Genomic DNA, 144179 nt, shown 5'->3' on the forward strand with positions numbered 1-144179 from the left:
AGTAGCATGCTATACATCAGGAGTATCAGTGGTGGTCAACTTACATGATGCAGGGAGGCCTCAAGTGCTACCCTGATATTACTATTCAACAAACTTAATGAAACAGAAAGCTACCAGAGACTGCAGACATGAGACAGGAGATGGTCAGAGACTTAGGACATGAGACAGAAGATGGTCAGAGACTTCAGACATGAGACAGAAGATGGTCAGAGACTGCAGACATGAGACAGAAGATGGTCAGAGACTTCAGACATGAGACAGAAGATGGTCAGAGACTGCAGACATGAGACAGAAGATGGTCAGAGACTGCAGACATGAGACAGGAGATGGTCAGAGACTGCAGACATGAGACAGGAGATGGTCAGAGACTTCAGACATGAGACAGAAGATGGTCAGAGACTTCAGACATGAGACAGGAGATGGTCAGAGACTTCAGACATGAGACAGGAGATGGTCAGAGACTGCAGACATGAGACAGGAGATGGTCAGAGACTTCAGACATGATACAGGTGATGGCCAGAGACTGCAGACTTGAGACAGGAGAAGGTCAGAGACTGCAAACATGAGACAGGAGATGGTCAGAGACTGCAGATTTGAGACAGGAGATGGTCAGAGACTGCAGGCATGAAATCGTAGATGGTCAGAGACTGAAAACATGAGACAAGAGATGGTCAGAGACTGCAGACATGAGACAGGAGATGGTCTGAGACTGCAAGAATGAAACAGGAGATGGTCAGAGACTGCAGATATGAGACAGGAGATAGAGGCTGCAGACATGAGACAGAAGACAGTCATAGACTGAAGACATACTATATGAGACTTCTATATATCACTGTTATTATAATCAAATCAGTTTTTCCACATCTGTGCTCACTTCTGCCCCCTATATTTCCTATTATCAATTATAAAAGACCATAGTGAAAAAAACATACAAAAAGAAAAAGGATGGACAGCACAGAATAAAATAGGTGTGAAGGAAATAAACAAAACCATTTAACTATCAAAAGCCAGAATGCTATTAATACTATCAAAACCATTTAACTATCAAAACCATTTAACTATCAAAAGTCCTTCACTATGTAGGCACCAAAACCCCCCAAGGGCATTACAATAAGTGCCAAAGTGCCAGATGAGGCCCCTGGGCCCTAAATTGGGCACCAGGGATATATATGAATGCCCTTCACTACAGCTCAGAGTCATGGTCCCAGGACATTGTTACACTAGGCGGAGGATAGTATCACTCATGATCTTTCGAGTTCCTCCACAGTACACAAAGTCAAATAGCGAAGCTTCTCATTTTAATATTTCTTCACACTACATGTCAGGCAGACACGTTCTGTCCCTATTTAATCAATTACACATCACAGGGTGAAACATTACAAATGAACTGTGCCACTTTCTATAGAGAGGTATCTAAACATGTGTACATACATGTGAGATGGAATAAATCCCTATTTTATCTATTCCTTCCTTTTCTAATACTGAAGTCAACTTGCGCCATCTAGCGGCTGATATGGAAATGCAGGAACATTTGCTCCATTGATGGCAGCCCTAATGTATCACTGGGCACTGTTGTCTAGGTATAAAGATTGACAATAAAATATAAACTCGGGTGTTCCCAATGTCATTTATCCTTATTATTCTGCTCTAAAATCAGCTCTCCAAGAGACACTACCTAACTTTGTATATTTGTCTCTGGAAAAGTTTTTCCTGTTCTAGAATAGCAGAAAAGTTCTCTAGAATATGGTGGTGCTATAAAAATGTACAAAACAAAAAAAAAAAAGGAAACCCCCCAAAAAGAACATATTAGCATGCTTCACAGCTGCTGATTTTATGCTCCAGAGAGCAGAATTTGCTGGACACCATATAGGAACTTATACAAAAACACCGGCGTTCATGCAGGTAATTGGGGCTTTACAGCTCTGCAGACATGAAATGTTTCCTGATTTAGATGACATTTTATAAATCTGTTGAGCTTTCGATGCTGTGTCCCCCTTTCCTTGTGTATTGGATTAGGTGCAGAAGTAGGTCTCACTGTGACCTAGATGAGGGCCAAGAGGGAGGACCGCCATTCCTACTGACAGATGTAGGAAATGTCAGATCGTGCAGGGCTGCATACTGAAAAGTGGAAGGACGCCAGGGGCCCCGATTCATTGAAACTAAAAACTACACTTTGCAAGGTTACCACAATGTATGGCCAATCAAAGTATGCTCTTTAGAATTCTACTTCTGTGATCCCACTAAAGTACCTGGTGACTAATAAGGAGTTAAAGTTTATGTGACCCCTCACCTTGTAAAACCTCCCATTTATTGTCTTTATTACAGGTACTTATATATAACGCCGTCAATTTACGCAGTGCTTTACATACCGTATTTGCCGGCGTATAAGGCGACTGGGTGTATAAGACGATCCCCTAATTTTCCAGTTAACCCCCCTGGCGGTATTCCCGAGTGTAGCTCGGGATAAAGTTTCCGCACCACAAGCGGTAACCCCGAGCTACACTCGGGAATATCCTGCAGCGTTGCTCCGGGATCCCTTCTTCACTTACCTTGTCCTTCGCTCCCGCGATGTCCCTCCTGCAGTGTCCCCGGCAATGTCCTCCGGCAGAAGCTGGCATCCGTCTTCCGGGTTCCGCTTCCTGCGACGTCGGGACGTACGGTGGACGGAACTGGCGGGAAATTTAAAATGTCAAAAACTGACATTCACTAAAATCACTAAAATCACATAGTATAACATTCCTGTATCAAACCATTTCACATACATTTTGTCTGGAGTGCTTTGTCCTGTGCCCTGCCTACATTTTTACTGCTCTTTCTGCCTGGAAACTGAAAAACGTCCATGGCGTCCAAAAAGCGTCCCTTTAGGTCAAAAGCGGTTTTAGACCAGCTAGAGAACAGCGATAGTAAATTAGAATCACTTGCAGAATTGAGTGATAATGATTCGTGGAGAAATTCGTCATCAGACACTGAAAACGATTTTGCGACTTTGCTCAGTGATGTGCGAACTTGGCGCTATAGTTCAAATTTCAGCATTTTTGGTTTGCTTATATTATTGAATTATATCAATAAAAATGTGTTTTTATATAATTAATCCAAAAATTAATAAATTTAATAAATAAAATATAACACGTGAGTGCAATACCTAAATATATCACCCAATATTCAACTTAATAGTCCACTACTTAAATATAAAGTCCAAAAATATATATAATCAATAAAAATCCACAAAAAATCCACAGAGATCAATCAAAAAAAGAGGAAAAATTCAAAAAAATCAATCAAGCCAATTCTTCCACCGAATCCACCTCAAAAAAAAGAAAAATTCACATAGTGCATTATATTTTTAAATAAATTTATCAACTTCATATATAGTGAATCCGTGAAAAAAAACAGTGAGAAAATGTGAAAAAACGTGATCACACAGTGAAAATAAAGTGTGTATACCACTCTTTAGTGCCACACCAAAAAACAATTCCAACAGGTGTACACTTCTATTTTACTGTAAGGGTACCCTTACCAACTATCCATATAAAGTATGCCTATCACATTCCACGGGCTGCATAGACTAGACCTCATAAATATCCTGTTGCTGCGACACTCTCTGGGCTCCTCAGACCTCTGCTCTCAATATCTCCAAAAAAGGTATAGGAAAACATAGTATAATACCGCCAAACGGGTTTATAGTTTAAATATTTATTCCCAACTGCTCACATGATATAAAATTCAAAATCTCCAAGCATATTCAAAGATCCCTTAGGGGATCCACCCAGCAGACGCCACTAACCACCAGGGAACCACTGACCACCAGGGATCTTTGAATATGCTTGGAGATTACCTGAAACTCTAATGTGAGTTGTATACTAATTTTATTTGATATATCAGAATAAAGACGTGCTTCACCATTAGTACCTTTTGCCTTTTGGCTCGTCATTTGCGAGCCGTGTAAGGTGGACCATCTCAGGAGAAGTACCACCAGGAGGCTGGACGTCGTTGGACCCACCGGTGAACCAGATGTGACCCCTGAGTGTTTGATGAGGCCCTCGAGAGTCTAACGTGGATGACCGGTTACTGTTCTCATTGCTGTCCAGGCCTTTTCCAGCTGCTGATGGTATACCTGATGACATGCATACAACGCTCAGTTTGTATGTTCCTGTGGTAAGCGCATTATTGTACTAGATTCTTCAGGATTTTAGATCAAGTGAACATCTGAAGTTCCTGCTATTTGTGTACATCTCACATATGTTCAAATCCACAGGAACTTTTTTTACTGGGTTTATTCATGTCATACCAGACTTTTTTTTACTCAAGGTGTTGATATTATGTTCCAGCGATTATGCTGAGATTTTGTGTTTAACATTTCATCATTTGTTTTATGGCGCTGCATATTCCAATTATTTGTATTGTCCAGATATGACCATGTGGCCATATTAAAGTGGATGTAAAGCTTCAGGGTTTTTTTCAGATAAAATAAAAACATGTTATACTTACCTGCTCTGTGCAATGATTTTGCATCCTCCTCTTCTTGGGTCCCTCGCCAGCACTCCTGGCTACTCCTCTTCATCCAGTGCTCCCATATTAAGCCACTTCCTATGGAGACACTCATGTGGGTTCACTCCCAAGCCCTGCTGCCTGTGTCCATAGCCCCGCCCCCCACTCCCTCATCACAGAGTTTGATTGACAGCAGGCTCCCGCTGCTATCAATCTACCCAGTGAGGAGGGGCAGAGCCGGGAGAGCACTGGATTATGATGGGGGTCAGGTAAAGGGCAGCTAGGGGGGTCGTAGCAGACTGTTGGCCCAAATAGCTGCAGCTGTGGACTTAATAAGACCACATGGCCATATTTCATCAATGACATGATCCAGCACTGGATCATGAAGGGGGTCAGGTAAATAGAGGGGGAAGCTAGGGGGATCATAGCAGAGTGCTGGCCCAAAGAGCTGCAGCTGTGGACTTAATAGGACCACATGACCATATTTGATCAATGACATTGTTCCCTCCAACCCCCCATCCTAAATCCTCTCATTGCTCATATGCCCCAGCACAAATTCATTCCCTGAAAAAAAATCCCCCCACCTAGTACAAGTCCTCTGCCCCTCAAATTTCCCCTCTGAGCACAAATCCTCTCATCCCACTCCAAATACCCCCTCTCAGCGCAGATTCTCCCCAAGCCCCCATCCTAGCACAAATCCCCCCCAAATTTTCCCTCCTATCACAAATAACCCCAATCATCCCTACTAACACAAATCAACCCCTCCCCCAAAAAAATGTCCTCCTAGCACAAACCCCCTCCACCTACCATATTACCTTTTATAGCACAAACCCCCCAAAATTCCCCTCCTAGCACAACCACACACCCCCCCAAAATCCCCCCTCCTAGCACAAATCTTCTTCCCCTATCCCCCCTCCCAATACAAATCCCCTCAAAGCATCACTCCTATCACATATCCCCTAATTTCCCCTTCTATAACAATTCTTACCCCTTGCCCCCCCCCCCCCCAAATTCCCCCTTCCAACACAAATCCCCTCCCCTAACCTCCTTGTGGTCCCCCCCCCACCACCACCACCACAGTGCCCAGGGTAGCTGCCCCTCCTGATCACCCCTTGTCCTGGCCCTATATTGTATACTCCTGACCCCTGCTCTCTGTGTGATATGCACTCCTCACCTTTACACTCTTTGTGTTACTCCCCCCTGGCTCCTCCATGCCTCTTATCCGTTTGGTTGCCCTTCTCTGTACTTTTGCTATAAAGATCTTATATGAATGAATAAAAGCTAATAATTGTTACTACACTTACTATAGTGGTAAATAGTTTGTCCCAACACTCCATTTTGCTTGAGGTGATTGTAGCCGTATTAGTGCATTTGCGACAGAAACAATTCAGTACTGTCCGTGATACTTTTTTTATTTGCACTAATATACAATTTTGAGGACAAGCTTTTGGGGAGTGTCCCCTTCTTCAAGGTCCAAGTAGTACTGCTACAAAGATTTAGCAGAATGTTAGAAGATATGTGGGGATTGAGAAAAAAAAAAGGCAGAAAGAAACACAAGCCTAAGGTTAGCCTAGAGATAAGAACAGCAAAGCAAAAGCAAAGACTGGGGGGGGGGGATGACAGCACTCACAGAGGGAGTCATAAATATGTTGGATAATGATTGAGGAATCCCATGTCCAGTGGCCATTATCTCTTGTGTCACACACTCAAAAGGGATGTTCAATATCTCCAGATCATGCAGCTGCACCTCCAGTAATGTTGTGTACTTTATCCAGTGCAGAAAATGTAGCAAAGGATCTTATGTTGGCGAAACAGGACAGAAGTTGCAAACAAGGATGAATTTTCACAGACATACCATCAAGGAACATAAAGAAGATGACCTTCTGCACACCTGTGGGACACCATTTCGCACAACCGGACCACATTATGGAAGATCTCAATGTTTTAGTTCTTAAAGGAAATTTCAAATCCATTCAGGAAAGAAAAACTTTTGAACTAAGAATGATATTTATGACTCCCTCTGTGAGTGCTCCCCCCCCCCCCCCCCCCCCCCCCAGTCTTTGCTTTTGCTTTTCTGTTCTTATCTCTAGGCTAACCTTAGGCTTGTGCTTCTTTCTGCCTTTTTTTTTTTCTCAATCCCCACATATCTTCTAACATTCTGCTAAAACTTTGTACCAGTACTGCTTGGACCTTGAAGAAGGGGACACTCCCCGAAAGCTTGTCCTCAAAATTGTATATTAGTGTAAATAAAAAAAGTTTCACGGGCAGTACTGAATTGTTTCTGTCTCAACACTCCAAATTGATTAAATTGCAGGAGAGCTTGTTCTGTTAAAAAAACAAAGAATTACTGGCTGGATCACCACATGAAAGTAGAAGAAAGAAAACCTAAACAGAAAACAAATGCAGCCATCTCATCTAAGAATTGATAAGTTGCAATATAATACATTTTTGCTTTGTCCAAATACACTATATTACCAAACGTATTGGGCCAGCCCTCCAAATAATTGGATTCAGGCGTTCCAATCACCTCCATGGCCACAGGTGTATAAAATCATCACCTAGGCATGCAGACTGCTTCTACAAACATTTGTGAAAGAATGGGTCGCTCTCAGGAGCTCAGTGAATTTAAGTGTGGTACCGTGATAGGTTGTCACCTGTGCAATAAGTCCATCCGTGATATTTCCTGGCTTCTAAATATTCTACGGTCAGCTGTTAGTGGTATTATAACAAAGTGGAAGCAACTGGGAACAACAGCAGCTCAGCCACCAAGTGGTAGGTCACGTAAAATGACAGAGTGGGGTCAGCACATGCTGAAGCACACAAGGCGCAGAAGTCGCCAACTGTCTGCAGAGTCAATAGCTAAAGACCTCCAAACTTCATGTGGCCTTCAGATTAGTGCAACAACAGTGCGTAGAGAGCTTCATGGAATGGGTTTCCATGGCCGAGCAGCTGCATCCAAAGAAAAACTACGTCTGATTTTTAGTGCCTCGCGATGGATTGGCAGTCCATTCAAAAATAAATGTAACACACAGTAATGCAGGAACACTGCATTACTGCAAGTCAAAGTCTCTCTCTCTCAACAAGTCAAAGGTTTTTTCTCTCTCTCAACAAGTCAAATATTCTCTCTCTCTTTCTCTCCCCCCAAGTCAAAGATTCTCTCTCCCCCCTCCCCCAAGTCAAAGGTTCTCGCTCTCTGCCCCCATGTCAAAGGTTCTCTCTCTGTGTCTCTCTCTCTCTCAAATCAAAAGTTCTCTCTCTCTCTCAACAAGTCAAAGGTTATCTCTCTCTCTCAACAAGTCAAAGGTTATCTCTCTCAACAAGTCAAAAAAGGCTCTCTCTCAACAAGTCAAAGGTTCTCTCTCCCTCCCTCCCCCCCCCCCCTCTCTCTCTCTCTCTCTCTCTCTCTCTCTCTCTCGGCAACTCCAAGGTTTTCTCTGTCCAAGTCAAAGGTTCTCTCTCTCAACAAGTCAAAGGCTCTCTCTCTGAACAAGTCAACGTCTCCCCCCCCCCAAGTCAAAGGTTCTCTCTCTTTCTCCCAGCAAGTCCAAGGTTTTCTTTTCTTTCTCTCTCCAAGTCTAAGGTTCTCTCTCCCTCCCCCCTCTCTCTCAACAAGAAAACGCCTCTCTCTCTCCCCCCTCTCTCTCCCCAAGTCAAAGGTTCTCTCTCTTCTCTCTTTCTCTCAACATGTCCAATATTTTCTCTCTCTATCCAAGCCTAAGGTTCTCTCTCGACAAGTCAATGTCTCTCCCCCCCCCCCCCCCCCCAAGCCAAAGGTTCTCTCTCTTTCTCTCAACAAGTCCAAGGCTTTCTTTCTCTCTCCAAGTCTAAGGATCTCTCTCTCTCTCTCTCCAAGGCTTTCTCTCTGTCTCCAAGTCCAAGGTTCTCTCAACAAGTCGAAGGTTCTCTCTCTCAACAAGTCCAAGGTCCCCCCCCTCTCTCTCTCTCTCGGCAAGGCAAATGTTTTTTCTCTCTCAACAAGTCCAATGTTTCTCCCTCTCCAAGTCAAAGGTTCTCTCTCTCTTTCAACAAGTGAAAGGTTCTCTCTCTCTCAACAAGTCAAAGTCGCTCTCTCCCTCCCCTCTCTCTCTCTCAACAAGTCAAAGGTTTTCTTTCTCTCTCTCTCTCTCTCTCTCTCTCTCTCTCTCTCTCAACAAGTCTAATATTATCTCTCCCTCTGCCCCCCCCCCAAGTCAAAGATTCTCTCCCTCTCTCTCCCTCTCTCCCCAAGTCTAAGGTTCTCTCTCTCTCTCAAATCAAAAGGTTCTCCCTCTCTCAACAAGTCAAAGGTTCTCTCTCTCAATAAGTCAAATGTTCTCTCTCAACAAAGTTATCTCACTCTCAACAAGTCAAACGCGCTCTCTCTCTCTCTCTCTCTCTCTCTCTCTCTCTCTCTCTCTCTCTCTCTCTCTCTCTCTCTCTCTCTCTCTCTCTCTCTCTCTCTCTCTCTCTCTCTCTCTCTCGTCCAAGGTTTTCTCTCTCCAGGTCAAAGGTTCTCCCTCTCTCTCAACAAGTCAAAGGTTCTCTCTTTCTCTCTCTCAACAAGTCAAAGGCTCTCTCTCTCTTTCTCTCCCCAAGTGAAAGGTCCTCTCTCCTTTTCTCAACAAGTCCAAGGGTTTCTTTATCTCCCCAAGTCTAAGGTTCTCTCTCCCTCTCTCTCCAAGTCAAAAGCTCTCTCTCTCTCTCTCTCTCTCTCTCTCTCTCTCTCTGTCCAAGGCTTTCTCTCTGTCTCCAAGTCCAAGGTTCTCTATCTCTCAACAAGTTGAAGGTTCTCTCTCTCAACAAGTCGAAGGCTCTCTCTCTCTCTCTCTCTCTCTCTCTCTCAGCAAGTCAAAGCCCCCCTCTCTCTCTCTCTATCAACAAGGCAAAGGTTTTTTCTCTCTCTCAACAAGTCCAATGTTTTCTCTCTCAACAAGTCAAAGGTTATCTCTCTCTTTCAACAAGTGAAAGGTCTCTCTCTCTCAACAAGTCAAAGCCCCCCTCTCTCTCTCTCAACAAGGCAAATGTGCTTTCTCTCTCTCGACAAGTCCAAGGTTTTCTCTCTCAACAAGTCAAAGGTTCTATCTCTCTCTCAACAAGTCAAAGGTTTTCTCTCTCTCCCCAAATCTAAGGGTCAAAGGTTCTCTCTCTTTCTATCAACAAGTCCAAGGTTTTCTGTCTCTCTCCAAGTCTATGGTTCTCTTTCTTTCTCTTTCCCCTCTCTCTTTGTTAAAGGTCTCTCTCTCTCTCTCTCTCTCTCTCTCTCTCTCCCTGCCCAATGCTTTCTCTCTCTCCAAGTCCAAGGTTCTATCTCTCTCTTTCTCTCTCTCTCTCCAAGTCAAAGTCTCTCTCTCTCTCTCTCTCTCTCTCTCTCTCTCAGAACAAGTCAAAGGTACCCGCCACCATTTGTGATTAATGTAAAATTGCGCTATTGTGTCGTGAACCAAATACACAATAATCAGGTGATTGCAAATCAAAACACTGGAGACTAGGTACCCTTTGTAAAAGAAATGTCATTTTTATTGTGTATGTGTGCTTGGAATGCCTATATTTTCATATAGCAAAGCAAAGTGTAGGTAGCAAAGTATCGATTTTTTTTGCTGACATTATGTGATTTGTCGAAAAGCGGATCCCCCTTGTATACACACAGGCTCCTATTTCTGAAAGCTGATCACCTGCTGCAGAGATGTGATTGGGAATTGATGATTGTACTGAAGGCTTGTTTAATTCATTCTCTTATGAAAAGCAGTGAATGTAGGGAGGTTGCTAGTATTTCAAGAGAGCTGGGCACCATTGGGAACTCCATGGAGAATAATAATGAATAGGGATGAGCTCAAGCATGTTCAAATCCTAGTCTGAACACCCCTGAGCTTTCCCACCAGAAAAAAATAATAGTGTGTATAGTGTCTCCAAACTGCAGCCCTTTGCTTGCCTTTATCTAGCTCTTAGGGTACTATTCCATCCACTGACACCAACAATGGGACATAATTCCTGTCACTGACACCAACAATGGGGCACTATCCCTCCCATTGATACCAATCAAAGGGCATAATTCCTCCAACCGACACCAACGATAGGGCAGAATTCCTTCCACAGACACCAATGATGCAGCACTATTCCTCCCGCTGATACCAACCAAAGGGTATAATTCCTCCAACCGACACCAACGATAGGTCAGAATTCTTTCCACAGACACCAATGAAGCGGCACTATCCCTCCCACTGATACCAACCAAAGGGCATAATTCCTCCCACCGACACCAACAATAGGGCAGAATTCCTTCCACAGACACCAGCGACTTGTCAGAATTCCTTCCACAGACACCAATGATGCGGCACCAGAGCTTTTTTCTTAGATAATAGGTACAGGAAATCCCCCTTTTGAGTCACCCCTTGTCTAGGCCCCTACCCCCCGAGCACCGTTCCTTGGTTTCACCCCCTACACACCTCCCAGTACCGACCTTTTTAGAGAATACAGAACCAAGTATCATTTTGTGGTGCTAAGTAATATGGAATTGTTAATGAAAATAGATCCCCCCGCAGCAAGCAACAATACAGCCCCTTTCAACAATAGATCCCCCCCCAAAAAAAACCCAAATAGACCCTCTTTGCAACAAAATACCCCACCAGCTACATTAGATCTCCCAGCAGCTAGCATCAATAGACCCCTCCCTTGCTATTACATACATCCAGTGCTGCGTTCCCCCACGGTCCTGCAGAAAAAAGCCCTGTATGGCACTATTCCTTCCAATGACACCACAATGGAGTACTAGTCCTCTTACTGACACCAAAGATGGAGCATTGTTTGCTCCCACTGATGCAAGAACATTTTCTACTCCCACTGACCCTAGTCTGGCCCCCCTAAAGTCTGAAGGACAATGAAAGAAATGATCAGTCTAAAAATCGAATGGTAGGTGTATTGTAACACTGAGACAGAATAGCAACAAAAAATTCAAAAGAAATGCATGTCTAACAAATTATGCACTGATTTGATTGTTGGTGTCAGTGGATGGAATAGTGCCCAGTGGATGGAATAGTGCCCAGTGGATGGAATAGTGCCCCAAGAGCTAGATAAAGGCAAGCAAAGGGCTGCAGTTTGGAGACACTATACACACTATTATTTTTTCTGGTGGGAAAGCTCAGGGGTGTTCAGACTAGGATTTGAACATGCTTGAGCTCATCCCTATTCATTATTATTCTCCATGGAGTTTCCAATGGTGCCCAGCTCTCTTGAAATGCTAGCAACCTCCCTACATTCACTGCTTTTCATAAGAGAATGAATTAAACAAGCTTTCAATACAGTCATCAATTCTAATCTCTCTAATCAGTTCTAATCTCTAATCTCTCTAATTGTTACCTGTATGAAGGACACCTGGTAGCCAGAAATCCTGCTGAATGATATGGGATCAAATACTTATTTCCCTCACGAACATGTAAATCAGTGCATAATTTGTTAGACATGCATTTCTTTTGAATTTTTTGTTGCTATTCTGTCTCTCAGTGTTACAATACACCTACCATTCGATTTTTAGACCGATCATTTCTTTGTGAGTGGGCAAACATTCAAAATCAGCAGGGGATCAAGTACTTATTTCCTTCACTGTATGTGTATATACAGTGTTTGTGCACAAGTGATAATGTTGTGCTAGGCATAATGCGATGGGATAAAATTATGGTAAAAGAGAGGGTGCATTGGGTTGCACATCCACTTCAGCACCGGAAGATATTACTCCCTTCATGACAAGGGCATTTTTTGCTATACCACGCTGCCCTAGTTTAACTGGTAATTGTTCGGTCATGCAACACTGTACCCAAACAAAATTTAGATAATTTTTTTCACACAAATAGAGCTTTCTTTTGGTGGCATTTGATCACCACTGTTTTTTTTTTTTTTTGCGATTTAATTGAAAAATGTTCGAAAATTTTGAAGAAAAAAACAATATTTTTTTACTTTCTGCTTTTAAACATATCCAATAAAAATAAAAACAAAAATTCTTCATAAATTTTGGCCAGAATGTATTCTGCTACATGTCTTTGATAAAAACAAAAATCCTAATAAGTGTATATTGATTGGTTTGGGTGAAAGTTATAGTGCCTACAAATTATGGTATATATACTGGATTTTCTTTTTCTTATGCTACTAATGGCGCTGATCAGTGCCTTATAATGAAGCTGCGGGAGTGTGGCGGACAATCTGACACTAACTGATGCTGGGGGGAACTGATTAACTGCCACTGACAAGACCAGTGACACTAATACAATGATCAATGATAGTACTATGTACTATCACTGTACTAATGGCAATGGCTGGGAAGGGGTTAACATCTAGGGCGATCAGGGCTTAAATGTATGCCTAACATTGTGTAATTTGTGTAAAGTGTTTTGCTTTTGCTACGAGATATATCAGTTAAGAAACTAAGAAACTGCCAGATTGCTCCCCCCGTACAGAGCTCTGTGTTGAATGTCAACACAGAGCTCTGAGCTGTGATTGTACACAGCCAATCAGCAGGTCCTGGCCGTGATTCACTGACTGGGACTTGCTGACAGGCTCCTGATGTGTTCAATTGCAGCGGTTGCCAGAGGTGACGCATCCGAACCCCGGAAGTAGGCAGCGACATACCCATATGTAGCTTTAACTACAGTGGCCGCCCATCCGCAGTACAATGCGGACGGGTGTAAAGTGGATATACACCTAACACTGTGTGCACTACACACACCTGACCATTGCACTCTGTGCTTTACATACACCTGACGCATGTGCTCTGTACGTTATATTCCATACTCCTGACCCCTGCAGTGCGTACATTACATACACCGGACTCATGCACTCTATGCATTACTCACTCCTGCCAATTGAACTGTGTACATTACAGATACCTGACACATGCACATGCCCATGCCCATGCACAATATACATAGCAATACATACATAGAAAAACACTATAAATACCTTTTTTCTAAGGATACACTGATACCATTTTTTTATCAGCGAGTACGAGTACCTATACTTTGCGGTGCATTTTGTATTAATGGACGCAAATTGCACCAAAAAGAATAGCATGCAATTTGAACAGGAATGCGATTCCTGTCCAAATCGCATGCGGCTTCCCCATTGCTCTTGTGTGAGCCCAGGCTTGTCATAGCTCGAGTTCACACAGGAGTGGTGTGGGAAACCTCCCTGCGGGCATCCCATGCTGAGTGTCAGTGGTAGAAGAGAAGAGAAAGAGGCGGGGATTTGAAATCCCCACCGCTTTATTTCCTCTCTCCAAGGATCACTCTATGTGTTTCATCAATGCTGACATCATCGGGGGCTTGAGATGTGACTGACTCACATAAAAGTGTACTTCTAGAAAGGACTGTTAGGTCTACACTGTAAACAAACATTGGCAAATGGCTGCTGGGAACCTGGGGACCTGGTTTTATAGTGAGGGATCTGGCACATAAGGAAGCTCCTATTGTGCCAATTGACCTAAGTTAAAAGGCCAGGAAGTTCATTATTAGAAGTCGTTTACTGTAAGGACAAATGGCTTCATTAGTTTGCCATTTCTGTGACATACGTACAGGTTAGTTTAACCTCAAGCCCAACCCCAACCCGAACTTCATCTCTAAATGTTGATAATTTGTTTTCTTTATACTCATTTATGAACATACACCTCAACCTATTGCTGTATACCCTGGACCATGACTTATGCATGTTTTTTTAACAGGTTCTAAATGCCAGGAGGCAGCCATTATCATCATGTGACCACTGTGATTAGCGGTCACGTGATCAGAAAGCTCCGAAATCGCAAGTATGCATCGGTAGCTTTCCGGTACCCGATGATTACTGTGCTAGGAGCGTGCAGGGAGTGACCTCTCAGCACAGTAAAGGGTTTACATTGGGATGCATATATGCGGCCACTTGGTGTTAAGGCTCACTCTCCAAGTGACCAGATATACGAGTACGGCCAATGGTTAACAACTGCATTTTGTTTGCGGTGGAAGGGCTTAACGCAAACCTCAGTTTTTCGGTATTACCTGGATAATATTACAGAAAAATGAAAACAAGTAAATACAAAATTTCCCTACATTATCTTTTCGTTTCATGTTTCTTTTTTGATAAAGTGAATGTAAATCTGCCTTGGTAGGTAGCCAAGCAACATTGCTAAAGCCACAAGAGCAAGAGGTCATACAGCTAATCCCTGTATAGTGTGAAGGCATCCCCAGAATTTCCAAGGAATTTAAATGTGATGGTTTGCTGTCCACCACAGAGCTTATTACCTCCAACCTGTGAACGTTCGAGATTTCATGTATCTAATGATCCCTGGAAGGAACACTGGGTGTTTTCCAATGAGCTGGTCATAAGGTTGTGGCTGCAAATAATAAATCCCAATAAAGCCCAATGTTTAGTAGGTAAAACAAAATATTCAAATTTTAGGATTGAAGTGGATGTCTGTGTGGATATTCACTAATAAGGAGGTGTAGACTGTAAGTTTTTGCCATATCCTAAGCGCCCCCCCCACACACACCATCCATCTTTGTAACTCTAATACAAGCCATCTCTTAAAGCCCAACTCTAGGCTTGGATTCATTTGTGGATTTGTAGCCCCCTTAACCATAGGAAAAGTTCATTTTGTCAACGGGTTTCAGTTAGAAGACCATGCACCTCAGTCCTGCTGCAGATGACACTTCGGTCTTCTCCTCTCCTGGCAAGAATGTAGATGGAGCTTCAACAAAATCATTTTCAATGATGAACCATTGATCCTGCATTGTAAGTGATGACATTAGCAAAGAGACCGCCACATGACTAGCAAAGAGGAGCAGCTTTGGTGGACCAGTTGCCCATTGTGGAGGAAGCCCACTGGACTGTGGGGGCAGTGCCGAATTTATAAGGGGGCAAAAGAGGCAACTGCCCTGGGCCCCAAACAAAAGGGGCCCCCTCTATACAAAAATTATAATAAAAAATATAAAAAGTTATATACAGTAATTAAAAAATAATATAAAATGTATAATAAACAAAAATTACTTTATTTTTTAAATGCATCCTGGGAAGTAATATTTTGCCAGTCATCGTCTGTAAAAGTTTTTACTCTGGACTGGTATATTGTATTGTTTTTAAAAACAAGTGAACCACATACAGAGTGCAATAACTGCGTGTGTGTGCGTGATCTCAGAATGATTTTGTGCCATGCGTTTTAAAATTGTGTGACTGTCATGGAGAATGTAAACCAGTTATGTGTATAAGCGACCCCTCAAACCTGAAGTGCCCCGTGTCTCCCAAAGTCTAAATCTGGCCTTAGTGAGTGGGAGGGTAATAAAAACAGGTGGTTGAGCCTTGTTTGGTTTTACCACCCTTTGATCAGCCCCCTGATGCTTTGTGGCCACATCCAAAAGTTCCCTCCCTGTTGTGTTCAGTGGACAGTTCCACCAGCAAACATGCCCCATTTAAGTGAATGGAGCCACAACGCAAGTGTAGCGCACATGGTTGTGGTTCAGGGGTGCAAGTGTTTTAGAGTTAAAATAAGTGGTGAGGAACTTATGTATCGCTACTCAGCTGCTTGTCACGGAACGGTTTTGAGATGGGTGGCAAGGACTGCCACAAGTGTGAACAAACCCATGAAGTGGAATTCCAGCTTACACCTAAAACTGTCCCCTCCTCCCTCCTAACACCTATGCTAACTAACCTGTGTAAGAAAGATGAACTGTATATATTTACCTATTTTCAGGCCACTCCCATTTGGTCATGTAATCCAGCTCCCCTGTGTCAATCAACATGGCTGCAGGGGAGAGGAGGAAGCACCAACAATGGATGGGTCATTGAAGCCTATGGTTGAAGTCACCACTCCAGGGTTTACTAGCCATTGTCGGAGTGCTCTCTCCTCTCCCCTCCAGCCATTGCTGGCTAACACGGGGGATCATGTAACGGGATAGGTAAGTATATCCTTACACAGGTTAGTTAGCATAGGTGTTAGGAGGGTGGAGGGGACAGTTTGAAAGTCATAAATACCAAAAAGGAGCAAAAAGTCCAAGGACTCAGATGTATGGGGGCCACTTGCCCACAGCTGCTGTATCACACTGGAAGAAGTGATAAATAGTTGCAAATAACCAGCGCTGAGAAAGCTGTGGCTTGTAATCAATACTCGCCCCGTAAAGGGTATCATAAGGGGTATACTTTTATTCCATGAGTACTTCATAAAAAGCATTACATTAAAAAAGCAAAGCTCATCCAGAAGATGGGGTGACCCTCAGTGGTACCACATTATGGTTGTTCTCAAAGGGCCAGTTATATCTGTAAGATTAGATGTCTACAGCACCCCAACCCCCTTACATTAGATGCCACGAGTCCCTCACCCTACCTTACATCACAGTGCACCCCCCTTACCTTGTGTTGCTTCTGGTAAGAAGCTAGGGTTGAGCTGGGAATCAGAAAGTGCAGGGTCTGGAGGAGGACCATAGGAAGACTGGAGTCTGCTAAATGCTGAGAACAAGGGAGGAGTAGATGAGGGGGTGCTGCCTCTGAACAGAGAGTGTAATGATCCACCTGGCGGTACCTCTGGCAGTCCACCGGACAGGATTCCTCAGAGCGCGGAGTCTAAGTCATGGTCTACTTGTTCACCAGGGCCCCTGATGGTGGGGATGGACTTGGAGCAGACCAGGACCAGGTCACGACCTCTGAGTACTCCCACCCGTGGCAGAGGGGTCCACAGGGGATATCTACAAGAGGAGAGCCTGATGTGAAGAGGCCAAACGGGCCCGAGCAGGATGGATGGACGGATGGATGGATGAATGATAATTTCATGGTCAGACAGGCCGGGTCGTTACCTTGGGAGCAGCGAGGTTCAAGGCGGCAGGCAGAGGAGAGTCGGGTCACACGCAGGGTCAATACTAGAGTTTCAGATCCAATAGGGGCAATCCAAAGAGAGGTCAGGAAAGCCAGGGGTCAGGGCAGGAGAATACAGCAAGTCAGAGGCAATCCGGGTCAGCAACAGTCAATCTACACAGGAACAGAAGCAGGGGAACACAGGATAGACCTAACGGCAACCAGTGTCAGCGCAGGGCATCTTTAAATACCGTGCCCTGCGCTGTCATTGGTGCCCAGCGCGCACCCGTGGCACCCAGTGCACATGCGTGAGTTCCCCTCCATCGCAGCCGGCCAGGACCTAGCGCCCGTAGCCCGGCGCGAGCCGGCAAACCACGCATGCACCGGATCGGACGCCACGGCGGACCCTGACAGAGAGGCATGGGATCTATAGGAGGAGTTCTGTCCACACTTTTCTGTTGTGACTGCTGAAATGGGAGGAGGGGCAGAGATCAGCATCTTTGCAGCTGCAAGAACAAGGGCAGGATCTGGCGAAGGAGTTCTGTCCTCCTCTCTGCTGCCAGCTGCTGAGACAAGGTGGGGACAGAGACAAGGGGGTGCTACAGCTGCAGAAGAGGTGCAATGGCTACATGAAATGGCCTGGCGGGCCTGATTCGGCCCCCGGGCCTTGTGTTTGACACATGCGCTGTACTTATAATATGGTTACAGTATATGCCAGACTGAAAATGCATGGGACACGCCTTACTCCGGGTCCTTTCGCTGCTTCTACTAGTGTTGGATTAGTAAAAGTCAACCTGTGTTAGGATGAGCCAGATAAAAAGGAAAACTAAACTTGATTAAGGCACTTTAAACAACTCCTAAACTAGTGTATTGGACTGCAAACACTGAATTAGGTAAAAGTTTGCATTTGGCATGCTTTTTCACAATTAATGCGATTTGTGACAAGACGCGCTGTGTGCGAGGAAGAAAAATACTCAAGGATACCGCTGTGCCACTGGTGACACTGCTCTGCTGGCCCTGGAAGCCAGCTCTGTGTATAGAAGGATCCAGAAGAGAGGGCTGGAATGCTCATTGAATGTGGCGTCAGGAACAATGATGTCATTGGACAAACCATGACTCATTTCTGAGCATGCACATTGGCGATGTGCGCTCCTTTCTGAGGTTCGGCTGCCGGTGGGGTAGCAAATCAGTCCACTTAGCTTGTGTGCCCACATTGAGGTCTCTGGGTACCAGCTGTGGCACATGTGCCATAGGTTCGCCATCACTGCCCTAGACTGACAATGCTGCTGTCCAAAGGTGCCCCCTGTGCTCCTTCACCCAGAGTGGAGGCACTCTAAGGCCCCATTCATACCTGAGTGTTTTGTGGCGTGAAGCTTGAAGCTCCAAAATGCTCAGAGAGAAAAAAATCAATATTACTTTATGGAGATGGTTCACATGTCCACTCCAAGTCACCTGAAGCAGAACGCCTGAAGCTCAAAAAAGTTTTGGAGCTACTTTTGTAGCTCCATTCAGGCAGATTCATGCATTTTTGGTGCCTTTTTTATTCCCATAGAAATATATAGAAACGCGCAAATCAGGTATTTTCATGCCCTTCTGCGCATTTTGACGTGCAATCAAGAACGTTTTTCTGGCATGGGAAAACATGGCAACAATTGATGTCACAGATGACATTTTTCTCTATTGGCTGATACAAAAATGTCAGAACTCAAAAAGCATGACAAAATGCACAAAATCGCTATCCTCGGATGTGAATGATTAGGGGGGTCTGTGATGAGGGGGGGGGTCTGTGATGAGGGGGGTCTGTGATGAGAGGGGTCTGTGATGAGAGGGGTCTGTAATGAGAGGAGTCTGTGGTGGGGGGGTCTGTAATGAGAGGGGATCTGTGATGAGGGGGGTCTGTAATGAGAGGGGGTCTGTAATGAGAGGGGATCTGTGATGAGGGGGGTCTGTAATGAGAGGGGTCTATGATGAGAGGGATCTGTGATGGGGGGTCTTTGATTGGGGGGGTCTGTGATTGGGGAGTCCGTGACGGAGCAGTCAGTGATGGGGGTCTGTAATGAGAGGGGATCTGTGATGAGGGGGGTCTGTAATGAGGGGGTCTATGATGAGAGGGATCTGTGATGGGGGGTCTGTGATTGGGGGGTCTGTGATGGAGCAGTCGGTGATGGGGGGTTCTGTGACAGGGCGATCTGTGATGGGTCGGTGTGTGATGTAAAAGTGGGGGAATGGGGGTGGGGGGAGGAACTGTGATGTGCATGGGAAGCTGTGATACAGGAGGTGTGTTACTGGCCGGATCACCAAGTGAAAACAGAGGGGGAAAAAAAGCCTAAAAAAGCTGCAATATCTTACATTTTTGGTTTTGGGTTTAATACCAATTTAAGGCTAGTTAGGTGAAAACTGGAAATTCCACTTTAAAGTTTTGAAGAGAAGTAGCACGGTGGTAATATGCTGTGCGGCTCACTTCCATGTACGACTCTCGAGAACATTTTTCAGCTTTAGTTTGGCTCTCCTATAAACTGGCGCTGTTATAGGTTAAATAAGATATAAATTGAAATACTGAGTACTGCATCAAGTAAGACAAACATGTGTTTGGATGTACATCAGACAATTTACTGCTCCGCCATAGACGTACCTGACATTGACTTATTTATTACAATCTCTCTGAAACCGAAATTTATGTAGAAACGCATTCCGTCGCTAGGCCTCTGATTTTGATAAATACCTATAGACTTAATTCAGCGATCTATGAAATTGTGCTGGGCGCCAGATGTTCTGCATTAACATTAATGTGATTTTTCAGCTGAGGATTTTCAGCTTTGTAGACAGAAATGACTTGGTTGGGTGAATGATTTTTCTTTCTAACTGTACGTACCGGCTGGAAACACGAAAAGGATTACTTTGAACTATAAATAAATAAATGAGCTTTGTCTTGCAGCAGAAGGATCATGGCGGCGGAATGTTCCGAGTTTCCAGTGGCACCGTCGGCCTCAATTCATTGGCTGCGACCACAATGCAAACTGCAGATAAATGACGATAATTGCGCCAAACTCCCCTTCAGCTGCACCGCGCGCTCTGATTTCACTTCTACCACCTGCCACAAAATATTACATGAAAAGCAATAAAATTATTGATGATCGCAGGTTGTATTTAGCCCCTACCTCCGGGAAGTCAGAGAATGATATTACACTTCACACACAGTCTACAGATTTTACATTTTACTTTTTTTAAAGTTCAAATATGCTTAGCAATGTTCTTACAATGTAATTACCGTCATATTATTCAACATATATTAAAATATTTAACTTTGGCAGGGTTATTTTGCTGATTTGACTTTAGCTGATGAATGATTAATTGCTTCGGGTTAGTGTACATCAGCGTTGGTCTTTAGATTACTCATAAACCTGTTAAGTGAGAAAAATGGCCGCTGCCAATTATGATGTCGCCAAATGAAAATGGCAGTTGCCTAGCTATTAAAGTGACAGTTAAAGAAGAACTAAAGTCAAAACTTTTTGTTTTTCATTTCAGATAGAGTACTAGTTATATTATATACACTATGTGGCCAAAAGTATAAGCTCACAGAGTAATGTGGCATACAACAATTATGCACATTATAACTTCTAATAATTTAATTTTGTTAGCTGTATGTTTTTTTTTCACAGTACGTTTAACTAAGCTATGGCTTATTAATGAATTGCAAAAAAAATCCATCTTTTAGGGACCAGCTCCATCGAAAACCGGTCAGGCTCTATCCCCGAAAAAGAGCTTTAGCTGGAATTTGGGGTTTGGCCCTTTCGCTGCCAGAGGCATTTTTACATTTTTTTTTTGCGCATATTTATAAAATAATTTTAGGGTCTGAAGATTGCATAAACCCCCAAAACATTAGAATATATTGCCAAAAGTATTGGTCAGCCGGCCTTTACGCGTACATGAACTTTAATGGCATCCCAGTCTTGGTCCATAGGGTTCAATATTGAGTTGGCCCCGCCCTTTGCAGCTATAACAGTTTCAACTCTTCTGGGAAGGCCGTCCACAAGGTTTAGGAGGGTGTCTATGGGAATGTTTGACCATTCTTCCAGAAACACATTTGTGAGGTCAGGCACTGATGTCGGACGAGAAGGCCTGGCTCACAGTCTCCACTCTAATTCATCCCAAAGGTGTTCTATGGGGTTGAGGTCAGGACTCTGTGCAGGCCAGTCAAGTTCCTCCACCCCAAACTGTTGTCTTACATTAATGTGGGTGGATGACGAATGTATTTATAAATGTATTTTCCTGCAGCAACTAGTCCAACAGTTCTTTTCCAGAGAGATGCAGTTAATCAGCTCAGCGACAACCCATAAAACAGAGGTACAGACAAGGCAGATGACGGGGTACCCAGAATACTCATGCTATCATCAGAAACCCTCACAGGACTCACTTTCTCCTGTCACCACTTAACCAAAAGAACCTCCCCTAATATACTGTACACATTCGCCCAATTCAGTAAAATGACAAGCACTCTGATTGGCCATTTTTGTAGCCCCTTCGATCCTCCGGGTGACGGGTAATGGCTTTTGGGCTTGGACAGATGCAGTCATAAATTCTAATCAAAGTTGTCTAGATATTTCCTAAACTGCATTCTTTTACCATTAGATAAACAAGAATGCTATTTACCATACTTAATACCCCTTTTCATGTTATTAGGTAGTAGATACTGGCCAAGTCCTTTCAAGTCTCACTGAGCAATCTGCATTTTATCACCCTTGCAAGTTTGCAAATTACCTCCTTTGAATGTAACAAGTTTGTCCCCGAGTGCCAAGGTGATGTTGCAAAAATAACATAGCAAAGAGTCCTTGGCTATCCTTTTGTTGTGTAAAATACATCTAGCCCAGTCCTACTCTGGCCTGTTCAATAACACGAGAATACACTATATATATATATATATCAAATTACAATATCCTTCACAAACTCATTCATCCATGTCTTTATGGACCTTGCTTTGTTCACTGCTACGCAGTCATGTTGGAACAGGAAGGGGACATCCCCAAACTTTTCCCACAAAATTGGGAGCATGAAATTGCCCAAAATGTCTTATCCATCATGCCATACCATCAGGGAGGCATGTGATTGGCCCAAAATTTATTCTGCACCACAGCATCAAACCCAAACATACAGCCAATGTCATTAAAGTGGGAGGAGCCGCAGAGGGCTGAAAGCATAAAGGATCCCACAATGCTTTGCAGACCTAAGATGGATGCCAGCACATGGAGCAGCACAAGCCCTGAGGAAAGGTAGGACCTTGATAAACACGTGACGATCCCAGCAGAGCCGCATGGCGTTTTGGTGCAATTGCAAATGAATGGCACCAGAACAGGCGTGGTGCGATTTGTTTTTTGTGCAGAGCGTTTTGGGACTGTGGGCATAATCGCTTTGATTCTGCTCGCAATTGCAAATGCTCAAGTGTGAACAGGGTGTCAACGAATCCGAAATGCATTTTAACACAACAAATTGTCCGAATTCAAAAATGAATTCAGAGTCAAAAATGAATTCCGAGTCAAAAATGTATTTGAATTTGAAATGGAAACATATTTCAAAAAACACAGTAAGGTATAAAAGTGAAATAAAAAGATGATTCCTACTCAGGCTGATTTATAGAAAAAAATAAAACAGAACAGAATAGAAAAGAAAGGAATAGAATAGAAATAAATAATAGAATAGAATAAATCAGAATAGGATATAACAAAAAGAATAGAATAGAACAATAAAAATAGAATAGAATAAAAAAAATAGAATAAATTAGAATAAAATAAAATGAATATACGCATCTTCTGAAATTTGAATGTTGAAATTCTAATTCAAATGTGTATCGAATCAATTTGAAAATAACTACAAAATACGAAACAAATTCTGAAACCGAATATGAGGAAATGGATGTATAGAAATCAGCGAGCGCTTATGATGATAAAAAGCAGCTGTATACTTAAAGGAAAACACAAAACTTCAAATACGTATATCAAAATTGTGCAGCGCTGAGATACTAAGATTGGATACACGTAAAGCTCAATGTATCAAATAAATGGACTCAAAAATATAAAACACATATAGTCCCAAATAAAATAATATATATAAAATAGTGAAGACAGGGTATTATATGGTGTGACCAAGGGGACTTTTGCTAATCCAGATATGGTGTAATTCCACAGTCCATGTGAGGGGCAAGCATATAGTTAACCACTTGAGCTCCAGAGGATTTACCCCCCTTAATGACCAGGCCTTTTTTTGCTGTTTGGCGCTGCACTAATTCAAATGACAATTGCGCGGTCATGCAATGCTGTACCCAAACAAAATTTACGTCCTTTTTTTCACACAAATAGAGCTTTCTTTTGATGGTATTTTATCATCTGTGCGCTTTTTATTTTTTGCGCTATAAACAAAAAAAACACAAAAATTTTGAAAAAAAACAATATTTTCTACTTTCAGCTATAAAAAATATATCGTAAACTCAAAGTTAGTCATAAATTTAAGCCAAAATGTATTCTGCTACATGTTTTTGGTAAAAAAAATCCCAATAAGTGTATATTGATTGCTTTGTGTGAAAGTTATAGCGTCTACAAACTATGGTATAGATACTGTAATTTATGATCAGTGACACTGGTGACAGGGCAGTGAAGGGGTTAAATGGGGGGGGGGCGATCAGGGGGTTAAATGTGACCTAGAGTGTTCTAACTGTAAATGTGTAGTGTTTTACTCACTTTTACTGTTTCTTCTTCTCTATCTGGAACGGAATGTGTCCAGGCAGAGAAGAATGATATCATATCCTGTCCTGTGTAAACTTCAACACAGGACAGGATAGGACAGGGACCGATCATCTGATTTCAGCCAGACATCACTGGCTGAAATCTAATGATTGATCCCTCCGGGATGGAATGGTGTCACCCGCGGGTCGGCGGGAGCGCGCCCCCTGCCGGTGAAAACGTCGGGAGCGCGGAACCCGTTTTAAAACGTGGTTTTGCGCCTGAGTGCCTCCCTGCACACGTATATATACAGTGGCAGGGCAGCAAGTGGTTAAAGTGCACACTCACTGGATACGCATAGATATGCGCAGTATATAAATCAATGAAGATCCGCCCGGAGTCCCTCTTAAGGATGGTATTGGAGATGACAGCTCGGGGAGAATGGTAAGCACACAGCAGCACAACTGTGACAATGTCCAGCAGACACGTGAGCTACATCCGCGATTTGTTCGCATCTACGAATGTTCGTAATGCGAGGTCCGTTTGTATCTGTGAAAGTTCGCAACTCAAATGTCCGTAAGTCGGGGACTTACTGTATCCTCATTTGCAGCACACTGAGATCAAAGATGATAGGTAGCGATTAGTTAAATTTCTCAGCCGCAGAGTTTTAGATGCCTGTGTAGCATCAGCCTTACTAAGCAGAATTAGTAGTAAATTAACATTTGTTTTCCAAATACATTCCAGTCTGTGAACATTTTTAACAAATCCATTGCTGAGCAGAAGCAAAAAGTTTAGCTGTCACAATTCCAATTAGGTGCAATGCATTATTGATGCTTCTACCCCGCTGCTGCATTACACAACTTTGATTCTATTACTTTGTCAGAGAGAAGAAAAAGATGACAACTCGGCAGCTTAATAAGCTCACAGAGTAATGTGGCATACAACAATTATGCACATTATAACTTCTAATAATTTAATTTTGTTAGCTGTATGTTTTTTTTCACAGTACATTTAACTAAGCTCTGCCTTATTAATGAATTGCGAAAAAAAAAATCCATCTTTTAGGGACCAGCTCCAGCAAAAACCGGTCAGACTCTAGCTCCGAAAGAAGAGCTTTAGCTGGAATTCGGGGTTCGCTGCCAGAGCCGTTTATGCATTTTTTTTTACGCACATTTATAAAATAATTTAGGGTTTGAAGATTGCATAAACCCCCAAAACATTACACTATATTGCCAAAAGTATTGGTCGGCCTGCCTTTACATGCACATGAACTTTAATGGCATCCCAGTCTTAGTCCGTGGGGTTCAATATTGAGTTGGCCCACCCTTTGAAGCTATAACAGCTTCATCTCTTCTGGGAAGGCCGTCCACAAGGTTTAGGAGGGTGTCTATGGGAATGTTTGACCATTCTTTCAGAAGCACATTTGTGAGGTCAGGCACTGATGTAGGATGAGAAGGCCTGGCACGCAGTCTCCACTCTAATTCATCCCAAAGGTGTTCTATGGGGTTGAGGTCAGGACTCTGTGCAGGCCAGTCACGCTCCTCCACCCCAAACTGTTGTCTTATATTAATGTGGGTGGATGACGAATGTATTTATAAATGTATTTTCCTGCAGCAACTAGTCCAACAGTTCTTTTCCAGAGAGATGCAGTTAATCAGCTCAGCGACAACCCATAAAACAGAGGTACAGACAAGGCAGATGACAGGGTACCCAGAATACTCATACTATCATCAGAAACCCTCACAGGACTCACTTTCTCCTGTCACCACTTAACCAAAAGAACCTTCCCTAATATACTGTACACATTCTCCCAATTCAGGGTTGAGGTCAGGACTCTCTGCAGGCCAGTCAAGTTCCTTCACCCCAAACTCGCTCATCCATGTCTTTATGGACCTTGCTTTGTGCACTGGTGCGCAGTCATGATGGAACAGGAAGGGGCCATCCCCAAACTGTTCCCACAAAGTTGGGAGCATAAAATTGTCCAAAATGTCTTGATATGCTTACGCCTTAAGAGTTCCCTTCACTGGAACTAGGGGGCCAAACCCAACCCCTGAAAAACAACCCCACACCATAATCCCCCCTCTCCAAAACGTTGGCACAATGCAGTAAGGCAAGTATTGTTCTCCTGGCAACCACCAAACCCAGACATGTCCAACGGATTGCCAGATAGAGAAGCATGATTTGTCACTCCAGTGAACACGTCTCCACTGCTCTACAGTCCAGTGGCGGCATGATTACACCACTGCATCCGACGCTTTGCATTGCACTTGGTGATGTAAGGACCTAGGGAAATGGAACTTGTGCTATTTAGGAGATATTCCAGCGAGCAGCAGCCAGTGATGTCACCGGCACATTCACTCTGAAGGAACAGAATACCCATGCCGTTTCTTCAGAGCTCTATGCCGTGCCCGGAGCTCCCATGCGCATGTGTGGGAGTGACATCATTGTGGCTTGGCCAGTCAGACAACAAGAGCATGGAAACCTGGAAGACTAGGTGAAGATGGAAGCCCTGTCAGCAGTGACAGCGCAACCTTGTTTTAAGGTAAGTATGCCATAATATTCTAGTACGTAATGCACACTAGCACATTATATTACCTTGTAGGGGAAACCTTTATTTTTTTTTTTTTCAGAAATTATACTACCGCTAAAACACTCATTGATCCTCAAGGTCAAACCCCAAAAAGTGGGGTTTTTCTGTTTATCTAAGTAGTTTATAGTCTAAATCAGGCATCACTAAATGGCGGACCGCGGTCCGAATCTGGACTCAGAAACATTCTTTTCTGGACTGCTGCCTCTCCAAATAGTTGCCTGAATATCCTCCCGCCTGCCGCTGCCACTATTGTCCTTAAGGAAGGGCACATTATTTGAGGAGCAGGTCTATCCCTTCCATGACTTTGCAGCACTCCCCTCCCCCCCCCCCATCCTACCTTAACCACACAATACGATAAGCAAGGCAGGTCTGGACATAGGGCAGGACTTTTTATGTTAGGAAACAAGTGATTGGTTGCAGTTGATTGGTTACTAGGCAGCGGGGACAGCCCAAGCAATCATTTACCGCCTTTAGCATGAAAAGTCCCACCCTATGTCCAGACCTGCCGTGCTTGCCGTCTTGTGTGAATATGGTAGGACAGTGTAGGGGGAGGGGGGGTGCTGCAATGTTATGGAAGGAACAGGAATCTGTCAGATGCAGGGAGGACTGTTATGGGGCGATTTGTGATGGGGGGGTGTCTTTGATGGGGTGTCTGTGATTGGAGGGGATCTGTGATGACTCGGGTCTGTATTGAGGGGGAATCTGTGATGAGAGGGATCTGTAATGAGGGGGGTCTGTGATGAGATGGAATCTGTGATGAGGGGGGTCTGTAATGAGAGGGGTCTATAATGAGAGGGGATATGTAAGGAGGGGGGGTCTGTAATGAGGGGGTCTGTAATGAGAAGGGATCTGTGATGAGAGGGGATCTGTGATGAGAGGGTCTGTAAAGAGAGTGGTATGTTATAGGAAGGTCTGTAATGAGAGGGGTCTGTGCTTGGGGGGGGGGTCTGTAATAAGAGGGGTCTATGATGACAAGGGTCTGTAATGAGAGGGATCTGTAATGAGAGGGGTCTATGATAAGGGGGGTCTGTAATGAGGGGGGTCTGTAATGAGAGGGGTCTGTGATAAGGGGGAGCTGTAATGAGAGGGGTCTATGATGACAAGGGTCTGTAATGAGAGGGGGTCTGTGATGAGAGGGGTCTGTGATAAGGGGGTCTGTGATGAGAGGGGTCTGTAATGAGAGGGGGTCTGTGATGAGAGGGGTCTGTGATAAGGGGGGTCTGTGATGAGAGGGGTCTGTAATGAGAGGGGTCTGTAATGAGAGGGTTCTGTGATAAGGGGGGTCTGTAATGAGGGGGGTCTGTAATGAGAGGGGTCTGTAATGAGAGGGGTCTGTGATAAGGGGGGTCTGTAATGAGAGGGGTCTGTGATAAGGGGGGTCTGTAATGAGGGGGGTCTGTAATGAGAGGGGTCTGTAATGAGAGGGGTCTGTGATAAGGGGGGTCTGTAATGAGGGGGGTCTGTAATGAGAGGGGTCTGTAATGAGAGGGGTCTGTGATAAGGGGGGTCTGTGATGAGAGGGGTTTGTAATGAGAGGGGTTTGTGATAAAGGGGGTCTCTAATGAGGGGGTCTGTAATGAGGGGGTCTGTAATGACAGGGGTCCGTGATGAGGGGGGTCTGTAATGAGAGGGGTCTTTGATGAGAGGGGATCTGTGATGAGGGGGGTCTGTAATGAGAGGGGATCTGTGATGAGGGGGGTCTGTGATGAAGGGGGTCTGTAATGAGGGGGTCTGTAATGACAGGGGTCTGTGATGAGGGGGGTCTGTGATGAGGGGGGTCTGTAATGAGAGGGGATCTGTGATGAGGGGGGTCTGTAATGAGTGGGGGGTCTTTGATTGGGGGGGTCTGTGATGCAGCAGTCGGTGATGGGGGGGTCTGTGATGGGGCAGTCTGTGACAGGGCGATCTGTGATGGGTCGGTGTGTGAGAAAGTGGGGGAATGGGGGACCGGACCCCCATGAATTTTAATTCAGTACCCCTGGTCTAAACTCTCACCCTGGTTATAGGTCACCTGATAGTAATGTTTATTTAGCAGGAAATCAGCAATAGCAGCTCCTATATTTTTTATCCTTTGATGTTCCTATTAGAGTATATAGTAAACATACTAGTTGGACATAACGCACCCCTCCTTGGCACTTTTTAGGCTACATGCCCATGCAGTGCAGACACTACATATTTCTGGTGTTCAGGATGTCCTAGAGCTATAGCAGCCACCTGCACACATGAAGGTGACTTTTTGCAGCTATGCCCCACTAGCGAACTCTGCTAACCACTTTCCTACCACCCTATAGCAGATATTCTGCTACAGGGCGGCTGCTCTGCGGAAAATCATGTGTATATATACATGATTTTGCAGTTTCGGGTAGGGGGCACGCGCACCATCCTACCCGCGCTGCCATTGGTTGCAGTGGATGTCAGTCACCAGGTCCTGGCCGGCACTCGGTGATCGCCGCTAAAGCTGAGAGGGAAGAGATCTGCATGTAAACAACACAGATCTCTCTCCTGTCAGCATTGACATGCTACTTTGTATCTCTCTGCAGAGCAGATAGAGAGAAAGCAGCATGTCTCCCTAGTAAAACAGCACGCAGTGTAAGCACAACACAACACACAGGTAACCCTTTGATCTCCCCAGTTGTTAACCCCTTGCTGCCCCCAGTGTCATTAGTACTGATCACTGTATTAGTGTCACTGGAGATGTCCATGCCTGCCGCAGTCCCGCTAGAAGTCACTGATCATCGCTATTACTAGTACAGAAAATAAATAAATAAAAATTCCAGTATATATACCGCCCTTTGTAGATGCTATACCTTTCACGTAAACCAATTAATTTACACCTAGCAGAATACATTTTGGCCTACATTTATGAAGAAATTTTATTTTTTACATTATTTTTATTGGTTAGGTTGTCAAAAATATTGGGTTTTTTTTTTTCAAAATTGTTGGTCTTTTTTTGTTTATAGCGCAAAAAAATTAAAAACGCACAGGTGATCAAATACCACCTGAAGAAAGCTCTATTTGTGGGGCAAAAAAATGGCGAATTTAATTTATGTATAACGTTGTATGACTGCGCAATTGTCAAAGTCACATAGCGCTGTATCGCAAGAAATGGCCGTGTCAGGAAGTGGGGGGGCTGTAAATCCTCTGGAGGGCAAGTGGTTAATATAGCATAGATGTAATGCACTGAGTGCACATAGGTGCATTTGATGCAATACATCTGTGTGCATGTGCTACTTTATGTACAGGCACTGTGTATCAGGGGCAGACTGACCATTTGGAAACTCGGGCACTGCCCGAGGGCCCAGGGTCAGTAGGGGGCCCCATGAGATGCCCCTGGTACCTTTTTCATAGGCTTTTTTGAGTTTGGGCAAGGACACAGGGGCCCCATTATCCCCTATTTCCCGGGGGCCCCATAAGTTGTCAGTCCGCCCCTGCTGTGTACTGCTGGTGTCCAGGATGTCCTAGAGGTGTGTACAGCTGCCCAGAGACATTCATTGGTGAACGCAACCATGCGCAGCCCTAGCACTGCCCGGGCACCAGAAATACTGTACATATGTAGCCATACATAGATGACCATATCTGCAAAAAATGTAACAGACATTCCAAAGAAGGAACACAAGAAGTCACAGTTTACTGTACATTAGCAGAGTTGATATTTCTTGTCTACGAGCAAAAGTGCTGATTGCTTCCAGTAAGAGCTGCAGTAATATCTTGCAGAACCATCCTTCATTTTTTATTAATGGGCAATACTTCACTTGATGGATTATCCTATTATGTGCCATGGAAAGGTTACTTGATTATTACGAAAAATGCCCTCCTCAGTATTGCCAGGACACCGGCTTTCTGTAGAAGACAAACTCTGTCATTATGTGTATTACAATCAGCCTAGTACTTCATGCCTAGTTGTTATAAACAGCAGCAAATTAAAGTGGACTTATTAGAGCTCCTGACCTGTCCAAATGTCAAAGTGAACTCATTCATGCAAACTTGTAAAAGAACACACTCTAAAAACTGTTCTTTTTATCTGGAATAAGCAATATTTAAAATGGCATTACCCTACAAACAAAATTGTAATTTACTTTTACCAATTTACCAAAATGTATGACTACCAATTTCTAGAAGGTGGTTGCATTAGTTTTCTTTTTCATCTGGTGATCTGACCTGAAAAGTCGGTTGTTTTTCAGTTTCCTTTACCAGACCAAGTTATTCAGTAGAAGTGACAGTTAGAGGGTTGAGTTAAAGTGGTTATAAAGGCTGAAGGTTTTGTACTTTTATGCATTCTATGCATGAAGGTAAAAAGGCTTTAGTGTGCTTTTTCCTCCCACAGCTCCCTTTCAATCCAGCGATGTGCACAAGAGCCTTGACTGTCCCGGGATTTCCTCTCTTCATTACCGGATATCGTATGTACTCTCCAGCGCCTCAGGATATGCACAGCCAATAGGGAAGCCAAGGGTACCAGGACAGCGACAGCCAAAGGAAATGCTTCAGGGGTGCAGCCCTCCTCAGACGGCATCAACAGCATTCATCATACATCAGCATCAGAGGTTGGTCATCAGCTCTGAGGAAAGAAATTTGTCCCTGAAACGCGCCTGCCATTTGATCGCACTGACAGTGAGAACACCTTGCCTGCCGTTGTGGCCATTGTCATTTTTCTATGCTTTTTAGATACATGCTTCGTCTGTGAGTATGTTTTTATTATTCTTTCACTCCTACAATAAACCTTGGATAATGCACTAGGTGTGTGCGCCACCTGTTTTCTCTCTTTCCTCTCTTCATTAGCTGAGACAGCCAGTGAGCCAATGAGGATAGAGCTGGGGGCGGGGCCAAGCCGTGGCTCTGTGTCTTATGGATGCATAGAGTAGGGCTTGGGATTAAGCATGCACCAATGCCCCCATAGCAAATGGCTTGCTATTTGGGGGCACTGGTCAAGGAAGAGAGGCCAGGAGCGCTGGCAGGAGACCCAAGAAGAGAATCGGGGCTGCTTAGTGCAAAACTATTACACAGAACAGGTAAGACATGATTTTGTTTGGTGTTTTAAAGCCAAATTTTTTATATCATTATAACCATTAGGAACTAAACCTGTGACAGACCCAACTGGGACAGGGGCTTTTGGAGGGGACTGCAAGCTACCCTCTTGCCTACTGACCATGGCCTTGGAATCTAAGGGGGCTCTATTCTTTGGTGGGTGCCTGGGGGGACCTTTGGAGTAGTTTACGTTGGATTCAAGTCCACGTCTCCCCCAAAACACACTGAGCACTGGAAGGCCAGGATACAGATTTGTGTGCAAACAAGCATGACTGCTTCAAAAGATTATTCCTGGTTTGTTTTATTCGGAACAGCTCAGCTAACAGATCTGGGCTGGTCTCTGCCAGTATGATGGTCTCCTGCACATGTGCAGGAGTAACGTCATCCCCCACAGGCCAATGAAGAAGCCCGAAGACCAGCACTTGGAAAAAGATGCTGGCACTGACATAGGACCATTGGACAGGTAGGTTTTAAGCCTTTACTTACACTTTGTTTCCCAAAACAGTTATATACAAGGCATGGCGTAAATCAGGGGTACTGAATTAAAATTCACGGGGGTCCTGTCAGGAAGTTTCTTCCAGCGGAGGTTCGAGTGTCACGTTGGTGCTATGACTCAGATCCTCAGGGGGCTTACGTTTGTGAGTAGTTTTTAAACCTTTTGATGCCATTATTAACCTCCCTAGCGGTATGATTATTTCAGATTTTTGGTGTTGAAAGCGGTACCATTTTTTTGCATGGAAATATGTAGTTTTTTTATTGTAGGCCTGTAATTTAGGAATAACTCACTGAAATCTGTCCGAACAAGAGTCTAGTAAACATTCCGGATATGACAAAACTTGAAACACGAAATCATAAATTATAATTTAATAAATACTCATAAAAAATAATAATATAATAATAATAAATTTAATTCAATGATATAATCAAACCAAAAACACTGAAATTTGAAATATAGCGCCAAGTTCACATATCGCTGAGCTCAGTCGTAGAATAGTTTTCAGTGTCTGATGACGAATTTCCCCCACGAATCATTATCACTCAATTCTGCAAGTGGTTCTGATTTACTATCGCTGTTCTCTAGCCGGTCTAAAACCGCTTTTGACATAAGGGGACGCTTTTTGGACGCCATGGACTTTTCTAAGTTTCCAGGCAGAAAGAACAGACAAAATGTGAAATGCTTTGAAACAGCAATGTTTTGCTATGAAATAATCATTTTTAAAAAAATGACATTTTTTAAATTTTCAAATTTGCCGCCGGTTCTGGCGCCAGCACGTCCCGACGTCACAGGGACCGGAACACGGAAGCCGGATGCCGGCATCGGCCGAAGGAGATGGCCGGGGACGCTGCAGGGGACACATCGCGGGAGTGAAGGACAAGGTAAGCGCTGCAGGGAATCCCTGTACAAAGCTGCATGGTAAGCCCGAGTGTAGCTCGGGGTTACCGCTTTTGGTACTGAAACTTTACCCCGAGCTACACTCGGGAATACCGCCAGGGAGGTTAAATAGGGATGCACTGAAATGTTTCGACCGAAAACACCCCTTTCAGCAGTTGGCCAAAATGAAAAAAAAGCACCGATACAGGTGCCGAAAAAACCCATGGTGAGGTATCGCCACGAACGTCGGAACAAGAACAATAATTCTCACACTAGACCTCCTCTGTAACTTTACACTGCTTACCTGTAGACATTTACAAAGCATCACCCATGGAGATTTTTAACCGCTTCAATACCGGGCACTTTTACCCCCTTCCTGCCCAGGCCATTTTTCATGTTTCAGCGCTCTCACACTTTGAATGACAATTGCGCGGTCATACAACATTGTACCCATACTAAAATTTATCACGTTCTTCACACAACTAGAGCTTTCTCTTGGTGGTATTTAATCACTGCTGGGGTTTTATTTTTTTTGCTAAATTAACAAAAAAAAGACACGTTTTTCTTTGTTTCTGTTATAAAAGTTTGCAAATAAAGAATTGTTCTTCATCAATTTAGACCAAGATGTATTCTGCTACATGTCTTTGGTGAAAATAAGCCAAATTAGTATTTATTTAGTCTGTAGGAAAGTTATAGCGTTCACAAACTATGGGATATATCTAAATATTGATCAATCCTGAAGTACTGACAGCCAATCTAATTTCTTGAGGTCCAAGAATGTCAGAACAGTACAGATATCCCCCAAATGACCACTTTTTGCAAAGTAGACAGGCCGACGTACTTCATAAGAGGCATGGCGAATTTTTTGAAGTTGTATTTTTTTTGTCATAATTTTTCGGTAAATGAAAAAAATGAAAACAATTATTTTCACAATTTTTTTTACATACTGTCACCAGTGCAGTACAGCGTCATCATATAACTGGCATGGCGGTGATCAGGGACACTGACTGGTGACAGTATGAAAAAAAATATATAATTTTTTTATTTTTATTACATTTTTTTCAGATTTTTCACTTTTACCAAAGTAGTACAATGTTACCATAGTAACATTGTACTACTTTGGGGAAAATGATCAATTTTTTTTTTTTTTTTTTTTTTTACACAATTTGCTTATAGCAAAGAATTATTTTCCTATAAGCAAGCATTTACCTGAATGACATCGATTCATTCAGGGATTTTTTTTTTTTGCTTAGCTGTGATTTGGCCACGGCTAATCACATGACACAGCTGGGCTGTGATTGGCCCAGCTTGTGCATGTGATCGCTGTGACCATTCACAGCTAGACACACTAGCATACAATGGATGGCATGAATGAAGCCATCCATTGCATACAACTGTCATGTGACCTGCTCTGATTGGTCACAGCAGGTCACATGGTACCAGCGACAGGGCCGGTACTCAGATCTGTCATCGTCTGTGTCCGAGGTACACGGCCGGTGACAGATCGTGCCACTGCGCGGCTCTGCAGGCGAGCAAACTGCGCATGCCCGAAAGGAAGCCATATGGCGTCCACCAAGAAAGGTGAGTGTTTTTGCCGGCCGCCATTCGGCCATAGGCCGGGAACCGGTTAAGTTCCGCAGTTTCACGAGTGTGCAATTTTAAAGTGTGACATGTTGGGTATCTATTTACTCGCCGTAACATCCTCTTTCCTATTTTACAAAACAATTGGGGTATATATTGTTTTTTTTTTTTTTTTTAATCAAAGTGTATTTTTTTCTAAAAAAATATATATTAATTTTTAAAAGCTGCGCATTTCGGTTTTCGGCCAAGTGTATTTTGAACTTTCGGCACCCAAATTTTCATTTTGGTGCATCACGAATTATTAACTCTCTACACTCAGATTGGCACCTCCTTCTGTTCGATTTCATTTCCTGCAGAGTACTGCTTCGCTCTATACGGAGCTGCCTTCGCCTGTCATACCCTACCTAGGACCTTTGGACGTTATGCCTAATATGTCACCTTTTATCTATATTGTTTCTTATTTTACTTGCTGTATAAACTCATATTAGGATCTCCATATTTGAGGTTCCCTCCAAGTGCCAATTCCTTTTGCTCTTTTGTACCGCCATTTAGTGATGCCTGCCATAAATGATGACTGTCGCAGTTATTTGTGTTCGCAATTGAACTGTCAGGCCATCAAACGCACCACGGAAACAGAGGCTAAGATGGCAGCTTCCTTGGCAGTATAGGAGTTTCCGTTTAAAGCAGTAGCAAAGTCCGCTTTTTGATTTATACCTGTAGGTGTAGGTATAGTAAATAGCTCCTAAACGTGCCATGCACACACCCAGCACAGTTACTAGAGGGGACCAGAAAGCTTCCGATGCATAATTGCCGATATTCGATCCATCTATGGGCAAGGCTGGTCGTACTGAAGTTAATCCATCGATCAACTTTAGTACAAACAGCCTGCCAGATTTTATTGCATACGATCATTGCCAGAGGATATAGCAGCCGACAATGATCAATGTGTTCTGCTGGCAGGAAAGGCTCCTCACTGCAAGAACACATTAGCACTGAGGGAAACAGTCAGTGTTGATGGGGAATCAAGCAACTTTCTTTCCTTACATCCATGGTGGAAGGAAAGAAAATTGTATAATCTATTGCTTGCTTTAGATATTTACTGGACTTAAATAAGGTGAAGTGGAGTTCACTTTGAATAGCCCTTTATGTACAAGAAGGGGGGGGGGGGGGGGGGAACACACCACACAATTATTCTTGCAGCTTTACCTTATCCTCCAAGCCAGCATTTTTCCAAATGTTCTAAACCAAGGGCCAGTTTACTGCTTAAGACTTCTGGGGGCCGGAGTATGGCCAGTGAGAGTAGAAAATGTCCTGGTGTCAGTGGAAGCAAAAACAGTGTCCCATCATTGGTGTCAGTGGGAGGGAAGAGTGCCCAGTCATTGGTCTCAGTGGGATGGAAGAGTGCCCCGTCATTGGTGTCAGTGGGAGGAAGAGTGCCCCGTCATTGGTGTCAGTGGGAGGAAGAGTGCCCCGTCATTGGTCTCAGCGGGAGGAAGAGTGCCCCGTCATTGGTCTCAGCGGGAGGGAAGAGTGCCCCATCATTGGTGTCAGCGGGAGGGAAGAGTGCCCCATCATTGGTGTCAGCGGGAGGGAAGAGTGCCCCATCATTGATGTCAGCGGGAGGGAAGAGTGCCCCATCATTGGTGTCAGTGGAAGGAAGTGTGCCCCATCATTGGTATCAGTGGGAGGGAAGAGTGCCCCATCATTGGTGTCAGTGGGAGGGAAGAGTGCCCCATCATTGGTGTCAGTGGGAGGGAAGAGTGCCCCATCGCCAGTATCAATGGCAGGAACTATGCCCTACTGCTGCTGTCAGTGGGGGAATAATGCCTCAAGGGCCAAATAGAAGCATGCAAAGGGCAGAATCCAGCCCCCAGACCAGTTTGGAGACCCCTGCTCTAAGCAAACAGTTGCCACTCCTTTAGTAAATCAACCCCAATACCATGAAATCAGGTATGCGGTAGGCCTGCAACGTCAGAAGAATATTTTGTCTAGGTTTTTTTTTTTTAAATATGCATAATGTTCTGGAAGGATGTGTAACTGACGATTTCTGCATTCACTCTAATGTCGGGGATGCTACTTCATGTTCTCACCAAGTCAGAAGAAACCAGACAAGTAAAACATTACAAAAAAAAATCTCTTTATTGGGTTTAAATATGGGTTGACATTGATTAGATTTCTATGACAAACTGTTCCACTGCAGATAGATATGCTGGTTTTAAATAGTCTTTCAGTTCATCTTTGCTAACCCAGACATATTCCCCTTTTTGCTTTGAAGTCTGTAGTCCCTGGCTCTTTAGCATTGCTTTGAAGAAAAAGACTTTGGCTCCAAACGTGTCTTCTGTCCGCATTGTCTTGGGAAACTTGTACTTATAAAAGCCACAGGGAGCATTTCCTAAGAAATTCGCCTCAGCACCATCACCTGTGCAAAATACAGGATATTCTTGACTATGCAAAGCCCATTATCAGCCTCTGTAGCATTCCAATTGAAACAACTTACTTTAAAATATGAATAAAAGGTTGCAGCTAAAAGAAGACTAAGAACTGCCTATGAGCTGAGTTTCAAAACGAGCCCACACAGTTTAATACTGGAAGCACAAGTGGTGTTACAAATGACTGTCCACACCAATTGCTAACCAGCTTACAAAAGAATAAAAAAGTTAACCACCTCCAGTCTGGGCCAATCCTGACACTTCTCATACATTTATAAAAAAAAAAAAAAGTTCTAATCATTGCTGCATCTACAACCAAGATATTACTGTTCCCGTCTGAGGAGGTGTGTATGTGAAAAAAAGAAATCGAGAATTCATGAATATAAATTTATATATCAGGCACAATTTTAGATTTTTTTCAAGTATTTACCAAAACATTTTCAAGCTATAGTTATATAATGGATATGGGCTGAAAGTGCACATTCTCAGGTATGTACATCCAAATTGGAGGAAGGGTTTAGGAATTAAAGCTCTTAAGAGCAGCCATCCCTCTTTCAATGGATCAAAAGTAATTAGACAAATATAATCATAAATAAAATGTTCATTTTTAATATTTTGTTGAGAATCCTTTACTGGCAATGACTGCCTGAAGTCTGGAACCCATAGATATTACCAAAGACTGGGTTTCCTCCTTTCTGATGCTGTGCCAGGCTCTAACTGCAGCTGTCTTCAGTTGTTCTTTGTTTGTGGCTCTTTCTGCTTTTAGTTTTGCCTTCAGCAAGTGAAATGCGTGCTCATTTGGGTTGAGATCAGGTGATTCACTCGGTTATCACAGAATATTCCACTTCTTTTCCTTCAAAAGCTCCTGGGTTGCTTTTGCAGTGTGTTTTGGATCATTGTCCATCTGTACTGTGAAGCGCCATCCAATCAACTTTGGTGCATTTGGCTGAATCTGGGCTGACAGTATATCTGTAAACACTGCAGAATTAATCCGTCTGCTTCTGTCACATCAATAAACACCAATGACCCAGTGCCACTGGAAGCCATGCATGCCCATGCCATCACACTGCCTCCACCATGGTTTACAGATGACGTTGTGTGCTTTGATAATGAGCTGTTCCAAGCCTTCTCCACACTTTTTTCTTCCCATAATTCTGGTACAGATTAATTTCAGTTTCATCCTTCCAAAGAATGCTTTTCCAGAACTGGTCTGGCTTTTTTTTTTTTTTTAAGATATTTTTTTGGCAACGTCTAATCTGGCTTTTTTATTCTTCAGGCTTATGAATGGTTTGCACCTTGTGGTGAACCCTCTGTATTTGCTCTTGTAAAGTCTTCTCTTGATTGTAGACTTTGACAATGATACGCCCACCTCCTAGAGAGTATCCTTCACTTGTCTGGATGTTGTGAATGGGTTTTTCTTTACCATAGAGAGGATTCTGTGATCATCCTCCACTGTTGTTTTCCCATGGATGTCCATGCCTTTTTAGGTTGCTGAGCTCACCAGTGCATTCTTTTTTCCTCTGAATGTACCAACCTGTTCATTTAGCACTCCTAATGTTGCTGCTATCTCTGATAGATTTGATTAGTTTTTCAAGCCTTCCAAGGGCCTGTTTCACAGCAATAGATTACAAATATCACACTTAGAATCAACTCCAGACCTTTTATCTCCTTAATTAAAGAAATAATGAAGGAGTAGCCCACACCCAGCCATGAAACCACTTTTAAAATCAATTGTCCAATGACTTTTGGTCCCTTGAAAAAAGGGGGGATGGCTGCTCTTAAGAGTTATAATTCCTAACCCCTTCCTCCAATTTGGATGTACATACTCTCAAATTAAACCTTTGAGTGTGCACTTTCAGCCCATGTCCAAATATATATATGGAACTAACTGTACCCAGACAGGAAGCAATTAAAACCCCCAGGAGATACTGTGCATATAGCACTTGTGTCCATCTAAATCTGCGAAGGAGTTTCTGAGCTGTGTAGTCAGATAGCTAGCCCCACCCACCTCCCTAGCTATCCAACAACACTGATCAACGAAGACAGGTTTCTGAGTGACATTTCAAGACGGAGAGAGGGCATGAAAAGCAATGCATACAGAGGATGCACAGCCTCTGCACCCCTCCCAAACACATTGTGCAGTCTCTTCATCTGTCATCTTTAGTTTCCAAGGCTGCAGACTGCTATTCAGGACACAGAGTGTAAACTGTCAGCTTGTGTTGTGAATGATTGCAACTAGAAAAAAAAAGCTCTTTTACAAAAACACAAGCTTGTCCAAGCAGCCTCAGCTTGTGCTATGGTCAGCTTGTGTTTTGGTGAATGAAAGCCCTTTTCTTGAGCTGTACTCATTAAACACAAGCTGACTGGACCTGTAGCCTGCTATTCTGGGGGAACCGAAAAAATGGAAACAGACTGTTTCTTCTGGTGATCATTCTTATTTAACATCTTTTATATTACTCTTTGGGATGTCCATGTGCTTCAAGATAAAAAAAAAAATCTGTTTTTTATTGTGCGTTTTTTTTTTCCCCCCACTTGCATTATTACCACCCTTAAACCTAACAGATTGAACACAAGCTGACAGAAGTAACACAACAGCCTAATCATTGTGAGGTAAGGGGTTATACAACCCAAATAAAATTTTACAGCAGCATCTAGGAAAAATGTCAGTGTTTAACAGCGCCACTTTAAAAAGGCACCCATCTTATAACATATTAAGTGGAATGGACTAGTCTCACAGCTAGTCAAATTTTGTGTTTTGTGTGCTGCCATTGTGTATCTCTTTGGGAAATGTTAGTCTTCTGGCCTTCAAATTCTAAATGAGTAGTTTTTCTTAAATAACAAACATATCATGCTTACCTGTTCTGTGCAGTGGTTTTGCACAGAGCATCCCTGATCCTCCTCTTCTCAGATCTCCCAGCAGCACGCCTGGCTCCTCCCCTCTGTGAGCGCCCCCATAGCAAGCTGCTTGCTCTGGGGGCACTTGTGGGTGTTCACTTGTTCACAGACAGATCGTGGCTCGGTCCAACCCCCACTGGCTGTGATTGACAGCATCGGGAGCCAATGGATCAACCTGCTGCCTGTCCAGTGAGAGTGCTAAGAGAGAAGCTGCTTTTGTGAAGCTGCTTTTGTGTACATTGCTGGATCAAGATGTGGCTATCCAATGTGGATTGGATAGAGTGCAGGGATTAGAAAGCTTATCAGTTTGCTGTGGAGATCCCCCCTCTCTCTTTGTCCGGTTTATCATTATTGAAAATAAAAGAAAAACTCCCATTTTGGGTTATCCCCAGAAAAGTAATAGAGGGGAAATTTTCCAATGGGGACACTAGTTCTGGTGACCTAGGAGTCCCCAAAGCATTCTCTTAATTTGCAGGAATTTCCTCTCACTTCCTGTTTGGCTATAGGACAAGTGAAGGAAAATCTCCACCATGGGACACAGACGGTGGAGGAAGAAAAAAAAAAATCTAACAGGTGACAACCCTCCTTACTCTATCCAAAATGAAGAAAAAAAAAAAAAAAAAATACCCTTCATTTTCTGTTCAACATTGACTAAAAAGTGATGGGAAAATATCCTATATAAAAAGACAAAAGACAACAATAAAAAGGTGCCAGAGGATCCAACTAACCCCCCCTTTTTTTTCTTTAAATCTAAAGTCTTTCGCTGGTTTCTGAGCCAAATTTGTTTATATCACCATATAGTCTCATCAGTAATGAGACGAAATTGCACACATGGTCCACTTTAACTGCCTAAATATAATTACACAATAATTATAATCAACAGTTTTCTTTTTCTATAAAAGACTTAATCATGTATGAGATTGTTGGCTACTTCGTTTTTTTTTCTTTTTATCTCTCTCTCAAAAGAGTAGGAAAGATGTGGAGGAGAAACAGAGGGAGAGAATTATTCCAAAGTTCAGTTCAGGGATACAAGTTGGCTAACTACCTTGACCTCTTTAATATGTAAAAACTCAGGTTTTCAGCTCAGGAGCTTTATGCAATACTCAGGGAAAATTGATTTATTTACTTTCACAAATAAAAAGTTTCACTTTGCTGTAGTGGTAGAGAAAACACAGCCACATTTAGAACCACATTACCTGCCAATGTGGACAGAGCTCGCTCTGCCGTCTGTCTCATAGTCTCCCCAGCCTGCCAGGCCATCTGAGGGAACATCCAAATATCTTCATTTCCAAGTCTTTCCTTAACCAGCAGAACCAGCGTGTTTTCTAGCTTCCTGTTTAATGATGACCGGTCATTCTTCTTATCGGCTTCTGCAAAACATATAAGGCTTGGCAATTAGAGAGAAGTCTGATTGCAATCCCATTGTATTCAACCAATACTGAAGTACTAAATCTACTATGCTGGTAATGAAGCTGCTAGACCAGCCTCTCTCAACCACGTTCTGTGGAACTCTACGGCTCCTCCAGAGGTTCCCTAAACAATTTTTGCATCTCAGATAACCAAACTACTGAACTTTTTACTTATCTGTAAGGGGAGGATTCTAACCACAAATGTAAAAAAAAAAAGAAAAAGAAAAAGAAGAAAAAAAAAAAAAAAAAGAATTTTTCCTACAGACCATCCAACTAAATGTACTCTGTGCGAGTTATAGAACATGGGTGTTCGACCTGTGGCCCTCCAGGTGTCGCAGAACTACAAGTCTCATTAAGCATTGCAAGGCTGACAGTTACAAGCATAACTTCCAAAGGCATGATGGGACTTGTAGTTCCACAGTGCCTGGAGGGCCAGAGTGGGCACCCATGCTGATTAATATGGTCATTATCAGCAGGGTTCCCTGAGAACAGCAAGTTATTTCAAAGGCTTCTCTGATTAAACCTGTTGCCACCCACATAACACGTGTGACTGCAAAAGGGTGGGCTTTAACTTCTTGCCGACCAGCCACTGTAGAAATACGGTGGCAGGTTGGCAGGGCTGGACAAAACCATGTTTTAAACCGTGCGTTTGCAAAACAGGTAGGAGGCGCATGCCCGCCCTGCCGATTGCGGGTGTCAGTCGCCGGGTCACGGTCGGTCATTACCTACCGTGTCCCGGCGATTATCAGCACTCACTGACAGACTAAGGCTGCAGTGTTTACACTACACCTCTGCTATCTCTCCAGATCAGTGTGTTCCTGAGCAGTACACACCCCCACCCCCTAGTAAAACACTCCCCTCACACAGTTAACCCTTTCAGTAAATAAAAAAGTTAATCCCTTCCTCCCCAGTGCCATTAGTACAGTGTCAGTGTTTTTTTTTTTTTTTTGCATTGATCATTGTATTGGTGTCACTGGGGATGTCAGTGACCCCAAGTCAGTTCCCCCCTAGTGTCAGAATGTCTGCCGCAGTCCTGCCATAAGTCGCTGATCGCCGCCATTATTAGTATATAAAAGAAAAAATATATATATATATATATATATATATATATATATATATATATATATATAAATAAAAATTTAAAAATCCCAGCATCTTTCCCGCCATTTGTAAACGCTATAACTTTCATGTAAACCAATTAATTTACACATATTTGGGGGTTTTTTTGTAGCAAAGACATGTCTCAGAATACATTTTGGCAGAAATTTATGACTAAACTTGATTTTAACTTTTTTTTACTGGACAGGTTTTATAGCAAAAAGTCCAAAATATTGTTTTTCTTCATCAAAATTGTCAGCCTTTTTTTTTTTATAGCGCAAAAAAAAAAAAAAATGCACAGGCAATCAAATACCACCGAAAGAAAGCTCAATTTGTGGGGGAAAAAAAAAAAAAAAAAAAAAGGATGTAAATTTTATTTATGTACCGTATTGCATGACCGCGCAATTGTCCGTTAAACTAGCGCAGCGCTGTATAGCAAAAAAATGGCGTAAACTGCAGTATCTATACCATAGTTTGTAGACGCTATAACTTTCACACAAAGCAAGCAATATACACTTATTGGGATTTTTTTTTTACCAAAAACATGTAGCAGAATACATTTTGGCCGAAATTTATGACTAACTTTGAGTTTATTATATATTTTTTATAGCTGAAAATAAAATATTGTTTTTCTTCAAAATGTTTGATCTTTTTTTGTTTATAGCGTGAAAAATAAAAAGCGCATAGGTGATCAAATACCACCGAAAGAAAGCTCTATTTGTGTGAAAAAAAAAAAAAAAAAAAAAAAAAGGACGTAAATGTCATTTGGGTGCAGCATTGCATGACCGCGCAATTATCAGTTGAATTAGTGCAGCGCCGAGTAGCAAAAAGAGGCCTGGTCATTAAGGGGGGTAAATCCTCAGGAGGGCAAGTGGTTAACTTTGTCCTTGCCAGTGCCATTTTTTGCACATTAAAAAAAAAAAAATCTATTTAGGCCTGAAGACTGCATAAACCCCCAACACAGTATATATTTTCTGAAAGCAGACAACCTAGAAAATAAAAAACAGCAGCAGCTGCCATTTTTTATGTCACACAATATCACCACAAAAGCCAAGGAAACACAAAATTCTGTAAAAAATACACTGAAGTTCATTTTAGGACATACAAACACATTACACAATTTTTTGGTAAGATATAAAGATGATGTTGTATAAAGTAAATAGATACCGAACATGTCAAACCTTAAATTTGTGTGTGGCTGTGAAATATTTTATTATTAGTTGAGGTGATTTTAGCCGTATTAGTGCATTTGCGACAAACAATTGAGTACTGTCCGGATCATACAGCTGCACCTCCAGTAATGTTGTGTACCTTATCCAGTGCAGAAAATGCAGCAAAGGATCTTATGTTGGCGAAACAGGACAGAAGTTGCAAACAAGGATGAATTTGCACAGACATACCATCAAGGAACATAAAGAAGATGACTTCTGCACACCTGTGGGACACCATTTCGCACAACCGGACCACACAATGGGAGACCTCAATGTTTTAGTTCTGAAAGGAAAATTCAAATCCATCCAGAAAAGAAAAACATTTGAACTAAGAATGATAATTCTATTTGACACAAAAGATAAGGGCCTTAACTTGGACATGGGATTCCTCAATCATTATCCAACAGTTTTATGACTATTAGCTGAAGCTTGACCCCCTCTGCGTGAGTGTAGTATCCCCTCCCCCCCTCGCTTTTGATGCATCTTATCTGTAGTTTTTTTTTTTTTTTCAATCCCTTCTAACATTCTACTTTGTGATTTGTAATTGTACTGCTTAGACCTCGAAGAAGGGGACATACCCCCCAAAGCTTGTCCTCAAAATTGTATGTTCGTGTATATAAAAAAAGTATCACGGACAGTACTCAGTTATTATTAGTTATTACAGATACTTATATAGTACCGTCAATTTGCGCATCGCTTTGCGTATATATTGTACATTCACATCAGTCCCTAACCCTCAACGGGCGTACAATCTACGGTCCCTAACTCACATTCAAACTTACACATACTAGGGACAATTTAGACAGGAGCCAATTAACCTACCAGCATATCTGGAGTGTGGGAGAAAACCGAAGTACCCGGAGGAAACCCACGCAGGCACAGGAAGAACATGCAAACTCCAGGCAGGAGGTGCCGTGGCTGGGATTCGAACCAACGACCCTAGTACTGCCAGGCGAAATGGCGACAAACTTCAGTACCCTATATTTTCTATAGGAGACACTTTAAAAAGCCCCTTATAGATCATCAGTTTATCATTACAGAGGAGGTCTGGTGCTAGAAATTTTTCTCCAACTCCGGCGTGCGCAGCAATATGCAACATGTATCGTAATCTACATTTTTTTTATATGCAGGTGCCCCCGAAACATGCATTTACATTTGTATATGTGCGGGGCCTCAACATTTTTGGGGGGAGATTGTTAAATGTTAAAGTTGCACCCAAGCACACAATGTAATTTTTTTTTTTTCCCCCTTAACTTTTTTTTCCCCATCACACAGGGGGACAAAAAGTCTATGTACTTTCGTGTTGATAGGTTCTCTTTAAATGAGACATCCAGGTATTAAAAGACCCTGGATGTCTACCCTGCGCAGTACAGATTGCACTGCATTACCTTGGGAACCCAGAAGTGGTGTTTCACATGTTGATTACGGGTCAGCAACAAGAAGGGGAGGAGAGCGGACGTGTGTCTGCTCTGCTCCCTGCCCTCTATCCGGTGGCACCAACTATGCTGGACCTAGGCCTGCAGAAGGGCAAGCGGAGCCCGGAATACATGTGCGTGGCAGAACGCCGTTACCGGGACAGGAAGGGTGCATGCAATCTGCTTCCATCTGACAGACAGAAGTCTGCTTGTCAGATGCACACACAATCTCCAGCCATCGGAAGGGTGCGTGCGTGTAAACCCCCCGCTGTCAGGTCCACATGATGTAAGGACCTGGCAGCGAAAGGGTTAAAGAATAAGTTCATGAAGAATATATTGGAGCATCTCCCAGCCCTCCCTTCCCCGTGACGAGGGTTCCTCTCCCTTGCAACCACATTTAAAATGGGCACAGCTGTGTGGCGCTTTATCCGCACAACCACATCATTCATTCACAGGCATCTGTGAATGAACTACAAGTCCCATATATTACAACGACAGACAAGTACTCATGGAACAACGAGGGCACCGATCAGCACACTCCTAGCCCACTAACACTTCCTCCAGCTTTCTAACTAAAAGCCTGTACAAAGCTTTCAGATGTGCATTTAAATTTTTTATTTTTTTTTAAACTTAAAAAAAAGGTGAATATAGCCTTTAACCAATTCAATACCGGGCAATTTTTCACCTTCCTGCCCAGGCCTGTTTTCAGGTTTCAGCGCTCTCACACTTTGAATGACAATTGCGCGGTCATACAACATTGTACACAAACTAAAATTTTATAATTTTCTTTACACAACTAGAGCTTTCTTTTGGTGGTATTTAATCACCGCTGGGGTTTTTATTTTTTGCTAAATTAACAAAAAAAGACCAAAACTTTTGAAAAAAAAAAAAATATGTTTCTTTGTTTCTGTTATAAAAGTTTACAAATAAATAATTGTTCTTCATAAATTTAGGCCGAGATGTATTCTGCTACATGTCTTTGGTGAAAATAACCCAAATTAGGATGTATTATTTAGTTTGTAGGAAAGTTATAGAGTTCACAAACTATGGTATAGATCTGAATATTGATCAATCCTGAAGTACTGACAGCCAATCTAATTTCTTGAGGTCCAAGAATGTCAGAATAGTACAGATATCCCCCAAATGACCCCTTTTTGCAGAGTAGACAGTCCGACGTACTTCATAAGAGGAATGGCGAGTTTTTTGAAGTTGTATTATGTTTGTCATAATTTTTCGGAAAATGAAAAAAAATGAAAAAAAAATTAGTTTCACTATTTTTTTTTTTTTTTTACATACTGTCACCAGTGCAGTACAGCATCATCATATAACTGGCATGGCGGTGATCAGGGACACTGACTGGTGACAGTATGAAAAAAAAAAAAAAAAAAGAAAATTTATATAAAATTATATATAATTTTTTTTTTTCATATTTCACTATGACCAAAGTAGTACAATGTTACCATAGTAACATTGTACTACTTTGGGGAAGTGATCAGTTTTTTTTTTTTTTGTTTTTTTTTTTTACACAATTTGCTTACAGCAAAGAATTACTTTGCTATAAGCAAGCATTTACCTGAATGACATTGATTCATTCAGGGTTTTTTTTTTTTTTTCTTTTGTGCTTAGCTGTGATTTGGCCACAGCTAATCACATGACATGTGCATGTGATTAGTAGCTGTGACCATTCACAGCTAGACACTAGTATACAATGGATGACATGAATGAAGCCATTCATTGTATACAACTGTCATGTGACCTGCTGTGATTGGTCACAGCAGGTCACATGGTACCGGCAAGGGGGCCGATACTCAGATCTGTCAAAGGCCGTGTCCGAGGTACACGGCCGGTGACAGGCTGCGCCGCTCTGCAGGAGCGAAATATGCGCATGTGCGGGAGGACGCCATATGGCATCCACCCGGAACGCTAATGACATTTGCCGCCCGCCATTCAGCCATAGGGCGGGCGGCAAATGGTTAAACACCCACACGCAACAAACGTGTCACTGTGTGGCCAATGTTTCTGTGCTGAGAGTGCATTCATTGCACAGTCCCAGCACAGAGACCAAACTGATCCAGTTTCTTCTCCTATGGGTTACAGGTGTGGACTAAAGCCTGCTGTTGGCTGACATCACTGAGGCAGTCCAGGCTCTGCAGGGATCCTGACAATATCAGCATCCACTCAGATGCCTGACCAGCAGCTGGCTCAGCCTCTCAGTGCACAGGAGAGAGCCTGAGCCAGCCTCTCCTGTCCCCTTCACAGCTCAGCACTCCAGTGAGCGCTGGAGAGATAGAGCAGAGAGCCGGTGACTGACAGTCACCACGCTGCACTCGGAGTGGACACAAACACTCAGAAATCAGCAGTCTGATTGCGCACTTCTCATTGTAAAGCCAGCAGGCAACAGATGCAGCTTGGATCAATGCTGCACCTCCCTAGGCGAGTATAAATATTTGTTGTTTTTGAAAACCACACTTCTTTTATTTGGTTTTAGTAAGAGTTTCACAACACCTGAAGATTGTAAACGTTCCTCTGGGTTAAACAGTTTGAGAAGAGCTGCTACATACTATGTAGGGTATTTCTATTTGATACCTGTTATTCCTGGAGCAGGCTTAAACGCCTTCCACTTCTGCTCCCACATGTCTTCCAGATCTTGCGCCATCATAATACCCTTGCCATCAGAGTCAAAATCAGCATCATAGTCATCAGAAAGTTTAGCCTGCAGGCGAACTGCATCTTCGATAAGCTGAATCTCATGATCAGAGAACAAACTTTTCTCCAACTCAATCTGGAAATAAAATAAAAAAAATACAGAACAATTACTCATAATAGAACAGTGAATGGTAAGGCAGGCCTTAGATGATTATTTTTTTTCTTGCAACAAGGAGGGAGCCGTCCCTGCCTGGAGAACACAGGGATTACTAGAGGCCACAATCACTGGCAATACTTGCATGACAAATCTGCTGGTTGCACCCAAACAATAGATGCATCGACTTGGGTACAATCAGCTTTCCCATACATGGTTATAATTTTTGCTGGTCCCTGCAGAACTGGCCAAAACTCAAACCATCTATGGCCTGCTTTAGTGGCATTTCAAGAGACAAAAAAAAAAAAAAACAACTACCGAATTGCTCTTAAAAGGACAACTTTTTTTTTTTTTATAAAAAAGGAGGATCTTTACCTGTAATAATATGCTTTGCTTCTTTAACCACTTAAACACTTCCTGTCCGGACACTTTTACCCCCTTCCTGTCCAGGGCAATTTTCAGCTTTCAGCGTTTATCACATTTTGAATGACAATTGCACGGTCATGCAATACTGTACCCATATGAATTTTTTACCATTTTTTTGAGACAGATAAAGCTTTATTTTGGTGGTATTTATTCACCGCTGGGATTTTTATTTTATTTACTATGTAAATGAAAAAGTCCAAAAATTTTGAAAAAAAGTGTTTTTTTTATAAAATTTTGCAAATAAATAAATATTTCATCATAAATCTTGACCAAAATTTATTCCGTTATCTTTTTAGTCAAAAAAAAAATCCAAATTAGTTTATAACCAAAAATTATAATTTTTAAACATTTTTTTTTACATTTTTTATATTATTTTTTTTACATACTGTCACCATGGTGACACTGTACTACTTGTGGGGGGGTGATTTTTTTTTTTTTTTTTTTTTTTTTTTTTTACACGGATTGCTTTTACACCCATAAAGGATGTAAAAGCAATTTCATTTCTCTTTCTCTCTGTCTGCATTCTTGCAGTCATTGAGAAACACTGAGTGAGCTGTGATTGGTCACAGCTTGTCACATGGTACAAGGCTGTTGTGAATAGCCTTGTACCATGTGAACTCTGATCATTCACAGATTTCACACGTAGTAAAGCAATGATGTCACAAGTGACATCTTGCTTACTACTTTGCATGTGATCACTGATTCGCCAATCAGTGATCACATGATCGGGACCTCGTACAGAGGTCCCGTCCGACGATCGGTGTTTAACTGTGTCCGGAGGACACAGTGGGCACCGGATCGCGGTGGTGCGCGCTCCCAGGGAGCGCGCACAGCTAGGAAAGGCGGGTGCCATTTATGAACGGCAGCCCGCCCCTGGACTGCCACCACCCTGCCGTTTATAAACAGCAGGCGGACGGCAAGAGGTTAAAGTGGTTGTAAAGGCTGAGGGTTTTTTACCTGCAAGAAGGTAAAAAAACCTGTGTGCAGCATCCCCCCAGCCCCCTCAATATTTACCTGAGCCTCATAGTGATGCATCGATGTGAATGACAGCCTCGGCTTTCCCAGGTCTCTGCCTCCTCATTGGCTGAGACAGCAAGCGGGATCCATTGGCTCCTGCTGCTGTCAATCACAGCCAGTGAGGAGTGAGGTGGGGCGGGGGAAAACCTCAGCTCCGTGTGTGAATAGACACACGGAGTAGCAGGTGGCCCCATAGCAAGCTGCTTGTTGTGGGGGCACCCGACAGACAGGAGGGGTCTGCGGGGGACCTGAGAAGAGGAGACTCCAGGCTGCTCTGTGCAAAACCAGTGCAGACAGCAGCTAAGTATAGACATGTTTGTTATTTATAAAGAACCACAAAAAAAAACAAATGGGACTTTACTGGTACATTGCCGGGAACGCTGCAGGGGGAACATCACAGGAGCGCAGGACAAGGTAAGTGCAGAAGAGATCCCGGAGCAACGCTGCAAGGTATTCCCGAGTGTAGCTCGGGGTTACCGCTTGCGGTGCTGAAACTTTACCACGAGCTACACTCGGGAATACCTCCAGGGAGATTAAACATGTTCAGTAAAAAATTGGGATAAATCAAATTTCGTCATAAAGTTTAGGACAAAAATGTATTTTGCTACATGTCTTTGCTAAAAAAAAAAAAAAAAATAATCCCAAGACATGTAAATTAATTGGTTTCCCTGAAAGTTATAGCATCTACAAATGGCGGTATAGATAATGGAATTTTTTTTTCCCCACTAGTAATGGCAGCGATCCGATCAGCGACTTATAGCGGGACTGCGGTGGGCATTCCGACAAAGGGGGGAACTGACTTGGCATCACTAACATCTCCAGTGACATTAATACAGTAATCAGTGCAAATAAAAAGCGCTGACACTGTACTAATGGCACTGGGCAGGAAGGGGTTAACATCTGGGGTGATCAAAGGGTTAACTGTGTGCTGTGTCACTAAGTGGGCTGTGTGTGTGCTTCACTATAAAGCACACTGCTTTGTATGGCCATACAAAGCAGTGTGCTGGCGCTGACAGGGGAGAAATGTGTTGTTTATATACAGGTCTCTCCCCCATGGGAGCTACTCGGCGATCACTGGGTGCCGCTGATCAATCACTGGCCAGGACCCGATGATTGACAGCCGAGGCTGCGAATGGCGGCATGGGTAGGGCGCTACCCAGAATTGCAAAATCACACATACATTATACACATACGTACATACACACACACACGTGATTTTGCGCACCAGTGCTGCCCTGTAGCAGTTATTCTGTTATAGGGCGACGCAGAACTGGTAAAATAGAAAAAAAAAAAAAAAAAAAAAAAAACCAAAACAAGGATACACTTGCGGTAACACCTTTTCCAGGAGTCCTTCAGGACAGCACCTGAGAGACCTTGGCTCCTCCCCACCTGAGGAAACACCTCCACCCAGAATAAAAGTCCGGCCTCCCCCACTCTGATCTCAGTTCATGATTCAGCATCTCCGGTCACCTGGGGAGACACACAAAAAAAAAAAAAAAAAAAAAAAAGAAAGAGAACCTTACCGTATAGTCAACTGCTAAAAAGGGTGGGTAACTGGCGCTGTCCTGAAAGACTCCTGGAAAAAAGGAGTTATCGGAAGTATAACTTTGCTTTTTCCCCTCCTTGTCTTTTAGGACAGCACCTGAGAGGATACACGAGCACTCGCCCCTAGAGCAGGACCACTGCTTGTAGAACCTTGCGTCCGAAGGCCTGCTCCTCTACCGAGACCAGGTCAAGTCTGTAATGCTTAAAGAAGGAGTTTTAATTGGACCAGGTAGTAGCCCTACAAATCTGTCCTGGGGTTGCATATTTACATAAAATATTTACATATTTTAAATATTTACAACACACTTTTCGTCAGGCAATGAAGGCTATTGATGAAACAGGAACAACCTTGCGCCAATTTTGGAAGGACTATAGCATCTACAAAGCCAAAAAAAAAAAATCAACTTTGCTTGGTGTGAGGTTTCAGCTGTCACCATGAATGGTGTTTGGAAGAACCTTTACCCGCAGTTTGTTCATGAAGTTCATGGACTTGAGACGATGGGTAAGGAGTCCAAAGAGGTCTTCAACAACTTACTGACCCTTAGCACGAAGCTGGAGCTAGATCTGCAAGAGGATGACTTCATTGAACTCCTTGCTGTGCAACATGAGGAGCTTACTAATGAGGACCTGATGGAATTAGAGGTCCAGCGAAAAGACGAAGAGAGCCAAGAGGAAGATGTAACTGAAGAACCAACGAGATTCACAACACAGGAAATGGCGAGGGGATTTTCTTTACTTGAAGAGGCACTGTTAGTTTATGAGGCACAGGACCCCCAACGTAGAACGATACACAAAGGTTGCAGCAGCCATTCAAAATGCCATCCAGTGCTACAGAGTCATCTATGAGGAGAAAAAAAAAAAAAAAAGAGCTACTACTCATCACTGGATCATTTTTTCCAGAAGGTAGACAGAATAGAATCCATCAAAAAACCTGGGTCATCAACATCAGGTGTGAGTGAAATTCTATCTTGCCCTCCATCTCCTATTGCTGATGATCCTTTAGCTCCACCATCTCCCACCTACCCCCCCTCCTTCATTTAGTAACTCTCTTCCACTACGTGCCAGTTGTGGTACTGTACCACCATTTTTATGAAACTGGAAAAGTAAAAATGGTATATTTACAGTATTTTTGTGTGTGATTTTTTTATGGTTTACATTGTATATTTGTGTCAAAGGTGTATAAGACCCCATGTACACTGACTGCTGGAAAACATAACTAAATAACGTCCGTTTAGCTGCATTTATGAGATTTTTTTTTTGGTTTTTTTTTTAAGATAACCTCAGGAGACCTTCCAGAATGCCCTGAAAAAAACAGTAAAAAATTAACTATTTCAGACATTTTGAGAGAAATAGAGAGAGCAGAAGCAGAGAGCAGTATTTGTTGAGATTAGCTGTCTTTTTTTTTTGTGGTGTTTGGATGTGTTCCAGCTCATTTCTGTGCAGAAATTATTGCAGCAGTGTCTAACATATTTTCTTTCATGCAAAACCTCAAAGTATGGTGTACCGGGTCCATTTGAGTACCGGGAAAACACTTTGCATGCATTTTTCATGATGAAAAAATGGAAGAGTTAAAAAAAAAATTTCAACGGCAAACGCCTATAAACGAGGTTAGCTGCGTTTACAAGCGTTTTGCGTTTGAACCGCTGATATAATCTACTGCTGAACGCAAGTTTTCTGGGTTCAAAAAAAACATCTGTAAACTCAAATGCCTGTAAATGAAGATGTGTACACGGACACATAGGAAAACATTAGGGAGAGTTCAGGGGCTGCAGAAAAAAAAAAAACCGCTTAACAGATCCTAAACGTGAGTTTATCAGCAGCAGTGTACATGAGCCCTAAGACTCACTTTGTCAGACTTACGAACAAATCCGACTTACAAACATTCTCCCGGAACGGAACTTATTCGTAAGTCGGGGACTTACTGTATAGGACAGGAGGTGAAGAGAAACCTCCCCAATGGGGACACAGATGGCGACAACAAAAAAATGCTCTAGCCATACATCTAGATAAAAGTATAACTAAAGGATTTTTATTAGCTTTGGATAGGGTTGAAAGGGGTTAGAGCCCCTGTTGTTTGCTGTGTTCCCATGACAGCCAGAGAATCCCTTACTTTAACCACTAGCCTACAGAGCACTTCTACCCCCTTCCTGCCCAGGCCAATTTCCAGCTTTCAGCGCTGTCGCATTTTGAGTGACAATTGCGCGGTCATACAACATTGTACCCATATGAAATTTTTATCATTTTTTTGTGACAGATAGAGCTTTATTTTGGTGGTATTTAATCACCTCTGGGGTTTTTATTTTTTCTTAAACCAAAAACCACTGAAAATTTAGAAAAAAACATTTCTTAGTTTTTGTTATAACATTTTGTAAATAAGTGATTTTTCTCCTTCACTGATGTGCGCTAATGAGGCTGCAGTGATAGGCACTGATGGGGAGGCACTGGTAGGTGGCACTGATGGGCATTGACAGGCATCACTGATGGGCACTGATAGGCGGCACTGAAAGGCAGCTCAGATGGACACTGATATGTGGCACTGATGGGCACTGGCATGAAACACTGATGAGCACTGACACAAGGCACTGATGGACACTGACAGGTGGCACTGCTGGGGCTACACTGATCATCAGGGCACACGGATCATCAGTGCCCCGATGATCAGTGTGCATGTCCCCTCCACGGAAAGCCGATTACCGGCTCTCCTCTGTCAGCGTGACAGCTCGAGAGAAATGCTGATAACCGGCATTTCCGTGTTTACATGTGATCTGCTGTGATTGGACACAGCTGATCACATGACCGAGCCGACATCTTCGGCTCTTTCCGTGATCAGTGATCCTCTGTGTCTGAGGGACTCCCTGAGTCACGCATAAACGTTGAGAATGGGAGGACGTCGTATGACATCCTCCCAGAACGAGAGAACCAACTTGCGTCCGTCATATTACTATATGGCGGGAGGTGGTTAAAGGGCTTTCCTCTCACTTCCTGTTTTGGCTATGGGGCAGGAAGTGAAGGTCAAGTTTCCCCATTGTGTACACAGATGGCTTAAAAAAACCCGACGGGTTATAACCCTGGTTCATGTTTGCGTGTTGTAAGAACAATGCAAATCACACACATTCCTGCAAAGTGCAGCGACTTAAAGTTGGACTGCGGTACTCCGGCGGCCATTTTTACACTGACATTTTTTGGGAACAGAGACACTAATACAGTGATCAGTGCTAAAAAAAAAAAAAAAATTATATATATATACTGATCACTGTACTAATGACTTTGGTTGGGAAGGGGTTAACATTAGGGTGGCAGCACCGCATAGCTACAACTGGGACGCACAATGTGGGAACACGCATATTTCCACAACATGCAATCTTAGTGTAAGGGCCTGTCAGGTTTTTTGCCATCTGTGGCCCTATTGTGGAGATTTCCCTTCACTTCCTGTCCCATAGCCCAAACCGGAAGTGACAGGAAATGCCTCCAAAGTGAGGGGCTTCTTGGTTGTCATGGGAACACAGACAATAAAAACCTAGCAGGGGCTCTGACCCTTTTCAAACCCATCCACAGCTAATAATAAAAGTTCCTCCAGTAATAATCTATTTAGAAGAGCCGTGCAGGCTCTGATCTCCCCTCCCCCCCTCTCCTCGGGCGCCGGGCTCTACCTGCTGCAGAATATTGTCCACCTCCTGCTGTAGGGCGGACTTCCTGGGTGACACCACAGCCGGCCTCTTCAGGCACACCGCCCCGTGTAGCATCCACGACGAGCCGGCCGCAGACGACGCCAACCCCCGCCCTCCTAACAACCGCGCCGCCACCGTCCGGCATGACAGCGCCCCCAGCAACAACCTCCGTACCGGCGCCGCCATCTTGGAACGCCAGACGTCAAGCCGCCTTGACTGCTCCGTACAGACGACCGAACCAATGTATATTCAGTGGGTGGGGGGGGGACAAAAATAAACCATGTACTGAAAACCGCACAGTAGACTTCAACACTTACCCTTCTCTATTATTACTTTCATAAAAAATAAGCTCATTATTTTTTTTTGTTACAATCAATAATTCATTCTGCCAACATTGTTTAACCCTCCCTTTCGTTTTGGTGCGGTCTTAGCTGGGACAGCCCATTGATATAGCCTGGGGGGGGTGTATTTAATTTCAAAAAGTATTTTAACGAGCAAATCGTATTTGGCCATGCTTAATCATTTTGTATATAAAAAAATAAATATTAATAAAGGGTGCTTTGTGCGCTTAAAAGGATTTTTATGTCGCGTATTACTGTGACATTGATGTTGGCTCTCCCCTCGCCGGGTGGTGAGATGGTTTGACCCTTGTGACCTTCCAGCGTGAGCTCCTGGTATCGGGAAACATGAATGGTGCGGTGAGGGGGGCAGCCTGGGGGCTGCTGGAGACATGTGGGTGAGTGGAGGCCGTGCCGCGGGGAATGGGGCAAAAAAAAAAAAAGAATTATATTTATATCTCCATATCATGTGATTCAGGTGTTCCAATCACCTCCATGGTCGCAGGTGTATACAATCAAGCCCCTAGGCATGCAGACTGCTTCTATAAACATTTGTGAAAGAATGGGTCGCTCTCAGGAGCTCAGTGACTCCAAGTGTGGTCCTGTGATAGGTTGTCACCCATGCCTACCTCTGGAGAGAGTAAGGGAGGGTTATGACCCCTGTCAGGTATTTTCTTTTTGCCATCTGTGCCCCCCCCCCCCCATTGGGCAGATATCCCTTCACTTCCTGTTCCCTAGCCAAAACAGGAAGTGACAGGAAATCCCTCCTAAGTGGCTGTCACCAGAACTAGTGTCCCCATGGGAAGATTTCCCTCTCTTCCTGTTCTGGTGACAACCCAAAATGTTGGATTTTCCTCCACTTTCAGTGATTCAAAACAATAACGTATAAAGCCATTTAGAACTCTGCCCCAAATTACATCACCGATCTTGTCTCTAAATATCACCCAAACCGTACTCTCCGCTCCTTGCACGACCTCCTGCTCTCTAGCTCCCTTGTCTCCTCCCCCCATGCTCGTCTCCAGAGCTTCCCCCATCCTCTGGAACTCTCTACCCCAATTTATCAGACTATCGCCTACTCTGCTCACTTTTAGGCGATCTCTGAAAACCTATCTCTTCAGGGAAGCCTATCCTGCCCTCAGCTAATAATGGAATCTACTATTCTTCCAACCAGTCCATCCCCCACAGTTACTACCTTTTGTACTACCAGCCCCTCCCTCCTAGATTGTAAGCTCCAAGGATCATGCCCTCCTATCCCTCTTGTATTGAACTGTATTGTTGCTGTATTGTCTCCCGTTATATTGTAAAGTGCTGAGCAAAGTGTTGGCGCTATATAAATCCTGTATAATAATAATAATATATAAATCCTGTATAATAATAATAATAATATATAAATCCTGTATAATAATAATAATAAAGTTGCAAGAAAAAGTATGTGAACCCCTTGGGATCACGCAGAGTTTTGCATGAATTGGGCATAAAATGTGCTCTGAACATCATCTAAGTCACAACAATAGAAGAACACAGTCTGCTGAACATAATACTACACAAACATTAGATGTTGCCATGGTTTAATTGCACATAACATGTAAACATTCACAGTGCAGGGAGGACAAAGTATGTGAGTCCCTAGCTTAATGACTTCTCCCAGAGCTAATTGGAGCCAGGAGTGAGCCAACCTTGACTCCAATCAATGTGATGATATTGGATGTGTTGCTGACAGCTGTCCTGCCCTTATAAAACACACACCTGTTTTGGGTTTACTGGTTTCAAGAAGCACTGTCTGATGTGAACCATGGCTCGCAGAAAAGAGCTCTCAGAATACCTACGATCAAGAATTGTTGACTTGCATGAAGCTGGAAAGGGTTACAAAAGTATCTCCAAAAGCCTTGATGTTCATGTGTCCACGGTAAGACAGACTGTCTACAAATGGAGAAAGTTTAGCACTGTTGCTACTCTCCCTAGGTGTGGTCGTCCTGTAAAAATGACTGCAAGAGCACAGCGCAGAATGCTGCATGAGGTAAAGAAGAATCCCAGAGTGTCAGCTAAAGACCTACAGAAATCTCTGGCACATGCTAACATTTTTGTTGACACATCTACAATAAGGAAAACATTAAACAAGAATGGAGTACATGGGAGGACACCACGGAGGAAGCCATTTCTGTCTAAAAAGAATATTGCAGCACGTTTGAAGTTTGCAAAAGAGCACCTGGATGTTCCACAGCACTACTGGCAAAATATACTGTGGACAGATGAAACCAAGATTGAGTTGTTTGGGAAGAACACACAACACTATGTGTGGAGAAAAAAAGGCACAGCACACCAACATCAAAACCTCATCCCCACTGTAAAACATGGCGGAGGAGCATCATGGTTTGGGGCTGTTTTGCTGCCTCAGGGCCTGGATGGATTGTTGTCATTGATGGGAAAATGAATTCCAGCGTTTATCAAGACATTTTGCAGGAAAACGTACGACCATCTGTCTGCCAACTGAAGCTCCGCAGAGGATGGGTGATGCAACAGGACAATGACCCAAAGCATACAAGTAATTCAACAAAACAATGGCTGCAACAGCACAGAATACGCCTTCTGGAGTGGCCCAGTCAGAGTCCTGACCTCAACCCGATTGAAATGCTGTGGCATGACCTTAAGAGAGCGATTCACACCAGACATCCCAAGAATATTGCTACACTGAAACAGTTTTGTGAAGAGGAGTGGTCCAAAATGACTCCAGATCGTTGTGCAGGTCTGATCTGCAAATACAGGAAACGTTTGGTTGAGGTTATTGCTGCCAAAGGAGGGTCAACCAGTTAAGTCCAAAGGTTCACATACTTTTTCCTCCCTGCACTGTGAATGTCATCCCAAGGGGTTCACATACTTTTTCTTGCAACTGTATCTAAATCCTGTATAATAATAATATATAAATCCTGTATAATAATAGTAATGCTAACAGAACAAACCGGATGAATCTCCCTAACGAGGCAGCAATAACAATGTGACGGGGGTTCTAATCCCTCTCCACTTTATCCAATGTTTAGTGCACACACACGCATTTTTGTGCATTTCATGAAGCCCAGAAATGCACACAAGAAGCACATGACACTGTTTTAAAAAAGAAAAATTGCGCAGGCCTAAATGTATGCTGCTGTGTTGTGTGCTTTGGCCATATGGGTTAATGACACCCCCACCTATTTTATTAACAAAGTCCAGCCCAGGGCAGTTTTGCAATATTTGCTAGAAAATCACCTAGACCCCCCCCCCTTTTTTTCTCAAAGTAGTGGCCCTAGAGAATAAAATGGTGAATGTTACAATTTTTTTATGTCGCATGATATCTGAGCGGCAGTTTATCAAACACAAATTTTCGAGGGAAAAAAAATGCACTTTCATGAATGTAATGCACAGAAGCACAATACAACAGGGCTTGACAAATTTGGTTTGAATCTAGGAGCCAGCTAAAGAAGTTAGGAGCCAGTTTTTAGGGGGGTGTTTTTAGCATTGCATGGATTGTCAACTCCCGGAACTTTACATGATGCAATCTGCCACGCAACAATCTCGGCAAAACCACATTACATTTTTAGGCGCTATTGAAAATAATGGCACATGAACCTGCGTCTTGCAATCACAGCGATTCTGCTGCAATCCCAAAACGCCCAGGTGTGAATGGAGCCGCCCTGGTTCACATATATGCGACTCCGGATTTGTTTTGAAACTCAGATTTGTATGACAGACAAGATATTTTGTGTTCCTATTGAGGTGGTTCCCAGCGATGCGATCCACACTCATGTTTGAGTGCCGTTATGAAGAGGGTCCTGCGTGAATTTGAAGCAGTGCGTTCCAGACTCGCAAGTGATAGAGTGGAATGCAGAGATGAGTGTTCACATACAATTGCTATTGACAGGAGTTTTGCATTGAAGTCAATGGGAGGCGTTTTCCCATTGAAGTCAATGGGAGACGTTTTCCCATTGACGTCAAGGGGAGGCGTTTTCCCATTGACGTCAAGGGGAGGCGTTTTCCCATTGACGTCAAGGGGAGGCGTTTTCGCATTGACGTCAAGGGGAGGCGTTTTCGCATTGACGTCAAGGGGAGGCGTTTTCCCATTGACGTCAATGGGAGGCGTTTTCGCATTGACGTCAAGGGGAGGCGTTTTCGCATTGACGTCAAGGGGAGGCGTTTTCGCATTGACGTCAAGGGGAGGCGTTTTCGCATTGACGTCAAGGGGAGGCGTTTTCGCATTGACGTCAAGGGGAGGCGTTTTCGCATTGACGTCAAGGGGAGGCGTTTTCGCATTGACGTCAAGGGGAGGCGTTTTCGCATTGACGTCAAGGGGAGGCGTTTTCGCATTGACGTCAAGGGGAGGCGTTTTCGCATTGACGTCAAGGGGAGGCGTTTTCGCATTGACGTCAAGGGGAGGCGTTTTCGCATTGACGTCAATGGGAGGCGGTTTCCCATTGACGTCAAGGGGAGGCGTTTTCGCATTGACGTCAAGGGGAGGCGTTTTCGCATTGACGTCAAGGGGAGGCGTTTTCGCATTGACGTCAAGGGGAGGCGTTTTCCCATTGACGTCAAGGGGAGGCGTTTTCCCATTGACGTCAAGGGGAGGCGTTTTCCCATTGACGTCAAGGGGAGGCGTTTTCCCATTGACGTCAATGGGGCAGATTTGTCAAGCCCTGCATTAGAATACCCAATTTGTGAACTATAAAAGGCGATGTTACGCCAAGTAAATAGATACCAAAACATGTCACACTTTAACCACTTCACGCCAGGCGACGTACCTGTATGTTGTCTAGGTTTCTGTGGTTATTCCGGGGTGATGTGTGCAGCTACATGCATCATCCTGGTATGGTGTTTGTTCAGCGGGCGGTAGGCTTTCTTGTAAAAGCAATCCTAGCGGCTAATTACCTGCTGCATTTTTTTCACATTATTTTATGTGTGTGTGTGTGTGGGGGGGGGGGGGGTGTTACGGATAACAATTCTTGTGAAAGTTGTCACTATATATAACATTTCACCTTCAATGTGCTTATTGGATTATTTTTAGTAACTGCCATTTCTTTGCTTATACCCAGAGCATTTAAACATTCCTGGTGCCGAACTCTACTTGTGAGTGCGCAGAGATATCAGAATACTGCAAGTGATGCCAACACGGATGAAAGTGTCCTGGAGCAAAGGTAAACCTCTAATTCTGAATATGTAAAAGGTACGCTGTAGTACATGTAATGGCGTCTTCGCATGAGTGTTTTGAGCACCATTTGTACTTTTTATTGAGTCGTATTACAGCGATAGTAAATTCTGATTTTTAACTTTTACCTACAGGTAATCCTATAATAAAGCGTACCTGTATGAAAAATGAATGTCTCCTAAACATGCGCCATTTTAGGAGATAGTCACTCTTTTTTTTTTTAGAGCTGACACTTACGCTCTAAAGCAGGGGTTTCCAAACTGTGGCCCAGAGGATGTAGCCCTTTACTTGCTTTTATCTGGCCCTTGGGGCAATATTTCATCCTCAACAATGGGGCATATTTCCCTCTATGGAAACCAAGGAAGGGGCACAATTCCTCCCAAGGACATTGACGGGGCACAGGTCTTCATAATGACACCAATGATGGGGATCAGTTTCTCCCAATTATAACAATGATGGGGCATGATTCTTCCCACCCAATGAAAAAATATATAGGTATTTTGGCACTGGAGGGGTATAGCCAAAGTAACTTAAAAGTTCAATAAAAATCCAGTAAAAAGTTCAATATAAAGTCCAATTTATAGCCAGGGAAATTAAAGGGAGAGGGATTGTTGGACAGTAATAGTAAAACGTAAAAGTGACCTCTATCCAATCAGCAGCTAAGCACTCAAGGTAACCAAGATAAACCTTACAAATAAAATCGATAAAACAGTGCAGCACTAAAATTATGAATAAAAGACCGTATTGAATGACAAACTAATATTAAAAGTTCGTTATAGATGAGTCTATGTGGCTATAAAGTGCCAGGTGACTGGTTTAAAACTCGATGGTGGTGCTCCGTGAAAAATGGCAGAATTACGCACTCACCAGATGCGTAATAATTTTACTCATTAAGTATCACATCCAGAGGTTTCCTCATCAGATATAGGTCTGGTCAGGGTTTAGGTGATCCTCCCTCAGGGTAGTAGTCAGCAAATGCCCGGTAACCGATTACTCGGATCCAGGTAACCAGAGGTCCCTTTAAGGGATGGGTAGAAGAGGCTGCCTGCTTACAGGATAACTTCCTTCTCTGGGTAAGGCAACTGCATCTCAAAAGCGGGCTCCGTGATAAGTGACACTGCATGCCCCTTCCACCTGTGGTTATTCACGGGGGGCAGTGGGCAATATATGGTAGCATCAGCGGCAGCACCCTTAGAGTAAAGCTGAACTCTGTAAACGGGGAAAGAGGAAATAGGGGCGCCAATCTAAGTGCAGCATTATAAGTAATTTATTGCAAGGTTAAAATTAATAGAAACTCACTAGACATAAGTTGATAAAAGGCATATCACCCTCGTGCGGGGTCCTGAAGGATCCAGGAGCCGGTATACGGCACAGGGAGTCTGGGCGTCCGGGTGGTGGCTGAGAGCAGGTCCTCTCAGGCTCAGGAAGCTGCCGGCCACGATGAAGGAACCAGCCTGGAGCGCAGATGGCACTGGAGCGGATGTGTCATCAGGCATCGGTGCGTGATGACGTGAAACGGGGCAGTAACGCGTTTCGAAGTGTAACGTCTTCTTCAAAGCTCCATAGAATGTTTCAGGAGAAAGAAGCCACCCTTAAACAGGAAACCTGGGGCTGTGGTCTTGGCACCAACCTAATCTGTAACATAGGCAAGGATTAAGGACCAGCGCATTTCCTAAATGTGTGACAAAACCCACAAAATTGTGCATTTTCCTGCATGTTTTCGAAAACGCACTGCAATAGCAGGACGTGTTTGCATTGCCATCAATTGTTAATGGCACCCCAAACATGGGTAGCAGATGCGTCAAAACATGCCAAAATGCTCACTGAAAAACGCCTGACGCTCCACGACTGAAAACGTTTTGAAGCTACTTTGGGGTGAATGGGCTGCCTTAGGTGTGACGCACAATAACGCGTGAAAAATGTGCAAAAATAACGCAAAGGAAAGCATGTTCCTGCTATGCTGATGTGTGACTGGGGTCTAAAAGATAAGCTGTTTACTGGGCAAGTAATGATATCAGCTGCTGAAAGTGCTCATTGCCTGAAATTACACATTTAACAGAAGATAGGGCTATGTCCTCTGGCTCTAAAGTCCAGCGTCCTGCTAAAATTCAAGATCTCATGCGCACAGGGCATTTTTTTTTTCTTTTCTTTTAATTTCTTTCCTGCCCTGGACGCCTTTGCTGCAGGAAAGCAAAATGCAGCTGAAAAAAAGAGCTTAAAGCCATGTTTTGCGTGCCCATTAATGCATGTTTGGTATTAATGCATTCCATCAGCCAGAATATTCTTGCCATTGAAATTAATTAATGTGCAAATACACCTAAAGCCACTAGTGTTTGTGCGTTTTGGCATTTTCCCCACCCAAGTGCTCCTCTCTTGAATGTGCCGGTGGTGCGCCTTTTTCTGCCTCTAAACGCCTATGTGTGCATGGGCACATAGGTAGCACAGTGGCTAAATGGTTAGCACTTATGCTTGGCAGTACTAGGGTCGTTGGTTCAAATCCCAGCCATGGCACCACCTGCCTGGAGTTTGCATGTTCTCCCTGTGCCTGCGTGGGTTTCCTCCGAGTACTCCGGTTTCCTCCCACACTCCAAAGACATGCTGGTATGTGATTTGGATCCTGTCTAAATTGGCCCTAGTATGTGTATGTATGTGGGTTAGGGACCTTAGATTGTACACTCCTTGAGGGTTAGGGACTGATGTGAATGTACAATATACATGTAAAGCGCTGCGAAAATTGACGGCGCTATATAAGTACCTGAAATAAATAAGCTAACATAGGAGGGACGTTAAGAGGCATAGAAAAAAAAAGTGAAACCTCTGTAAAAGTGGCATTTTAATGACCTTTTGTGCATAAGACCTCAAAGGGAATGTACAGTGGGGATCGAAAGTTTGGGCACCCCAGCTAAAAATTTGTATTAATGTGCATAAAGAAGCCAAGGAAAGATGGAAAAATCTCCAAAAGGCATCAAATTACAGATTAGAAATTCTTATAATATGTCAACAAAAGTTAGATTTTATTTCCATCATTTACACTTTCAAAATAACAGAAAACAAAAAAATGGCGTCTGCAAAAGTTTGGGCACCCTGCAGAATTTATAGCATGCACTGCCCCCTTTGCAAAGCTGAGACCTGCCAGTGTCATGGATTGTTCTCAATCATCGTCTGGGCAGACCAGGTGATGTCAATCTCAAAGGTTTTAAATGCCCAGACTCATCTGACCTTGCCCCAACAATCAGCACCATGGGTTCTTCTAAGCAGTTGTCTAGAAAACTGAAACTGAAAATAGTTGACGCTCACAAAGCTGGAGAAGGCTATAAGAAGATAGCAAAGCGTTTTCAGATGTCAATATCCTCTGTTCGGAATGTAATTAAGAAATGGCAGTCATCAGGAACAGTGGAAGTTAAAGCAAGATCTGGAAGACCAAGAAAAATATCAGACAGAACAGCTCGCAGGATTGTGAGAAAAACAATTCAAAACCCACGTTTGACTGCACGATCCCTCCAGAAAGATCTGGCAGACACTGGAGTTGTGGTACACTATTCCACTATAAAGAGATACTTGTACAAATATGGTCTTCATGGAAGAGTCATCAGAAGAAAACCTCTTCTACGTCCTCACCACAAAAATCATCGTTTGAACTTTGCAAATGAACATATAGACAAGCCTGATGCATTTTGGAAACAAGTTCTGTGGACCGATGAGGTTAAAATTGAACTTTTTGGCCAGAATGAGCAAAGGTATGTTTGGAGAAGAAGGGGCACAGAATTTAATGAAAAGAACCTCTGTCCAACTGTTAAGCATGGGGTTGGATCAATCATGCTTTGGGGTTGTGTTGCAGCCAGTGGCACAGGGAACATCTCACGAATAGAAGGAAAAATGGATTCAATAAAATTTCAGCAAATTTTGGATGGTAACTTGATGCCATCTGTGAAAAAGCTGAAGTTAAAGAGAGGATGGCTTCTACAAATGGATAATGATCCTAAACACACCTCGAAATCCACGGGGGATTACATCAAGAGGCGTAAACTGAAGGTTTTGCCATGGCCTTCACAATCTCCTGACCTCAACATAATTGAAAATCTATGGATAGACCTTAAAAGAGCAGTGCGTGACAGACAGCCCAGAAATCTCAAAGAACTGGAAGACTTTTGTAAGGAAGAATGGGCAAAGATACCTCAAACAAGAATTGAAAGACTCTTGGCTGGCTACAAAAAGCGTTTACAAGCTGTGATACTTGCCAAAGGGGGCAGTACAAGATATTAACTCTGCAGGGTGCCCAAACTTTTGCAGACGCCATTTTTTTGTTTTCTGTTATTTTGAAAGTGTAAATGATGGAAATAAAATCTAACTTTTGTTGACATATTATAAGAATGTCTAATCTGTAATTTGATGCCTTTTGGAGATTTTTCCATCTTTCCTTGGCTTCTTTATGCACATTAATACAAATTTTTAGCTGGGGTGCCCAAACTTTCGATCCCCACTGTATATTGAGCGTACATATTTTCTTTGTTTTTTTGTTAAAGGTCTTTAAAAATAGGTTTTCTCCAATCATCTTCCAGGACAGCAACATGAGAGACAATTGCTTCCACCGTCAATAGTAGTAGCATTAGCACAAGTAGATGCTTTAAAAACCGTCCCACCCCCTCATCCTTTACTTCTGTTTGTGTTTGAAACTGTCCAGGCATACCCGCTTGAGCTCCGGAAGGTTTTACCCCCTTCATGACAAGGCCAATTTTTGCTATTCAGCACTGAGCTAATTTTAACTGGTAATTGCATGGTCATGCAACGCTGTACCCAAATTAAATTTTGATATCTTTTTTTTTTTTTTCCACACAAATAGCTTTCCTTTGGTGGTATTTGATCACCACTGGGTTTTATTTATTTTTTTTTTAAAAGGAAAAAAATACTGAAACATTTTGAAAAAAAAATATTTTTTACTTTGTTATAAATGTAATAAAATCAAATTTCTTCACGAATTTAGACCAAAATGTATTCTGCTACACCAATAAGTGTAGCAGAATACACTTTTACACAAACCAATCAATATACAAACTATGGTGTAAATACTGGAATTTTTTTTTTTTTAAATACTAGTAATGGCAGTGATCAGCAACTCCTAGTGGGACTGTGATAGTGCAGCAGGCAATCTGACGCGAACTGACACTGACCTCATCTGGTGACACTAATACAGTGATCAGTGATAATACTGTACACTGTCAATGTACTAATGACACTGGCTGGGAAGGGGTTAACATCTCGGGGTAATCAAGGGGTTAACTGTGTGCTGTCTCTTTACTAAAAATCCACTTCTTCCTTTTCCCTGCTTTGCAAGGAGAAGAAACAAAGATCGTTCCCTCTGTACAGAGCCCTGTGTTGTTTATCACATGGCTGTGGGCTGTGATTGGTTGTGGTCAATAGAGAAGGCTCCTGAATTGGTCAGACTGGCTCCAGCATTTCATATTAATCTGTCTACCCCTGCCCTACTGATATGGGAATGACTCTTCTGGACTATGCTTGCCTGCCCCTTTTCAGCTGCTGATCCAACGTTACTCCTTGCGACTGCCGGTAGAGGATGGGGTTGTGCTGGGTGAAACCCAGAGCAATAAGATGACCTCCCTCTCCAGCACCGTGAGCCACAAGGGACACTGTATCTCCCCACACTCTAGGATCCTTGGAGTGCACCTTTCTTCACTGTGTTGGAAGTTTGGAATCATGAGGATGCTAGGAGGGAAAGTATGGTCCTTAGTCTATGACAGGGTGCCACTTTTTATCACCCCATATTATTATTATTATTATTATTATTATTAGTATTATTTATTTTATGTTGTACTTGTGCCAACTTGTCTTAGTTTTGCCTACAGACGCACATGTCAGGAAGAATCTGCATCTGCGACACCAAAATCCAGTTGCTGCATGGCAATTGTAATAGCAGGTTATCTTCTTCTCCTAAACCTCTCTGTGAAGCATGCATTCATCATCAGGTGGTAACCGGATCCTCTTTTGTGATAAGTGAGTTTATGGATTCCACGAGAACTAAAATGGGTTCTTCATTCTTTCCATTTGGTGCTTGCAGACCTTCCAAATCCAACCAATCTGGCCCCTAACTGTCTCTATGGCACTCTACCTGGGTTTCAAAAGTAGAAGAGCAGGATGAAGAAGAAATATCTGTTTAAAGCCTTTCCCATTTATCAAAAAAGAGAGAGGTTTTCTTTGGATTAATAAAAAAAAAAAGTTGCTATCTCTATACAGGATTTATATAACAACACCACTTTGCGCAGCACGTTACAATATAAAGGGAGACAGTACAGATACAGTAAAATACAAGAGGGTTAAAAGGGGCAGTGGAACGCAGCCCAGGAAGGAAGACAGAGGTGACCAACGTGCTCTGCGTGGTTGCTATGATGACACGTTTCAGAGGCATGGCCTTCTTAAGTCAGGAGCCTTAAGTACAGCACTGGGGGGCTTCCCACTCAGAAAATTAAAGAGGCAAGGAATAAGCTGCGGTAGGACCAGAGCAACCAATGAATACAGAAATAAGCCATGCCTCATTCTGAGAGGTTATGGATATATGTGCATATCAAATCTAAGTGTATATAAAATAAGGTGTGTGTGTATATATATCAGGGGCAGACTGACCATTTGGAAACTCGGGCACAGCCCGAGGGCCCGGGGTCAGTAGGGGGCCCCATGAGATGGGGCAATTGTAATAGCAGGTTATCTTCTTCTCCTAAACCTCTCTGTGAAGCATGCATTCATCACCTGGTGGTAACCAGATCACCTTTTGTGATAAGTGAGTTTATGGCCCGGGGTCAGTAGGGGGCCCCATGAGATGCCCCTGGTACCTTTTTTTATAGGCTTTTTTGAGTTTGGGCAAGGAAACAGGGGCCCTATGATCCCCTATTGCCCGGGGGCCCCATGAGTTGTCAGTCCACTATATATATATATATATATATATATATATACAGTGGGGATTGAAAGTTTGGGCACCCCAGCTAAAAATTTGTATTAATGTGCATAAAGAAGCCAGGGAAAGATGGAAAAATCTCCAAAAGGCATCAAATTACAGATTAGACATTCTTATAATATGTCGACAAAAGTTAGATTTTATTTCCATCATTTACACTTTCAAAATAACAGAAAACATGAAAAAGACAACTGCTTAGAAGAACCCATGGTGCTGATTGTTGGGGCAAGGTCAGATGAGTCTGGGCATTTAAAACCTTTGAGACTGACATCACCTGGTCTTCCCAGATGATTGAGAACAATCCATGACACTGGCAGGTCTCAGCTTTGCAAAGGGGGCAGTACATGCTATAAATTCTGCAGGGTGCCCAAACTTTTGCAGACGCCATTTTTTTGTTTTCTGTTATTTTGAAAGTGTAAATGATGGAAATAAAATCTAACTTTTGTTGACATATCATAAGAATGTCTAATCTGTAATTTGATGCCTTTTGGAGATTTTTCCATCTTTCTTGGCTTCTTTATGCACATTAATACAAATTTTTAGCTGGGGTGCCCAAACGGTCGACACACACACACTCTCTCTCTCTCTCTCTCTCTCTCTCTCTCTCTCTCTCTCTCTCTCTCTCTCTCTCTCTCTCTCTCTCTCTCTCTCTCTCTCTCTCTCTCTCTCTCTCTCTCTCTCTCTCTCTCGTTTATTGTTGGCTGATGTTCTGCTTTACAATTTGCTACACAGTCATAGTTTGCCATTGAAGTAAAAATTTCCCTTTTAATCCATGGCTGATTGCTGTAATTATTTTTCCTGGGCCTGAAGAAATTCATATTGATCCAGTTGTAGTTGTTCAAATTTGTAGCCCTGATGGGTAATGCCATGTGTTAACAGTCCCTGTAAGTGCTCATGTTTCTGACTGAGACCGAAAAATCCATATTATTGTACTCTTAGAGTGGCTGTAAACCTCAGATATAAAATATGAACAAGGCATATCCCTCTACAGTGTGTACGTGTCCCAATTAGGAGCACTAAGTTTCATTTCTGTCTGCTGCTTCGTTCCTTAGCATGAACCACTTCTGACACCAAGAGAAAAAATGGTGACGGGGAGGGACCTCCAGCAGATAGACAGCCTCAAGCTCTGTTCCTGTGTGCTGTGTGGAGGAGGGTGTGTTCATTTCCTCCAATTGGCTCTCTGAGCTCTCCTTACTGAACTCTGTAATTTTCAGTTTTCCGCCCCCTTTTTTCTGTTGTCTCCGATAAACAGGTACAACTTATGTAAGAGGATTTGCTTCATCTCTTTGCATCACCTGAGGCCAGTTACTCCACTTTGTATGTCTAAGGGCTTACAACCACTTTTAAAGCAAAAATGATTTGGTTAAATAAAATAACCTGTATGCAATTTTTTTACAGCCTGCTTCCACCTATGCCTGGGGAGTCCAGTACTTTGCAATGGGAAGGAAAAAAATTTGAAGAATTGCCAATTGTCCATATAAAAGCCGGATACAACAAGTAAGTGAGAACAGTCCTGTCAGCAGTAATAAGACTTAGTATTCTATTGATCACTAATTAAGAAAATGTACTTCCTTTTTATTACATGTCAAGGATTAGTGAACCCAAAAGTTATATAGTTATAGGTGAGGTCTGATGAGTAATGTCACCTACTAAATTCTTAAAACTTTTTGTTGTGTTCTTCTAATAATATAAAATGAATATTCAACAGAGTGAGGGGTCCGTGTCATAATGGACACAGCAGGTGTGAGCAGCTGGGAACGCAAGACCAAAAGTCCCTGAGAGATATACAGGGGGTGTCCCTAAAGTCTGGACACATAGGCAGAATGTATTTTCCGATACATTTTGCAACATTTTATTTCATTGGAATGTTATCAATTATATCCTCAATATGATTTCCACCATTTTGTGATGCTCTTCGCTTTGCAAGATTCACATGAACCCAGTGCAGTAAGTCCACATTTCTGTCAATCTGAGCACATTTGTTCATGATGTGTTCCTTCAGCTGATTCCTATCCGTGACTTACATTGAGTACACCGTCTCCTCGTCTCCTTTAGCATACCCCCCCAAAAAGTCAAGGTGGTTAAGATCTGGTGAGCTTATAGAATGATACACACACCGCCCCCCCCCCCCCCCCCCCCATGTGTCCAGACTGTAGGGACACCCTGTAGAACTTGGATGAAAGGTTTACTAGATGGAGTGGTACACCATTCGTGTAATAATTAACCACTTCCTGTCCGGACACTTTCACCCCCTTCCTGTCCAGGCCAATTTTCAGCATTATCACACTTTGAATGACAATTGAGCGGTCATGCAACACTGTCCCTTTAAGAATTTTTTAGAATTTTTTTGAGACAGATAAAGTTTTATTTTAGTGGTATTTATTCACCACTGGGATTTTAATTTTTTTTGCTCTTTAAATGAAAAAGTCCAAACATTTTGAAAAAAAGTGTTTTTCTTATAAAATTTTGCAAATAAATAATATTTCATCATAAATCTTGGCCAAAATTTATTCCGTTTTATCTTTTTAGTAAAAAAAAAATAACACAAATTAGTTTATAACCAAAAATTATCATTTTGAAAAAAAAATTTTACATTTTTTTTTTCATTTTTTTATATTATTTGTTTTTTTGTTTTTTTTACATACTGTCACCATGGTGACACTGTACTACTTGTGGGGTGTGATGAAGATTTTTTTTTTTTTTTTTTTTTTACACTGATTGCTTTTACACCCATATAGGATGTAAAAGCAATCATTTCTCCTTCTCTCTGGCTGCATTCTTACAGCCATTGAGAACTACTGAGTGAGCTGTGATTGGTCACAGCTTGTCACATGGTACAAGGCTGTTGTGAATAGCCTTGTATCATGTGACCTCTGTGATCATTCACAGATTTCACACGTAGTAAGCAATGATGTCACAAGTGACATCTTGCTTACTACTCTGCATATGATCACTGATTCACCAATCAGTGATCACATGATCGGGGCCTCACACAGAGGTCCCATCCGACGATCAGTGTTCCACTGTGTCCGGAGGACACAGCGTGCACCGGATCGCGGTGCTGCGCTCTCCGAGGGAGCGCGCACAACTAGAAAATGCCCCTAGAGTGACACCATCCTGCCTTTTAAAAACAGTAGGCGGACGGCAAGTGGTTAAAGAGGAACTGCAGGCAGAGATGCTTAATCCATATATAACAGTTTGCCGTTTTTTAAATAGCGAAAGCCTATTTAGGAAATGGTATTAGTGTTATGCTTACTGTTTGCAGGTAAAAAAGCTTAATTTTGCTAACCCATGCTGATTTTGTAAGCAGCCATTTTTAGTATGGGCAATTGAAGCCCTGGCCGTACTATTCCAGCAATAGGCTTTATTGCTGTTCCTCGCTGGCCAAGTGAAGTCTCAAGCATGTGCAGTAAATGGCTCCCGGTCGCACATGTGCAGTAAGCCGGCCCTATGCTTCTACATGGATGCCTGCACATCTCCTCCCACCTTCGCTCTCATCCGACTCTCCTCTGCCTTCCTGCAGCCCTCCTCCACTCTCCTCGCTCCCCTTCCCTGGCTGCAAACTCTTACGAGAGTGAGAGAAAAAAAAAAAATGACTTCTGGGATATGTGGCGATCCTATCCAGGGAGTCAGTGCGACTGCAGGAGACTTTCATTCGCCTAGGCCAATGACAGGGGAAAAGAGCAGAAGTAAAGGGAATAAGGTATTTACTGGCACAATGTTAACTGTTTGTTTTCCAAAGAGAACACAGGAGGAGCAGAGCATTTGATCCAAGGAAAGTTAAAAAAAAAAAAAATCTGAAGGTCTGCTTAAATTTGGATGTGCATCACTTCATATCTTTATTTGTACTAATGCAAATGTACAAAATCATCACCTTCTAGGCACAATCTCTGATTATGAAGATAGGGCAGCACAGTGGCTAAATGGTTAGCACTCCCGCCAGTCAGTACTAGGGTCATTGGTTCGAATCCCAATCATGGCACCACCTGCCTGGAGTTTGCATGTTCTCCCCATGCCTGCGTGGGTTTCCTCCGGGTACTCCGGTTTCCTCCAACACTCCAAAGACATGCTGGTAGGTTAATTGACTCCTGTCTAAATTGGCCCTAGTATATGTATGTATGAATGTGAGTTAGGGACCTTAGATTGTACGCCCCTTGAGGGTTAGGGACTGATGTGAATGTACAATATATATGTAAAGCGCTGCGTAAATTGACGGCGCTATATAAGTACCTGAAATATATTTAATTAAACTGTCAGTTTTTTGATCTGCTCTCTTTTGCAGTTTTTCTATCTGTAAATTTTGTCTTGATGATTTTGAAAGCCGACTCAATGCAAAAAAAAAAAAAGAAAAGTTTTCCCATGCAGTGGGGCTGTGCTCACGCTGCACGGGTCAACTGCTCGTTTTGTCTAGGGGTGAGGAGAAAGCTTACGCTCAATCGATTCTCCGCTTCACCGAAAAACTGCACTCCCCTGTGGTCCAGCGGTTGACTGTTCCTGGTCTGTGGAGCCTGCTGTGGGTTTAATGATATCAGGAACAACCCACAACTCAAAGTGGTTCTAAAGTTTCAATTTTTTGCTTCTTTAAAATAACAAACACATCATACTTGTCTACTCAATGTAATGGTTTTGCACAGAGCATCCCCCATCCTCCTCTTCTCAAGTCCCTCGCTGACGCTTCTGGTCCTTTGCCAGATGGGTTGCCTTGGGGGCACCCGTGCGTGCTCACTTTCGAGCGGGTCTTTTGTGTATGGGATGCAGACAGCATGTCTCAATAACCACTCCCAAGCTCCCTGCTTACTGGTTGTAATTTCCTATTGGTCCCACTGCTGTGTCTCAGGCAATGAGGAGAGAGAGACCCGGGTGAGTTGCTGCTCTTTTGCATGTCGCTCGGGTAAGTGTTGGTGGGGGGGGGAGCTGCACACTGAATGTATAAGGGTACAAAAAACTTCAGCCTTGAAAACCACTTCAAGATCGCTAGAGTGAGGAGAGAAGAGAACGTGCTGGAGAGGTCATCCTAAAGGATAAGTGTCTGCAATAATTAGACCCCCTATTTCTGGCCGGGTATGGAAGGAGGTGCCGTTTCAGCTGGGGACCACCAGCACTTTCTTTTCTCCTCCCCCACTCAGCCACATATAAAGGAAACAAACTAGTGGGGGATTATCCCTGAGGAAGTCTCCTGAGGTGCCATGTCAACCGAGGACCACCAGTGCAACTTTGCAATGTGTTGTACATCTATTTTTAAAGGGGAAATGAGCCTATTTAGACCCTACATAACCTGTAAGGTTGATGATCCCAGGTGAGAGCACAACTGGTGAAGATGTGAGCATGATTGGTGACGAGATATTTATTGAAGTTTCCACAAGAAAGCAAGAGTGTTGGATTTGTATAAGAGACTTTTATTTTCACGTTTTTATAATATTATTTCCTTTACATGTCGATTGTTTTTGTATAGCGCTACACCATTTTGTAGGTAATTTGATTTACACACTTCTATGGGAATGTGTTTAGGTGTTGGCAGCTCAATATTATGGATTGTGGAATTTGATCGTAGCCACTCACAAGGGACACTGTATTAGTGATTGCTCACCTGACTTGGCAAGTGCTGTTGTCTTCTGGACAGGTGTTGTAGGGGAAGCAGGACCTGATTCCACAGCTACCCAAGTGAGGACACCGTAAGATCTATTGCCTCTGTGTTGTGGAGGCGCGGTGGGAGTGTTGCTCACAGCAACAAGGTAGGAAAGTGCTAGGGGTTGGGGTCCTGGTCCTGGTCTTCTGAGCTTCCTGCTAGAGTGGGTAAGTGTGAAAGACCCAAAGAGAGGTCGCTCAGCAGAGAAAGGAGAGCTGTCCTGCTGCAGTGTCTGGAAGCTGGGAGGACTGTCTGCTCCTATAGTGAACTGACTGCTGAGAGGTCATGGGCACCATCTTGGATTTAGCAGGTGTAAAGACGGGCAGCTGCAAATATTTTTAAAAAGTGGTCCATGCCAAGGAGTGTGCTTTTGGATCCTTCACTTTTTTGGTCTTCCACCAAGAGTCTTTGTAAGGATATAGCTGCGGGGTTGGTGTTTTCAACCTTTCAAGTTGTGTGAAAAGTCATGAGGAGTCACTTTACTGCTCGAATATTCTTATGAAACTATCCAGAGTTTTTAACCACTTGACGCCCGGCCTATGGCCAAATTGCGTCCGCAAAAGTGCATTACCTTTCCGGGAGGCCGCCATATGGCGTCCTCCCGCACATGCGCAGTTCATGCGCTTGCAGAGCCGCACAGCAGCGCGATCTGTCACCGGCTGTGTACCTCGGACATGGCCAATGACAGATCTGAGTACCGGCCCCCGTTGCCGGTACCATGTGACCTGCTGTGACCAATCACAGCAGGTCACATGACAGTTGTATACAATGGATGGCTTCATTCATGCCATCCATTGTATACTACTGCCTAGCTGTGAATGGTCACAGCTAATCACATGCACATGTCATGTGATTAGCTGTGGCCAAATCACAGCTAAGCACAAAAAAAATAAACCCTGAATGAATCGATGTCATTCAGGTAAATGCTTGCTTATAGCAAAGTAATTCTTTGCTATAAGCAAATTGTGTAAAAAAAAAAAAAAAAAAAAAATACTGATCACTTCCCCAAAGTAGAACAATGTTACTATGGTAACATTGTACTACTTTGGACATAGTGAAATATGACAAAAAAATCTTAAAAAAGAAAAAAAATTTAATAAAGAATTTTAAAATATATTTTTTTTTTTCACACTGTCACCAGTCAGTGTCCCTGATCACCACCATGCCAGTTATATGATGACGCTGTACTACACTGGTGACAGTATGTAAAAAAAAAAATAGTGAAAATAATTTTTTTTATTTTTTCATTTTCTAAAAAATTATGACAAAAAAAATACGACTTCAAACAACTCGCCATTCCTCTTATGAAGTACGTCGGACTGTCTACTTTGCAAAAAGGGGTCATTTGGGGGATATCTGTACTGTTCTGACATTCTTGGACCTCAAGAAATTAGATTGGCTGTCAGTACTTCAGGATTGATCAATATTCAGATCTATACCATAGTTTGTGAACTCTATAACTTTCCTACAAACTAAAAAATACATCCTAATTTGGGTTATTTTCACCAAAGACATGTAGCAGAATACATCTCGGCGTAAAGTTATGAAGAACAAATATTTATTTGCAAACTTTTATAACAGAAACAAAGAAAAACGTGTTTTGTTTTTAAAATTTTTCGGTCTTTTTTGTTTAGCAAAAAATAAAAACCCCAGCGGTGATTAAATACCACCAAAAGAAAGCTCTAGTTGTGTGAAGAAAATGATAACATTTTAGTTTGGGTACAATGTTGTATGACCGCGCAATTGTCATTCAAAGTGTGAGAGCGCTGAAACCTGAAAAATGGCCTGGGCAGGAAGGTGAAAAATTGCCCGGTATTGAATTGGTTAAGCTCAGAAGAAAATAGGTGTTTTTTTTTTTTTTTGCTCTGCTCTTCTCTGCTTGTTCCTATTAGCTGTTGGAACATATTGCTATCCATAGTGAAACCAAAGCTTGCCGGGCTACCTAATGACAGATTAGTCTGTCTGTCAGGGCTTAACGATTGATCAGCTATTAGCATACTATGTAATGAATTCAGTAATGACTCCAGAACACGGAGTTTCGAACCCCAAAGACATCAGTCTTCAGTTTGGAATCCCTTAGTTAAAGTGTAAGTACAACCCACACAAAGTAAAGATGATTCTGAAGGAGAATACAATATGCTGAAACAACATGTTTTTCTTAGAGAAAAATGTCCGTGTGTCTGTCTCTATCTACAGTATCTAACTATCCTTCTTTTTTCTTTCTTTTTTTCTTCTTTCTTTTCTTTCTTTTTTCATTTTTTTCTTTTCTTTTCTTTCTTTTTTCTTCTTCTTTCTTTTTTCTTTTTTCTTCTTCTTTCTTTTTTCTTTTTTCTTCTTCTTTCTTTTTTCTTCTTTCTTTTGTCTTTCTTTTGTCTTTCTTTTTTTCTTCTTTTCTTTTCTTTTTTCTTCTTTTCTTTTTTCTTGTTCTAAAGCTTTTAGGCTTGGTTCCCATGCGTCACATGTAGGGTAATTTCATTTAGCACATGCAAAAACGTACATGCTTGCAGAATAGTTGGGGTATAATTAACAATGTCACTACCACGCATCTGCTAAAGGGCAGCATGATTCTCTGCGTGTCAGGAAAGTGCGCAGCTGACACATACAGATCTGAATCTAGCCTTGTTTTTTAGGATTGTTTTTTTTTTTTTTTCCCACACATTGTGATCGATTTTAACAGTGATAATCACTGTTTTATAAGCAACCATTTGTTGTAAATAAATCTATTTGAGTGTATATTGTAATTAGCTGTGAGTGGCCACAGCTAATTGCATGGTACAGATGGGCTGTGATTGGCCCTGTCTGTACCATGTGATCATTGTGACTGATCACCACAAGCCACACAATAGTACGCAATGAATGGAAGTCATCCATTGTGTACAAGTGCCATGTGATCTGGGGTGTTTGGTCACAGCGATCACGTGGTACTAGCAGCAGCAGCCTGGTACACTGATCTGTCATCCACTGTGTTCACCACGCGGTACAGGGGGCGCATTCTTGGGAGGGCATCATGTGGCGTCCACTCAGAACGAGAGAGCTCCCACATGGCCATCATTACAATAGGCCGAGCAGGAAGCGGTTAAAAATGAAGATGCGGGTAAATCGCATGGGACTTTTGCACCACACCCACAATTTGCTGCAGGTTGAGATGCGTGGGGGGTGCCATCAGTAATGAATGGCAGCCCCGCGTGTCTCTTACAGAGCTGCGCATTTTGGCTGTGCGTAGTTGCAGGTGCGGGAACAGCTGCGATACCTGCAACCACCCTGCACGCTGTGAACCTAGCCCAAGTCTATGGCTAGAGGAATAAGGTGTACTACTTGCCTTTTTTATTTTTTGCTCTGGCAGGCTTTCCTCACTCTGTGCTATCAGTCCCCCAAAGCCTCTTCTCTAAGGATCTCTGACCGGCGGTCACCCTGTGACATCATCACATACAATGCAAGACTGATAGTCCTACATTGTGTGTGAAGATTATGCCCACAACCTGGAGCGTCAGAGGAGTAGAGCACTGGATGTTTGCCAGAACGAGGAATAAGGTATTACTTTTCATTCCTCTACCTCTACACTTGACAAGCATTTAACCCTTGCAGTGTGGAGGTGTACCAACTGCACAGGAATTTCCTCCCTTCACCCCATGTTGAATGATCCAGCCATTCAGTGCAGCCAAGCGTTGGCTGAAAAAAAATCAATACCAAGTGCATAGATGCAGCAGCAGACATGGGCTAAAGTGCTTTTTCCCTATGTCTCCTGTGGGTCTAAGGATGTACTTTGTTCTGCTCTCCCGTGACCCATGTCCAGCTGGTTCTTGGCTCTGGAGAGATCCTGACTTTAATGATGGGATTCACCCAGATGCCTACCAACAGCTAGGTCAACCTCTCGATGCATCTCTGGGAGCCTGAGCCAGCCCCTTCTGCTCCCTCCTCAACCCGGCACCTCAGTGAGCGCTGGAGGGACAGAGCAGAGAGCCGATGACTGACCGTCCCTGCTCTCTGCTCACTGATCACTACACTTTGATTGCTCAGTTCTCTGTGTGTGGCAGAGGAGGACTGATGCAGCATCAGATGTATGCTGCATCTACATAGGTAAGTATGATTGTTTTTGAAATACCCCATGCTGCTGTTTTAACCCCCATCAGGATGTTTAGAAAATTGGAGTTAAATCGGAACTACACTGTATCTGAGCACCACAAACCAAAAACCCTATATAATTCATTTTTAATATTCTAAGCGCCTCGACTATTGTAACTCCCTCCTCATTGGCCTACCTCAACGCAGGCTATCCCCCCTTCAGTCTATCATGAACGCTGCTGCCAGACTCATCCACCTCACTAACCGCTCTGTATCTGCCACCCCTCTCTGCCAATCCCTCCACTGGATCCCAGTTGCCCAACGGATAAAATTCAAAACACTAGCTATGACATACAAAGCCATCCACAACACTGCCCCAATTTACATATCCGATCTTACCTCTAAATATCACCCAAACTCCGCTCCTTGCAAGACCTCCTACTCTGTAGCTCCCTTTTCTCCTCCTCCCATGCTCGTCTCCAAGACTTCTCCAGGGCGTCACCCATCCTCTGGAACTCCCTACCCCAATCTATCAGACTATCACCTACTCTACTTACCTTTAGGCGATCATTGCCTACCTCTGGAGAGAGTAAGGGAGGGTTATGACCCCTGTCAGGTATTTTCTTTTTGCCATCTGTGCCCCCTCATTGGGCAGATATCCCTTCACTTCCTGTTCCCTAGCCAAAACAGGAAGTGACAGGAAATCCCTCCAAAGTGGCTGTCACCAGAACTAGTGTCCCCATGGGAAGATTTCCCTCTCTTCCTGTTCTGGTGACAACCCAAAATGTTGGCTTTTCCTCCACTTTCAGTGATTCAAAACACTAACAATAACGTATAAAGCCATTTAGAACTCTGCCCCAAATTACATCTCTAAATATCACCCAAATATCACCCAAACTGTACTCTCTGCACCTCGCAAGACCTCCTGCTCTCTAGCTTCCTCGTCTCCTCCTCCCCCCATGCTCGTCTCCAGAGCTTCCCCCATCCTCTGGAACTCTCTACCCCAATTTATCAGACTATCGCCTACTCTGCTCACTTTTAGGCGATCTCTGAAAACCTATCTCTTCAGGGAAGCCTATCCTGCCCTCTGCTAATACTGGAATCCTCTATTCTTCCAACCACTCCATCCCCCACAGTTTTACCCATTGTACCACTCACCCCTCCCTCCTAGAGTGTAAGCTCAGAGGTGCAGAGCCCTCAATTCCCCTTTGTATTGAACGGTATTGTTACTGTATTGTCTCCCACTATAATGTAAAGTGTTGAGCAAACTGTTGGTTCTATATAAATCCTGTATAATAATAATAATGCTTTTTTTTTTTTTGTTAAATCACTTCCCAGTATTTCTGGCTGTGGCCATCTTGAATAAGAGCAGATTATTCTTATTATACAGTATTTATATAGCGCCAAAGGGTATGCTCATCGCTGTACAGTAGCAAGGGGGACAGAACATGAGACAAGACAGTAACAATACAATACACGAGGGGTTCGAGGGCCCTGCTCTTTCGAGCTTACAATCTAGGAGGGAGGGGAAGGTGATGATTCATGTAGCATTTATTTCCTAGAATCCATCTTCCCTTAGCTTAGGCATGCAGGCAGGACTGTGTGCTTAGCTAAGAAAACTGCTCCTCCCCTCTTGAACACTCCTGGGGATGTATAACATCATTTGCCTAGGCATGGAAACCAGGAAGTAACTGAAGAAACTTAAAAAAAAAAAAAAAGTTCAAAAACAAGTACGGTAAATATGCTGCTAGGCTTAGTAAATAGATAGGAAAAAAAAATATAAGCATTAAAAAAATTCAGTGTTGATTGGGAGAGTGGAATTCCGCTTTAATGATTGTCAGGCTTTTTGCATTTGGAAAGACCTTTTACCTTAAAACTGCATTCAAGGCTAGGAACTCACCCTATGTCACTGTATATGATGTAGTGGATGAGAGTCTCACATTGTCATAATGATGGGAGACGGCAGTGTTCAGTAAACACATGGCTGCCATCTCAGTCATCAGCCTCAAGCTGAGCGCTGGGGTTTGTCCTTCTGGGCCCGCACGCCACACGCCAGTTAAGTGAAAGGTACCTAATGAATAGCAATCAATATTGTTTGAATTGCAAGCCGCTGTAATACTTTTGTCTTGCCATGTCCTGCTATGTAATGCTGCCTGCCATGCTGGAGAGGAATGGGGGAACGGGCCGCCTCCCTGTGTGCCGCACAGCGTGAGCTGCCGATGGAATAACTAAGTGTTTAATTGAAATTCATAACAAAACAATGAGATTCGGCAAAGAAAAATAATGGGTCCCAGTCCTGTTTTCTTCATAGAAGTTCAGAATTGCTCCTTGCAGTAAATGCTGATTTAAAAAAAAAAAAAGAAAAGTTATTCATGGATATATACAGAAATTGTAAAAATCATTCTGTGAATATTGTAACTGTTAGGCATACTTTTAATATAATAAAATGTAAAAACATCTCTATATTTGGCTCTGGCACTGTGCTTTATGCTATTACCATCTCTAGTGAAGTTATGGATACATTGAAACTGAACTCCAGGAATTCAGCCACTTTCTAAAAATGTTCTGGATTATGAGGGGTTAAGTCCAAAGATTGATCTTTGATTTACATTTTTTTTTTTTTGTTTGTTGATTGAGCACCAGGAGCCTAGCTGTTGCGATACTTCCAGAGGTCTGACGTTGGACCTTCTGGTCTTAGCGCCAGCAGCTGCCATGCCCACCCCTCCCCTCCTTGTGTCCTATTAAAGAGAGCTTTGTGTTGTGTGAATCCATTCCCCAAATACAAAGCCTTCTGTGAATGGACAGCAGAGGAGAGGTGGGCAGGGACTTGGGTATAAGAAGGCAGCCTCTCTCTTGTCGAAATACCAGGATTATAGTGATAGCTGTACTCCCCGTGCTCAGAAAACTGTCAGATGTAAATAAAAAAGAAAAAAAGTCCATGAGTTGGACTAGTGGACCTAGCCCAGTGGTGGGCAACCTTTTTTTCAACTGAGCCAAATCTCGCCAAAACCACGATTGAAATTTATTTTGAGAGCCACATTTTTAAAACTGAAAATTCATCCCCCATAGTAATTCATCCCCCCTATAGTAATTCATCCCCCATAGTAATTCATCCCCAATAGTAATTCATCCCCCCTATAGTAATTCATCCCCCATATAGTAATTCATCCCCCATAGTAATTCACCCTTCATAGTAATTCATCCTTCATAGTAATTCATCCCCCCTATAGTAATTCATCCCCCCTATAGTAATTCATCCCCCCTATAGTAATTCATCCCCCATAGTAATTCACCCTTCATAGTAATTCATCCCCCCTATAGTAATTCATCCCCCCTATAGTAATTCATCCCCCCTATAGTAATTCATCCCCCCTATAGTAATTCATTCCCCATATTGTGTCAATTCACTTACCTTTGCTCCGCGCGTTCTTCTCGCCGTGTTCCCGTGCCGTTCTGGTCTTCAGTGCGGACTGTGAGAGGAGAGGAGTTCGTCACGCTGCCCCGCCTACATCCGGGCTGCCACGCCCACATCCTGACAGCTGCAGAGTCCTGACTTTTGGGGCGGCCGCCCGAGAGGAGGGAGGGGGGCGGCCGCCCAAGAGGAGGGAGGGGAGCGGGCGCCCAAGAGGAGGGAGGGGAGCGGGCGCCCGACACACAGAAGAGCTGCATTTAAGTTTGTAAAGAGCCGCATGTGGCTCGCGAGCCGCGGCTTGCCGACCACTGACCTAGCCCATAGTAAGCCAGCACCTTTGCAATGTGTAGGAATTCCTGGAGTAAAGTGGTTGTAAACCTCTGAAAGAACAGATCAACAAAGCATATTCTTCTATAGTGTGTACTTTCCTCTATCCAAAGCACCTAGTGTGTTTTCTGTCTCCTCTCTGCCAACTACATGAGTCGCTTCTGACAGCCTATGCCGATACCACACAATCCCAGGAGATGGCTCCATCACCCCTCCAGCACACAGCAGCTGACTGACAGCCTTAGTGTGCATGCTTCTTTAGGAGACTGTGTAAGGGATGTGTCCCGTTCTTCAACTCAGGTCTCAGATTACACTCCGCTATCTGCTCTGTGTTCTGCAGTGTGTAACAATCCGTTCCTCACTTCCTGTCTTCTGGAGTTGAGAAATGCTGTGTAAATTCTGTACTTTACCTGATCAAGCGGAGAGGGGGCTACAGATAAACAGGTACAACTTATGTTGGAGCATTTCCTTCATCTGTGTATCACCTGAGACCAGTCACTTCACTGGGTATATGTAAGGGTTTGCAACCACTTTAATTATTAATTATTGGAGTTATGCGTTTCTGCTGATGTAATGTTACCCGTCTGCATGTTTAAATGAATGTACTTACCTATAATGTATACTTCTATGTTGCAGCACACATGTTCAAATCATAAGCTTTGACAACAACTCTTTAGTGCGTACATCATGTGGTACGGAGGGCTTCAGAAATGCCAGGAAAAGCTCTTCAGTAGCAGCACAAACGGCTGGGATAGCAGCAGCAACGGTAGGTCTTGAGTGGAAGTTCCTGGTGGGGGGGGGTGCCTTTAGGGCTCATATACACTTGCTTCGTATGTTGATTTTCAGTTTGTTTTCAAGGGACACAGTAGAATCCCAGCTCAGTAGTACCCCTTCTCAGCAGATCCCCAGCTCATTAGTACTGCTGTTCAGCAGATCCTCTGCTCATCCCCCACTCAGTAGTAACCCCCAGCTCTGGTTTGCTGACGCTCTCACCCTTTAGCTCTGCTAATCCTCTGCTGGCCAGTCCTGTCTTTCCAGTCCACACTCTCCTTCCACTATAACATTCCCATCTTGCACACCACGTGTGCTGTCTACTATGGTCCAGAATCCATTCGGCTTCTTGCTGCTCCTCGCTGCACAACATATATCCTGTTTCCCCGAAAATAAGACCTACCCTGAAAATAAGACCTAGTGCTATTTTTGGGAATTGCTAAAGTATAAGACCTACCCAGAAAATAAGACCTAGTTGTGATCAGGGCTTTTTTTCAGCCGGAACATGGCGGAACGCCATTCCACCACCTCCGGCACTGGCCTTGCGCGCACCCATATCTACTGTCTCTTAAAAACACAGAAGCACGACTGAAGCGACAGCACCATCCGCTCCCAGAGAACCTCCGTACCTCTGTACTCACCATCCGCTCCCACAGAACCTCCCTACCTCTGTACTCACCATCCGCTCCCACAGAACCTCCCTACCTCTGTACTCACCATCCGCTCCCACAGAACCTCCCTACCTCTGTACTCACCATCCGCTCCCACAGAACCTCCCTACCTCTGTACTCACCATCCGCTCCCACAGAACCTCCCTACCTCTGTACTCACCATCCGCTCCCACAGAACCTCCCTACCTCTGTACTCACCATCCGCTCCCACAGAACCTCCCTACCTCTGTACTCACCATCCGCTCCCACAGAACCTCCTACCTCTGTACTCCCCATCCGCTCCCACAGAACCTCCCTACCTCTGTACTCACCATCCGCTCCCACAGAACCTCCTACCTCTGTACTCACCATCCGCTCCCACAGAACCTCCCTACCTCTGTACTCACTGTGGGACAGGGAAGGAACCGATATCTGCGGGTGCAGTATGCAGTGTGTTTAGGGGTGGAGTATCTCCTTCTGCAGCCTAATGCATGGAAGCCGATGCCCCAGGGGTGATCACCGGCCAGTGAGGAAGAGGCGGAGCGGTGAGTAAGTGCGCTTGGTGCACTGTGTGGGAAGATAGGACCCGAAACGGGAGTTACTATAGAGAGGGGCCGGCTGCTGACAGCTGTGTTTTGCAAAGCTAGCTAACCATATGATGGCAGAGGAGGAGGAGGGGGGGATGTGCAAAGGTGAGCTGCAGTCAGGTGTTGCAGAGGTAACTTGAGTCAGGTGAGTTGCAGACAGTGTGCATAGGTGAGCTGCGGCTGGGGGGGTGCAGAGGTGAGCTGAGTTGCAACCCACCTTTGCACCCCCCAATCACAGCTCACCTCTGCATTCCCCATCTGCAACTCACCCCTGCACCCTGTCTGTGGCTCATATCTGCACCCTGTCTGAAACTCACCTGTCAAGTCATCCCTGCAACACCTGACTGCAGTTCACAATTGTCATCAGCCGACCCTCTCCATAGTAACCCTCATCCACAACTGCCTGCAGCTCACCTCTGCACCCCATGTCCACACCTGGGCATTTGAAAAAATAAGTCCTACCCTGAAAATAACACCTAGTGTGTTTTTTTTTTTTTTTTTTTTTTTTTTTTTTTTTTTTTTTTTTTTTTGAGCCCAAAAAAAATATAAGAGTGTTTTTTTTTTTTTGTGGAAACACGGTATAACGCACACCTCCAAAAAATTCAAGCAACACTTTGAAAACACATCAGATCTCAATGGGGAAAAATCTCCTGCTGAATATCTATACTGATATGGACGGGGTGATGTGTTAGGAACGTAAGGATGCCCCATCATTCAAAGGAAATGAAAATCAACCTACAGAAGACTGAATTCAAAGACACCCCGAAAATCAAAGTGAAAAAATGATGCAGCAAGCTAGTCCATTTCGCTGAAATTTCATTGCAGCAACTCAAAATGGTACTCAGTTTGTATGGCCCCCACGTGCAACGTCGGGGCATGTTCCTAATAAGATGACCGATTGGTGTCCTGGGGTATTTCCTCCCAGATTTGGACCAGGGCATCACTGAGCTCCTGGACAGTCTGAGGTGCAACCTGGCTGCGTTGGATGGACCGAAACATAATATCCCAGAGATGTTCTATTTGATTTAGGTCAGGCGAGCGTAGGGGCCATTCAGTGGTATCAATTCCTTCATCCTCCAGGAACTGCTTGCATACTCTCTCCACATGAGGCTGGACATTGTCGTGCACCAGGAGGAACCCAGGACCCCCTGTACCAGTGTAGGTTCTGGCAATGGGTCCAAGGATTTCATCCTAATACCTAATGGCAGTCAGGCTGCCATTGTCTAACCTGTAGAGGTCTGTGCGTCCCTCCATGGATATGTCTCCCCAGAGCATCACTGACCCACCGCCAAAAGAGTCATGCTGAACGATGTTACAGGCAACATGACGTTCTCCACAGCTTCTGCAGACCCTTCACATCTGTCACATGTGCTCAGGGTGAACCTGCTCTCATCTGTGTAAAGCACAGGGTGCCAGTGGCGGACCTGCCAATTCTGGTGTTCAATGGCAAATACCAATCGAGCTCTATGATGCTGGGCAGTGAGCACAGGGCCAACTAGAGGACGTCGGGCCCTCAGGCCATGCTCATGGAGTCTGTTTCTGATTGGTCAGAGGCATTCACACCAGTGACCTGGAGGTCATTCTGTAGGGCTCTGGCAGTGCTCATCCTGTTCCTCCTTGCACAAAGGTGCAGATACCGGTCCTGCTGATGGGTTAAGGACCTTCTACGGCCCTGTCCAGCTCTCCTAGAGTAACTGCCTGTCTCCTGGAATCTTCTCCATGCTCATGAGACTGTGCTGGGAGACACAGCAAACCTTCGGGCAATGGGATGTATTGATGTGCCATCCTTGAGCAGTTGGACTACCCGTGCAACCTCTGTAGGTTCCAGGTATCGCCTCATGCTACCAGTAGTGACGCTGACCCTAGCCAAATGCAAAACTAGTGAAAAACACTCAGAAAAGATGAGTCGGGGAAACAAATGTCAGTGGCCTCCACCTGCAAAACCATTCCTGTTTTGGGGGTCGTCTCATTGTTGCCCATCTAGTGCACCAGTTGTTAATTTCATTAACACCAAAGCAGCTGAAACTGATTAACAACCCATGCTGCTACTTAACTGACTAGATCAATATCCCAGGAGTTTAATTGACTTGATGCTATACTCTTCAAAAGTGTACCTTTTTTTTAGTTTTTTTTTTTTCAGGTGTGTATGGAAGTGAGTACACCCCCCCCCCCCAAATTTTTGTAAATATTTTATTATAGCTTTTCATGTGACAACACTGAAGAAATTACACTTTACTATAATGTAAAGTAGTGCGTGTACAGCTTATATAACATTACACATGTAAATTTGCTGTCCCCTCAATAAATAACTCAACACACAGCCATTAATGTCTAAACCGCTGGCAACCAAAGTGATTACACCCCTAAGTGAAAGTCCAAAATCTGACTTGTTAGTGGTACAAGGTCTCAGGTGTGAATGGGGTGCAGGTGTGTTAAATTTGGTGTTATCACTCTATCTCTCATACTGGTCACTGGAAGTTCAACATGGCACCTCATGGCAAAGAACTCTGAGGATCTGAAAAAAAGAATTGTTGCTCCACATAAAGATGGGCTAGGCTATAAGAAGATTGCCAAGACCCTGAAACTGAGCTGCAGCATGGTGGCCAAGACCATACAGCGGTTTAACAGGACAGGTTCCACTCAGAACAGTCCTCGCCATGGTCGACCAAAGGCGTTGAGTGCACGTGCTCAGCATCATAGCCAGAGGTTGTCTTTGGGAAATAGACATATGAGTGCTGCCAGCATTGCTGCACAGGTTGAAGGGGTGGGGGGGGGTCAGCCTGTCAGTGCTCAGATCATACGCCGCACACTGCATCAAATTGGTCTGCATGGCTGTCGTCCCAGAAGGAAGCCTCTTCTAAAGATGATGCACAAGAAAGCCTGCAAACCGTTTTCTGAAGACAAGCAGACTAAGGACATGGATTACTGGAACCATGTCCTGTGGTCTGATGACACCAAGATCAACTGATTTGGTTCAGATGGTGTCAGACGTGTGGCGGCAACCAGGTGAGGAGTACAAAGACAAGTGTGTCTTGCCTACAGTGAAGCATGGTGGTGGGAGTGTCATGGTCTGGGGCTGCATGAGTGCTGCCAGCACTGGAGAGATACAGTTCACTGAGGGAACCATGAATGCCAACATGTACTGTGACATACGAAAAACACAAAAGGGCGCACTCTCCTTGTGCATTAATGTGGTTACAAATGAATTTATTAAACACGTAACAAATGGATACTCACAAAACTAATGTGAAAAAGTGTGTGTGTGTAAAAAAAAAAAAAAAAAAAAAAAAAAGTGACTGCAGCTTATCCCTATCTGGTTCGCTTGTTGTTTTCCCAGTGCATCCTGGGATATCTAGCTGCAATACCTCCAAGACAAAGTGAAGCTAAAGCTGAAAGAAAATTGCGGTTGCTGCTAGCGACCTTTGTCATAGACTTCTGTGGAGGCTTTGGAGACCCTTTGAAGCACCAAGAAAGCGACATGGGGTATAATTTTTGAAGCAAACGAAACGTGTACACAGGACTGTAAGCTTACCATTTTATTTAGTGACAGGCGCTTTGATTGGCATTCGGAGCGCTTTAAAAAAGCATGTCCAATGCCACATTCTGAAGCGAGTGTAAACGAGCCCTCATTGGCTAAAAAGTTGAATTTACTGTTTCTTTTGGCTTTCTTACCATTTAACTGATTGTTGCTGAAATTTTTCTGATTGCTAGCCAAAAGCTTGTTTAATGCTACAGCCAGCATTTCCATTAAAGCCGTAATATACCCAAAACCAAAAATGTAATCGAGTGCAGCTTACCAATCATTAGATGTAGTGGCCGCATTTTTTTTTAATTTTCCAGCTGGTGATCTGGCCAGTAACACGCCTCCTGTATTAGAGTGGTCCCCCCACTTTGAGCACAGGGGAAACATCAGCATTGTTAGTTTAGGGCAGTGCTTCTCAATTATTTTCTGTCATGCCCCCCCCTAGGAAGAAGAAAACATTTTGCGCCCCCCGCGCGACTGTAAATAGTGTCATTTGTCTATAAAATTGTTATAAGTAGGAATAGTGCCCCATCATTGGTGTCAGTGGGAGGAATAGTGCCCCATCATTGGTGTCAGTGGGAGGAATAGTGCCCCATCATTGGTATCAGTGGGAGGAATAGTGCCCCATCATTGGTGTCAGTGGGAGGAATAGTGTTCCATCATTAGTATCAGTGGGAGGAATAGTGCCCCATCATTGGTGTCAGTGGGAGGAATAGTGCCCCATCGTTGGTGTCAGTGGGAGGAATAATGCCCCATCATTAGTATCAGTGACACCAATGATGCGGCACTATTCCTCCCACTGACACCAATGACACTTGCTGACCCCTGTTGCAGTATGGTGCTGCTGCAGCCAGCATATGTGGTTGCAGCAGCACCTCTGCACTGCACACTTACCGGCTTTTCCCTCACTCAATTTTCGCGGGTCTGCTCGGCTCCGCCTCCTCGCCCGTGAATGGCCGCCTGTGTACCTTTCCTGAGCTACAGTTCTGGCGGCCAATCACCGGTGAGGAGGCGGAGCCGAGCGGCAGGAGTGAGGGAGTGGCCGGAGTGACGGAAGGAGCAGCGCTTCCTGGATGGATCATCGTGGGAGCCAGGTAAGAGACAGCAGCCCTCTGCCCACCCCTGTACGCGCCCCCCTTGACGGAGCCGCCCCACTATTTGACAAGCACTGGTTTAGGGGGAGGTGAGTGTTAGATGTACTAGCAGATTTAACCTCCCTGGCAGTATTCCTGAGTGTAGCTCGGGGTAAAGTTTCAGTACCAAAAGCGGTAACCCCGAGCTACACTCGGGCTTACCATGCGGCGCTGCTCCGCGATCCCTCGATCACTTACCTTGTCCTGCGCTCCCACGATGTCCCCCCTGCAGTGTCCCCGGCAATGTAATCCGGCGGATGCCGACATCTGTCATCTGGGTTCCGTCCCCTGCGAGCGTCGGGACGTAGGGGGGACGGAACGGCGGGAAATTTGAAAATGACAAAAAATGACATTCACTAAAATCACATAGTATAACATTACTGTATCAAACTATTTCACATACATATTGTCCCGAGTGCTTTGTCCGGCGCCCTGCCTGCATTTTTACTGTTCTTTCTGCCTGGAAACTTAGAAACGTCCATGGCGTCCAAAAAGTGTCCCTTTAGGTCAAAAGCGGTTTTAGACCGGCTAGAGAACAGCGATAGTAAATCAGAACCACTTGCAGAATTGAGTGATAATGATTCGTGGGGGAAATTCGTCATCAGACACTGAAAACGATTTTGCGACTTTGCTCAGTGATGTGCGAACTTGGCGCTATATTTCAAATTTCAGTGTTTTTGGTTTGATTATATTATTGAATTAAATTTATTATTATTATATTATAATTTTAATAATTATTTATTAAATTATAATTTATGATTTTGTGTTTCAAGTTTTATCATACCCGGGATGTTTACTAGACTCTTGTTCGGACAGATTTCAGTGAGTTATTCCTAAAAATTACCGGCCAACAATAAAAAAAATACATATTTTTCTATGCAAAAAAATGTACCGCTTTGAGCACAGAAATATGGACATAATCAGACCACTAGGGAGGTTAACTACACTAAACAAACTGAAGCCAAACTCTAGCTCACACTTTATAATCGGTTACAGTAAACCGTTTGTTTCTTTTGGGATAAAGGCTTTACATGAATAAATAAAAGCTGGTTATTTTAATCACCGCTGCCAGTGTCAAGTGGTTATTGTCATCCACGTAAACGAATACTGCTGGAGAGTTTGTGCTTTTGAAAAACAGACTTGCTGGCTGGATCATCAGATAAAAAATAAAACGAATGCAGCCATTACATCTAAGAATCGGTAAGCTGCAATATAATAAATGTTTGCTTTTTGGGTTTAATTCAAGGCTCATAACTGGAGAGAGAAAAGGCTACATATCCATAATTCCTCTCCACTCATGCAAACGTGATCTAGCTTGTTAGCCTTGTGGGTTAAAGCTCACACAGATCAGCACACACTTCAATAGCTCTTCCTTTTTTTTTTGTAACATTCTCTACAATCGGAATCCTTTTCTTTAATTTTGTATGAAGAGACGCTAATTGCTGCATTCGGCAAAGTCCAATTACTTCTTATATTGGGGTTATACAGTCATTTTTAGGTAGTTTTGAAAATGGAAAGATTCCACCTACATCTTCCACTAGATGGCAGCACGCACCCAGTGTTGTCAGCAGCATTGTCCAGGTACTATTCAGTCTGTTGTCTGTCTTCCTGCAGAGATTTCCCAGTGTGATTAGCAGCACCAGCAGGTCACCATGTTTCACTTCACAAAATAAAACTAATTAGGACAGGCCTGTGAAATGATAAACCCATCAGAGTTTTCTGTTCACCTTTCCATAAAAGGCCTTTGTGACCTCTGCGTTCACCATTACTGAAATGATTATTTTATGCTACCCTTGATATGGCCTTTTCCAGCAACATTAATCAGCAATCATATCAAATAATGAGTGGCTAATCTAGAGCTGGTGTGCGACACTGGCAAAACATTTGGTTTGTGACTGCACATACGTGTTTTCCTAAATCATTTGGGATTTGGACAGAATAGGCATCCTGCATTGATCCAACTCCAGCAAAGTCTGCTGTCACTTTTTCCGTACTGTACAGTTCACACTATTGTGTAAGGCTGGGTTCACACTAATGCCGTGCAGTACATCGCATGTGATTCGCACAGGAACCGCACCGCATTCTTGCGCAAATCACATGCGATTTGTGTGCAGTGCGATTGGAGCCATACATTTTGTATGGCTCAAATCGACCCGCACCAAAAAAGGTGCAGGACCCTTTTTTTGGTCTGCACTAGAAACGGATTGCATGGGTTTTCACACCTGTGCAGAATCGGATCGCATATCACACCACGTTTTGCGGACCGATTTCGGGGTGTTAAATTAACACACACCCGCATTGGTACGCATGAACTGGGTGCAATTCTGATGCGGTGTGGAATTATTTGCACAGAAAACTCTGCAAATTCTGCACCGCTTCAGTGTGAACCAAGCCTAAAGGGTGTAGCAAAGTAGATATTACACCGGTCAGCCTTTAATATTATGAACCCTGTGGTATCTGGCACCAAGGCATCAGAAGCTGATCCTTTAAATTGGTTGTAGACCACAGACATTAAATATAAACAAAGCATATCCCTCTAGTGTGTACTTGTCTCAATCCAGAGCACTAAATGGCATTTCTGTCTGCTGCTTCATTCCTCTGCTATCAGCATAAATCACTTCTGACAAGTTTACCTGACTCCAAGAGAAAAATGGTGACAGGGGAGGGACCTCCAGAGGATTGACAGCCTCAGCTCTGTCTCTGTGAGCTGTGTGTAGGGGGGTGTGTCCCTTCCCTCCAATCAACACTCAGCTTTCCTCATTGATGTAATTCTAGCTCCCAACCCCTACATTTGAGGGCTGTGTACATTTTGTTCTTTGGTTGTAGGGGAAAATTGCTATAGACAAACAGGTACAACGTATGTAGGAGGATTTCTTTCATCTGTGTATCACCTGAGACCAGTCACTTCACTGGGTATACAGTATGTAAGGGTTTACAACCACTTTAAAGAAGTACAGCCAAAGCTTGTTTGGCTGTACTTCTCCTATGAATCACAGGAGTGCAGTTCGTTTTGCACTCCTGTGACTCTGTGGGCTAAAGTCTGATGTCACCTGACATCACTTAGCCAGTCCAGCCTGGGAAAAGATCTCGACTTTAACCCCTTCACGCCGGATCGTCCCGGCGTGAAGAGGAGTTCCTGCGCCGGTAGGTGGATGGGGCGGGGCTTAGTGTCATGTGGCCACCGTGAAGTCATGGCCGGCCACATGATCGGGAAAGGTTCTGATCAAAAGAGCGGACCGGGACCTTTCCGTGAGTGCCGCACTTGTGTGCTGGGAGCGTGCAGGGCGCGCGCTCTCAGCACATATGTTTTTTGTTACATGAACGCAAATGTACGGCCACTCGGCGTCTAGGCCCAGACGCCGGGAGGCCGCACATTTGCACGTGGGCGGCGTGAAGGCGTTAAAGTTGGGATCCACCCAGATGATTAGACCGGCACCACGCAGAGCAGACAGCAGTGACTGACTGTCACTGCTCTCTGCTCAAAGCAAAGGGGGATAACTGAGCAAGCCGGTGGGGAATCGATGCTGCATCCACCTAGGTGAAAGTGATTAAAAAAAACAAAACACTAATTTTAAGTCCTGCGAGGTGCAGTGTCCATGGATCAAACTTTTTTCAGCACATCCCACAGATGTTCAATGAGATCTGGAGAATTTGAAGACCAAGTCAGCACCTCAAACACATTGTGTTTCTCAAACCATTCTTAAATTCATCAGACCAGGCCACCTTCTTCTGTTTCTCTGTGGTCCAGTTCTGATGTTCAGGTGCCCATTGTAGGTGCTTTTGGCTGTGGACATGGGTGAGCATGGGTATCCTGACAGGTCTGCACCTACACAGCCCCATATGCAACAAACTGCGATGCTCCATGTATTCTGACACCTTTCAATTGGAACCAGCATTAACTTTTACAACGATTTGAGCTAAAGTATCTCTTCTGTTGGATCGGACTACCCAAGCCAGCCTTCGCTCCTCCATGAGCCTTGACTGCCCATGATCCTGTCACTGGCTCTCCAATCGAGTCAGGAGCCAATTAAAGCTGAACTAAGGTAACAATACTTGCCTCTGTTCAAACAGTCCACCTCTGAAGTCCCTCACCTCCGTCTTCTCCCCTGCTTCAGGTCTCTTTTGCAGTGAAGACCCTGCCGGTTTTTATTTTTTAACTTTAATTTCACTTTAACCTGCGAGCATGTTCTTGGTGTAGGAGGAAACTGGAGTACCTGTAGGAAGCCACTGAAAGCACAGGAAGACATGAAAACCCCATGCAGGTAGTGTCCTGGTTAGGACTGTCCTAGTGCTGCAAGGCAGGAGTGCTAAGCACTAAGCCCATTGTGCTCCCCAGTACCAAAGCTTTGACAGAAGCACTTAGAATGTAGCACTTAAAACAGGGAAACACTTTTGGAAAGTCCAGAGAAAAAGAAAATAGTAAAAGGATACGTAGTTATAAATAATGGTTTAGTACAGCGGTCACTAAATGGTGGAACGCAGTCCGAGAACGGCCCCACCAGCTCTCCCTTTTGGACCTCCAGCCCGCATTGACAGATCCGGCGCTGAGCAAGGTGTTTGTCATGGCAACTGATAACATCACATGTGCGCCCCACCCTTTGCAACTCACTGTCTCACCAGCTCCCCCTCCCTGCCTGTACACAAGCATCCTTCAGCAAGGATCCTGGCACAGCTCCTGTCTGCCCTCAAGATAGGGTGTAGTCTTACAGGGGCACTCTGATGGGCACATGGAATGTTAAGGTGCACTCTGATGGGCACAACATAGAATGTGCCCATCAGCATGACCCTTTAACATAGAATGTGCCCATCAGCATGACCCTTTAACATAGAATGTGCCCATCAGCATGACCTTTTAACATAGAATGTGCCCATCAGTATGACCCTTTAACATAGAATGTGCCCATCAGCATGACCCTTTAACATAGAATGTGCCCATCAGTATGACCCTTTAACATAGAATGTGCCCATCAGCATGACCTTTTAACATAGAATGTGCCCATCAGTATGACCCTTTAACATAGAATGTGCCCATCAGCATGACCCTTTAACATAGAATGTGCCCATCAGCATGACCCTTTAACATAGAATGTGCCCATCAGCATGACCCTTTAACATAGAATGTGCCCATCAGCATGACCCTTTAACATAGAATGTGCCCATCAGCATGACCCTTTAACATAGAATGTGCCCATCAGCATCAGCCTTTAAAATAGAACGTGCCCATCAGAGTTTCCCTATTTTATGTTAAGGGACACTCTGATGGGCACATTTTGTTAAGGGGCACATACTGTGGAAAGGGGCACTCTGATGGGGAAATATGATGAAAAGGGGTACTTTGAGTGTAAGGTGCACTCTGATGGGAATACCTGATGTAAGGTGGCAATGTGATGGGGATACCTGATGTAAAGAGGTACTCTGATGGGCACACTGGATGTGATGGGAATGCATGATGTACAGTTGCACTCTGATGGCAACACCTAATGTAAGGGGGCACACACAGACTTTCTGTTCTAAAACGTATCCAATAAAATCAAATTTCTTTATCAATTAAGGCCAAAACATATGCTGTTACATGTCTTTTGGTATTAAAAAAAACAATCCCAGTAAGTGTATATTGATTGGTTTTTGTGAAAGTTATAGTATCTACAAACTGTGTGTGTGTGTGTGTGTGTGTATAGATGGATAGATATAGCTATATATTGGAATTTACGCAGCTATAGATGCTATACTAATAACAGTAGTGATTTATAGTGGAACTGTGATAGTGTGGCGGGCAATCTAACGCTAACAGACACTGGCTGGGAGGGACACTAACTGACATCGCTAATGATACTAACACAGTCAACTGATATATTAGTGTACACTGTGCTAGTGACACTCACTGGGAAGGGGTTACCATCATGGGACAATCAAGTGGTTAGCTGTGTGCCTAACAAGTGTAATATGTGCTGCTTTTACTCATAAATCTGTGTGTTTTTTGTTTTGTTTTTTTTTTGCAGTTGGGGGGGGGGGTTCTCCTTGCTTTTCAGGGAGAAGAAATAGCCAGATTGCTGTTGTGTACAGAGTTCTGTGTGTTTTGTAAACACAGACCTCTGTGCAGTGATTGGCCATAGCTGATTAGCAGGTTTCAGCCAAAGTCTTTGGCTGAAACCTCAAGCTCATGCTGTGTCCAATGTCAGCACTGGAAACCCAGAAGAAAGGCTGCAACCTACGGGTCGCCTAACCTGACAGTGCCACCTGCTCGCAGTGAATGTACTGTGGGTGGGCGGGAAGTGGTCACATTTTAAAAGCTGATTGGTAGTGTTCCAGCTGAGGTTTGTGTGTGTGTGTGTGTGTGTGGTTTCCCCCCCGTCAGACACTTTTTAATTTTATTAAACCAGATCTTCACCAAAAAATAACATTTGTTCTGATTCTTTTCCTCCCCCTAGCCTCTTTCCTCTATCCAGCTTTCTTTGTTGGTACCCTCTCCCACTTACTCAATCCTCACGTAGGCAAGGCTGACATTGACTCGTCACATACTAAGAGGCTATGAGACCAGTCCCCCTGCACCGTTCGATCTCAAACATGTGCAATAAGGAGCCAGCTGTGAGTCGTCAGTCACAGCCAGCTCCCAAATCTAAGACCTTGGCATTGGAGAGCTATATACCTGAAAGGAACAGGTTTCAGGGAAGGGTGTGTTGGCCACCATAGGTTGGCAAGTATTTTCTTTCTAAAAAGTCAAGAGATACTTTATTTATAGCAGCTGACTTGATTTTTACGAGGGTGAAGTTCCTCTTTAACTCCACCAATGTGTACAGCATTTTGGAAAGGGGGGGGGGGGCAAAATTTAAACTTTTCAGTACATTAGAAATGTCAGATGGGTTCAAAAGATCGGTATGAAGCTAAGATGAAGAGCACAAGGACATCATGACCTCAAACTAGCAGCAGAAAAAGTTCCTAACCTTAGAGAGTATTTTACTAAACAATCTGATCTTTAAAGGTCAAGTCCAGGCAAACATTATATTTATAGTGTATTGTGCATCAGTTACCTTAGACTGGGTACACACGGCACAAAAACGGTTGGTTTGGCAGGAACCTGTTCGACTTTTGACCTGTGTGTACAGCTCCTTATCCGATGGAAGCCAATGGCTGCAAGCAATGATCAGTGTGTCCTTTTGGGGTGGGGGCGTCAGAACACAATAGTTCAGCAGAGAGATCGCCGCACGAACATCAGATGTGTTAGTATGGCAATCTATACAATACTTCCTGTGTGTACCCACCATTACTCCTCAGTCTTGATTCCAGACAACTCTTCCTATGCAAAATGGTACAATGGATCAAGCTCACAGTTTCCTCTATAAGCCAAGCCAATATCGTGCCCTGGGGACCAGACATTTTTCCCCGCTCGTTTGTCGTCTTTGACCGTGGTCCACCCGTTGCCCCTTGAGTTATCCTGCCTCTGGAGAGAGGACCTATCTGCTGGGAGCATTGCCTCCACCAATAGGTTGTTTCTACATAATGAAGGCTGTAATGCGGACACCGGGAGAAGGATTTCAGGAGGAAACCGAAGAAGAGAGAGAGATCACTACATGACCCTGGTTTATGGTAAGTAAACATGTGCATTTGGATAATTGGGGGGGGGGGGGGTTGTTGTGGGTTTTTTTTTTTTTGTTTGTTTCAGCCCCCATGTGCTAGTGACACTCACTGGGAAGGGGTTACCATCATGGGGCAATCAACCCTTTCCCATACCAGTAGTTAGAAGGGGGATGCTAATATTCTGAAGTTGGGCTTTAAAGGAGAAGTATAGCGAAAGCTTTTATGGCTGTACTTCTCATATGGAGAAGTGTTCTGCACTTCTGTGACCCATATTCAACCCGACAGCGGACTTTAGCCCACTGAGCCAATCCAGGCTCTAGAGATCCCGTCAGGATCCACACAGATTTCAGACTGGCAGCTGGCTCAGCCTCTCAGCGATTGTGCCTGAGCCAGCCTCTCCTGCCCCCTCCACAGCCTGGCGCTCCAGAGAGCTCTGGAGGGGCAGAAAGATGGAGACTGACAGTCATGGCTCTCTGCCTAGAGGGGAGGACTGAGCTATCATCGTTGTTTGATCGCAGCAGTTCTCACTGTACAGATGCGGCATGGGTTTGGTGCTGCATCCATCTAGGTGAGTATTTTATTTATTTATCAATATATATATATATTTGTATTTTTTGCTCCATAAGACTCACTTTTTCCCCTACAAAAATGAGGGGAAATGTCTGTGCATCAAATGGAGTGTCTGGCCCGATATTCCCCCCCGTTGCTGCTGTGTTAGAATACTGGGCCGGCTGCTCGGCTCTTCTGTGCAGCAGAACCTGCTCCTTGGTCCTACCTATTCCTCAGTCCAAGGGTGTCCTCATCATCCTTCACAACAGGGTGCCCACTGCACATGTGCGAGAAGCCCCGTAGTCTTTTGAAACCTGTCCTGTGTCTCCGAAGATTTCGGGGAGAGAGGCGATTGCAGCAGAAGTGGGAGCGGGTACCTGTCAAATTTGGGTACCCTCCCCAAAGGTCTGCAGTCTCTGTTCATCTCCAGTAGTGTGTCCGCAGGCTCTGGTCACCTCCTGTAGTACATCCACATGGCTGCAGTCTCTGGTCATTTCCTGTACTATGTCTGCAGTCCATTGGTTGAGAATATTATTTTTTTTTTTTTTCTTGTTTTCCTCCTCTAAAACCTAGGTGTGTCTTATGGTCAGGTGCAGAAGGTTGCTGTAGGTCTCATCCCCCACCCCCTTGAAAAATGTTATGTAAAATCTGTCATTTTGTTCCATTGGGGCAGGGTTTTCCTGAATCAATGAGTAACTAGATAAATACAGATTCATTGTATCCTTGTCGCATTGTTCACTTAATGTGATCATTCCTGGAGGAGAGCTACAAGGTGACCTATTTCCATATAACATCTTTGCTTTATTACATAACCCTAATCTTGAGTTTCTCTGTTCATGAAAACAAACCTCTTAAGGGAAGGCCATCCTAATCCACAATAAAGCTGTATCGGAGTTCTTGAGGAACACACGCAGGCCAGGACCTTGTGATGGATAAAGCCATTTAGTATTGGAGACCACGCTTTATTTGATTCTGCTTTTTGTTATCAGAGAATTTCTTAACATGTATGAGAATCCCAAGCCTTAGAAAATGGATTTAGGCAATCCTACATTATATCATCACTCAGTTCATGTCAAGCTTCTTGAATATATTGCCTTCAATCCGGTGACATTCATTTAAGGGTTGGGTCAGTGTAAACATGCTCAGTTGGATCACTTTTCAAGCTCTGCATTCCACATACAGCCTTCATACATCAGCCCTAACTATGACATTGCTTTCACTCTACTAGGCTCTCATTGCTTGCACATTGCCATGTACCCCTTGACATATTTACTTTTATTTAGAGGAGCAGATGTCACTAGAGAGAAAATATGCTCTTTAGAAGAATGCTGAGAATTATATCTCGTCCATTCTTTATTATTTAGTGCATGACAGCCTCCTTTCTGTTTCTCTGTCATCCTTTTAAGAATCATACTGTATTCTGTTACAGATTGTAGGCTAGAAGGAGACAACTGCTTTTGTCTGGATTTCTTCTGTGTTGTGCTAACATATGAACAATATGTTTTCTGTTAACCCAGTTCTAAAGTGTTGTAGAATTTATGGGCACTACGTGAAAATGAGATAAATAGGTGCAAAACGTGTTTGTATGTATATGTATGTATATGTGTGTGTGTGTGTGTGTGTGTGTGTGTGTGTGTGTGTGTGTGTATGTATATATATATATATATATATATATATATATATATATGGCTTAAAATTTCAAGTCCTGAGCTACTAGCCAAGCCTTAAGAGTTACTTGCCACCAATACACACGCAGACATGTACATACACAGAGACACATGTACACACACACATACAGACACATGTATGCACACACAGGCACATACAGTCACGCATGCACAGACACATGTATATGCATACACATGTACAGATACATACATGTACATACACACAGACACATGTACGTACATACACACAAACACAGGTACATGTGCGCACACACACAGACACAAGTACACACACATACATGTACATGCACGCAGACACAAGTACAGACACGTGTACACACACATGTACGTACATACTCACACACATGTACATGCACACAAATACATGTACATACACGCAGACACATGTACAGATACACACATGTACACACAGACACGTACGTACAAACACACACACATGTACATGCACACACATACATGCAGACACATGTACAGATACACACATGTACAGACACATGTACATACATACACAGACACAAACACACGTACGCACGCTGTTAAATGCTGTCTCCTCTCCCCTGAAGCCACAACTGGCTGACATAGAGGATCATGTGACCAGAGTGAGCTGAAATTAGGTAGGTAGACACACACACACACACACCTTATAAAAAGTTGCAGTACTTCGTTGTTCACTCACAGAGCCAGGTACTGCACTCTAGGGGGAGGCAGAGAGCACAGCACACACTCCTTCCTTTACTTTCACTGCGCTCAGCTATTGAGCAGTCTGACAGCTCCCAGTGCCAATGACAGATCCGGCCTGAGCTCCGAGCCTGCTCAGCAAGACGGCCCTGGGGGACACACTTGCCCCCATCATAATTTCCACTCGCTATTGGCAAGCAGGCGAGTGGAAATTTCAAGGCCTGTGTGTGTGTGTGTGTGTGTGTGTGTGTGTATGTATATGTATGTGTGTGTGTATATATATATATATATATATATATGTATATATATATATATATATATGTGTGTATATGTCGGTAACAATCCATACATACAAAGACACCAAAACAAATAAGTTCAGAAATTAAGTAATGTGTAATAAAATGGAATGACACAGGGAAAAAGTATTGAACACATGAAGAAAGGGAGGTGCAAAAAGGCATGGGAAGCCAAGACACCAGCTGACATTTATCTGTAATTAGAACGCAATTTTGCCCCTTGTCAGTGCAAATTAATATCAGATGGTTCAGTCTTAACTTCATATCATTGAAGGAATGTTGACTGGAAAAATGTACCAAGATATTTATGATAAAAATCTACTGCCATCTACCAGGGTGATGAAGATGAAACAAGGGTGGACATTTCAGCAAGACAATGATTCCAAACACAAAGCTGAGGAAACTCTCAATTGGTTTCAAAGAGAAAATAAAGCTGTTTGAATGGCCCAGCCCATCACCTGACTTGAATGCAATAGTAAATCTATGGAAAGTATTAAAGATCAGAGTTGATAGAAGAGGCCCACGGAAGATCTTCAAGATTTGAAGACTGGAAGAATGGGCCAAAATCACACCTGAGCAATGCATTCAAATAGTTTCTCCATACAGGAGGCATCTTGAAGCTGTCATTACCAACAAAGGATTTTGTACCAAGTATTAAATAACTTTCACTTGGCGTGTTCAATACTTTTTCCCTGTCATTCAATTTTATTACACATAACTTAATTTCTGAACTTATTTGTTTTGGTTTCTTTGTATGTATGGATTGCATGGGTTGTCACCGACATGTGGTGAACATTTTCATTTCAATAGCACCTTTAGAAATATATTTACTGAGAAAAATGGTGACGTGTTCAATACTTATTTTACGTGTGTGTGTGTGTGTGTGTATAATATATACACACACACACTCTCTGCATATTGCATTCATAAAGTATTCAGACCCCCTTCTCTTTCTCATTGTTATATTGCAGCCTGATACTACAGTTGTTTAAATTCATTTTTTTTTTTTTTTAATTTACACTCAGTGCCCCATAATGACAAAGTGAAAACGGAATTTTAGAAATGTCTGAATTTAATGAAAAGCAAAAGCTGAAATATTCCATGCACTTAAGTAATCAAAACTCAATACGTTGTTTAAACTTCTTTGGCAGGAATTACAGCCTCGAGTCCTTTTTGGGTATGACACCACAAACTTTGCACACCTGGATTGGGGGATTTTCTTCCATTCGTCTTTGCAAATCCTCTCAAGCTCAGTCAGGTTGGAAGGGCAGCCAGTTTAAGGTCTCTCCAGAAATGTTTAGTAGGGTTCAAGTCATGACTCTGGCTGGGCCACTCTAGGACATTCACAGAGTTGTCCCTAAGCCACTCCTGTGTTGTCTTGGCTGTGTGCTTAGGATAGTTGTCCTATTGGAAGTTGAACCTTTGGCCTAATTTGAGGTCCAGAGTGCTGCCACAGGTTGCTGCCACCACCATGCTTCACTGTTGGGATGGTATTGGCTAGGGGATGAGCAGTGCTTGGTTTTCTCCAGACATTTTAGAATTGAGACCAAACAGTTCAATCTTGATTCCATCAGACTAGAGAATCTTGGTCCCCACAGTCTGCGAGTCCTTCAGGTGTGGAGAGGCTTCAGTCTAGCCATAAAGCCAAGATCTGTGGAAGTCTGCAATGATGGTTGCCCTTCTGGAACTTTGAGCTCCAGCCATCTTGTGTGGAGATGGGACAGTCAGAGTGACCATCGGGTTCTTGGTCACCTCTCTTATGAAGGGCCTTTCCTCCCTGAGTTTGCTCAGTTTGGCCAGGTGACCAGCTATTTGGAAGAGTACTGGATGTGCCAAACTTATTCAATTTATGAATTGTGAAGGCAAATATGCTCTTGGGAACCTTCAGTGCAGCAGAAATGTTTTTGTAGCCTTCCTCAGATCTGTGCCTTGCAACAATCCTGTCAGTTTCTTTGAACTCATGGCTTTTGCTGTCGTACATTATGTATTATCAGCTGTGATGCCTTTTTATAGAGATGTGTGTACCTTTCCAAATCATGTCCAATCAATTCGTTTTACCACAGGTGGACTCCAGTCAATGTATAGACATATCTCAGCAACAATCAAGAGAAACTGGAGGCACCAGTGCTAAATTTTTTCTTTCCTTTTTCATACATTTGCAAACATTTCTAAAATTATGTTTTTACTTGTCGTCATGGGGTATTGAGTGTAAATTAAAGCGGAGTTCCACTCACCTGTCAAAAAATAAAAGTCAGCAGCTACAAAAACTGTAGCTGCTGACTTTTAAACAGCCACTTACCTGTCCCATGGTGTGTCCCCCGAAGCCCATTTCACCAGCCATCCTGGATTCCAGGAGGCCGGCATCTTCAGTGTGGGCACCCGGCTGTGATAGCTTGCGGCTTCACAGCCGGGTACCCACTGTGCATGCGCGAGTAGCGCTGAACTTCATGAATGGTCCTGTAGTCTTCTGGGACCTGTCACGTATCCCAAAAGACTACAGAAAGGAAGGGAGGGAGGACACCTTCCGTTTCCCATCGCCTAGGCGATCGGACCAGAAATGGGAGCAGGTACCTGTCAAATTCAGGTACCCACTCCCCCCGCCCCCCAAAGGTGCTAATCCTTAATGGAGAGCGGGGTAGCAGTCCTTAAAGCGGAACTTCCCCTTTTGGGTGGAGCTCCGCTTTAATAAGAAAAAAATGAATTGAAACAACTGTAGTATTAAGCTGCAACATGGACAAAATTGAAAAGAGTGAAGGGGGTCTGAATACTTTATATATTATACACACCACCTGTTGGCAATCTTCAGCAGCCGTTTTGCTACCTGCATTGGGAGAATAAGAATTTTAAAAAGGAACTTCATGCATGTCTAGAAAAACAAAGCCAGTTACAAGTACCGTAGCTGCTAAATAAAAAACAAATTGTACTTGAGGGCCCATGGTGTTCAGCACGGTTTTCTTCTCGAGTGCCTCCATCTTGAATTTGATTTGAAAGCAAGCTGAGTGATCAGGAAGTGATAGCCAGCTCCCAAATTAAAAAAAAAAATAGCTGCTGATATGCCACTGCACGTGTGGGCTGTCGGATTTCCATTTTGGATTTGTGAACCAGCTGAGTGATCAGAAAATGAGTTGGCTCCTAAATCAAAGATGGCTGCTGAAGTGTCACTGTGCATGAACAGGCTGGCAGACTGCAGGGAGAACATTCTGAAGTCTCTTGGGATATGTGAAGTGGTGTATCTCAGGAGGCAGGGGGCAGGCCAAGTGTACATCATCCTCTAACATGAAAGCATTCCACACCAGAGCTCAAATTGTAATAAATAGATAAAGCAAGGGGTGTAGATAAAGGGGGGGTCAGGGGGGTCCAAATCCCAGTCCTGATCCCCCCCCCTTCCCCCACCCACTTGGGTAACCTACTAATTTGCCCAGTCAGTGTCCCTGCTGCCACGGTACGCAGCCTTAGCAACCGCACAGCAGAAGCAGTCAGACCTGCAGTGATCTGTCAGGGGACCTCCAGTCAGTTTACACAGCGCTTTACATATATATTGTACATTCACATCAGTCCCTAACCCTGAAGGGGCATACAATCTAAGGTTTAGGAATTGTTGCTGGGGGGGGGGTTTAATTTTGTGTGGGTATTTGAGGCAGGGAGGTATTTTGCAGTGGCGATCTTTGCTTGGGGTGGGGGAATGTTTTTCCTTTCATGGGATGCTTGAGGGAAGGTGGGGGGTTGCTTTTAAAAGGGAGATTTGCTTGGAGGGACATATTTTTGTCTTTAAGGTGGTTGCTGGAAGGAATGGGCAGCTTTTTGCAAACCTTTTTACCTGGCGTAGTGTGGATTTCTAATGGCAGATATTTTTGATTGGGGGGGGGGGGGGGATAATGTATTTGCTGCCATTTAGCCACTTGCTGATTGGAGGTGGCTGGTACGTCACCGCCTACTTCCAGGTTTAGGGAACGCATATGCTTACCCAGCACCCACTGTGATTGCACATAGCAGGAGTCTGTCAGCAAGTCCCGGCCAATGATTCATGGCCAGGACCTGCTGGTCAGCTGTGTCCAATCACTCTGTGTTGACAATCAACACTGAGCTCTGTACAGAGGGAACAATCTGTTTCTCATCCCTGCAAAGCAGGAGTGAGAAACCAAGAGATCATAATTAAAAAGCAGCACACTTTGCATATATTACACATAGTTATGCAGGCCATAGATGGGGAGAAAAACGGCAGATTTTTCTTTTAAAAAACGAAAATTCGGTCGTTCAAGCGGCCGACGTTGCCATCAATGGTAAAAAAAATCGGCCGATTTTCATCCCTTCTACAGCCAGCAAAAAGTGTCCCTGAAGAGAGCTCTGCTATTTCTGACAGTTCCTTGACATTTACAGCGGTTGAAACATTGTATCTATTTATTTCCATTTAGGATACAGATGTTTTTATTCGGAAACAAATAGATACAATGTTTCAACCGCTGTAAATGTCAGAGAACTGTCAGAAATAGCGGAGCTCTCTGCAGAGACACTTTTTGCTGGACTGGAATTATTCTTATTTTCATCCTACTTCTTCATCCTCTTCTTCTTCTTCTTCTTCTTCTTCATCCTCATCCTCTTCTTCTTCATCCTCTTCTTCATCCTCATCCTCTTCTTCATCCTCATCCTCTTCTTCATCCTCATCCTCTTCTTCATCCTCATCCTCATCTTCTTCTTCTTCATCCTCATCCTCTTCTTCCTCATCCTCTTCTTCTTCTTCTTCTTCATCCTCATCCTCTTCTTCATCCTCATCCTCTTCTTCTTCATCATCATCATCCTCTTCTTCATCATCCTCTTCTTCTTATTCTTCTTCTTCTTCATCCTCATCCTCTTCTTCTTCATCCTCATCCTCTTCTTCTTCTTCATCATCCTCATCTTCTTCATCCTCATCCTCTTCTTCTTCTTCATCATCCTCATCCTCTTCTTCATCCTCATCCTCTTCTTCTTCTTCATCCTCTTCTTCTTCCTCTTCTTCATCCTCTTCTTCATCCTCTTCTTCATCCTCTTCCTCTTCTTCTTTTTCTTCTTTTTGTCTTCCTCTTGCAGGTCACTGCTCATGCGCAGTTTTTTTATCGGTAAAAAATCGGCCGATTCGCCCACTAATTGCCGCGAAAATCGGCCGATCGGCAAAATCGGCCGATTTTTTTCCAACTTTACCGAAAAAAAAAAACGGCCAAAATACCGAAAATCGGCCGACCAAATCGCCCACTAACGATCCGAAAATCGGCCGATTTTATTTTCGGCCGAAAAATCGGCCGATTTTCGACCCATCTATGGCCTGCATTAGGCACACATTTAACCCCTTGATCTCCCTACATGTTAACCCCTTCCCAGCCAGTACCATTAGTACAGTGACCTTGTATAGTATTATCACCGATCACTGCATTCGTGTCACTGGAGATGCCAGTGGCAGTCAGTAACCCCCCAGCGTCACTTAGTGCCAGATTGCGTGCTGCAGTATCACAGTCCCATTATAAGTCACTGATCACCGTCATCAGTATAAAAAAAATACAAATTCCAGTATATTGTATATATACCATAGTTTGTAGATGCTAAAACATTCACGCAAACCAATCAATACACACCTTATCGGGTGTAGCAGACTATATTTTGGCCACTATTTATGAAGAAACTAGATTTTTTTTTTTTTTAATTTATTGGATAGGTTTTAGTCTAGGTACACGCCTATGCGTATTCCGCTGCGTTTTGCAGAAAAGCACAGTAGTCCATTTTACATGCTTTCCTATGGAACAGGCTCACATGTCTGCATTTTCACCCAGTGCATTTTTGGAAATGGTCAGGGACTTTTTTAAATGCAAAATGTTGTGTTTTTGGTTCTATAGACTTCAATGGAGACGTTGCAGAAAAGCATGTAGTGCGTTTTTGATGCGTTGTGCGATTTTATTCTGCCCAGAAACAAGTTAGAATAAAATATGCATCAAAAACACGTGTGAAAACGCACGGCAGAAACGGAGCAAACGCAAGCTGCATAGGTGTGAACTAAGTCTTATAGGAGAAAGTAAGACATATTGGGGGCGGGGGTTGTGCTTTTTTTTTTTTTGTATCACAAATAATAAGAAACCCAGTGATGATCAAATATGTCCAAAAGAGAGCTCAATTTGTGTAAAAAAATTATATAAAGTTTGGGTAAAGCTTTGCCTGAACGCACAATTGTCAGTTAAAATAACGCAGTGCTGAATAGCAAAAAATAGCCTGGTCAAGAAGTGGTTCGTTAAGCCTGACCTCTGTATTCTGTATGTTGACTGTACATAGCATACTCCTGATCACTGGACCACGTATACTGGGTTGTACTTTAACCACTCCCTGTCCGGACACTTTTTCCTGTCCAGGCCAATTTTCAGCTTTCAGTGCTATCACACTTTGAATGACAATTGCGCGGTCATGCAACACTGTACCCATATGAATTTTTTACCATTTTTTTTAAGACAGATAAAGCTTTATTTTGGTGGTATTTATTCACCACTGGGATTTTAATTTTTTTTTGCTATGTAAATGAAAAAGTCCAAAAATGTTTAAAAAAAGTATTTATTTGAAAAATGTTATAAGAAAAAACAATCTTTCATCATAAATCTTGGCCGGAATTTATTCCGTTATCTTTTTAGTAAAAAAAAAATAATCCAAATTAGTTTATAACCGAAAATTATATTTTTTAAACTTTTTTTTTACATTTTTATTTTTTTTTTTATATATTTTTTTTTTACATACTGTCACCCTAGCAGTACAGTGTCACCATGGTGACACTGTACTACTTGTGGGGGGTGATGAAGATTTTTTTTTTTACAGTGATTGCTTTTACACCCATATAGGATGTAAAAGCAATCATTTCTCTTTCTCTCTGTCTGCATTCTTGAAGCCATTGAGAACTACTGAGTGAGCTGTGATTGGTCACAGCTTGTCACATGGTACAAGGCTGTTGTGAATAGCCTTGTACCATGTGACCTCTGATCATTCACAGATTTCACACGTAGTAAGCAATGATGTCACAAGTGACATCTTGCTTACTACTTTGCAAGTGATCACTGATTGTCCAATCAGTGATCACATGATCGGGACCTCGTACAGAGGTCCCGTCCGACGATCGGTGTTTCACTGTGTCCGGAGGACACATCGGGCACCAGATTGCGCAGCTAGAAATGGCGTTTATGAACGGCAACCCGCCCCTGGAGTGCCACCGCCCTGCCGTTTATAAACAGCAGGCGGACGGCAAGTGGTTAATTCCACATTTTGCAAAAATGTCATAAATGCACTCACTTTAATTACAAAAAAAAAAAAAGCTGGGAGTGCACTGCTTACCACAATTTGGAGCCCTCTGCAGTGCCCTGGTTGTACAGTAAGGTTGGCTATCATCCAGTCTTCAATGCCACCTGAGCAGGTGCTAGGGTTACTATCTCATCCCTTTAAAACCGAACACATATTACTTACACAGGTTTTGCGGCTAATTTAATGCAGATAAGGCACAAAGTGATTTTAATTACCACCTTAATCCACTACAAAACCTGTGTAATGAATGTGTTGAGTTTTAAAGGGATGCGATGGCAACCCTACCAGGTGCAAAGGGCAATTCACTTAAAAAAAAATTACTTATGATAAACAATTTTTAAAAAGTAAAAGAAAATCAGTGAGTGCCTTGCCTGCCATAATATGGCGCCATTTGCACCTGCTCAGTTTGCACATTTAGACTGAATAAGAGCCAACCTTTCTGACCAGGTTCAAAAAAACACACATTAATGCACAGTAAGGATAGCTAAAATCCAGTCTTGGGTTTCATTCATACATCCTAAATATCTATGGTGGAGCAAGTATGCTGCAAATACCTGCATCCGGGTTCCCAGGTGTTCCAATCATCTGCAGCTGCTCAGCCTGTACACCTAGGTCAGGGGTGTCAAACTGGCGGCCCTCCAACTGTTGCTAAACTACAAGTCCCATCATGCCTCTGCCTTTTGAGAGTTATGCTTTTGTAACTCAATCTTGCAATGCCTCATGGGACTTGTAGTTTGGCAACAGCTGGAGGGCCGCCAGTTTGACACCTGTGACCTAGGTGATGGGCTGAAAAGAGCCAAATCTGTCTGCTGCTGTAAACAAGTATCCGCATGTATCTGCACATCCAGTGGTTACCTTCAGGTAGGGACAATTTTGAGAAAAAAAAACAATATTTTGTACTTTCTGCTATAAAACATGTCCAGTAAAAAACAATTTAAAAATCAAATTTCGTCATAGATTTCGGCCAAAATGCATTCTGCGACATGTCTTTGCTAAAAAAAAAACCCAATACGTGTAAATGAATTGGTTTACGTGAAAGTTATAGCATCTACAAATGGCGGGAAAGATACTGGGATTTGTAATTTTTTTTATACTAATAATGGCGGCGATCAGCAACTTATGGCGGCGATCAGCGACTTATAGCAGGACTGCGGGACTGCGGCGGACATTCTGACACTGGGGGGGAACTGACTTGGGGTCACTGACATCCCCAGTGACACCAATACAGTGATCAGTGCAAAAAAAAAAACACTGACACTGTACTAATGGCACTGGGGAGGAAGGGATTAACTTTTTTTTTTGCACGGAAAGGGTTAACTGTGTGAGGGGAGTGTTTTACTAGGGGGCGGGGGTGTGTACTGTAGGGAGACACGCAGATCGGGACAGAGAAGCTCCTTTCTCCTGGTCTTCATGTCAGGAACTGTCAGGGAAGTGACAGAAAGCAGAGCTACTGCAGCCCTGCTCTCTGTCACTGATTGCCGCAAATCGCCGGGACACATCTCATAACCGGCTGTGACCCGGCGACTGACACCCGCGGCTGAGATCGGCGGTGAAGGTAGGGTGGCGGCGCGCCTCCTACCTGTTTTGAAACGGCACATTTTAAAACGTGCTTTTGCCCAGTCGTGTCGCCCTGCCACCGTTTTTATACAGTGGCTGGGTGGCAAGTGGTTAAACATGTCAAGTAAAAAGAAAATGTTAAAAAAATCAAATTGCGTCATAATTTTAGGCCAAAATGTAAATGTGATTTGGCCCTGTCTGTACCATATGATAACTGTGACCAATCACCAAGATCAACACAGTAGTACACAATGAATGGCATGAATGAACACCATCCATTGTGTACAATTTTGCATGTGATCTGTTGCCAACCAGTACACTGGTCTGTCCTTCGCTGTGTCCGGCAGACACAGCGGGTGACAGATTGCCTCTCAGTGTGGCGCATTCTGGGAGGATGACATCCTCCCAGGACAGCAAATGTCCCGCCGGGCCTTCATTTTACTATGGGCGGGAAGGTGTTAATATGTTACAGTGAGCCTGTCCACTCCTGTGACTTGTATTCAGCTGACAGCGGGCTAAAGTCCGCTATTGACTGATGTCACTGAACTGATCCAGAGAGATTCTGACTTTAAAGTTGGGATCCACCCATATTTATGGCCATCCGTTGGCTCAGCTTCTGAAAACCTGAGCCAGCCACTCCCACCCCCTCCACATCCCAGGTCTCCATCATGCTCTGGAATAGCAGAACAAAGAGGCGTTCACTGACAGTCACCAGCTCTCTGCAGCCTGAAGACAGAGAGCTGAGCGATCAGCGGTGTTTGCTCAGTTCTCAGTCTTGACAAATATACTCCACCTAATGCTGGCCATACATTATACAATCTTCTTGAGAATTTTGCTTTAGATTTACCAAAAACCATATAATAGGATGTCAAACCCAACCAACACTTTCAGTTGTATCCAATTAGGCAGGCCCTTGCACTACACAGTTGAAGGTAAATCTAAAGGAAATTGGGCAGAAAGTGGACAGAAAATTGTAAGAAAATTGTATAGTGTATGGCCAGCCTGAGTGGGTATGGATGTTTGTTTTTTAACCTCTTGAAGGCCAGGCCTGTTCTGCCACTTTTTGTTTACAAGTAAAAAACATGAATGTAATGTAAAACCCAATTTTGTGTTAAAATATAAAAGATGTCACGCCAAGTAAATGGATCCCTAACATGCTTTAAAATTGCATGTGTAATGACGACGAACTATGACACTTAAAAATCTCCAGCGTTAGAGGAGATCTAGCGCTAAAATTATTGCTCTCACTATAACATTCGCAGTGATACCTTTCATGTGTGATGCGAACATGTTTACCTATGTGTCCGTGACCTATGTATGTGTTTGCTTCTGCGCACAATTACTGAGGGATGGGGGTGCTTTTTTTTTTTTTTTTTACATTGTTTCTTTTTTAATTTAACTTTTTTTCACTTTTATTCCTATTACAAGAAATTTAAACATCCCTTGTCATAGAAATAAGGGTTGACAGGTCCTCTTTATGGAAACATCTGGGGTCTATAAGACCCTAGATCTGTCCTCTACCCTGGAAAAAAATGAAATTAAAAAAAAAAAAATGGATCTCGTGCTTTTAAGAAAAAAAAAAAGCAGCGTTTACAGCTGCCAGAACCAGAAGTGACGTCGTGATGTCCCTTCCGGTCTCCTAGACCATAGAGATGACTGGGGACCAAAAGCTCTATGAAAACCTGGCAGCACTGTCGGATCGGATACCGGGCTCCCTGATCGCACAAGAGAGCCCAGGGAAGTGATGGTGGGTCGGACATCTCCTCCTGCCGCCTGTAAAAGCAATGCAGCGGCTAATCGGCTGCTAAGATTGCTTTTAGATGAAAAAGCATCGACGGTTGAAAAAAATAAATAAAATACCGGGGTCATGGCATACAGCTACAACCAAAACCCCAGTAGGAGGTCAATCATGTACACGTATGTGATTTGGCGTCAAGTGGTTATACCAGGATGTTCTACTTTCTGGAACAATGAAGCTCTGTATGCGGATTGGGCGGTAAGTACTTCTGATGGGAAAGCGTGTTGTTGCCTGGCATCCTTATGAACCCAGCACTGAAATCTTGACGAGTTGTAGGTCCACGCCGATGGAAGCTGTTTAATACCTTGTCACAACGGAAACGACTGGCCTATTTCAGAGCTCCTGCACTCTCTGGAAATGGCTTGTCCATTTCCACAATGTTTCTGCTCTTAGAAAGTGTTGAAATACGAACCGGCTGACAGCTCTGCTTTATAGTACCTCCTGTAGTCTTTTATCTCGGCAGGAGCTGACATCTAGTCTGTCTACTAAGTTGTCTGGGCTACAGCAGGTGTTCGTGTTTCTACACGCCGTCCAAGTCTGAGCGCCATTCACTTCCTCGGAGAAATCTGCATAGCATTACAGGAAAACCCTAGACAGCCTATACTAATGGAGGGGACACACGTGATGCCATTTATAACCTGCAAAGAATATAAAGCATACAGACAAAAAAAAGAGTGCATCTCCTATTTATAGCACAAGGCCTTCTTCGAGGCCCCTCTAAGCCATTTAAAAACAATGCATCCTTCTAGTTGATGGTCAGTAGGTGTTCCGTTAAAAGGCATTTGAAGCTTATAGATTAGTAGCTGGCTGTTCCATTTATTCAAGCTGCTACCCCTGCGGTTTAATTCGCAAGCCATGATTTTCCTTTCCCAATTTTCTCCCCGCTTGCCGCACAGCATTTGTTGTATAATTGTTTATTGCCGCTTAGAACGATATGGATGTTTTTTTTTTCCTCGCAAAGGCTCGGCCATGTTCTGCCTTATTACCTTTTTGCGGACGGCGTGTTGTATATTCCCGTAGATGGAATGCTCGGCAAGTTGTGACATTGTGAAAGCGCACGTGCTGAGATTCTGCGCTCGTTAATTTAGTTCAGGCACCTGTGTCTCATTTGATTGCTGATCTTTCCATTACGTGCTTGTGACCCTGCTTTATTTCTTCTTTTTCTTTTCCCCTGCAGAAAGCCACGGATAAAGGTGTTTCCTTTGTGAGAGTTGTGGTGAAAGGCTTAGGACCTGGAAGAATAGTAAGTTTAGACGTTTACAACTGACCTACCGTTTGTACACTCTGGACCTCCTAAATCTGATAGATCTGCAAGAAGAACCGTTTACCGCCCATAGTGGCAAGTCAGCTGCTCGCTTTGTGGTTTTCATTGCAGCAAAAGAAAAAAGAAGCCTTAAAGTGGTATTAAAGCCAAAAGCAAACATTGTATGGCAGCTTACCAATTCTTAGATCTGATGGCTGCTTCAGTTCCCTTTTTTTTTTTTTCCTTCTATTTTCATCTGGTGACCCAGCCAGTATGTCTGCTTACTCAGAAGCTCCAAGCTCTCCTGCAGAATGTATCTGTTTACATGGATGAGACAATCCATCTATTGATAGGGGTGAATAAAATGATCAGTTTGTATTTATTTATGTAAAACCTTTATCCCAAAAGGAAAAAAAACTGTTTGCTGTAACTGATTATAAAGTGTTAGCTGGAGTTTGGCTTCAGTTTGTTACTGCATTCAAATCTGCTAATACATTTAACACTTCCATTTCCCTCAGACTGACAATACTGCTGTCCATTACACTTTTGGTTTTAATACCACTTTTAGGCATCATTATACTCATTAGGCCTTTAGTTTAACATAACATTTTATATGTGTGATGACTTTAAGGTAAAACAATGTTTAGACTTTAGTACCACTTTAAGTGTTTTTTTTTTTTTTTTTTTTAAAAACAATTTTTTTTAACTTTACAAACATGATATACCTACCTGCTGTATTGATATTGCGCAGAGCAGCCCCTATCCTTTTCTTTATGGTGAGGCTTGGCCCGCTGCCAGCAGAAAGAGCCAGATGCTCCAGCTGCTCTCAGCAAAGCCTGAGCGGGAAGAAGAGGATAGAGCCATTACAGATGTGCATAGTACTGGATCAAGATGGAGCTCAGGTACATATAAGAGAGTTGGGGGAGGGGGGTTGGTGATGGGGCGATACACATCCTGAAACATTTTTTACCTTGGTGCAGGGAATGCATTAAGGTTAAAAAAAAAAAAAAAAAAAAAAATATGTTTAGGGTTAACCACTTTAAAGCAGAGCTTCACCCAAAAGGAAAAGTTCTGTTTGTTTGTATCCTCCTCTCCTCCATTGCCAGGTTTGGCACTTTTTGGGGGGGGAGCAGGTACCTGGTTTTGACAGGTACCTGCTCCCACTTTCAAATGAATTGCTGCGGTGACATTCGGCCCTTCCTCCTCCCCCGCAGCCTTCTGGGACACCTCACAAGTCCTAGTAGACTGCTGGACCATTCACAAAGGGCAGTGCGACTCACGCATGCGCAATAGGAAACCGACTGTGAAGCTGGAAGGCTTCACTGCCGGTTTCCCTTACCTAAGATGCCGGCACCTGCACCTGAGCCACTTGAAGAATCGGCTCAGGTGAGGACATTGCTGGATCACTGGACAAGGTAAGTGTCCATATATTAAAAGTCAGCAGCTACAGTATTTGTAGCTGCTGATTTTTAATTTTTCTCCTCTTTCTCTGCATTAAAGTAGAACTATAGGCACACTCAAGTGCCCCCCCCAGAGCAAGCAGCTTGCTATGGGGGCACTGGGAAAGGGGGAGGAACCAGGAGAGCTGGTGGGGGACCCGAGAAGAAATGAATCAGGGCTGCTCTATGCCAAACTATTCTACCGAGCGGGTAAGTATGACATGATTGTTATTTTTATTTAAAAAGGAGCATTTACAATCACTTTAATCCTTTTTTTACTATAAATGAAATGCAAGTGATGGTTGACCAGTCTGGGCCCCTCCATTGGTGGTATGTCCTCTAGAAGCCCCATAAGATCTATGATGTCCTAACATGGGATCTCTTACTCCTGCCATTAAAATTGTGGAGTCAGTATTGACTGACTGGAGATGGGTGTCCCTGTTGCCCTCCAAACCATGGAGATTTGTTCTAAAATATATGAATGTACATGGTTTAATATGTAATTGGTACTGAATATTTAAAGTGGAACCTCACTCAACACTGACTATTTTTAATCCTGATGCTACTAGCATCAGTATATAGATGAGGAAATAGATATATTCCCTCCTTCCTTCCCCCCCCCCCCCAATTTAAATTTTTTTCAATTACTTCCTGGTTTCCATGCCTATGCAAATGATGTCATACATCCCAGGAGTCTTCAAGCGGGGAGGAGGGGCTTTGTCAACTAAGCACACCACTTGCCTGCATGCCTGAGCTAAGGGCAGATGTATTCCAGGAAGTCAATGCTACATGAATCATCTGCCCTTAATCATGATGGCCACGGACTGAAATGCTAGAGGGGTGTTTTTCAAAGTGCTTTTTCAAAAGTTTTTCTCTGCCAAATTAAGAATGGAGACATGGATGGAGGGAATTTGCGCTGAAAATAAAAAATGATTTAAATAGCATTTTTGCTTTTCGTTGATCAGATTCAGTGCAGTTCTGCTTTAAAAAAAAAAAAAGTTTGATCCTTGATAAAATTAGTAAAAATCCCAATTTGTTTTGTCATGTTCAGTGCAGCCATATCCTCCAGACCAATGACCATGTTTAATAACCAAGCCTACTAAGGACAAAGGGACAAATAACTAGCATGATGACCTGTTTTATTGAATGTTTCCATAATGGCATCTTATTAAATGTATTTTTATTTTTCATGCAGCATGCCATCAGAGGGTTAACGATGGGAGGACTGCAAGTGGTATCCCTTACCGATAATACACCCATCCCACACAATGGCTGCCGTCCGCGGAAACCTCGGAGATTGTAAACGAGGATGCTCTAGGAGGGCTGAAACGCAGCAGCCCGTGCCGGTCCAGCAGGACGCTGAATGGAAGAAGTGGTTTACTTCAGCTGCACAGTGTGAGGGTCGTGAAGTATATTCTTTATGACGGGATTTTTTTTTTTTTTTTTTTAATTTAAGGCTGTTTTGGAAGCACTTTGTGATATGGTTAATGCGTGCTCAGAATGGAAGGCGGAGAAATAGATTTTGTTGAGACCAATTTTTTTTTCACCTCGCTTTTAAGATGCCTTTAATAAAATGTCAGAAAATGTTTTGAGCTCACCTTTTGTATTCTGCAAGCCTCGTGTGTTTCTCTTTTTCTTTTTCTTTTTTTTCCCTTTCCATGTCCTTGAAAATTACACATGAATTTTTATTCTCTTAAAAAAAAAAATTACAGGTAATATAAATCACCATGTCGAAAATCGGTTTTCCAAACAATGACTGTATAGTAGAGGGAATCCGCTGTAAACATAGCTGGAATCAACTAGACATAAAGCATGAACAGGGAATTTTTCGAGTGAATTTTACATTGTCATTTTTTTTTTTTTAACCATTTTTATATGGCTCTTTAGAGCTGCTGCATTTCAAATCTGAATTAGAAGAGACGCAATTTTGAGTGGAAAAAAATGACAATACTCTTATTAGAGGAATTTGACCTTCTGCTTTCAGACTATGATTCTATACCTTCTTGGACTTAACAATATAACACTTTCTGTAACAAAAAAAAAAAAATTCTATCAGCCAGGCACCAAGGTTAGTAATTGGCTCGTGATCAGATAGACAAATGATTTTTTTTTAAAGAATATATTTACTTGTTGCTTCTCTTATTTTCCACATTGTGGTTCCAGTTTTACAGAGTGAAGCCATAGATCCAGTGCTAGGAAGGTGAGTTGGAATTTGCAAGCAATGTGTCAAATTTACTCGCAAGGTTTGCTTTAGGATTGCTGGAAGAGGGGCTTAGGGCTGTCTGCAAAGAAACAGTGATTTTATTTTTTTTACCGAACTGAAGGCTAATGCATCTGACCTCTCTATAGGTAATTGGTGATCACCAGCTCTGACAGTCTCACGCTTTAGATAATGCGGCAGGGGGAGCGGCTTATACAGCCACACTAACGTGTTTTGGTTTTTGTTTGGTTTTTTTTTTCCAAGCTGAACAGTGGCTGAAAATAAAAATAGCTACATTCTCAGAAAATGGTGTTTTACTTTAATGGCTAGTACACACAATGAGAATATCGGCCGAATGATTGTCCGGTTTTTTTTTTTCGTGTGTGTTGTTTTGTTTGTTTGTTTTTTTTTTTTTTGTTTTGTTTTCAATATAAAACTAGCATGCAAAAACAAAATAGTTTACTAGAATTCTCATAAGAAGAGAATACAACTTTGGAAGTGATGTATTGTAATGTCTTCTTTTTGTTTCCGAGCATGCGCAGTCTTGGTCACTCAATTTTTTTGGTACAGATACTGTATTAATTCCATGAAAATCATTCTGATCTGTTATAAGAAAAATTTTTGTGCTTGTCCCTTCGCATATTTTCACATGAACTGTCGTGATCGGCTCCCGAAAGCTGTGTACGAACGATCACATTATTGGATGGTCTCTCCAAAAAAATTTTGGTTTTTGCCCTATTTTCTCATTGTGTGTTCTAGGATGCAGATGATATATAGAATACGGAACATTTTTCTTTCACCTGCATGGATATTTTATGTACAGTACATTATAGGGAGTGAATTTTTTTTTTTTTATTAGTTTCCCTCAGTGTTACTAAACCCAGGGCCCTGCAATCACTATAATCAATCGTCCACAGTACATAGAAAATGAAAATGCAATTATCTTCATAAATATAAACTGCTTAAAGTGACACTAAAGCTTTGATATTTTTTTTTTTTTTCTTTAGATAACAAACATGCCTATACTTACCTGCTCTGTGTAGTAGTTTTGCACAAAGCAACACTGATCCTCCTCTTCTTCTTGGGTCCCCGCCAGCACTCCTGGCTCATCCCCCTCGAGCAGTGCCCCCAGGGAAAGCCACTCACCGTGGGGGCACCGTTACGTGCTCGTCCCTGAGACATTGCTCCTTAAGACAGTCGTGGCTCAGCCCCGCCCCCCACTCTCTCCTCGTTGGTCCACTGGCAATGGGCTCCTGCTGCTGTCAGCCAATGAGGAGGAAGAGTCCCCAGACAGCAGAGGCTGTCGAGAACGTCACTGGATCGGAGGGGTTCAGGTAAGGATTGGGGAGGGGGCTGGGAGGGGCACTGTACACAGAAGGTTTTTTACCTTCATGCATAGAATGCATGAAGGTAAAAAAAAACCTTGAGCTTTTAGAACCACTTTAATACCTTTTCTCATCAACAGTATATGGCAGTCTTGCGACTTCTATCAGTATCCGGCCGTGCACTGGTTAATCTTGTAGGAGGCGTTTTCATTCTCGTCTGTCCTATAAGGCTGCATGACCCCTGACCCTCTGTCGAAAAAGTACTGATTGGCCCTGTGCTGATCACATGCACCCTTCCAAGAAAGAAACTCTGGCAATACACACCAAACTGAGCATGTGTAGAGTGCCTCCTAGGGCACTGTATTATCAGCAGATGGACTAGGGACTGTGGAAAAATGGGGAGGATCAGAGAAGACAGGATCAAATAGCTTTTTTACACAATGTGAAGGATAACTCCTTAGGTTCCACAGTGAGTAGAACAAGCATGCTTTACTGCATATACAGATTGATTTTACTGTTGTAGGTTTAGTAACACTTTAAGCCCTGATGTCATTTATATGAATAATTTTAAAGCAGAACTCTGGGCAAGAACTTCTTTACATATCCTTGTTGATTTCCTACCTTAACTGAATATGTCATCCATCTTCTGGTTCACTCAGTAGTTGCTCTGAAATAGAATATTCATTTCAAATCAATCCATTAATTCTCTTTGACTTCCTGTTAGTAAGATCAGTGGCTGCTATGCATCCTATTCCCCCACCCACTGTTCTTGGAACATCCCTTCTGTAGTTCTTTCTCCAGGAAGCAGTGATGTAATTCAGCCCCACTTGCAGTGGTGGGTGGACCAAGACTCGTGACACATTCAACATTAAACAGGCCTAGTGTACCCGCCCACATTCACGACAATTCCTTGTAGTTGATGGGAACTGTAGTTTCCTTTTTACTGCAGAGGGGAGAGGATATGATGTAATCCTGGCTGTTACACCTCCTTAACAGAGCAGATGCTGTTATCTTTTGAATTTTAGAGATGAGGTCATGAAAATTCAGACTTCTCTCCTGAATGGTAAGGATTTTCAACATTTTTGGAACGGTTTGTGTTGGTTTTCTTTTTTTTTTTTTTCTTTTTCTACCCCTGAGTTCTTTAAATGTGTATGGGTTTTGTTTTTTTTTGTTTTGTTTTTTTTGGGAGGGGGGGGGGTTTAAACTTTTATATGTGGAGCAAACTTATTGTGGAATTTTATGGCCCAGCCATAGTCACAACAGGCACAAGCCAAATAACCCCCATTTGTGTTCTCTGGATGTGAATGCTAGCTAGAGCACCAGGATGTACTCCCACAAAAATGGGCCGAACCTACAAATTCAGTGCAGTTACTACCCTGGCAGGACCTCAGAATCATAATGCTGCAAGGCAAAAGTACTTTATGTATTAGTGAATTCGCCCCTAGCATGATAGTTATCTTGTGGTGCATTGCTGATCTAGACTTCCCTGACCTTGCTTTGCTGAATATTAGAATGCCGTAATAATAAGTGGTAATGTATCTTTTGTCATATCGTGTACAGAAAACTTTTCAGCAAAAGCTTTCATAAATGTCAGCAAGGACAAACCCTATATAGATGAAAATCACTTCATAGAAACTGAATGACCATTTAATTTGTGCATCTTGTATATACATGGGAGAGGTAGCCATCAGCCCTGTACCCTCTGTGACTTCTAGCATTGTTCCATTACCTTGTTATTGTTGGATTACTGTTCAGAAAGCATTTTGTGCAGAAATCTAATTTAACTTGAATTTATTCATATATACAAAGGGATTTATAAGCAGTGTACTAAAATTCTATTGAAGCAAATAGACAAACTAAAGCATGTTGCAAGCGTATGCACCGATGAGTTATATCATTCTATAAAAGCTCAGAAATGTAAGGAGAACGTGTTATCAGTCATAGACTTAGGGCCGGTTTAGGAGGCAGAGAACAACTTTTTTTTTTTTTTTTTTTTTTTTTTTTAATGTTTAGGTGCATTGAATGTCTGTCTGTGTTTTGTGTGTTTATTGTAAAGTTCAGGAATTACCAGTGCAGCAGTATATTCTTTAAATGATCTTCATTTTTCCCAAGAGACAACAGAACTACGCTTTCAGTAGCAAACAAATGTAGCTTTTCATCAGCTCCATAATAAAGTACATTTAGTCTTCGCTTAATAACACAACAGGGTTTTATGAGAACAGATATGGTGTCATAAAACCCTGTGTCCATTCCAAAGCTTCTATAGGTATTTTTCATCCCACATGTGGTCTCCAGCCAGGACCCAGAAATACCACAGTTCTTACAGGCACCTGTCACAAAGATGGGACTGCAAATCCCAATGACATCGAGTTCTATCCATGAGCTTCCACAAAACAATTTGTGCGGGCATTCACATTGGGTTTTGTGACAATGTCATGTTCAGTGCCATTGGAAAGACCAGGCATGCCCAAAAAGGATTTCCTAGTTTCTCTGAAAAAAATGTCTGTTTTCTGAGTTTGTGACCTTGACAGGATCGTAGCAACCTTCACCCAGTTGATACCTGCTGGGAACCCTAGTTTGGTATAGGCCAAAATGGACAGTTGTTTTTCTCTTTCTGGTCTGTTAGACCTAGTAATTTACTTACCTGATCTTTTCCACTACCTCAAATGGACCTTGTCATTTAGCTAGGAAGTCTTCTCTCTACTGTGGGTATTACTACAGCCAACCAGTCCCCAACCTGAAATAACCTAACTTTGACTGAAGGGTTGTACACTGCTTTCTGCACCCCCTCATCATTCTGAAGATGTTTCCTCAACTAATGTAATCACATTAGTGATTCTTTTTGCAGATCTGAGAGATATGTTCACTTACTATTTTGCAGGGTGTAGTCTCAATTTCCCTGGTCTCTTTTACCAGATCAAGCAAGCCATGGGGTCTCAGCCCATACAAAGAGTTCAAATGTTGACAATCCTGTGGCTACTTGGTGAACCTCTTGTATTGCAAATAACAATGCAGGGAGTAAGTAATCCCAATCCTTCAGCTTTCTCTGGACTACCTTCTTATGTCTGAACTTGAAATTTTTGTTAAACCTCTCGACAGCCATCTGTCTGTGGGTGATGCACAGAAGTCTGCAATTACTTTATTCAGAACAGTTTGCCATAATCTTTGACATAAGAGGTGCCTTGATCTGTCACGACTTCTTTTGAAATCCTTTTTTTAACATATGGAATAACTCCCATGCAGTTGTCTTACAGGAACAGCCTCAGGATACCAAGTTATGTGCTTCCAGCATATAATGGTGTCCCCTAGCCAACTTCAGCCAGGGACTCCCTAAAACCACTGCATTGCACTGAAATGGTACTTTGATTAAGGGCAGAGGGTTTCAGAATTGTAACACCTGGCAAGTGGGGCAGGAAGCAAAGTATCAATCTCTGCCTTCAACCCTGGTCAGCAAAACCAATCGATTATCCATGGTTTGGTTTTCCTGCCCCCAAATTGTCCTCCCAGCCCATAAGATAAATTGAGTACCATCCTCCCATCTGGCTCGGGAAACAGTAACTGCTCTACAGCCTCACTGGATTTCAGTAACTAGATGGCAATTAGCTGAAAAATGAGAAAACTTCTTTTCAGCGTCAGGCATTTGTGGAACAGTTACTTGCATTTTTTTTTTATTATATCTTTTATTGGATTTTTTTTTATATACAATAACATCAAATACACACAAGTCTAAATAATAAAAAACAAAAATGAATAATAAACTTCTCCCGTGCATCCCAATTACATGGTATAAAATTTCCCCCCCCCCCCACGATTCCCTAAACCACGCCACATTCCTAGTTTCCAGCCTCTTTCATCATCAGTCTATATCTGTATTCCTTTCGTCTTGTCCCCTTTTTTCTCTTTCAGGCAATCCTTAAAAGCTCCCCCCAATGCTCATCCACTTATATTCCCAGCAGTACCAAATATCTCTTGGTTGTTTTAAAGACCAGCCAATTACTCCATGTTTTCCTAAATGTTTCCATTTTATCCTCTTTAATATGACACAACTCCTCCATCCTATAAATGTTATTGACTCTATTTACCCAGTCATTCATACTTGGTGGGTCTGGGGCAAGCCAAAATTTGGGAATCAGGCCCTTAGCCGCACTAACAAGATGGTATAGTACCCTGTTCTTACGTAATTTTATCAAAGGTTAAAATTTATAAACTAAACAAATCCTCAGGTCTCTGTGTAGTAATCCCACATATTTCCTGAATATATTGTAATACTCCCTCCCAGCATTCTTGTATCTTTGGGCATTCCCACCATATATGTGCCATCGTGCCCTTTCCCCCACAACCTCTCCAACATAAAGGTGAAACCTGTACTTGTTGTTTATGTGCGTTACTTGGTGTGATATACCATGTAGCCATGCATTTATAGTTCATTCATGTTTGTTACCTTTTGTGCTAATTTAAATAAATTATTCCTCTGTTGTTTGTTCAAATTCTATCCCAACTCTCGCTCCCATTTTTCTAAGAACTGGAGAGGATCAGTACTTTCTGTATCCATAAGGATCTTGTAAATCTTAGAGGTGCCCTGTTTTAGGGGCTATAGTTACATTCAGCAATTTCTCAAGTGGGTACTGATCCTCCAACATCCTCAGTGGTTGTGGGAGTGTTGAAACCAAGTGAGCTAGTTGACCATACCGCCACTCATCTGTAAAAAATATCTTTTTTTTTTTCCTTTAAATCAAACAAGTGTGAAAGTTCCCCTTACTTAATATATCTTTTAAGCATGTGTTCTGGTTTTTAATCCATTTCCCAGAAATATTATCATCCTCCCTGGCCAGGATCTGTAATAGGAATGCTCCTGCCCTCAGAGGTCAGCTCAGTCCTTAGACCTGGAACATTATCAACATTATCACCACCTTCACTGATTACTTTTTGTGTCTGTATTTCTGATGTTTGTCATTTTTGGGAGCTGAGAAAATCACATTTCTCCAGTTCACCAGGCTGTTCAGTTAGTCAATTTCTGATACACTCAAATAGTTTCAAAAACGAAGGAGAGTCCTGTCCCACCATGATGTCATGTACCAGGTTTTGTACCACCTCACCTCTTGGGTGGCCATGCCATAGTCAGCCGAAACAGACATTGGCATTAGTTGGTGCTCCCTAGTGTCCCCAAGTACTTACATCATAGAAGGTGGTTTACCATTTTAGCCAGTTTTTCAAATGAGTGTGGCATGCACAACTTTTATCAAGTCCAGCAATTCCTTTGCTGAACTGTGGTTCCATACACAGCCCACTTAATTGTCCCTCACATAGGCAAAGGCATGTTGTGCAGAAGGAGGCCTTCCAGGTTGTTATGCACTGCATCAGCTGCTCCTTTAGTGGACACTAGGCCTGTGTATGCCCCCAAGAGCGATACTACCAGCACTGGACAGCTCCAGTTCTCTAGGTAAAGGTAGACCTCTGAAGAGCTGAGTGCCAAGGTTTTACAGAGCTACCTTCCTGAAAGTCATTTGTGTGTGTGTGAAGAAATAGAGTCTTGTTGTCTAGCAGGCCGGAACAGGTATTCCACCATGGGATATCTCTCTACCATATACGCAACCTGATCTGCAGATTTGGGGCTTCCATGGCTGAACAATTGCTGAAGATTGCCAGGCATCATGATCTACTCCACCATTTGGGGCCCAGACAGACACTCCGTCTTCAGCCTCTTTGTTAGGATCCGCCAGGCGGAGCCCTCCGTCTGCCAGCTGGTAGACCTACCCAGAGCGTGGAGTCTAAGCCCGGGCTGTGCTTTCACCAGGGCCCCTGATGGTGGGGATGGACTTGAAACAGTCCCGGGCCAGGTCACGACCTCTGAGCGGGCCACCAGCGGCCGAGGAGGCCTCCGGGGATGTATGTAGGTACCAGGAGAGCCAGCTGTGAAGAGGATGGCGGCCCCAGCAGGGTGGTACGGATAGTGGCCCCGTGGGGTAAGCGGGGTACCGAATCGGCGGGCTAGGAGTAGTCGGGTCACACGCAGGGTCAGCCAGGTAAATCAATCCGTAGGAACAGTCGGGATAAGCCGAGTCAAAACGCAGGAGCAGGCAGAATAGTCAGAACAAAGCCGGGTCAATCACAGGAGCGGGTAGAATAGTCAGAACAAAGCCGGGTCAATCTCAGGGGCAGGCAGCGTAGTCAGGGTCAAAAAACAGGGTCACAGCAGGAGCAGGTATTCAGGATCACATATAGACCTTGCGGCAATTTGTGACAGTGCAGGGCATCTTTAAATAGTGCGCCCTGCACTGTCATTGGCTGGCTAGGACGCGCCCCCGGCTGTCATTGGACGCCTGAGGCGCGCCTGCGGTTTCTACTGCGCATGCGCGGCGTCCTGTCAGCCGCGGCTCGCCGGGACCTAGTTCCTGTGTCCCGGCGTGATCTGCCGCCAATGCGCATGCGCGGGGGACAGAGCCGCGATTGCGGCAGACGGAGCCGGGATCCCTGACATTGCCCCCCCCCAACGGGCACCCTCCGGGAGCCCCACTGATCTCTCCACCGCGGGTGAGCACGACAAAACTCCCGGATGAGCCTGGGCGCGTGAACGTCCTGGGCAGGTTCCCAGGAGTTCTCCTCAGGACCATAACCCTTCCATTTTATCAGGAACTGAGTCTGGCCCCCCCTCCTTCGGCAACTGAGGATAGTCTCCACCTCAAATTCCTCCTGGTCACCTATGGCGATTGCCTCGGGAGGTCTGGATTCTCGGTCTGGGAAGGGATCCGGTCTGGACGGCTTCAGGAGAGATACATGAAACACAGGATGTATTTTGAAAGTCTGCGGAAGCTCAAGTTCGTAGGCCACCTCGTTGACCATTCGTTTAACAGGAAATGGGCCAATGTACTTGGGTCCCAGCTTCTTTGAGGGGCACAGCATCTTCAAGTTGGCTGTTGCCAGCCAAACCAGATCTCCTGGTTGAAGCAGTAAATCTCCTCTTCTCTTTCTGTCGAAAGCCTTCTTACTGTCCTCCTGGGCCTTAGCGATGGCTTCCTGAATAGTCTTGTTGTTGACGGAAAAGAAGTTCAAGATGTCTTGCGACGCCGGTACCAGATTTTCAGGCATTAGATCAGGGAGGAATGTGGGGTGATACCCGTAATTAGAAAAGAATGGCGATTGACCCGTAGCTGAGTGACTTGAGTTGTTGTATGAGAACTCCGCAGAAGGCAACAACGTCAGCCAGTCATCCTGGAGATAGGAGGTGTAGCATCGTAAATACTGTTCCAGCGTTTGGTTGGTCCTCTCGGTTTGACCGTTGGTCTGCGGGTGGTAGGCGGATGAGAGCGACAGCTTGATTCCCAGCGCTTCACATAGGGCGTTCCAGAACCTGGAGGTGAATTGCACCCCCCGATCCGACACAATGTCTTCGGGGACTCCATGAAGCCTTACCACTTCCCGAATGAAGATCCGTGCCGTTTCCGGTGCCGATGGGGTCTTCTCCAGGGGCACGAAATGCGCCATCTTCGAGAAGCGGTCGACGATCACCATTATCGCTGTGTGGCCTTGGGATGGTGGGAGTTCGACCACAAAATCCATGGCTATCATTTGCCAGGCCCGCTTGGGTATAGGTAATGGACGTAACAATCCCCATGCCCTACTCCTGGAGGGTTTGTTCCTTTGACAGGTGGGACACGTCCGGACATAACGCTCACAATCCTTGATCATGTCCGGCCACCAGAACGAGCGCCGTAGCAGTTCTAGAGTCTTCGTCACCCCGAAGTGACCTGCCATTGGATGGTCGTGGCAATGCCCTAGGACCAAGGTTCGCACCTCTTCTGGGACCATGATTCGGTCTTCCTTCCAAAACAGGCCACCGTGGCTCTGGAGGGGTGACCCAGACGGAACGGGTAGTCTTACCGAAGCATCAAGAAGCCGGGAGCGCAGTTCCGTTTGTAGCGCGAGGAAGCTTCCAGAAGGCAGGATGGTGTCTGGTACCGCAGCGTCGTCGGGGTCCTCAAACATGCGGGACAGGGCGTCTGGTTTGGTATTCTTAGTACCGGGTCGGTACGTTATATGGAATGAGAATCGAGAAAAGAAAAGAGCCCATCTCGCTTGGCGTGGTCTCAGTCGTTTTGCCGTCCTTAAATATTCAAGGTTTTTGTGATCTGTAAATATTAGGATTGGGTGAGTGGCCCCTTCCAGTAAATACCTCCATTCTTCCAGAGCGGTTTTAATGGCCAGGAGCTCCCGATCTCCAATGTCATAGTTGCGCTCCGCTGGTGTCAGCTTCCTGGAGAAGAACGCCACAGGGTGCAGTAGTTCCTTGGTACCATTCCTTTGGGACAGAACCGCTCCTACCGCGTTTTCGGAGGCGTCTACTTCCAACACATATGGGAGCGAAGAATCCGGATGGCAGAGAATGGGAGCAGAGGTGAACAGTCTCTTGAGCTTATCGAAGGCCGACTGAGCTTCGGAGGTCCACTTAAAGCGGACCCCTTGTTTCGTCAGTTGCGTGATCGGGGAGACCAGGCCGGAGAAGTTCCTAACAAATTTTCTGTAAAAGTTAGCAAAGCCGATGAAGCGCTGTACCCCCTTTTTGTCGGCGGGTATTGGCCAATCTAAGATCGCCGTGACCTTCTGGGGATCCATCGCGACCCCCGCGGAAGAGAGAACCAGTCCCAAGAATGTGATCTCGTGCTGTTCAAAACAGCACTTTTCAGCCTTAGCGTATAGCCCGTGTTGGCACAACCGTTCTAAGACCCGTGACACGTGACCCCGATGAACCTCCAGTGAGGGGGAAAAAATTAGGATGTCATCCAAGTAAACTACCACGAAAATATCAAGAAAATCGCGAAAAACATCATTGATAAAATGCTGAAAAGTCGCCGGGGCATTACAGAGCCCGAACGGCATCACCAAATATTCGTAGTGACCGAATCTTGTACGGAACGCCGTTTTCCACTCATCCCCCTCCCTGATACGAACAAGGTTATAGGCCCCCCGCAGGTCTAATTTAGTGAATATCGTTGCTGATCTCAGTCTCTGGAGGAGCTCGGGGACTAGGGGTAAGGGATAACGATTCTTTACCGTAATTTTATTTAGGTCACGATAGTCTATGCAGGGCCGTAACGATTTGTCCTTCTTCTCTACAAAGAACAACCCGGCCCCGGCTGGGGATGTGGAAGGACGAATAAAGCCCTTCCGAAGGTTTTCGTCGATATATTCCCTCAGCACCCCCGATTCCATTTCGGACAAGGGGAAGATACGGCCGAAAGAGATTTCCGACCCGGGTAGGAGGTCAATGGGGCAGTCGTAGGGACGGTGTGGAGGTAGAACGTCAGCTCCCCGCTTACTAAAGACGTCCAAGAAGTCATGATAGGCCGGAGGAATCACCTGGGATAGATTGGTGTCTCCGTCCAAGCACAGGAGGAACCGGGGAACCATGGGTCCTGTGACGTGGCAGTGACTCAAACAATAGGGTGACCGAAAATGAATCGTTCCCTTTTCCCAGTCAATCTGGGGGTTATGGGCCCTCAGCCAAGGGAGCCCCAGAATGACTGGAAAAAGGGGGGAGGCGATGGCGTCCAAACGGAGGAACTCCTGGTGATGGTCTGCCATAGTGGTGAAAATGGGTGGTGTCTCCTGGTCCACCACCCCAGATTTTATACTGGACCCATCTGCCAAGAAAATGTTGAACCCCCTTTCTTTGGTCTGGAGAGGGATTTTTTGCCGGTGGGCAAAAGTCAGATCAATAAAACAGCTACAGGCTCCTGAGTCAACGATCGCGGTCACCGACAATATTCCTCCGGGGAGCTGTAAAGACACAGGAATGGCCAGGTAACTAGACTGATCATCCCTGCCTGCAGGTAAGGAACAAGAAACGGGCGTGGACTTACTCGTTTTTGCAGGACAGGAGCGCACCTGGTGACCAGCTTCCCCGCAGTACAGACACAGGTTCAGTGAGCGCTTCCTCTGGCGTTCCTCGACCGATAAGTGGGAACGGGCCAGTCCCAGTTGCATGGGTTCCGAGTTGTCTCCCATCTCCGTGTTTCGCGGATGGTTCCCTGGGGCTGGAGTTGTATCTCTTGATGGAATCCATGCCACCCTTTGACCCTGGCCGCTCCTTTCCTGTCGACGTTCCCTTAGTCTACGGTCAATTTGAATGGCCAATTCAATCAATCTTTCCAGGGAGTCAGGTAGGCCTACTCGTGCGAGTTCGTCCTTGAGAGGCTCAGACAGTCCAATGCGGAACTGGTGACATAAGGCCGCATCGTTCCATCTGGTGTCTCCCATGCTACGCCTAAAATCGGACGCGTATTCTTCCGCTGCCCGGCGGCCCTGTCGCAGAGAGTATAGGGTAGCCTCTGCGGAAGCAGCCCGCTGAGGGTCGTCATACAAAACGGCCATGGCCTGAAAGAACTCGGTCACGGAGTCAAGATGGGGGTCGCGCCTCTCCATCAGACGGTGGGCCCAATCCTGGGGCTCATCCTGAAGGAGAGAGACTAGAAACCCCACCTTGACTGTCTCGGAGGAGAATGTGCGAGGCTGCAAGTCAAAATATAGTGTGCAAGCGTTCCGAAAGGCTCGGAAGCGGCTCCGGTCCCCACGGAACCGCTCCGGCAGGGGAACGCGGGGCTCAGGAGCTAAGGGTGTGGCAACCGCTCCGGATACCGGGGTAGCGGGAGGTTCCACAGACGGGGAACTCTGAGCAGGGGGAGTCTGGGGGGCTAATGTCTCCATGCGGTCTTCCAGTCGGGCGCAGCGACTGTGGAAGTTCTGAAAAGCCTGGGTCAAAGTTGCCAGGTGCTGGCAAATATCCTCTAGGGACGCCGGTCCACTTCCTGGCTCTGTCATGGCCGCAAGGTACTGTTAGGATCCGCCAGGCGGAGCCCTCCGTCTGCCAGCTGGTAGACCTACCCAGAGCGTGGAGTCTAAGCCCGGGCTGTGCTTTCACCAGGGCCCCTGATGGTGGGGATGGACTTGAAACAGTCCCGGGCCAGGTCACGACCTCTGAGCGGGCCACCAGCGGCCGAGGAGGCCTCTGGGGATGTATGTAGGTACCAGGAGAGCCAGCTGTGAAGAGGATGGCGGCCCCAGCAGGGTGGTACGGATAGTGGCCCCGTGGGGTAAGTGGGGTACCGAATCGGCGGGCTAGGAGTAGTCGGGTCACACGCAGGGTCAGCCAGGTAAATCAATCCGTAGGAACAGTCGGGATAAGCCGAGTCAAAACGCAGGAGCAGGCAGAATAGTCAGAACAAAGCCGGGTCAATCACAGGAGCGGGTAGAATAGTCAGAACAAAGCCGGGTCAATCTCAGGGGCAGGCAGCGTAGTCAGGGTCAAAAAACAGGGTCACAGCAGGAGCAGGTATTCAGGATCACATATAGACCTTGCGGCAATTTGTGACAGTGCAGGGCATCTTTAAATAGTGCGCCCTGCACTGTCATTGGCTGGCTAGGACGCGCCCCCGGCTGTCATTGGACGCCTGAGGCGCGCCCGCGGTTTCTACTGCGCATGCGCGGCGTCCTGTCAGCCGCGGCTCGCTGGGACCTAGTTCCTGTGTCCCGGCGTGATCTGCCGCCAATGCGCATGCGCGGGGGACAGAGCCGCGATTGCGGCAGACGGAGCCGGGATCCCTGACACTCTTCTTAACAAGCTCCACCAGTATGTGTATTTGGAACCTTGGGTGCCAATCCAGGCAGGATAACCAGTTATGCACTCTTTGGGCCCAGACAGCAGTAGTCATCCTAAGTTGGGCCAGGATCTCTGCTCTCAGCTGATCAAAATTATGGACCCGAACAGGTGGGAAATCGTAGTAGGCCTTTTAAGGGTGCCCAGTATGAAAGGGACTGGCCCAATGTTCCTGGGGCCACCCATCTCTATCCCTCTGAAATGTGGAAGAAGCCTCCCACTTTATTACTTGGGGTCAGCTTTTGCAGGTAGGGGCTGACCCTCATAGTTGCTTTGATACTTGAAGCAACAGCTGCTCATTCATATGAGAGAGAGCTGCTGCCCAACCTCCTGCAAGGCGGTTATCTGTGCCTTTGTGGAATCTTGCTAAAACATCACCTGAGCTGTCAAAATGTGTACTTTCTTGCTGGGCTGCGACTGCCTGCTCCAGATCCTGCTGCTGAGCCAGAACCTCCTCCTGTCGGGTCTGCACCTGCACATTAATCAGTGCCAGCTGCTTGACCAGCTTTTATCTTCACCGCTGCAGATTTCAGAGCCTGGCTGAACCCACTACATGCACCAGCTTACACCATCCTTTTAAATGTCAGTATTCTACATTTCAATATCTTTTCCCAGCCATATCTACCTGCCTGCATCTGAACAAGAAATGTAAAGTTTAAGGGTCAGGGATTACCAATGCAGCCGTACATAACAAAGCAGGCTCAGTAACATAAAATAAAGTCCACTTATTCTCAGCACAATAACACAGCAGTTCTCACCGATCGCAGGCTTCTCCTCACAAGGGGTGTTTTCCATCCTAGAGACAGCAGAGCCAAGAAATACTAGAGCTTTCATGGCTTCTTGGCGGCACCTGTTACAAATCTCTACTACATCATATGCTCTGTATAATTTCCTGTATTTTAAACCCTGCTGCAGGTCCATTAACCCTCTGATGTCCCTTAAAGGTACTATAACCCAAAACGGACAGAGCTGTATCTCCCACAAGGGGACCCATCCCTGGCGTCTTGTACAATATATACAGACTGGTATACATTACTTATTGGATCATTGCAATTTACACTAGATATGCATTTCTGATCAGATCGTGGGATTTTATTTTCATTTTATATTTCATGTATTATTTCTTTTACTTTACAAGTATTGAGAACAATATGGTCAAAAGTACTGTAGGTATACAGTACTGTTCAGGTCATACAGTATTTAGTCACTAGAACCTGCTCCTGACACTGTGATACCATGTCCTCAATCAACACTGCAATGTTCCTGTATCCTGTCCTTGACAATGTGACACACAATAAAGCTGGCTATAGATGGTTCGAATCTCAGCCGGTTCAGCAGGGACTGTTCAGGTCATACAGTATTTAGCCACTAGAACCTGCTCCTGACACTGTGATACCATGTCCTCAATCGACACTGTGATACCATGTCCTCAATCAACACTGCAACATTCCTGTATCCTGTCCCCGACCCTGTGACACACAATAAAGCTGGCTATAGATGGTTCGAATCTCAGCCGGTTCAGCAGGGACTGTCCGAGATTCAAACCATCTATGGGCAGCCTGATTGTACCCAAGTCAATTGTACAACTGTGGTACAACCAGTATGTCGGATTTTACATGCGATTATTGCTAGCGGTATTATAGGCGCTAGCACTTACCATTGTGTTCTAGCAAGGTTGCTACCCCTGCCGGACTAATACAATAGCTCAGTGGGAGGGATTCCCCCATCAACATAGTCAGAATCCAGCAATTCTTTTTTTAATTTCCCTGCAGTTGTGGTTGCAGGAAAAGAAATTGCATCATGTATGGCCTGCCTAAGACACAAATTCTGATTAGCGTTTAATTATCCATAACTGCTTGTGAGATTAACTCCTTAGTTCCTCTACTGTGTGAAGCTGCCTCTCAAAAATGTTCTCCTTTATTAGACTCCAAAAAAGAAGACCATAAGTGTCATATTGGGTGAACATGGCTGCCAATCAATGCTACCATGTTGCCTGATCCAACACTATGGGAAGGTACTTAGTGCAGTGGGGGTGAGAAACCCAGAGTGGGGTATTTGGGGATTGTTTGCATTGACAAAAAAATGCCAGCCAAAAATAGGCTTATGGATGTTACTTGATGCAAGATAAATCCACATGCTCCCTTTTTACGTGTTCCACTCCATCCAGACCTTAGTCATAGAAATCGTCTGTATGACAGCTCTAGATTGGGTAAAACCTGTAATAAGGGAGCAGGTGGTTTTACCTTGTATCTGGTAACTTTAATATGCTCATTTTGAATCCTTTATCCTAACCCTCCCTTTTGGTACCCAACAGTCTACAATGAAGTGCTTCCAATATACCCAAAGGTATCAAACTAGATTGCTATTTAATGACCCTCCAATTGATTTGTCATCGTATTTGGATATGTGCATTAAAACCTAGTATTTATGCCCCCCCCTTCCGGCTCCACCTAACCAACCGCCATCCATCCTGGTACTTACTGTAACTCCTTTGTAGACCCTGTCCTACTCTTTTTTTTACTTTTAAACCATGTTTACAAACTGTATATTGTCGTTTTCAATTCTTTATTTGGCCAAATGTTGTGGACTCTGAAATGTTTGTTAAATGCATTCTCACTTAAAATTTATTATAGACTAAAAAAAACCCTATTTTGGATTTTGAAGTTGAGTGGCTCCACTTCTATTACTTGCATCATAATCTTCAGCTGTCTGTGGGAAGATGTTTTTAAAGTAACCGACATAGTGAAATTGAAAGGTGCCCAATTATAATGTACAGGGTGTCTGTAAAATCTGGACACATAGGCAAAATGCATTTTTCAATACATTTTTCAACAACTTTTTATTTCATTGGACTATTATTAAATAACCTCTTCAATGTGATTTCCACCATTTGTGATACAAAGTTCTATGCGCTTTGCAAGATTCACATGAACCCGATGCAATAACATTTCCGTCAATTTGAGCACATTCGTTCATGATGCGTACCTTCAGGTGATTCATATCTGTGATTTTCATTAAGTACACCTTCTCCTTTAGCATACCCAAAAAAAAAAGTTAAGGGGGTTAACCACTTCCCGCCTGCCCAATAGGAAAATGACAGCCGGGCGGGACTCGCGTTGATCCAGATGGACGTCATATGACGTCCTCCCCGGATCACGCCTTGCACGTGCACACAGGGCCACGCTGTGATGAGATCTGTCACCGGCTGTGTTCCTCGGACACAGCCGATGACAGATCTGTGTACTGGCCCTTTGCAAGTACCATGTGACCTATCACAGCAGGTCACATGACAGTTGTAAACAATGGATGGCTTCCTTTCATGCCATCCATTGTATACAAGGGTGTCTAGCTGTTAATGGTCACAGTGATCACATGCACAGGCTGGGCCAATCATAGCCCATCTGTGTCATGTGATTAGCCATGGCCAATCACAATAAAAAAAAACCTGAATTAATAGATTTCATTCAGTTAAATGCATGCTTATAGCAAATAATAAATTCTTTCCTATAAGCAATCAAATTGTGTAAAAAAAAAAAAAAAAAAAAAATATATATATATATATATATATATACTGATCACTTCCCCAAAGTAGTACAATGTTACTATGGTAACATTGTACTACTTTGGTCATTGTGGAATTTGAAAAAAAAATGTATTAATATAAAAATAAATTAAATATAAAAATAAAAAATAATCATTTTTTTTTTGTACTGTCACCAGTCAGTGTCCCTGATCACCGCCACACCAGTTATATGATGATGCTGTACTGCACGGGTGACAGTATGTAAAAACAAATTTGTGAAAATTATTTTTTTAATTTTTTCATCTTCCAAAAAAATTACAACTTCAAAAAACTTGCCATGCCTCTTATGAAATACGTTAGACTGTCTACTTTGCAAAAAGGGGACATTTGGGGGATATCTGTACTGTTCTGACATTTAGTCTGTCAGTAATTTAGGATTGATCAATTTTCAGATATATTCCATCATTTGAGAACTCTATAACTTTCCTACAGACTAAACAATAAATACTGATTTGGGTTATTTTTGCCAAAGCAATGTACCAGAATACATCTTGGCCTAAATTTATGAAGAACAATTATTTATTTGCAAACTTTTATAACAGAAACAAAGAAAAACTTGTGGTTTTTTTCAAAATGTTCAGTCTTTTTGTTGTTAATTTAGCAAAAATAAAAAATAAAAAAAACCCACAGGTGATTAAATACCACCCAAAAAAAACTCTAGTTGTGTGAACAAAATTATAAAAATTTAGTTTGGGTACAGTGTTGCATGACCATGCAATTGTCATTCAAAGTGTGAGAGCGCTGAAACCTGAAAATTGGCCTGGGCAGGAAGGGGATAAAAGTGCCGATATTGAAGTGGTTAAAGTCTGGTGAGCTTTATATAGTGATATATTATACTCATACACTCACTGGCCACTTTATTAGGTCCACCTTGCTAGTACCAGGTTGGACCCCCTTTTGCTTTCAGAACTGTCTCAATTCATCGTGGCATAGATTCAACAAGGTGTTGGAAACATTCCTTGGAGTTCGTGGTCCATATTGACATGAGTTACTGTTGCCTTTATATCATCTCGAACCAGTCTGCCCATTCTCCTCTGACATCAACAAAGCATTTTCGTCCGCACAACTGCAGCTCACTGGATATTTTCTCTTTTTGGAACATTCTCTGTAAACCCTAGAGATGGCTGTGCGTGAAAATCTCAGTAGATCAGTTTATGAAATACTCAGACCAGCGCAACTGGCACCAACAACCATACCACGTTCAAAGTCACTTATATCCCCTTTTTTCCCCATTCTGATGCTCCATTGAACTTCAGCAAGTTGTCTTTACCACGTCTACATTCCTGAATGCATTGAGTTGCTGCCATGTGATTGGCTATTTAACAATTTGTGTTACCAAGCAATTGAACAGGTGTACCTAATAAAGTGGCTGGTGAGTGTATATACACATATATTGATGTTTCCTATGTGTTCGGACTTTAGGGAGACCCTGTATAATGTACAATAATGTAGAAGTAGTGGATACCTATTTTTGGCCCACTCTCTATTTGTATTAAAGTATTCACAAAGTCATGTCTTTATATTAATATGAAAAGAATTCAGTGTAGCAGTATACCCTTTCATAATGAAAATGTCAGTATTTCAGCATTTATTGACCATTTATACAATACACCACTTATGGCTCCACCATTTGTTGAGCAGAATAACCTTTGACCCACGTGCTTACCAAAAATACATAGTGCGCGCTGTAAATAAATGGAAATTCTTTAAGTGATGGCACCTAAGTGGTACTAAAAATACAGAAAATACCTTGGTAATGGGTTAAGGTTTTTTTCTCTCAGTCAAAAGCTGTAGTTAAGCATGAGGCCCCAAGCCAGACAATCAAGACTGTATGGTGTACTCCTTGTTTGTTCCTGAGAATGGATGGAATAAAGGACTTGAAGATTGCTAACCTTTTTATCAGACTTGCTTTTTTTGCCTTGATATTTTACCTCTAAGTACCATTATATTGCAGTTGTAGATTAAGGTACTCTCTAAAGGTCGCACAGGATTGCAGATAAAAGCAAGAACAACTGAACAAGTGTGCACATGTGAAAAAATATAAATTAAGAAAAAAAAAAAACTTTTGGGATAACCGCAAAATTGGAAAAGAAAAAGTCTCCAGCAATGTAAAAAGCTACAGATTTTTATTAGAATTAACTTGGAATGATAAGCATGTGGTTTTTTTTAATAATATATGCGACTCTTTTCTAGGTATTTATATTTTTCACTTTTCGAAAATGAACCGCTCCCTTTGTGGTGACCCTGAATTTTATATTCTGTGTGGATAAAAGCAGCCTAATATAAGGGTCCATTGGTACTCTCGGCTGCATCCATAAGCCATCGTGAGCTTTGGCTTAGCCCAACGCACTGTTATTAATAATTACATAATAGTGCTTTTCCTCTTTAAGAGAGAAAGAGATGGGCTACCATAGCAACCACTTTGGATTTAACTCACTCAAGGCCTCATTATAGGCATCAATGCTGTATGCTTTTTATGTATGAGGCACGCACTGTTGTTAAGCTTGGGATTTCAAGAGTTGCTATTAGTCTAGCGCAGAAGGCCCTACAGTTCTCCAGGAAAAAAAGAATATTTTTTTTCTTTTTTTTTTTTTTACAAGATGAGGGGCTCAAGGGGTGGATTACTAAAGGCAAGGTTTTACTGGATTTTCTACCCCGTCATAGCTATGGGTGTTAAGCAAAAAAAGTTGCCTGTAGATTAGAGATTTTTCGAAGGAAGCCATTCATGAGAAAACTGCTAAGGCTGCCATTACAGATAATTTTTATGATATGTAATGGAAATCCTTTGGCTTCACCACTTTCTGAGGCTCTGAAACATACATTTATATATTTTTAACTCATTTTGTTTCACAAAACTTTTATTGGGTTTTTAAGTATTAATACAAGGTATGTAAGACATTCACATAAAGAAAAGAATGCAAAAACAGTGAGGGTACAGAGGCAAATAGAAACAATATAAATAGGATCGAACAGAGCAGAGGCAATATCACAAACCATAAGGCACAGGAAACTGTACATAACTAACTGTAGTGCAGGCTGGGAGAAGCTCCATTGGTAACACTACCTACGAGGGAGTATGCCCTGATGGGGGCAGTAGAAAGAATAGGGCACTCTGGAACCCATGACAGGGGTGAAGAGTGAGAGAGAAGAGTAATGCCTCGTACACATGATAAGAAAATCATGAAAATTTTTGCGGAACCACTGATCGAACGATTTTCTCTTTGTTGATGAGGAGGATGTCTTAACCGATAACGATATGGTGAACGAAAAAATCCAGTTGAACAACAGTGAAAAATTTTGTTGTTTTGCATATGGACGACCGATTTTCTATGCAGTGGTATGATGGTCGTCCGAAAAAAAAATTATCAAGCTCTATCACGCATGAGCGGAAACAGAAGATGACCCGGATGTTTATGTCCAAGGAATCTTCGTAAACACAAATGAAAAATCCAAATGTTAAAAGTAGATTGGCCTAATGAGATAATAAAACCAGAATTCTGCAGATTATATTTTATGTATCACTATTTATGTATATAGGTCATGTAATAAACGATATTATACTCATTGCTGGTCATTGTTGTGTATATCACTCGTTCTGGCTGCAAGGACGTGGCTAAAAGGTCACACACACAATGCATCACTTCCACTTGTACGGAAGACGTCAACACTACGTATTGCCCGATGAACGATTTTTTAAAATTGGTTAATGTGGGCCTCGAATTTGACCAACGAACGAACGCCTCTCGGGGGTCGGATGACCGATCAGTCAATTTTCTATGTGTAATCCCACCTTAAAGCTTGCAGAGTGTCAGCGGCAAAATGACTGGGGGCAAAATGTTTAAAACTTTATTGAAATATGTATACACAAGGCTTAAAGTATAATTACAAAAGCCCTTTCCAGAACTGTGACTCACATGAAGGCATGTATACACAAATCTCACAAATAAGGAAACAAAAAAAAATAGATCAGAAAAAGGAAAGGGAACAAAAAACTACAATAAACAGTAGTGACTATTTCCGTATATTCCCAGTTATGAGATTGTTCATAGAATGTTCACCTGAAATACAAATCAAGTCACAGCAATTATAATGGTGCTATTATACCCATTGGCCTGGCGTGTAGTAGTAGCACTCCAATATTGTCCATTTAAAGGGTTATGAGAAGTGTACATGTTACAGGGTTATCAGTGATCTGAGTGCTAGTTATGGCAAAGATCCAGCCTGCAGTATCTGTTAAAGAGGAGACAGAAAACACGTTGCATCGATTTGTATTCGAGAAATACCATTATGAACATATAGGATACTAAACCCAGAAAGGGAGTGTTGGAACAAACACAAAACTGAACAAAGATAGCATAAACCAATGTAGTTAAAGAGGAGGCAAAAAACACATGTTGCTCACCTGCATTGTCTTGAATAAATGAGTTTAATGTGAGCTTGTTGGTTGTAAGTCTCCTGAAGTCACACTACAAATCATTAGAGCTCCCTCTAGCTGCAGCCTAGTGATAGCATTACCGGGAGGTTTATTCATTTACATGCCACATACAGGATATTGTGGAATTGCAATGTAGGGGTAGATTATAGTATAGGATCAGAAATTAAAAGAGAGAAGCACTGATGTCTTGGGTATCTATCCAGGGTCCCCAAATCATGGAGAACTTCCTTGGGCACCCTCTCGCCTCATATGTTAATTTGTAAAGAGGTAGGTTCTGATTGATCAGTCGTTTCCATAAGCCAATATGTAGTATACACCCAGTAGGCACCATTGGGTTACACACATTTGGGAGGCTATAATATATGCACCTAAATTCATATTTATATTAATTATAAATCTGACAAAACAGGTCAACTAGCATTTTTCAGAAGGTGGCAATCCATACAGTTCTTAGACAGGTGCCCTTCAACAAATATGCACTACCCTAATGACTGGAAACTGAATTCAGTAAATTGCTTTTGTGGCATGTTTTGGGCCCCCTAGATTTCTTAAACACCTGACTTTACAAAGTCTGTTGACTGACTTCTTTCAGATTTGGATAGAGTTTTTATAACTACTGTCAGGTTTATCCACTTGAAGACCAGGCCTATTCTGACACATTTGGTTAAAAGTAAATTTCAGTATTTTTTTACAAGAAAATTGCTAAAGAATTATTTAAGAATTAAAGAAGGATTATACATTTTTTTTTGCAGAGGCTCTAGAGAATACAATGGTGGTTTTTGCAATTGTTGGTATTTGCGCAACGGTTTTTCAAATGCTATTTTTTTTGTCAAAAATACACTTTGATTAATTTTATTGCAAAACATACTATATATAACCTATTTTTGGTAAAGATGTTACGCCAAGCAAATAAATATCTAACATGTCACACTTTAAAATTGTGTACACTTGTGAAATGGCAGCAAACTTCAATACTTAAAAATCTCTATAAGCGATGTTTCAAAAATTAGTACAGGTTACCAATTTAGAGTTACAAAGGAGGTATAGCGCTAGAATTGGTCTCAATAGAACATGTGGTGATACCTCGTATGTGCGGTGCAAGCACAGTTTACATATGTGTGCATGACCTACATATGCGTTTATCTCGGAGGGACAGGAGTGCTCTAAAAAATTTTTTACATTTTTATTTTTTTAAATCACTTTTATTCCAATCGCAAGAAATGTAAACATCCCTTGTGATAGAATACTTGGACATATGTGTGTGTGTGTGTGTATATATATATATATATATAATATGTGTATATACACTGTATTGCCAAGTATTGGGCAGCCCTCCAAATCATTGGATTCAGGTGTTCCAATTGCCTCCATGGCCACAGGTGTATAACATCAAGCACCTAGGCATGCAGACTGCTTCTACAAACATTTGTGAAATAATAGGTCGCTCTCAGGAGCTCAGTGAATTCAAGCATGGTGCCGAGATAGGTTGCCACCTGTGCAATAAGTCCATCCATGAAATTTCCTTGATACTAAATTTTCAGCTGTTAGTGGTATTATAGCAACGTGGAAGCAACTGGGAACAACAGCAACTTGGCCACGAAAAATGACGGAGCGGGGTCAGCACATGCTGAAGTGCGCAGAAGTAGCCAACTGTCTGCAGAGTCAATAGCTAAAGACGTCCAAACTTCATGTGGTCTTCAGATTAGCACAACAACAGTGTGTAGAGAGCTCCATGGAATGGGTTTCCATGGCCGAGCAGCTGCATCCAAGCCTTCCATCACCAAGTGCAATGCAAAGTGTCGGATGCAGTGCTGTAAGGCATGCCACCACTGGACTCGAGAATAGTGGAAACAAAGACTCCTGGGATGTATGACATTAGTTGCCTAGGCCTGGAAACTAGAAAGAACTGTAAAAAAAATGTTTAAAAGACATACTTCTATGTATTTTCTAATGCAAGCAGCAAGGATTAAAAATAGTCAATGCTGATTGAGAGAGTGAAGTTTCCCTTAAGTAATTGTTCCAAAATTTCATATGTTCCAACATTGTCCTCAGCTGGGGGTACTTGCATGGCATGGCTTGCACCAATTGCTGCCACCCAATCCCCAGAAGTGTGGATGGAGAGACCAACAGTGAAGAAGAGAAAAGGAAAGGGAGCAGAAACCGAGACAAAGTGACATTAAAATAAATAATGAGGGATAAAGAGAATGGGAGGGAGAGGTTAAGAGAGAAAAAGTATGAAAGAGCGAAAAGAGACAGAGAGGGAGAGAGAATCAGAAAAGAAAGACAATGAGTGAAGAAAACTGAGAATGAGAGGAAGAGCAAGAGAAAAAAAGAAAAAATAAAGCTTTTAAATGGACAATTATTATCTAACGATTGTGAAGTTTCATGTTGGGAAATGTCTAAAGTTCTATCTTGAAAACATGGAAATAAAAAGTAAAAAAAAAGAATAGACACATATATTTTGCCATTGCGTCTATTAGAGATGTGAATAACAGAAAAATTTGTTTTGTTTCATTTTGTATTTATTTATTTGGTTAATAATTTAGTTTTGTCATATTCATTGTGTTAGAATTATTCATTTTTGGAAATTTTTTTATATTCGGATTTGTTTTGTATATTCATTATTTTTAAATTGATTCGAAATTCAAATTTCAGAAGATGACTATATTTCTTCTATTATATTCCATTCCATTCCATATTCTAGTCTATTCTTTTTTTTTTCTACTCGGTTCTCCTTCCAGGGATTGGCTGGGGCATGATAAATTTTCATACTGAACGTATGACTTTCCCCGCACTATATTCTGGAAACTTCTCTCGAAAGCAGGTGAGAGAAATCAAACACCCAGCAAGGAAACCCTGCCCTTACAAAAACAATATATTACTGCTCCACTGCCTGCAGTGGTGCCAAAAAATGTAATTCAGCCTATCAGCCTAACTACGGGAGCGTGCTACAGACATTAAGCCAGCCCCCATATAACCCCACGTCCAACCTTCACGCCTTCATTTTTTGCTTGTGTTTGAGAAGGCTGGGTGCCTTTTTCTTAGCTCTGCTATGGAAAACTCTACGTTTTTTACTGAGATTTTTCTCTTTAATCATACTTGGAACACATTAAATATTTTTATCTTTGGTAACTTAAATTAAGACTAAACACACTGCTTGAGCTAGTCCCTCCACATCAGCTATTGGAGTGGCGTATCATCAGCAACAGCTTTGGAGGTTGTACCCAGATCTTGGTGGACCAAACATTATGGGGCTAGCTTGAAATGTGACCTTGGCACTGGCCTCTACTTTGAAGCATTTTCCAGATCTTTTTTTTTTAATGTGTTAGCTACAAAGCGCTTTCCAGGTTCAGAGACATGGCACAATCTTTGGTGTCTCTGCCACTGTCTCTGAAGACTTACTTTGCGAGAAAGTCCACTAGGCTGAAGCATAATGGTATTTCTTCAGCATAGGTTTGGAAGGTATACCCATACCCAATGAAAACTGCAGATTAAGCCAGCCATAGACAGTTTGAATCTTGGCTGGTTTAGCAGGGACAGGCAGAGATTTGAACCATTCATGGGCAGGCTGAATGTACTCAAATTGATTGATCGACTTGGGTACAACCAGCCTGTTGGATTTTACATGCAAGTGGCTATTATAGCCACTATCAGTAATCACTGTGTTCTGACCCACTGGGAGCCATCCCAGCTGGGAGAACACAATGGCACCAGGGGAGGATTCCCTCATCAACACTCACTGTGTTGGTGGGAAAATCAAGCAATTTTATTTCCTCCAGAGATCTTGTTGTTCCTGTGTCCACTGTGCGCAACATTGTCAAGAAGGTTACAGTCTTTGGCACTGTAGCTAATCTCCCTGGACGTGGACGAAATAGAATAACTGATCAATGATTGCAACAAAGGATTGTTCGAACGGTGGATAAACAGTGTGTAGAGAGCTCCATGGAATGGGTTTCCATGGCCGAGCAGCTGCATCCAAGCCTTCCATCACCAAGTGCAATGCAAAGCGTCGGATGCAGTGCTGTAAGGCATGCCACCACTGGACTCGAGAATAGTGGAAACAAAGACTCCTGGGATGTATGACATTAGTTGCCTAGGCCTGGAAACTAGAAAGAACTGTAAAAAAAATGTTTAAAAGACATACTTCTATGTATTTTCTAATGCAAGCAGCAAGGATTAAAAATAGTCAATGCTGATTGAGAGAGTGAAGTTTCCCTTAAGTAATTGTTCCAAAATTTCATATGTTCCAACATTGTCCTCAGCTGGGGGTACTTGCATGGCATGGCTTGCACCAATTGCTGCCACCCAATCCCCAGAAGTGTGGATGGAGAGACCAACAGTGAAGAAGAGAAAAGGAAAGGGAGCAGAAACCGAGACAAAGTGACATTAAAATAAATAATGAGGGATAAAGAGAATGGGAGGGAGAGGTTAAGAGAGAAAAAGTATGAAAGAGCGAAAAGAGACAGAGAGGGAGAGAGAATCAGAAAAGAAAGACAATGAGTGAAGAAAACTGAGAATGAGAGGAAGAGCAAGAGAAAAAAAGAAAAAATAAAGCTTTTAAATGGACAATTATTATCTAACGATTGTGAAGTTTCATGTTGGGAAATGTCTAAAGTTCTATCTTGAAAACATGAAAATAAAAAGTAAAAAAAAAGAATAGACACATATATTTTGCCATTGCGTCTATTAGAGATGTGAATAACAGAAAAATTTGTTTTGTTTCATTTTGTATTTATTTATTTGGTTAATAATTTAGTTTTGTCATATTCATTGTGTTAGAATTATTCATTTTTGGAAATTTTTTTATATTCGGATTTGTTTTGTATATTCATTATTTTTAAATTGATTCGAAATTCAAATTTCAGAAGATGACTATATTTCTTCTATTATATTCCATTCCATTCCATATTCTAGTCTATTCTTTTTTTTTTCTACTCGGTTCTCCAGTCAATTCTTTCATTTTATTTTCTATTCGATTCTTTTGTGTTCTTTTTCTATTCTTTTCTTTTTATTTTCTATTCTAGTTTTTTATAATCTGTTCAATATTGTTTTCTATTCAATAATATTTTTTCTATTCTATACCATTTTTTTCTATTCTATTCTGTTCTTTTCTATTCTATTCTATTTTATAAAGTAGCCTAAATAGGAAGCATCTTGTTTCACTTTTTTACCTTTCTGTATTTATTGCAATATGTTTCCATTTCAAATTTGAATTCTTTTTCAGATAATCCAGATATTTTGTTTTCATTATAATTTATTTTGGATTCTTTGAAATTTGCTACTTTTGTGTTTAAGAAATTTGGGATACATCCGAATCTCTGAATAACAGAAAATCTCATCTGAATTCCGATTCATAAAGAAACAAATCACACATGTCTAGTGCCTATTAATATTACAAGAAGGCCTCTTTGAGATGATGGAGACTGTAAAGAGGTTTGCAGGCATTCAAGAAGAGATACTGCAATCTTGAATGCTGTGTTTTTTGGTTGGGAATACCACATTAACACCAAATGTTTAGCCTGTGGTTGTGTTTTGGTCCCACCCCTTGAGTGATATCATTGATACCGATCAATGACAGATTTGACAGATGGTGCACTTATAGAAATCAACATGCCAAGTTAAAATTTCTGTGGATGCTGCATATATACAAACTCCTCCTGCTGCCATGTTAGGTTTTAAGTGAGCAGTGTAAACTTGTTTCATTATCGTCCGACACAGGATAGCAGTAATTCCAACATGTGGGTTATACTGCTGCCTACAGAGATTCTGGAAATGGCAAACAAAGTATATGCAGCACTCACCCCCAGAGGGGCTGCTGAGCACACTAGCTAGTACAGAGACTACCAGTCACAAGCACAGTTCCATGCACACCGACAATACAGTCTCTGTCTAGGGGATGACAAAAATAGAACAAAAACAAGCCACCCAAAATGACACAAATAGCTAGTGTCATTGTCATATCTCCGACTCACTAGTACAGGTGTGGATCCATGAACCCAGAAAAATGCATACTAAACAATATGGTAGTGTGACAAGAGCACCCCTACCTGGAGAAAGTAGGTTACTAAATGATCCACGCGGAGTAATATGATACAAAAGAATTTCCAACAATACTTTATTTGATCACATAGATCATAAGGAGGTTAAACATGAGCACGGTGAACATGTCAAACACATAAAAATGTCTAGGGGATGTCTTTTTAGAATTTATTGATGAGTAGCTTGAAACAGGAGAGGGGTTCAGGATACTCCAAAATGATCAATAGGAAGACAAGCTTCTAGCGTAAATCCTTATAGCTGCAGGCACACATGAAGGTCCCAAACACAGGTCTTACAATGTCCTAGGAGCTGTCTGCCACCCAACCTCCATAGGTAGATGCTCAGTGAGGGGGATAAAAGATCCATCCCCAGACCAGAACTTCAGAACAGTGCCCTCAAGCAAAAATCCCTAAGCAATGTTCTCCAGACCCTCAGCTCAGCAACTGTTGAGGTCCAGACTGCAATCCATGACTCAGTATAGTTGCCTTTCAGGGATAGCAGGAGAACTGGAACCCTCCCTGAAGTGGAAAGAATGCTCTTGAAACGCCTCTCAAATATTTGTCACTCCCCCCAGCCACCTTCTGGATGCTTCCTTCCAGGGATTGGCTGGGGCATGATAAATTTTCATACTGAACGTATGACTTTCCCCGCACTATATTCTGGAAACTTCTCTCGAAAGCAGGTGAGAGAAATCAAACACCCAGCAAGGAAACCCTGCCCTTACAAAAACAATATATTACTGCTCCACTGCCTGCAGTGGTGCCAAAAAATGTAATTCAGCCTATCAGCCTAACTACGGGAGCGTGCTACAGACATTAAGCCAGCCCCCATATAACCCCACGTCCAACCTTCACGCCTTCATTTTTTGCTTGTGTTTGAGAAGGCTGGGTGCCTTTTTCTTAGCTCTGCTATGGAAAACTCTACGTTTTTTACTGAGATTTTTCTCTTTAATCATACTTGGAACACATTAAATATTTTTATCTTTGGTAACTTAAATTAAGACTAAACACACTGCTTGAGCTAGTCCCTCCACATCAGCTATTGGAGTGGCGTATCATCAGCAACAGCTTTGGAGGTTGTACCCAGATCTTGGTGGACCAAACATTATGGGGCTAGCTTGAAATGTGACCTTGGCACTGGCCTCTACTTTGAAGCATTTTCCAGATCTTTTTTTTTTAATGTGTTAGCTACAAAGCGCTTTCCAGGTTCAGAGACATGGCACAATCTTTGGTGTCTCTGCCACTGTCTCTGAAGACTTACTTTGCGAGAAAGTCCACTAGGCTGAAGCATAATGGTATTTCTTCAGCATAGGTTTGGAAGGTATACCCATACCCAATGAAAACTGCAGATTAAGCCAGCCATAGACAGTTTGAATCTTGGCTGGTTTAGCAGGGACAGGCAGAGATTTGAACCATTCATGGGCAGGCTGAATGTACTCAAATTGATTGATCGACTTGGGTACAACCAGCCTGTTGGATTTTACATGCAAGTGGCTATTATAGCCACTATCAGTAATCACTGTGTTCTGACCCACTGGGAGCCATCCCAGCTGGGAGAACACAATGGCACCAGGGGAGGATTCCCTCATCAACACTCACTGTGTTGGTGGGAAAATCAAGCAATTTTATTTCCTCCAGAGATCTTGTTGTTCCTGTGTCCACTGTGCGCAACATTGTCAAGAAGGTTACAGTCTTTGGCACTGTAGCTAATCTCCCTGGACGTGGACGAAATAGAATAACTGATCAATGATTGCAACAAAGGATTGTTCGAACGGTGGATAAAGAACCTCAATCAACTTCCAGAAAAATTCAAGCTGACCTTCAGGCACAGGGTACAACTGTGTCAGCTCACACTATATGCCGCCATCTGAATGAAAAGAGACGCTATGGTAGTAGACCCAGGAACGACCCCAATGTTGACACAGAAACATAAAAAAGCCAGACTGGAGTATGACAAAACTTATCTGAGGAAGCCAACATCCTTTTTGGAGAATGTGCTGTGGACGGACGAAACAAAATTACATCTTTTTGGTAAAGCCCATCATTCTACTGTTTTCAGAAAAAGAAATGAGGCCTTTAAAGAAAAGAATACAGTCCTTACATTCAAACATGGTGGAGATTCACTGATGTTTTGTGGTTGCTTTGCTGCTTCAGGCACTAAATGTCTTGACCATGTTCATGGCATTATGAAATCTGAAGACTACCAAAGAATTCTGGGGTACAATGTAGGGCCCAGTGTCAAAAAATTAGGTCTCCGTTAGAGGTCATGGGTCTTACAGCAGGACAATGACCCAAAGGACACGTCAAAAAGCACCCAGAAATGGTTTAGGACAAAGTGCTGGAGAGTACTGACTTGGCCAGCAATGAATCCAGATCTCAATCCTATAGAGCACCTGTGGAGAGATCTCAAAACAGAAGTTGGGAAAAGGAACCCTTCCAATCTGAGAGACCTGGAGCAGTTGGCAAAAGAAGAGTGGTCCAAAATTCCAGTAGTTTAAGAAACTCATTGATGGTTACAGGAAGCGAATGATTTCAGTTATTCTTTCCAAGAGGTATGCTACCAAATAATAAATTGAGGGTGCCAATAATTTTATCCAGTCCATTTGTTGAGTTTTGGGTGAAATGTTGAAAATTTTGCTTTTTGTTTCTGCACTTTTTTGTATCATACCAATACAAACAAAAAAAAAAACGAGAATGCCTAAACATTTGTAATTGCAACAATTTTCTGGGCGAAGTGGTGCATTATCTGACAGGGGTTCCAATATTTGTGACCATGACCGTACTTCTACGAGACCTTTTGATATTCACTTCAGCTTCTTTATTGGTCTGTGAACATTTAATGTAGCAATTTGCACACAGGGTTTTTTTTTGTGGTGCACTCCACAATAGAACCTACTACTGTGCCTCTGCCTCTAAATGTGCCTGGTTGCCTTATTGCCATATCTGATTTAGATTCAGAGTCTTCACAACCTGAAGAGCCTGTGTTTCAGCAAGTCCCATATGATTCAGTGCAGTGCCCTGACACTAGGGGGTCAGCCTGCTGTTCCAGGCAATGATACTAATAAATCTGTGGCTTTTAAGATCTTCCCATTTCATTCTGTTTGTAAAACCTGGCTATATGAAGACTGGAAACAACCAGGGAAGTCAGGACTCCAACATGACAATTTGAAAGAGATGTTTCCCTTTGATAGGGACTTTATTATTTAGTGGTCTCTGCCTACTGTAGACATTCCAATCATCCACCTTAACAAACATACACCAACCAGGTTTGTGATATTCTTACCTTTAAGGATTTCACTGACCATCAGCTGGATTCCATTCCAAGTTGTCAGTTTCAGTTATATGATATAATTGTTTGCCCCTTATTAGCAGTAACTGTTTTGGGCATGTGTGTCATGGTGGATTAACTCTCTGAAAAGAGACTGCTTCCTCCCAAGGTCAAACCCCCCTTTTACTCTGGAAGTTTTGGAACAGATGTCTAAAGTACCGCATTACAGCTGCTGTGGTCTTTTACCAGAATCTAAATTGGTGTTTTACATGGCCTTAATGTCCGTTCACATGCGTAGGGCACTTTGGCTTTGTGTCTTAGGAATCCCTAAAGAAACGTTTAAATGACACGTCCTTTTAAAGTGTCACTAAACCCACATCATTAACAACTATCAATAAATGCTCTATTACATGCTGTTCATATTAAGTCAATCACTATGGGATTCATTTTCTATATTTTGCAAAAAACCTGGTTGATCCTGCTGTTCACTATCTGCCTCTTCTGTTCATGTCCCCAGTGCATTTGGTGAATTTGCAGAGCAG

At 43.2% G+C, this 144179-nt stretch overlaps 2 protein-coding genes across 2 annotated transcripts; one reads left to right on the forward strand and one right to left on the reverse strand.

Moving 5' to 3' along the window:
• Positions 1 to 36653: 36653 nt before the first annotated feature.
• MRPL46 (mitochondrial ribosomal protein L46) lies at positions 36654 to 54654 on the reverse strand. Its single transcript, XM_089687665.1, has 4 exons — positions 54433 to 54654; positions 47581 to 47776; positions 41058 to 41231; positions 36654 to 36956 (listed from the first exon to the last, which is right to left on the reverse strand). Exons 1-4 carry the CDS (start codon positions 54634 to 54636, stop codon positions 36706 to 36708), a joined length of 825 nt encoding a protein of 274 aa, XP_089543791.1. The 5' UTR covers positions 54637 to 54654; the 3' UTR covers positions 36654 to 36705.
• Positions 54655 to 55063: 409 nt separating this feature from the next.
• On the forward strand, positions 55064 to 112735 carry MRPS11 (mitochondrial ribosomal protein S11). The gene is made up of 6 exons (XM_089687666.1): positions 55064 to 55186; positions 59849 to 59950; positions 68324 to 68422; positions 80989 to 81118; positions 109634 to 109699; positions 112334 to 112735. The coding sequence occupies exons 1-6, from the start codon at positions 55137 to 55139 to the stop codon at positions 112439 to 112441; spliced, it is 555 nt and encodes a 184-aa protein (XP_089543792.1). The 5' UTR covers positions 55064 to 55136; the 3' UTR covers positions 112442 to 112735.
• The last annotated feature ends 31444 nt before the right edge of the window (positions 112736 to 144179 follow it).

The sequence above is a fragment of the Staurois parvus genome, unplaced genomic scaffold (assembly GCF_062004578.1).
Source record: "Staurois parvus isolate SC_StPar_1 unplaced genomic scaffold, SC_StPar_1.0 ptg000432l, whole genome shotgun sequence".
Lineage (NCBI taxonomy): Eukaryota > Metazoa > Chordata > Amphibia > Anura > Ranidae > Staurois > Staurois parvus.

Bases quoted from the DNA above. Each gene is read 5' to 3' on its own strand.
- MRPS11 (XM_089687666.1), top strand. From the start codon at position 55,137: ATGAATGGTGCGGTGAGGGGGGCAGCCTGGGGGCTGCTGGAGACATGT. The intron at 68,423-80,988 runs GTAAGTGAGAAC...TCTATGTTGCAG, and splicing joins ATAAAAGCCGGATACAACAA to CACACATGTTCAAATCATAA. The intron at 81,119-109,633 runs GTAGGTCTTGAG...TTTCCCCTGCAG, and splicing joins CTGGGATAGCAGCAGCAACG to AAAGCCACGGATAAAGGTGT.
- MRPL46 (XM_089687665.1), bottom strand. From the start codon at position 54,636: ATGGCGGCGCCGGTACGGAGGTTGTTGCTGGGGGCGCTGTCATGCCGG. The intron at 41,232-47,580 runs GTATCAAATAGA...TATGTTTTGCAG, and splicing joins GCCTGCTCCAGGAATAACAG to AAGCCGATAAGAAGAATGAC. The intron at 36,957-41,057 runs GTAATGTGGTTC...TATTTTGCACAG, and splicing joins AGCTCTGTCCACATTGGCAG to GTGATGGTGCTGAGGCGAAT.